Genomic DNA, 113,899 nt, shown 5'->3' with positions numbered 1-113,899 from the left:
TCGGGATTACCCTGACGCCGACTGATCCACAGCACACTATGGCAGACAGTTCATCTCCCCATCACCAACAACTAAATATCCACGACCTGAGGACTGTCGCGGCTGATATAAAGAGCACTCTAACCGCCGCCATCTCAGACTTCCGCCACGAGATACAAGCAATCACAGGGAGAGTAAACTCCATGGAGCTAACAACAACAGCATTAATTGCAGATGGCTCAAGGCAAAGTCGACACACACCTGGCAGCTCAGAGACCTCCAGCGCCATGTCGAAGATATCGACAATAGGGGACGAAGACACAATCTGAGGTTTAGAGGCCTCCCGGAGTCGATGGAGCCCGAGCAAATCCTCCCAGCGGTCACATCCCTATTTCAGCCAGCTGCTAGTCTGAACCTCCGGTACACCTATAGCTATGGAGAGGATACATAGAGCCCTTAGGCCTAAGGGCAAAGATTCTGATCCCCCACGGGAGGTCATCTGTTATGTTAACGACTATACCCTCAAAGAAGAGGTTCTTAAAAAAACTAGGAGCAATCTGAACCTGACATTTGAAGGCCATTTGATCCAGATATATCAGGATCTTTCGGCGATCACGCTGAAACATCGAAGAGACTTGCGCCCATTACTTGACGTGCTGAGGCAGAGAGACATCCGCTATCGCTGGAAGTTTCTGTTCGCTCTGCAAGCCTGATTTTCGGGTCCACATTTCACCCAACACCCGGAGCACTGAAGATCTCATGGAAACTCAACTGTCCAGATCTCGCAGACATAGGTTGCCATCCACCTTCAGACCACTTGGGGGACACCGACCCCGCCACACACCGACGAGCCCGACTTCGGTCCCGCTACCTCGCAGAGCACGCAGGGACCGCTAGACCTGTCGCCTCACGAGAGCTCTGGGACCCCCATGCGACGGTGGATTAGCCTATATGCTTCATACCCTGCCTAGTGCCGCTCTCCTTTCCTCTGCCATGCATATGGACCATTCCCTTACTCACCTGCCTTGAAAGACTACAGACACTTACACTAGCTTCAATATCCCTGACTCCGGTTACCACCATGATTTCTACCTGGAACAGTCCTGGGCCTCCAACCCGTCAGACGAGAGAGCATTCAACGCACGCACTCGACTAGACACCAGACCTGCTCGGATCCCATATAGTTGTAGCCTTTTACTCTCTAACTGAACACTACCACGGCCGAATGAGCGCCCAGAAGAACCCGAGACACCTATCGGTAAAGTATACATCGAACGGAGCACTTGGTATATTTTAGTGACTGATCCAATCTTGTGCCCTGCTGCGACATTTATATTGGCGCTTACCTCTATGCCTTATATGAACTATTCTTCATATTGCAGACCTCATATCATCATAGAGGAGCTAGTAATTCTATATACTTTACTAAACATCATACTACCCTGAAAGCAGGGGCCCGTTCACTACCTTACAATATTGCAGGCATTGGGTGGTCAATTTATCAAGTGATACCCCCCTTACTAGCCTTATCCCTGATCCAGGATATACAGGAGCCATGATTTATATGATTTTTAGGCCCACCCAAACCTACCCCCCAGTACCCACCTCTTACAAACCTATAACATCTATCAGGTGTAGGGCAGGGGTCAGGGGCGTAACTATAGGGGGTGTAGCAGTCGCGACCGCAACCGGGCCCTGTGATGCAGGGGGCCCATGCAGCCCCCTCTACATATGGCCAGCAGCAGCATAGGCAGCTAGGGGTACCAGTGCACCATGCACACGGGTGGCTGGAGGTGGAGGGTGACTAGCAGAGCTCCATGCTTGACTATCACACTGGCTGCTCTTTAGTGGTTCATTCCCCGCATGACCTGTGTCCTCAGCCGGCTCCTCAGAGTACCCCTATCCTGCTCCATGCATTGCCGCTCAGTCCGATGTCTGTTCTCCCCAGCCAGAGTCCCGCCCCCCCCCTTCCGAGTCCGGCCCACACTGCACTGCATACTTCTCCCGGGTAAACAAACTTTAAGCACACAGATGCAGTGCAGCCCTATGAGAGCCAGCTCCCCGGAGGACACTGCAGGCTTGTCTGCCAGCCCCCCTCCTCCCCCGTCATACACAGATGATGAAAGGTCTTTCTGGGCGATATGCTGATCGCCCATCCAGCACACTGGATGGAGCCCAGGCCAGCATGGATGAGTGCGCGGCCTACAGCTTGGTCATGGTGAGTGAGAGGACCCCATCCCCCACACACCATTATATACCCCCTCCCTCTCCCCCTGGGGACAGGGACCCCTTCTTACGTGGGGACAGGGACCCCCACCTCCCCTGGGGACTGGGACCCCTTCTCACCTGGTGGCAGTAACTTCATCTGCCCTGGAGAAAAAGGCCTCATCTCTTCTGGGAACGGGGACCCCATCCTGCCTAGGGACAGTCCCCCAATGGGGCACCTAAAAATTAAAAAAAATTTATAAAAACAAAACTACTGATACCAGTGGTGGAACTACAGGGCTCACAAAGGTCATACCTGTGACCACGCCCTGGAGTTCAACCGCCAGATTTGGAGGGAAGGGCCCTGGATGGGGTTCAGGGGGGCCCTTCATTGTTTCTTGCATCGGGGCCCTGAAGGTTCTAGTTACGCCAGTGGTGACAGTTAAGGTGGAGAAAAATAAGTAATACAGAAAAAGAGTCAAACAGTGGAAACGTTTATTTGCTTATGTTCTGAGATACTGGTTGAGCAAAAAAACTGTTTTATTAAGATGTAAGACTAGTTTAATTGTCTACATATATGCTTTTCAGAGAGTTGTATAATATAGGCGACAAATAGGACATTTAAATGGCATAATATTGCAGGGAGGAAGTATCGCTGTTCAACGGTAAGAGATTAAAAGCTTAGCTTGAAAATGGCAGAGAAATAGTTGCGTTAGTCTAAATTTAAAGGATATGCCGGTACCAATGAGAAAGCTTATATTAGACTAGTTGATCTTTGCATTACACAATCCTATTATTATTATTAAGATCATAGTGCAGAGAGATACTCAGTTAATGTCAGAGATACTCGGTTAATGTAAGAAAAGAAATAAAACTGTTTACATCGTTAGCGAGCGATAGTTACATTACTCTTAGTATGTGCAGCATGTCTAGTAGCAAATATATGGTTTTGTGAACATTTTACATTACCGTACAATTAGCGGTATAACTCATCGAAGTGAATAGATTTAACCGGATTTAACCGGATTTTTAGGAAATAAAGCAAAATAAGTCAGGATGGTGTGTCAGGACTGTCACATACTCAATGTGACAGTTGATGTGGAGAATTACAAATATGCAAAATAGAGCAAAAGAGTACATGATTCATTTTGATGTATGATAGTTTTATTGCATGCTTGATGTGGATGATTAAAATCGTGTAGTGAGTATAATCTATATTTAGCATAAGAATGAAAAGACATAACATGGCAATGAGACAAACTCCATTAGAGATGTGAGCTAGATGAAATGATGAAATGTCTCTGTATAGCCCAGATTGTCCTCTGTTATCACTTAGCCTACCCTCTAAATTCACTAGCCTCTCTATATACAACAGCATGTTTACACTAGCCGGTCTTCTGCATACAATAGCCTGTCTTCGATAGACACTTGCCTAGGTCTGAATACACTAGCCCGTCTTCTGGCTTCTGTATGCCCTAGCCTCTCTTCTGTATACATTAGTCTCTCTGTAAAAACTAGCATCTCTGTATACCCCAAACTGTCTTCTGTAAACACTTATCTCTCTTTATAGCCTGTCTAGCCTTTCTTCTGTACACACTAGCTTCTCTGTATACACTAACCAGGCTTCTATATACAATAGCTTTACTCTATGCACTAGCCTCTCTGTATAATCTAGCCTCTCTGTATACCCTAGATAGTGTTCTGAAAAAACTAGCCTCTCCGCAAAAGCCAGCCTTTATTCTGTATTCACTAGCCTTGCTTCTGTATGCTGTAGTCTTCTATATATACTAGCTTCTCTGTAAACCTTTGCATCTCTGTAAACACTGTGTAAACTAGCCAGTCTTATGTATACACTCGCCAACTGTATACACTAGACTCTCTGAATACACTAAATCTCTGAGTAACACAGCCTGTCTTCTGTATACACTGGACTGTAAAAACTAGCTAGAATACACCAGCCTGTCTTCTTTACCCACTAGACTATCTGTATGCACTACCCAGTCTCCTGTATACACTGTCAGCTTTGATGTATAACCAAGCCTGTCTTCTGTATACACTAGTTTCTCTATATGCACTGTCCTTTCTGTATACACTCTACCCTCTCTATACACTAACCTCTTGATATACACTAACATCTTTGTATATACTAGCCTCTCTTTAAACTAGCCTCTCTGTGTACCCAAGCCTCACTGTTTACTCTAGCATCTCTGTATACTCAAGCCTATTTACATACACAAGTCTGTATTCTGTATTCACTAGCCTTTCTTCTGTATGCTGTAGTCTTCTATATATACCAGCTTCGCTGTACACCCTTGCATCTCTGTGAACACTGTGTAAACTAGTCAGTCTTATGTATACACTCGCCAACTGTATACACTAGACTCTCTGAATACACTAAACCCTCTGTATACCACAGCCTGTCTTCTGTATACACCAGACTGTAAAAACTAGCTAGAATACACCAGCCTGTCTTCTGTACCCACTAGACTATCTGTATACACTACCCAGTCTTCTGTATACACTGTCAGCTTGGATGTATACCCAAGCCTGTCTTCTGTATACACTAGTCTCTATATGCACTGTCCTATCTGTATACACTCGACTCTCTCTATACACTAACCTCTCTATATACACTAACATCTTTGTATATACTAGCCTCTCTTTAAACTAGCCTCTCTGTGTACCCCAGCCTCACTGTTTACTCTAGCATCTCTGTATACTCAAGCTTATCTGCATACACGAGTCTGTATTCTGTATTCACTAGCCTTTCTTCTGTATGCTGTAGTCTTCTATATATACTAGCTTTTCTGTACAGCCTGTCTTCTGTATACACTAGACTGTAAAAACTAGCTAGAATACACCAGCCTGTCTTCTTTACCCACTAGACTATCTGTATGCACTACCCAGTCTTCTGTATACACTGTCAGCTTTGATGTATACCCAAGCCTGTCTTCTGTATACACTAGTTTCTCTATATGCACTGTCCTTTCTGTATACACTCTAACCTCTCTATATACACTAACATCTTTGTATATATTAGCCTCTCTTTAAACTAGCCTCTCTGTGTACCCCAGCCTCACTGTTTACTCTAGCATCTCTTCTGTATGCTGTAGTCTTCTATATATACCAGCTTCTCTGTACACCCTAGCACTGTAACAGTGCTAGGTTCCTGTATTACAGAAACAGAACACCAGCAATAAGGTGTATACTGTGTAGGAGGCACACAACACCCACTCTAACTTCTGCACTGCAGATGCGTGTATTGCAGAAATTGAACACCAGTAATAAAGGGAAGCTTCAGGTGTGTACTGTGCAGGAGGCACATAACACCCACTGTAATAGTGCTAGGTTCCCAAGCAGTAAAGACACTGTCCCTGCCTATCGTCCTCTTTCCCTGACCACCGCAACACACTATGCAAGGCCGCCGTGCTGGCGGCCTTATATAGTGTGTGGTGTGTACTAAACCCCCCTGAGATATAATTGGCCACAGGAATCCTGCCTGTGGTGAATTGTGGCTCTCCTCACAGAGGATGTCACATCTGTTCTTATTATATAGAACCTATTATGCTCCTCGTAAACTTTTTCAATTTGGCCAAACGGCCGGACGCAAGTTGCCCCCGGTGCGGGAACATGGGGGGAGACATGATGCACATGTTTTGGAGATGCCCGAAGTTGATCCGCTACTGGACGGAGGTGACAGGAACCACTGATCGGGTGTTTGGCACCTCCACCAGGATGGAGGTGAAGTATTGTCTCCTGGGATTAGTTGAAGGAGTCGGAAACCCGGGAAGCAGCCAGATGGCAGTTCTGAGATGCCTATTTCAGGCAAGGAAACTGATTGCCCAACCCTGTTAGCCTCCAATGTTGGCAATGACTTGGTTTTTTTCGCTTGTTTCCCAAGATGACCATGTTGGCGTTTGTCAAGATGGTTGAGAGTGCCCGAAGAGATCGCCTATGGCTCCATCACCTTGAAAGTGCCTGATCTTGTCTGATCTCGGAGGCTAAGCATTGTCGGGATTGATTAGTAACTGTTGGCGTTGACATGTTTTTTTTTTCCGCTTGTTTCCCAAGGTGATCATCTTGGCAGTTGTCAAGAGGGTTGAGAGTGCACAAAAAAATTGCCTATGGGCACAACACCCTGAAAGCGCCCAATCTTGTTTGATTTCAGAAGCTAAGCAGGGTTGGACCTGGTTTGTACCTGGATGGGAGACCGCCTGGGTTTTTCCAGATGCTGCAGGCTTTTTTTTATGTTGTTGGCGTTGACTTGTTTTTTTTGTTTGTTTCCCAAGGTGACCATCTTGGCGTTTGTCAAGAGGGTTGAGCGTGCCTGAAAAAATCTACTATGGCCGCAGCACCCTGAAAGAGCCCAATCTCATTTGATCTCAGAGGCTAAGCAGGGTTGGGACCTGGTTAGTACCTGGATGGGAGACCGCCTGGGATTTCTCGATGCCATAGGCTTTAGTTTTAAGTTGTTGGCATTGACTTATTTTTTTTTTTTTTATTCTTTTATTAAGTATAAGTAGAACAACATAAATATAACAGTCAGCCATACAGCATGACCCAGGGTCACAATTACATGGTAACAAAAAATAGGCAGCCAAATAACTCTGGGTTCTCAGAGGGGAGTCCTACAGTTTCATGCAGAAAAGAGAGAAACCCCACCTCCGACATGTAGTACAGTATAACTAGTGCAGCTCCGTTCGGACAAATGTAATCATGGAGAACAACTGGGACCACAGCGAGCCAGCTTATCATGACCTATGTGAACCAGAGTAAAAGATGGGCCGGTCGTGTCCAGAACCCTGGGGTTCTTCTGGGCCTCGAAGGCTAGTAAGGAGACAAGGCATAGTCAAAAGGGAGGACGGGGGGAGAAGAGAGTGCAAAGATGGAGAGAGAGAGTAGGGGGGGTGGCGGCGGGGAAAAAAAGAAAAATAAAGACAAAAAGGGAGGGGGGGGGGGAATGCCACCCAGGGCAGACATGGCCTACGTAGGTAAACGTTAGATGTTCAGTCATTTTCTGGGACAGGGGCACTGCTCACCTCCCAAATGTAGTCTCGAGTACCAGTAAAATACCTCCAGGGCCTCCATGTAACACTAAATGCCTCTTCAGTGTTGTGAAGGGTGGCGGTCAATTCTTCCATCCGGAGAATATGATTGACTTTGAAATACCACAGCACCTTGAATGGGGGCTGAGGCTGCCTCCACAGTGCGGGAATGCAGGCCCGGGTGGCGTTCAGGAGTTGCATCGTGAGGGTTATTTTGTATTTTCAAACAGGCTGTTCGGTCAAGTGTAGAAGGCACGCTGCTGGGAACCGAAAAGTTCCTCAAGGCCGGGCATGCCCAGAAAAGGTGTCCCATGGTCCCCGTATCTGAATTGCACCTCCAACAAACATCCGGGATCGATCTATTCATTTTATTCAGAAGGTATGGGACTCTATACCAGCATGAGACTATCTTGTATCCTGATTCTTGATATTGGTTTGCGATGGAAGCTTTATGTACTAAGGTCAGGATCTTCCCTATCTGTTGTGGGGTAAATGTGATGCCTAAGTCCCTCTCCCATTTGTGGATAGATGGTGGGGTCTACTGCTCCTCCTGACTACTCAATAGGTTGTACAGGAGGGAGAGGGTGTGTCGCACAGGTTCCCTTTTGTGACAGATGGATTCATAGGATGTCAGGACTCTAGGAGTGTAGGGGGCCCTTTGTATGGCCAGAAGAAAGTGACGAAGTTGATAAGCACTAAACAAGTCAAGCGGAGGGTCAGAAAGCTCGGCGACAGTTTGCGTGGTCGGGAGCCCTCCCGAGGGCCACACCTCTCCCAGACGCTGTTTCCCCACCACTGTCAACTGTCGCAGTTTCTTGTTGGTAAATCCCGGTGGGAAGTCTGGATTACCTATAACCGGAGTCATTGGTGACGGCAGGGGAGCAATATGTGTGCAGCGGAACAACCTCCGCACAACAGCCAATGTAGCTCCCACTACAGGGTGATTTCTGAGGTCTTTTGGTAGGGAGGACAGGAGCCACAGGGAGGTCAATAGGGGAATGGATCCATCCTCAATCTCCATCTCCACCCACTGCTTGTGTGGGCCATTACAATGCCAATCAACGACTCTCGCTAGCAGAGTCGCTCTGTAGTATTGTCTCAGATCTGGGAGACCCAGACCCCCCTTGTCCTTTGGTCTGGCAAGCAATTGCAAATGGGCTCTGGGCGGTAAAGGCCTCTCCATCGGCTGGTCCTCCATGAAGGCCGATTCAATCGGTGTTAAATCAGCCAGTGAGCGCAATGGTTTCAGCAGGGAGTGTACAAAGGCAGCCAGTTGATGGTAGGTCCAGTGATCCATGGGCGTTGCCCGTGAGGGAGGAATTAGTTGAGATAAAGGCACAATGCCATCCTGGTTGGCGACGTGGTGTAGCAGGGCTGTATTACCCAGATTCCAGGAATGAATTCTGGGGTCAATGTTTCCTGGTGGGAAGTAATTATGACCCGTCAGAGGCATAATGGGAGAGTGATATAACCACTTGTGCTGTTTACATATCGAGTCCCAGATCTGTAGAGTAGAATAGGTGAGAGGAGAGGAGCTAAGTGCTAACGACCTATGTTTCCTGGGAATCCACACTTGGGTGTAGAGGTCCGTGCCACTGAGCGCCAATTCAAGGGCAACCCATAGTTTAGAATGTTTGTGATATTTCCAGTCTGATATCCTGTTGAATACAACGGCTAAAAAGTAAAGTTTCACGTTAGGTAAAGCCAGGCCCCCCAGCCGTTTAGGTCTGGTTAGAAGGCCTCGGGACAGTCTCGGACGCTTTCTGTTCCAAACATATCTGCAGATCAGTGAATCTATGAGTGTTAAAAAACTAGCTGGAATACCCACTGGAATCATCTGGAATAAAAACAGAATCCGGGGTAGGATATTCATCTTAATCACACTAATTTTCCCTAACCACGAATGTGCGACTTGGGACCATCTTTGTAAGTCCATTCGAATTGCATTAAGAAGGGGTATATAGTTAACGCGAAATAGAGTCTGGGGTTTAGGTGTGAGGTAGATGCCTAAATATTTCATTTTGTGTGTTTGCCAGCTAAAAGGGAAGGAGTCTCTAAGACGAACCACAGTTTCCCCGGGGATAGAGACGTTAAGAATCTCCGATTTGGACATGTTCATTTAAAAATTAGATATGAGACCGAATTGTGAGAAGGCAGACATCAGATTGGGAAGGGAAATCAGGGGTTGTTGTATGTAGAACAGAATATCATCCGCATAAGCAGCGTATTTGTGTTCTCGATCACCAACAGTGATCCCATGGATGTTTGGATTGTGTCTAACTGTAGAGAAGAAGGGTTCCAGGGATAGAGCGAGAGGGGGCAGCCCTAACGTGTACCATTATAGAGTGTAAATGATTCACTTAGGGTACCATTAACACGAATTTGAGCTGTAGGGGAATGGTATAGTGCTAAAATGTGAGATAGAAAAGTTTGGCTGATTCCCAAGTGAGACAGGGTCGCCATGAGATACTCCCAGTCCACCCTGTCAAACGCCTTTTCCGCGTCTGTAGAAAGTAACAGGGTGGGCTGGGCGGACCACCTAGCACAAACCATCAGGGACAGGGTGCGGAGAGCATTGTCGCATACCTCCCTACCCGGGATAAACCCAGTCTGATCACTGGAAACCCAGCGTGGAAGTAGGGGTAGAAGCCTGTTTGCTATACCTTTGGCATACAGTTTAGCGTCTAGATTCAAGAGAGATATAGGTCAATAACTCCCGCATAAACTAGGGTCCTTCCCTGACTTAGGAATCACCGAGATATGTGCACGCAGCGTCTCCGGACGGGGTGTCCCCCCCTGTGAGATCGTGTTAGCATAAGAGGTGAGGCGCGGCAGCAGGGTCTCCGCAAAGGCCTTATAGTAAAAGGCCGTAAAGCCATCCGGTCCAGGGGCCTTGCCACTCGCCATAGCCTTCAGTGCTACTTTGAACTCCTGGACAGAAAACTCTCCGTCCAATGAGGCGAGGGCGTCAGAGTTCAGTTTGGGCAAGTTGGCCTGCTGTAGATATTCTTGGATCAGAGTTCTCCTAACCACCAAGTCCGGCACAGCGTGAGGGACATGGTATAGGCGTTGTTAATAAGCATGAAATTCCTTGGCTATAGTTGTGGTCTCATGCGTGAGAGCGTCAGAAGCTGTCTTAATTTTATCAATGAAAGCCCTGGTTTTTGCCTGTTGTAGGGAACGAGCCAAAAGCCTCCCCGGTTTATTACCCCATTCATGGAATTTTTGTGACACCCTACGGGCTTCCCGTTTCCATTGCTCATGGTACATGGCCTTCAACTCCTCCCTCTTCATTGTTAGGTTATGTAGTGTGGCTTGAGCGAGACTGGCCTTGTGTTTTGACTCAAGGGCGCTAATTTCTAACAATAGTTTAGATTGTTGCTGCTCAAATTCCTTTTTCCTTCTGGAGCCCAACTCCATGAATTTACCTTGCATATGGGCCTTATGGGCTTCCCACAGTACTCCTGGGGAAATGTCTGGGTGGGTATTATCTTTGAAATACTGATTTAGTTCCTCTTGCATGTGTATTTTGTCTGCCTCCTCACTAATAAGGTTCTCATTTAATTTCCAATTGGCTGGTTTTCGGGGCAACAAAGAGATATTAATGGTAAGCAAAATGGGGGCATGATCAGATATGGTTGATGAAGCAATTAATGAATTTGTCAATAGGGAAAGGTGGTGGTGATCAAGAAAAAAAAATCAATCCTGGAATAGGATTGGTGGGCGCTCGAGTAATACGTATAGTCTCTTGCTCGCGGATGCATTATCCTCCATGTGTCCATTAACTGGGTGTCACACAAGCGTTTACGAATGTATGCAAGACGCTTACGAGGAACCGAAGACCTGCCCACGGACGTATCAAACACTGGTTCCAAGGGGACATTAAAGTCTCCAGCCAGGATAACACATCCACTAGCAAAGTCCCTCAATTTCGCAAGCGTAGTGGCAATAAAAGTGGCCTGATCTCGATTAGGAGCATAGAGGGTCGACAACGTACATGGCATCCCGACCAGGCTGCCCCTGAGGAACAGAAAGCGTCCGTGAGGGTCACTCAACATCTCTAGCATGTTAAAAGGGGTACCTCCACGGAACCCAATGGCCACACCCTTTGCCTTATGCACATCAGAGAGACTATAATACCAGACTGGGTATTGCGGGGAGAATAATTTCACCGAAGTGGTGTGGGTAAGATGGGTCTCTTGCAAGAAGACAATGTCCCCCCGCAGGCGACCCAGTTCCCGGTATAGGCTATGACGTTTACCAGGGGCATGGAGGCCCCTCACGTTTAACGATAACAATTCCACCGCGGCCATGGGGATCCGTCAGAGAACTCCAAATACAGCCCGTTACCAGGAAACAGGACCAGAGGCAGGGGAAGTAAAGGGCAGGGGGATGAAAGAAAAAGTGTGAAAAGGAGAGGAAAGAGAAGGAGAGTAGTGAGAAGGTAAGTATTACAGGTTATGACCTGCAACCCCTGCAGCACACACAACCCAGACCCAATTGGGTCTACCGCGGCATGCGCACACAGCAGATTGCAGTGCAGTAAAGGAGCAATTGACCGGGCCACCCCCCCCCCCCCGGAGCCCCAGCCATCGAAACGGCCGGAGCCCGGGGACCAAGATCCGCCCAACACCCCCCGGAGGGAAAACACATGTGGCCAGGCAGCAGCAACCCGCAACCGTCTAAAACAGAAGTCGCAGGCCGCAGCTCCGGCTCCAACCCCAAATTACAAATTATATAATAACACATAAATGAAAGAAATAGCACAGAGTTCATGTACACTTAGGGAAACACAAGAACCGAGAACACCAGCCAACAACGTTCACAATAGGGGATCCAAGTGTCATGAGGTAGAGACAGTCAGAGGCATGTCCCAAGTGTCCCCGGTGCAGGACCACCCGTAGGCACTCCAACACTTCGTTCCCATTAAATTAGACACCCCGTAGGCAGCTGAGAGAGTATGACGTTAAACACCAAAACAGAAATAAAAATGAAAGGTAACATAAACAACTTGTTATACTTGCGGGACCAGGGAAGCCGCGCCATCAGTGCGGAATACTGGACAGAAGAGCGCCATCAGACGTGCCATCTATGCATGCATATTAGCTGGGCTAAAAGAGGGGACGGGAGACTCTCTGCCATGGCTCCTCAGGATTATTCAGTAGGGGTGGGATGCCTTCCTGCCAACCCGGTAAATCCGGCGGGGATATGCTCACATCCATGCAGAATTTTTCCAGATCTTCTGGGAACCGCAGAACCGCCGTCTTCCCATCTCTGTGTGCGATCAGGGCGGCAGGGAAACTCCACCGGTAGTTGATGGAGGACAAGCGCAGTTTCTCAGTTAGGGGACGCAGGGCCCTGCGTCTCTCCAGAGTCACATGTCACTCTGCCACCCATAAAACATTCTCCCGCATTGACTTGGTCTTTGCGCGGAGCCCAGTCCTCCCAAGGGTCGTAGACATACAAATATTGCCCAGGGGGATATCGGACCATGCACCTCTGTTTCTGACATTGGATCTTTCCCTGGGACCAGCGGTTATACTGTGGAGACTTTCCAGGTTCTGGATCTCAGATGCCGCTGTGGATGCTCATTTTAGGACCGAATTGAACAGCTATTGGGAGGAGAATGCAGGTTCGGCTGGGGCCACGGTAGTCTGGGATGCCTTTAAGGCTACCACGAGGGGGCACTATCAGACTATCATTGGCAAAATACGCAGGGAACGTAGAGCAGAGCTAAAAAAAGCTGAGGGAGAGGCGGTCTGCGCGGAGGATCTTTTTGTCCGCACTTAGGACCCCCAACATTATTGGCAACTGCAAATCCTGACCAGGGAGGCTGTTGATCTTCATACCTCTCTCACCCAGAAGAGAATGCTAGCTCAGTCCCAGCGGATCTTTGAGCAGGGGGAGAGGTCGGGGAGGATGCTGGCCTGGCTCTCCAGGGAACAGGCAGGGGGGTTGAGCATTTCACATATCAGGGACAAATCCGGTCAGTTGCTTCACACCCCAGACGGGATTAATAACTGTTTTGCGGAGTTTTATACATCTCTCTACACCTCTAGGTCGGATTACAGTAAGGAAGAACTAACGACCTACTTGGCCGACATAGATATACCAATCCTCACGGAAACGTACCGAAATAGGCTGGACGCCCCTATCACGGTTCTGGAGATTCTCCAGGCGCTTAAATCTATGCAGGCGGGTAAGACGCCGGGACCGGACGGAATCCCGGTGGAATTCTATAAGCACTACGCTACGGAGCTCTCTGAAAGACTCTACCATCTATTCTCTACGTTGTCGCATATTGATAAACTTCCCGACACCATGAGCGAGGCGATCATAGTGGTGATCCCCAAGCCGGGGAAAGACCCCACCTTGTGTTCGTCATACCGCCCTATATCACTGTTAAATGTGGACGCGAAAATACTGGCCAAAATCCTGGCCAACAGACTAACTTAGTCATCACGGCCCTTGTCCATAGTGACCAAACAGGTTTTATGCCAGGCAGAGGCACAGACATTAATATCAGACGCCTACTCACGCACATAGATAGCGGCCGGGGGGAGACGGGTGTAGTGGCCTCGCTCGACGCGGAGAAGGCTTTCGACTCTGTTGAGTGGGGTTACCTATGGGAGGTGCTCTCGCGATTCAGATTTGGCCCAGGATTTACGAATTGGATCCGCATGCTGTACCACAGCCCCTCTGCTAGAATCCGTACCAATGGCTGTCTCTCCGGGCAGTTTCAGCTGGCACGGGGTACGAGACAGGGGCACCCCCTCTGACCAGCCTTATTTGTCCTTGCGATGGAGCCCTTGGCTATTTTGCTGAGAGCGGATACTGGGATAAAGGGGATACAAGTAGGACCCATCGAGGAAAAGCTGTCCTTGTATGCAGATGATGCTCTGCTTTATTTAGTGGACGCGTCGTCTTCTTTGGGCACTGCACTGGAACTGATTAATCGATTCGGTCAGTACTCAGGTATCCGCATCAATTGGGACAAACCGGTTGTTTTCCCACTCCACTCCTCGACCCCTCGCATGCCTTATCCACAGCTTAAATGAGTGGAATGTTTTATATACCTGGGGATTAAGGTCAGTGGTAGAGTTCAGAACTATCTGGAGGACAATATACAGCCACTCATGACACAATTAGGGGCTAGGTGCGCGGCATGGCGATCTCTCCCTTTATCCCCAGTGGGCAGAGTCAATTTGTTAAAAATTATCTATCTCCCCAAGTACCTGTACTTCTTTCGTAATACCCCCATCCACATTCCCAGGACTTTTTTCCAGAGACTGGAGAGTCTGTTGATATCCTTTGTCTGGGCTGGGAGACCCCCCAGGGTAGCTAAGCATATACTATATCTCCCACTATTGGGGAGGGGGGGGGGGCCTGGCACTCCCAAACTTTCAGATCTACTACTGGGCGGCCGTTTTGGTCACAATTCGGTGGTGGTTCTCCCAGCCCACACAAAACCCGCCGGTCACCCTGGAGGCAGCCATCCTTGGCTCCTATGCAGCTCTGAGTAACCTACCATTTCGGGGGCTTAGGGCGAGCTCCTCCATGACGGGCTTGATGCGTACCACGGTGAGGGTCTGGCGGGAGACAAGGAGGAGCTATGGAAAGCCCAACCACATCTCCCCACATATGCCCCTATGGGGCAACCCCATGCTCCCTCACCTGAATAGTATCCCAGACCCTTCTCTGTGGGCGAAAAGAGGAATCGTCACTTTAAAGCACATAGTTTATCAGGGTAGGCTAATGACTTTCCAAGAACTGAGACGTACATATGAGCTTCCACTTTCTTTCCAGTTCAGATATTGGCAACTGAAGCACGCCTTTGGGGCTCAGTTTCCTGCCCCTCTGACTCTGGAATCGGACTCCATTGAACATCTACTGACTTCCAGGGTGATGGGGAGAACCCTGTCGACCTTATATCTTTACCTCACGGTGGAACATGACACTAGTTTGACCAAATCCCGGGAGAAGTGGAGTTCGGACAGGTTTATACAATTTAAATTCCTGCATAGGGCCTACTTCACCCCGCAGAGGCTGGCGCGTATTTACCCCCAAAGGGACCCTAATTGTCAAAGGTGTAAACAGCAGGTGGGCACTTTCTGGCACATGGTCTGGTCATGTCCCAAAATCCAGCCCTACTGGGAGGAAGTGGTTTCTACGCTAAATGCTGTGACCGGGTCGAACCTTCTGGTCGACCCTCAAACCCTACTATTGAGCCATTTGGCAGACGTTGAGGGGGACAGGTACTGCAAACTGTGCCTTACCTTCGCATTGTATTATGCCAGACGCGAGATTCTATTGAGATAGAAACTCGAAGACCCCCCTACCCCTGCCTCGTGGAGGAGATCAGTGAACCTGGTGCTCCCCCTATATAAGTTGACCTATGAAAGTAGACAATGCCCAGAGAAATTTGATAAAATTTGGTCTTCCTGGATAGACGCGTCCGCTGATCTTGGTTCCCCCTCCCCCTAACTTTGAGTTGAGCTGAGACGGTGGTGGATCCCCACCCCGCCCTGTTCTCTCTCTCCCGACCATTTCCTCCCTGCCCCCCCCCCCCCTTCCGTGGGCTCGCGCAAATGTCAGGTACGTGCCTGATGGCTGTGAAGTTCCGCTGGGGATGTCCTGTATTTATGATAGAGTAATGGTTACTCCTGTTATCTGTACTGCTGGTTAATTAATTTAAGAATGATTACTGGATGAAGGTGGTTTTTTCCTTTCTACAACTGTGTAATATCGGATTTACTATTCTTTGCAATGTAATGCTGATTTGTCTAAAAAAAAATTCTGTTAAAAAAAAATGTGCCAGGCCACCCTGTCAAAGGCCTTCTCCGCGTCCGTTGACAACATAAGCAAGGGCCTTCCCTGTACATGCGCCACATGGATTAAATTGAGGACTCGGGCCGTATTGTCTCTAGCTTCCGACTTATTTTTTTTTTTTTGCTTGTTTCCCAAGGTGACCATCTTGGCGTTTGTCAAGAGGGTTGAAAGTGCCTGAAGAGATTGCCTATGGCCACATCACTCTGAAAGCACCCAATCTCGTCTGATCTTGATGGCTAAGAAGAGTCGGGCCTGGTTAGTACCTGGATGGGAGACCACCTGGGAATACCAGTTATTGTAGGCTTCTTTTTATGTTGTTGGCGTTGATTCGTTTTTTTTTTTCGCTTGTTTCCCAAGGAGACCATCCTGGCATTTGTCAAGAGGGTTGAGAGTGCCCAAAGAGATCGCTTACAGCAGCATCACCCTGAAAGTGCCCTATCTCTTCTCTTCTCTGAGGCTAAGAAGGGTTGGGCCTAGTTAGTACCTGGATGGGAGATGGCGTTGGAATACCAGGTGCCGTATTCTTCTTTTTATGTTGTTAACATTGACCTGTTTTTTTTCGCTTGTATCTCAAGGTGACTATCTTGGCATGTGTCAAGAGGGTTGAGAATGCCCAAAGAGATTGCCTATGGGCACATAACCCTGAAAGCGCCTGATCTCCTCTGACCTCAGAAGCTAAACAAGGGTTGGGCCTTGCTAGTACCTGGATTGGAGACCACCTGGGAATACTAGGTGCTGTAGGCTTCTTTTTATGTTGTTGGCCTTGACCTGTTTTTTTTTTTTCACTTGTTTCCCAAGGTGACCATCTTGACGTTTGTCAAGAGGGTTGAGAGTGCCCGAAGAGATCACCTACAGCCCCATCACCCTGAAAGCGCCCAATCTCGTCTGATCTCGGAGGCTAAACAGTGTCGGGCCTGGTTAGTACCTGGATGGGAGACCGCCTGGGAATACCAGGTGCCATAGGCTTTTTTTTTTTTTTTTTTTTTATTTAGTAGTATGCGACATACAATGCAAAGGCAACTTCACCGAATGTGTGATACAAATAGTTACAAACGATCATATTGCATGGATATTAGAGCCAATGGTAAGAAGTCCGAGGAGAATAGCACGTGTACAGCTTTGCGGTCATATCAAGATGAGATTAAAGCTCCATCTCGTTGGGATCCTCTACCACTTAAAATATTATTGATACTAGCCCTGCTACCCTCGAAGAGTTTAGATATCCATAGATAGGGGAAGAGTATTGTGTAGTAGTCAAATGGGGTCGGAACATACCATTTTCTTTTCCCTTTTTTGAGTTAAGAAGGGAAATAGTAGAACTGAAAGGAGGGAGAAGGGAAAAGAGAAGATTGGGGAAGGAAATGGCAGAAAAGGAAAAGAAGGGGTAAGGGGGTGTCGTGGGTAGAGTGGATAGGGTGGTGTCCCCTCCCAGGGAGCAAGAGACGCCCTCGGCTCACCAGCTCATCAGCTGTCCAACGTTTGGAACAGCGATCTCCAACGATCACCATGAGCTTACTATGTCTCACGGAGGTATTCTTCCAAAAAGCAAAACTGGGTCCAGTAGAACCATCTGTTCCCATGCTCCTCCGTTTTATCCCTCATTGGGGCAGTCAGGTCTTCCTGACTGTTCAATATCATTTACCCTTGCGAACACTTGGGTCACCGTTGGAGCAGATTGCTGTTTCCACTGACTTGGGATGCAGGCCCTAGCTGCATTGAGGAGATGTTTAAGTAAGGACTTATGATAACGCTTTCTCGACATAGGAGTTAGATTGAGAAGAACTGCTGCGGGATCATTGGCTAAGGAAATGTCTGTGAACTTGTGGATAAGTCTCAGGACAGGCTGCCAGAATGTTTGTAATTTAGGGCATTCCCATAAAATGTGGAGAATGGTGCCAGCCTGCTGCTCACTGCACCAGCAGCGGTCAGATTGACTGGGGAATGTTTTGGCCAACACCACCGGTGTACGATACCAGCGTGTGATCAGCTTATATGAGATCTCCTGATATTTACTGCAGAGTGACGACTTATGGGCGAAAAAGAGTATTCTGTCCTTCTGTGGTTTGGAGAATGTAGTTTGTAAGTCCCTTTTCCATTTAGCTAGGAAGGGCGGATCCGTGGAAGATTGTGCGTCTGTCAGGATTTGGAAGGACCTAGAGAGGGAACCACGAATTGGGCCATCATCCAGGCAAAGTTCCTCGAAGGGGTGGAATTGTCTAGAGAAGAACGAATGGTTAGGTAGTGATCCGAGGAAATGGATGAGCTGTCTAGCTCTCCAGCTATCCAATGCAACAGGTACTTGCTCTAGCAGTATGGTCCCCGTGGGAATCCAGCCCGTGGGTCCAAGAAATAGGGCTGCTCTCTGAAGCCCTTTCGGGGCTTGCCTGGTAAAGGCCCGGTCAGACAGGCCCAGAGGGAATCTAGGATGTCCAATAGTTGGGGTCATAGGAGAAGGGAAGTTAGTCAGGTGGGAAAGGTGAAAAAAACTATCCATCTCGGCGAGCGAGGGGCCAATTAACGGGTGAGTAGTCACACAGGGCTCCAATGGCCTCCCCGCCCACGGCAGACCAGCCAGTGGAACCCACGCCATCTCCTGCTCTGGCTTGACCCATAGCTTCAGTTCCCCATGCCGGCACCAGTCAACCACCCGTGTCATGTGCATTGCTGTGTAATATAGAGCAGGATCCGGGAAACCAATACCTCCCCGCAATTTCGGTCGCAATAGCATTGCACTACCAATACGCGTATGTTTGCCGCGCCAGAGGAACTTGATAAAGATTGAGCGAACCGCATGAAAGAAAGTCTGGGTTATTTTGATAGGTAAGGCTTGTAGTAAATACAGAAGTCGTGGCATCGCGTTCATCTTCAACACATTACAGCGTCCGAACCATGACAGAGCTAGTGGGTCCCATCTTTTAAGGTCCGCTGTAAGCCCATAGGCTTCTTTTTATGTTGTTGGCTTTGACCTGTTTTTTTCGCTTGTTTCTCAAGGCGACCATCTTGGCGTTTGTCAAGAGGGTTGGGCGTGTCTTGAAGAGAACGCTTACGGCCACATCAACCTGAAAGCACCCGATCTCGTCTGATTTCAGAGGCTAAGCAGCGTCAGGCCTGGTTAGTACCTGGATGGGAGGCTGCCTGGGAAGACCAGGTGCCATAGAAGGGCCTGGTCTGGTTAGTGTCTTGATTGGGAGAGCAACACCCTGAAAGAGCCCAATCTCGTTTGGTCTCAGAGGCTAAGCAGGGTTGGGCCTGGTTTGTACCTGGATGGGAGACCGCCTGGGTTTTCCAGATGCCGCAGGCTTCTTTTTATGTTGTTGGTGTTGACCTGTTTTTTTCGCTTGTTTCCCAAAGTGATCATTTTGGCATTTGTCTAGAGGGTTGAGAGTGCCTAAAGAGATCGCTTACAGCCGCATCACCCTGAAAGCACCCTATCTCTTCTGATCTCAGAGGCTAAGAAGGGTTGGGCCTAGTTAGTACTTGAATGGGAGACGGCCTTGGAATACCAGGTGCCGTATTCTTCTTTTTATGTTGTTGGCGTTGACCTGTTTTTTTTCGCTTGTTTCCCAGGGTGACTATCTTGGCATTTTTCAAGAGAGATGAGAGTGCCCAAAGAGATTGCCTATGGGCACATCACCCTGAAAGCGCCCAATCTCCGCTGATCTCAGAGGCTAGAAAGGGTCGCGCCTTGTTAATACCTGGATGGGAGACCGCCTGGGAATACTAGGTGCTGTAGGCTTCTTTTTATGTTGTTGCCGTTGACTTGTTTTTTTTGTTTGTTTCCCAAGGTGACCATCTTGGCGTTTGTCAAGAGGGATAAGCGTGCTTGAAAAAATCTACTATGGCTGCATCACCCTGAAAGAGCCAAATCTCATTTGATCTCAGAGGCTAAGCAGGGTTGGGACCTGGTTAGTACCTGGATGGGAGACCGCCTGGGATTTCTCGATGCCATAGGCTTTTTTTTTAAGTTGTTGGCATTGACTTATTTTTTTATTTTTTTATTCTTTTATTAAGTATAAGTAGAACAACATAAATATAACAGTCAACCATACAGCATGACCCAGGGTCACAATTACATGGTAACAAAAAATAGGCAGCCAAATAACTCTGGGTTCTCAGAGGGGAGTCCTACAGTTTCATGCAGAAAAGAGAGAAACCCCACCTCTGACATGTAGTACAGTATAACTAGTGCAGCTCCGTTTGGACAAATGTAATCATGGAGAACAACTGGGACCACAGCGAGCCAGCTTATCATGACCTATGTGAACCAGAGTAAAATATGAGCCGGTCGTGTCCAGAACCCTGGGGTTCTTCTGGGTCCCGAAGGCTAGTAAGGAGACAAGGCATAGTCAAAAGGGAGGACGGGGGAGAAGAGAGTGCAAAGACGGAGAGAAAGGAGGGGGGGGGGTGGCGGCGGGGAAAAAAAGAAAAATAAAGACAAAAAGGGAGGGGGGGGGAATGCCACCCAGGGCAGACATTGCCTACATAGGTAAACGTTAGATGTTCAGTCGTTTTCTGGGACAGGGGCGCTGCTCACCTCCCGAATGTAGTCTCGAGTACCAGTAAAATACCTCCAGGGCCTCCACGTAACACTAATGCCGTGTACACACGATCAAACAAGCGGGTGGAAAAGTCCGGCAAACTCAAGTCCGTCGGATAATCCCCCCGTGTGTAGCCTCCGGCATACTTTTTTGACCCGAAAGTACGGCGGACTTAGAAAGTAGTTTTACACTCCAATCTTCCCGCCGGACTCGCATTTCGGTGGACAATCCGGCCGTGTGTGTGCCAGTCTGCCATACTTTTGAAATGAACAGACTTTTCCCGCCCGGAGAAAAGTCCGCTCATTTCGAGCGGGTCTCCAGGTAGGCGGGGCCCGTGAAGGATAGGTCGCTGGACCCGCCGCCTGGTATGGACTTAAAGGGGAACCCCAAGTCCACATCAGACCCTTGTCCGAGCACGCTACCCGGCCGGCCAGGAAAGGGGGGACAAGCGAGCGCCCTCCCCCTCCTGAGCCGTTCCAGGCCGCGTGCCCTCAACATGGGGGGTGCCTTGGGAAAGGGGGGGCCACGCGGCACCCCTACCCCAAAGCACCTTGTCCCCGTGTTGATGAGGACAAGGGCCTCTTCCCGACAACCCTGGCCGTTGGTTGTCGGGGTCTGCGGGCGGGGGGCTTATCAGAATCCAGGAGCCCCCTTTAATAAGGGGGCCCCCGAATACCGGCCCCCCACCCTATGTGAATGAGTATGGGGTACAATGTACCCCTACCCATTCACCTGTAAAATAAAGTACAAAAAAAACACAACACACAAGGGTTAAAATAGTTTATTGCACAGCTCCGGGGGTCTTCCGTCTTCAGGGGTCTTCTCGCCGGACTCCTCCGCTATCTTCTTGTAGCTCTTTTGCTAGCGGAGGAGCCCGGCTTTCTTCCTCGCCGCCGGCCTCTTCTTCCGACTTCGGGGGTCTTGTCCCCCTCTTCGGGTCTTCTGCCGGGCCACCGCGCCTTCTTCTAGCTCTTTTACAGGCGGTGGCCCAGTCTTCTGCCGCAGCCGCCATCCGTTCTTCTGTCCTTCTCTTCTTCTTCTTCTTCTTCTTCAGATGTTGCCTCGCTGAGTCCTCCGCTCACAATGAGCCAGGCGGCGGGTCCAGCGTCGTATCCTTTGCGGGCCCCGCCTACCTGGAGACGCGCTCGAAATGAGCGGACTTTCTTCCGCGTGTGTGGGCGAGTCCGTTCATTTCAAAAGTAGGGCGGATAGTACGGCGGACTTAGTACGCCGTATTAGTCCACTGAAAAAGTGCCGTGTGGGCAAGTAGCCCGTTCGGAAAGTCCGACGGACAGTCTGGTGGGAAGTCCGCCAGACTAAGTACGTCGGACAGATGGCTACGTGTGTACGCGGCTTAAATGCCTCTTCAGTGTTGGGTGGCGGTCAATTCTTTTTTTTTTGTTAAAACAGCACAAGTTTATTGAACAACTCAGTTATAACAAGGCATTACAGTAGGTACAAACATCAGCCACTTCATAGGTGACGGAACAGAACAGAGGTATCAGGAAATATGCTGAGTAGGCAACTCTTAGGGTCAAGTTGAAGGGGTGAACCCATGTGGTAATGTAGAAACTTGACAATCTGCCCCCAATACTCCTGGACCATTGGGCATTGCCAGAGAAGATGGTAGAAAGTACCAGTCGTACAAGAGCATCTGGGACACTTCGGGTCATAGTCAGGGTGATACTTAGCTATCCGGACAAGGGTGAGATAGGACTTGTGCATCACATAGTACTGCGTTAGTCGGTCAGGTAGGTTAAGCGAAGCCTGTTTAATGTTCTCAAGGGCATCCTCCCATTCCTCCCCATCAAAGGGACCTATATCCTCTTCCCATCTCAACCTAGCCCGTTCAGTGATTTGCGCCACCAAGCGGGCCCGGAGTAGTCTGTATAGAGTCGAGATCAATTTAGTCGGCTCGTCCCCCATAATTACATCTGTCAAAGCCAACGACTGTACATTCGGGAAGTCCTGAGCAAATTGCGCACGGAGCGCGTGTCGCAATTGCAAGTAGCGAAAGTGCATATGAGGGGCTATGTTAAATTCCACTTGTAGGGAGAGAAAATCCCTTACGCCCATAGGAGACACCACCTGGTGCAGATAAAGTATCCCCCTAGAAGCCCACAAGTCTACATCTGGTAAGCCAAACAACTCATGAAGTAGGGGGTTGCGCCATAACGGTGTATGTGAGTGGTGATAGTGAGCTCCCAGTAATCTAAGGGCTAGCTTCCAAATACTCCGGTGGTGTGGCAGGATCCGGAACCGGGCATCCCTAACCCCACCACCCCGAAAAATCATCTGAAGTGGAGTGTCAACAGGGGATTCAGCCCTCGCGCCCACTAAGGCCTGGTATCTATGACTATCCGCTCTATGGAGGTGATAAAAATGGGAAACCTGGGCTGCTATGTAGTATGTGTGGAAATCAGGGAGAGCCAATCCCCCCATAGAGGTCGGGTTTTTAAGTGTGTTCCATGTCAACTTATGTCTAGAGGGGCCCCAGATAAAGGTGTTTAAGACACCGTCTAATGTTTTAAAGAACGCCACAGGGACCATGACAGGGGAATGCCAAAGTACATAAAGGAGTTTCGGCAGGAGGATCATTTTAGTAATATTGATCCGTCCCATAACCCCAATGGGGAGACGGGACCATGCCTTAGTCTTCTCCCGCACATACAGAAGCAGTGGTTCAAGATTGAGATGAATATACTCCCTGGGCTCCCTCGTAACCTGCACTCCCAAATACTGGATGGAGGATACCCTGGAGAGCGGGAGAGAAGCCGCTCTCCGGTCCGGGGGGAACAAGTCAATGGGTAAAACCTGTGACTTGGTCCAATTAATACGCAGACTGGAATGACCACCAGACTCCTCTATGACCCCCAGGGCAGCTCCCAACGACTGACCCGAGTCCTCTAAATACAGTAAAGTATCATCTGCATACATACTCACCGACTCCACCAGAGAGCCGCGTCGGAGGCCTACTACAGCCGGGTGTGCCCGAAGTGCAGCAGCCAACGGTTCTGCCGCCAAAGCATATAGCATAGGAGAGAGCGGACAACCCTGACATGTGCCACGGCCCAACTGAAAGGGGTCCGACACCCATCCATTAACCGCTACTCTAGCCATTGGGCGATAGTATAGGAGAGTAATCCATTTAATAAAATTGGGGCCAAACCCAAATTTACCCAAGCATTCCCAAAGATAATTCCACTCAATGGAATCAACCGCCTTAGCGGCATCCAGTGACACCACCACCCTTGATCCCACTCTGTCATGCTCAGCCTGGATATTCATATATAACCGATGGATATTAATGGCCGTGTTTTTCCCGGGCATAAATCCTGTTTGATCAGGGTGAATAAGTGATAGGATGATGCCACTCAAACGGGTGGCAAGTACTTTAGCCAAAATTTTAATATCTGCTTGGAGCAGCGAGATGGGGCGGTAGGAATCCGGGGAGTGGGGATCCTTTCCTGGCTTGGGTATCACTATAATAACTGCCTGCCTTAGAGTATCAGGTAGGGACTCGGATTCAAATATGTGTGTATATAATCTCAACAATTCTGGCACTAGTATCTCAGAGTAGTGGGCATAAAAATCCAGAGGAATACCATCCAGTCCAGGGGCCTTAGCCGCTGCAAGGGATGCCACCGCTAGCCTAATCTCATCTGCCGATATCGGGGCCTCAAGAGACTCAACCTGAGCCTCGGACAGGTGGGGAAGAGAGACAGCTCGGAGGTATGCCCCCGTCTCAGTCCTCGGCCTATGTACCTGCGACTCATAGAGCGCAGCATAGTAAGCACGAAACATGGTGGCCACTGTTGGCGGATCAGTCACCTCCGCACCCCCATTGTCAGTCAACGAAACCACCACCGGGGGCTTGGAGTCCCGATGCGCCAAGTAGGCCAACAACTTTCCCGCCCTCTCTCCCTGTTCAAACACCTGTTGCTTAACAAAAAACAACTTTTGCTTAGCCTGTTCAGTGTGGAGGTGATCTACTATCCTTGTGTGGTGTCTTAATATCTGGGCCTTAGCAGGTGTGGGGTCAGTGGTGAAGTCAGTGGTCACCGAGTCCAGCTCCCTTAGGGCATTAGACAGCAAAGTCTTGGAGGTGTGCTTCAACCGGTTAATCCGGTGTGTTAAAGTGGAGCGTACGTGCAGTTTAAAAGCCTCCCAGGTACAATCAACCGGAGCCGTTCCCTGATTAGTAGTAAAGAAAAACCGCCATTCATCCCCTAAGTCTTCGCTGTCACTCAAGGCGGTTAACCAGAAGGGGTGAAGCTGCCATGGTTTCGATCCAGTAGGCCGGGTCAAGGAAAAAGTTGCCCAGCAAGGGGCGTGGTCTGACAATGATCTAGCATAATAGCCTGTGTCTACTAGCCTGGGTAACAACTGGGCGGACACAGCAATATAATCAATGCGTGACATGGTGGAGTGAGTTGCAGAGAAACAGGAGTAAACACGTTTAGCCTGATATTTAAATCGCCATAGATCTGTAAGAGAGAATTCCTGAAACATGAAACCTAGGCCAGTGTCCCCCTGTGGATGGTCCCCTCGAGTAGAGCTCATTCTATCCACCCCTGGATTCAAAACCTTATTAAAATCTCCCAGCCAAATCGCTGGGACATTAGGGTGTTGAGCCATAAAAAATAATCCTTCTGTAATTAGTCGATGATCGTAGGGCTGGGGTACGTAATATTCGAGAATAATGTACTATTCGCCGTGCAATAAGCAGTGTATAAATATATATCTGCCCTGTGGGTCTGTCTGTAAAGAAACCAAGGAAAACTGTGCCGTCTTAGATATCAATACAGACACCCCGCGAGAATAGGACGTATGGGTGCCGCCGCTGCAGACTGCTTCTTCATCGGAGACATCGTCCCAAGTTATACACGGGAAAGTAACGGGTATTACACCGGTAAAGTTGCAGGTAAAATAGTCAGTGGGCACCCAGGATCACTGCAGGAGATCGCGGTAGGAGCTCAGGTCACAAGCGCCCTACTCCATTGCTGTCCAGGCCACGCCCCCTGGCGGTCAATTCTTCCATCCGGAGAATATGATTGACTTTGGAATACCACAGCACCTTGGATGGGGGCTGAGGCTGCCTCCACAGTGTGGGAATGCAGGCCCGGGCGGCATTCAGGAGTTGCATCGTGAGGGTTTTTTTGTATTTTCGAACAGGCTGTTCGGTCAAGTGTAGAAGGCACGCTGCTGGGTTGTCTGCGATATCTACATTTGTGAGAGTTTATATCGTCCCGGTCACCTCCACCCAAAAGTTCCTCAAGGCCGGGCATGCCCAGAAAATGTGTCCCATGGTCCCCGTATCTGAATTGCACCTCCAACAAACATCCGGGATCGATCTATTCATTTTATTCAGAAGGTATGGGACTCTATACCAGCGTGAGAATATCTTGTATCCTGATTCTTGATATTGGTTTGCGATGGAAGCTTTATGTACTAAGGTCAGGATCTTCCCTATCTGTTGTGGGGTAAATGTGATGCCTAAGTCCCTCTCCCATTTGTGGATAAATGGTGGGGTCGACTCCTCCTCCTGACTACTCAATAGGTTGTACAGGAGGGAGAGGGTGTGTCACACAGGTTCCCTTTTGTGACAGATGGATTCATAGGGCGTCAGGTCTCTAGGAGTGTAGGGGGCCCTTTGTATGGCCAGAAGAAAGTGACGAAGTTGATAAGCACTAAACAAGTCAAGCGGAGGGTCAGAAAGCTCAGCGACAGTTTGCGTGGTCGGGAGCCCTCCCGAGGGCCACACCTCTCCCAGACGCTGTTTCCCCACCACTGTCAACTGTCGCAGTTTCTTGTTGGTACATCCCGGTGAGAAGTCTGGATTACCTATAACCGGAGTCATTGGTGACGGCAGGGGAGCAATGTGTGTGCAGCGGAACAACCTCCGCACAACAGCCAATGTAGCTCCCACTACGGGGTGATCTCTGAGGTCTTTTGGTAGGGAGGACAGGAGCCACGGGGAGGTCAATAGGGGAATGGATCCATCCTCAATCTCCATCTCCACCCACTGCTTGTGGGACCCATTACAATGCCAATCAACGACTCTCGCTAGCAGAGTCGCTCTGTAGTATTTGTCTCAGATCTGGGAGACCCAGACCCCCCTTGTCCTTTGGTCTGGCAAGCAATTGCAAACGGGCTCTGGGCGGTTTGCACGCCCAAATAAAGTCCCGGAGCAGCACCTGCAGTGGTCTGAAAAAAATTGGGGGTAACCGGATCGGTAATGTCTGGAACAAGTATAAGATCCGCGGGAGGGCCGTCATTTTGAATGCATTACAGCGCCTGAAGCAGGTCAGTGTTAAAGCATGCCAGTTTCCCAAATCAGATTTCAGTCTATTCAGGAGAGGGACAAAATTAAACGGGTACAATTGCGCCAAATCCGCTGCGATGTCAACGCTCAGGTAACGTATAGATTTTTCAGTTCAGTAGAATGGAAAAGCAGAGCGTAGCCTCTTGGCCTCACCATCCGGGACCGATATATTCAATACAGCCGACTTGGCGCAATTGATTTTATAGTTTGATAGGCTGCCGTATCGCCGGAGAGCCGCGAGTATATTGGGAAGCGAAATGTGTGGATTGGAGACGAAAAAAATTAGATCGTCAGCGTACGCCGCAATTTTGTGGTGTGCCGAGGGTTTGGATATGCCAGTAATATTCTGGTCATTCCGAACGTGACACATAAGTGGTTCCAGTGTCAGAATAAAAATTAGGGGAGATAGAGGGCACCCTGCCTTGTCCCATTAGTGATGGGGAAAGAGTCCGAGCACCACTCGCTCACCCGTACCGCTGCCGACGGCGTGGAGTAAAGCGACATTACCCAGCTCATCATGTTGGGGCCAAGACCTATATGTTCCAGGGTGGCCTGCATAATGTGCCAGGCCACCCTGTCAAAGGCCTTCTCCACGTCCGTTGACAACATAAGCAAGGGCCTTCCCTGTACATGCACCGCATTGATTAAATTGAGGACTCGGACCGTATTGTCTCTAGCTTCCAAATTATTTTTGATTTTTTTGCTTGTTTCCCAAGGTGACCATCTTGGCGTTTGTCAAGGGGGTTGAAAGTGCCTGAAGAGATTGCCTACGGGCACATCACCCTGAAAGCACTCGATCTCGTTTGATGTTGGAGGCTAAGAAGAGTCGGGCCTTGTTAGTAACTGGATGGGAGACCGCCTGGGAATACCAGGTGTCGTAGACTTCTTTTTATGTTGTTGGCGTTGACCTGTTTTTTTTCCGCTTTTTTCCCAAAGTGACCATCTTGGTGTTTGTCAAGAGGGTTGAGAGTGCCTGAAGAGATGGCCTATGGCCACATCACTCTGAAAGCACCCAATCTCATCTGATTTTGGAGGCTAAGAAGAGTCGGTCTGGTTAGTACCTGAATGGGAGACCACCTGGGAATACCAGTTATTGTAGGCTTCTTTTTATGTTGTTAGCATTGATTCGTTTTTTTTTTTCGCTTGTTTCCCAAGGTGACCATCTTGTCATTTGTCAAGAGGGTTGAGAGTGCCCAAAGAGATCGCTTACAGCAGCATCAACCTGAAAGAGCCCTATCTCTTCTCTTCTCTGAGGCTAAGAAGGGTTGGGCCTAGTTAGTACCTGGATGGGAGATGGCGTTGGAATACCAGGTGCCGTATTCTTCTTTTTATGTTGTTGACATTGACCTGTTTTTTTTTCGCTTGTATATCAAGGTGACTATCTTGGCATTTGTCAAGAGGGTTGAGAGTGCCCAAAGAGATTGCCTATGGGCACATAACCCTGAAAGCGCCCTATCTCGTCTGATCTCAGAGGCTAAACAGGGTTGGGCCTTGCTAGTACCTGGATTGGAGACCACCTGGGAATACTAGGTGCTGTAGGCTTCTTTTTATGTTGTTCGCCTTGACCTGTTTTTTTTTTTCACTTTTTTCCCAAGGTGACCATCTTGGCGTTTGTCAAGAGGATTGAGAGTGCCGGAAGATCACCTATGGCCCCATCACCCTGAAAGCGCCCAATCTCGTCTGATCTCGGAGGCTAAACAGTGTCGGGCCTGGTTAGTACCTGGATGGGAGACCGCCTGGAAATACCAGGTGCCATAGGCTTCTTTTTATGTTGTTGGCTTTGACCTGTTTTTTTGCTTGTTTCTCAAGGCGACCATCTTGGCGTTTGTCAAGAGGGTTGGGCGTGTCTTGAAGAGAACACTTACGGCCACATGACCCTGAAAGCACCTGATCTCGTCTGATTTCAGAGGCTAAGCAGCGTCAGGCCTGGTTAGTACCTGGATGGGAGACTGCCTGGGAAGACCAGGTGCCATAGAAGGACCTGGTCTGGTTAGTGTCTTGATTGGGAGATCGCCTGGGAATACCGGATGCCGTAGGCTTCTTTTTATGTTGTTGGCTTTGACCTGTTTTTTTTAGCTTGTTTCCCAAGGTGACCATCTTGGCCTTTGTCAAGAGGCTTCAGAGTGCCCAAAGAGAGTGGCTACGGCCAAATCACCCTGAGAGAGCCCAATCTCATCTGATCTCAGAGGCTAAGCAGCGATGGGCCTGGTTAGTACCTGAATGGGAGACAGCCTGGGAATACCAGGTGCCGTAGGCTTCTCATTATGTTGTCGGCGTTGACCTGTTTTTTTTCCCTTGTTTCCCAAGGTGACCATCTTGGCATTTGTCAAGAGGATTGAGAGTGCACAAAGAAATTGGCTATGGGCTCAACACTCTGAAAGCGCCCAATCTCGTCTGGTCTCAGAGGCTAAGCAGGGTTGGGCCTGGTTTGTACTTGGATGGGAGACCGCTTGAGTTTTCCAGACGCCGCAGGCTTCTTTTTATGTTGTTGGCTTTGACCTGTTTTTTTCGCTTGTTTCTCAAGGCGACCATCTTGGCATTTTTACATGGAGGCCCTGGAGGTATTTTACTGGTACTCGAGACTACATTCGGGAGGTGAGCAGCGCCTCTGTCCCAGAAAACGACTGAACATCTAACGTTTACCTACGTAGGCCATGTCTGCCCTGGGTGGCATTCCCCCCCCTCCCTTTTTGTCTTTATTTTTCTTTTTTTTTCCCCTCCTCTCTCTCCGTCTTTGCACTCTCTTCTCCCCCCGTCCTCGCTTTTGACTATGTCTTGTCTACTTACTAGCCTTCAGGACCCAGAAGAACCCCAGGGTTCTGGACACGACCGGCTCATTTTTTACTCTGGTTCACATAGGTCATGATAAGCTGGCTCGCTGTGGTCCCAGTTGTTCTCCATGATTACATTTGTCCGAACGGAGCTGCACTAGTTATACTGTACTACATGTCGGAGGTGGGGTTTCTCTCTTTTCTGCATGAAACTGTAGGACTCCCCTCTGAGAACCCAGAGTTATTTGGCTGCCTATTTTTTGTTACCATGTAATTGTGACCCTGGGTCCTGCTGTATGGTTGACTGTTAAATTTATGTTGTTCTACTTATACTTAATAAAATAATAAAAAAAATTAAATTGCCAACAACTTAAAACTAAAGCCTATGGCATCGAGAAATCCCAGACGGTCTCCCATCCAGGTGCTAACCAGGTCCCAACCCTGCTTAGCCTCTGAGATCAAATGAGATTGGGCTCTTTCAGGGTGATGCGGCCATAGTAGATTTTTTTCAGGCACGCTCAACCCTCTTGACAAACGCCAAGATGGTCACCTTGGGAAACAAACAAAAAAAACAAGTCAACGCCAACAACATAAAAAGAAGCCTGCGGCATCTGGAAAACCCAGGCGGTCTCCCATCCAGGTACAAACCAGGCCCAACCCTGCTTAGCCTCTGAGACCAAACGAGATTGGGCTCTTTCAGGGTGATTTGGCCGTAGGCACTCTCTTTGGGCACTCTGAAGCCTCTTGACAAAGGCCAAGATGGTCACCTTGGGAAACAAGCTAAAAAAACAGGTCAAAGCCAACAACATAAAAGGAATCCTACGGCATCCGGTATTCCCAGGCGATCTCCCAATCAAGACACTAGCCAGGCCAGATCCTTCTATGGTACCTGGTCTTCCCAGGCAGTCTCCCATCCATCTAACAAGGCCTGACGCTGCTTAGCCTCTGAAATCAGACGAGATCAAGTGCTTTTAGGGTGATGTGGCCGTGAGCGGTCTCTTCAAGACACGCCCAACCCTCTTGACAAACGCCAAGATGGTCGCCTTGAGAAACAAGCGAAATAAACAGGTCAAAGCCAACAACATAAAAAGAAGCCTATGGCACCTGGTATTCCCAGGCGGTCTCCCATCCAGGTACTAACCAGGCCCGACACTGTTTAGCCTCCGAGATCAGACGAGATTGGGCGCTTTCAGGGTGATGGGGCTGTAGGTGATCTCTTCGGACACTCTAAACCCTCTTGACAAACGCTAAGATGGTCACCTTGGGAAACAAGTGAAAAAAAAAACAGGTCAAGGCCAACAACATAAAAAGAAGCGTACGGCACCTGTTATTCCCAGACGTTCTCCCATCCTGGTACTAACCAGGCCCGACACTGCTTAGCCTCCGAGATCAGACAAGATCGGGTGCTTTCAGGGTGATGGGGCCGTAGGTGGTCTCTTTGGGCACTCTCAACCCTCTTGTTAAACACCAAGATGGTCACCTTGGGAAACAAGCGAAAATAAACAGGTCAACGCCAACAACATAAAAAGAAGCCTACGGGACCTGATATTCACAGATGGTCTCCCATACAGGTATTAACCAGGCCGTACACTGCTGCAAGATCAGATGAGATTGTGCGCTTTCAGGGTGATGTGGCCATAGGTGTTCTATTTTGACACTCTCAACCCTCTTGACAAATGCCAAGATGGTCATCTTGGGAAACAAGTGAAAAAAAACAGGTCAATGCCAACAACATAGACCCTGGCGGTCTCCCATCTGACCCAGACCCTGCTTAGCCTCTGAGATCGAGCGCTTTCAGGGTGATGTGACCTTAGGCGAACGCTTCGGGACATACTCAAAACTCTTGACAGATGCTAAAATGGTCACCTTGGGAAACAAGAGAAAGAAAAACAGGTCAAAGCCAACAATATAAAAAGATTCCTACGGCACCTGTAATTAGGTACTATCCAGGCCGGACCCTGCTTAGCCTCTGAGATCAGATGAGATTGGGCGCTTTCAGGGTGATGTGGCTGTAGGAGATTTCTTTGGGCTCTCTCAGCCCTCTTGACAAATGCCAAGATGATCACCTTGGGAAACAAGCGGAAAATAAAAACCATGTCAACGCCAACAACATAAAAAGAAGCCTACGGCACCTGGTACTCCCAGTTGGTCTCCCATCCAGTTACTAATCAGGCCCGACAATGCTTAGCTTCCGAGATCAGACAAGATCAGGCACTTTCAAGGTGATGGGGCCATAGGCGATCTCTTTGGGCACTCTCAACCATCTTGACAAACGCCAACATGGTCATCTTGGGAAACAAGCGAAAAAAACAAGTCATTGCCAACATTAGAGGCTAAGCAGGGTTGGGCAACCAGTTTTCTTGCCTGATGTAGGCATCTCAGAACTGTCATCTGGCTGCTTCCCAGGTTTCCAACTCCTTCAACTAATCCCAGGAGACAATACTTCGCCTCCATCCTGGTGGAGGTTCCAAACAACCGATCAATGGTTCCTGTCACCTCCGTCCAGTAGCGGATCAACTTCGGGCATCTCCAAAACATGTGCATAATGTCTCCTCCCATGTTCCCGCACCGGGGGCAACTTGCGTCCAGCTGTTCTGCCAAATTGAAAAAGTTTACGAGGAGCATAATAGGTTCTATATAATAAGAACAGATGTGACATCCTCTGTGAGGAGAGCCACAATTCACCACAGGCAGGATTCCTGTGGCCAATTATAGCTCGGGGGGGGGTTTAGTACACACCCCACACTATATAAGGCCGCCAGCGCGGCGGCATTGTATAGTGTGTTGCGGTGGTCAGGGAAAGAGGACGATACGCAGGGACAGTGTCTTTACTGCTTGGGAACCTAGCACTGTTACAGTGGGTGTTATGTGCCTCCTGCACACACACCTGAAGCTACCCTTTATTACTGGTGTTCAATTTCTGCAATACATGCAGAAATACGTGCAGAAGTTAGAGTGGGTGTTGTGTGCCTCCTGCACAGTATACACCTTATTGCTGGTGTTCTGTTTCTGTAGTACAGGAACCTAGCACTGTTACAGTGCTAGGGTGTACAGAGAAGCTGGTATATATAGAAGACTATAGCATACAGAAGAAAGGCTAGTGAATACAGAATACAGACTCCTGTATGTAGATAGGCTTGAGTATACAGAGATGCTAGAGTAAACAGTGAGGCTGGGGTACACAGAGAGGCTAGTTTAAAGAGAGGCTAGTACACACAAAGATGTTAGTGTATATAGAGAGGTTAGTGTATAGAGAGAGTCGAGTGTATACAGAAAGGACAGTGCCTATAGAGAAGCTAGTGTATACAGAAGACAGGCTTGGGTATACATCAAAGCTGACAGTGTATACAGAAGACTTGGTAGTGTATACAGAGAGTCTAGTGGGTACAGAAGACAGACTGGTGTATTCTAGCTAGTTTTTACAGTCTAGTATATACAGAAGACAGTCTGTGGTATACAGAGGGTTTTGTGTATTCAGAGAGTCTAGTGTATACAGTCGGCGAGTGTATACATAAGACTGGCTAGTTTACACAGTGTTTACAGAGATGCAAGGGTGTACAGAGAAGCTAGTATATATAGAAGACTACAGCATACAGAAGAAAGGCTAGTGAATACAGAATACAGACTCGTGTATGCAGATAGGCTTGAGTATACAGAGATGGTAGAGTAAACAGTGAGGCTGGGGTACACAGAGAGGCTAGTTTAAAGAGAGGCTAGTATATACAAAGATGTTAGTGTATATAGAGAGGTTAGTGTATAGAGAGAGTCGAGTGTATACAGAAAGGACAGTGCATACAGAGAAACTAGTGTATACAGAGGACAGGCTTGGATATATATCAAAGCTGACAGTGTATACAGAAGAATGGGTAGAGTATACAGAGAGTCTAGAGGGTACAGAAGACAGGGTGGTGTATTCTAGCTAGTTTTTACAGTCTAGTGTATCCAGAAGACAGGCTGTGGTATACAGAGGGTTTAGTGTATTCAGAGAGTCTAGTGTATACAGTCGGCGAGTGTATACATAAGGCTGGCTAGTTTACACAGTGTTTACAGAGATGCAAGGGTGTACAGAGAAGGTTGTATATATAGAAGACTACAGCATACAGAAGAAAGGCTAGTGAATACAGAATAAAGGCTGGCTTCTACGGAGAGACTAGTGTATGCAGAACACTATCTAGGGTATACAGAGAGGCTAGATTATACAGAGAGGCTAGTGCATAGAGTGAAGCTATTGTATATAGAAGCCTGGTTAGTGTATACATAGAAGCTAGTGTGTACAGAAGAAAGGCTAGACAGGCTATAAAGAGAGACAAGTGTTTACAGAAGACAGGCTAGGGCATACAGAAGACAGAAGACGGGCTAGTGTATTCAGAACATAGGCTAGTGTATATCGAAGAGAGGCTATTGTATGCAGAAGGCCGGCTAGTTTAAACATGCTGGTGTATATAGAGAGGCTAGTGAATTTACATTTCATCATTTCATCTAGCTCACATCTCTAATGGAGTTTGTCTCATTGCCATGTTATGCCTTTTCATTCTTATGCTAAATATAGATTATACTCACTACACGATTTTAATCATCCACATCAAGCATGCAATAAAACTATCATACATCAAAATATACCATGTACTCTTTTGCTCTATTTTGCATATTTGTAATTCTCCACATCAACTATCACATTGAGTATGTGACAGTCCTGACACACCATCCTGACTTATTTTGCTTTATTTCTTATTAGAAATAGAGATTACTACCTCAAAATCCGGTTAAATCTATTCACTTCGATGAGTTCTACCGCTAATTGTACGGTAATGCAAAATGTTCACAAAACCATCCATTTGCTACCAGACATGCTGCACATACTAAAAGTAATGTAACTATCGCTCGCTAACGATGTAAACAGTTTTATTGCTTTTCTGACATTAACCGAGTATCTCTGACATTAACTGAGTATCTCTCTGCACTATGATCTTAATAATAATAATAATAAGAAGAAGAAGATTGTGTAATGCAAAGATCAACTAGTCTAATATAAGCTTTCTCAATGCTACCGGCATATCCTTTAAATTAGGACTAACGTTGGAATTTTCAAGCTACGTCAACTTACTCTTAAATAATGTATACCTGCTGCTTAGCTCACACTTTGCTGTATGTAGCCGCGTTAACTGTATACATCTCACATCTCTAATGCAATTTGTCTCTTTGTCATGTCATAGTTTGCCAGTTATTATACTTTCTCATTCTTAATGACACGTAAGGACCCTGAAAAACGATAGAAACCTATTCGCGTCGTTGCTGATATTTCATGATTACAGCAATCAACTCATCTAATTGCTATTCCGACATTCCTCCTTGGTATTACTTTGCAACGCTCTATTGAACAATGTAAAGGTAAGCTAGATATTTTGTGTATTTCCACTTAAACTCGACTTGTATATACTGTCTCAATATTATCCGTTTTTGCTTAATTAGATTGTAGAGTTTGCTATGTCTAAATCCAGGTTACCTACTCACTTTTATTACGTATACTGCTAATATAAGGATAATACAAAACCATCGTATTGCTTCTTTACACGCTGCACATATTAAGAGTAATGCAATGCTACCGAGAACAGTTTAATTGCTCTTCTCACATTTAGCTTGTATCTCTCTGCTATAGGAAACTGAATTTGTACTACAACGATCACTCAGTGCTACCGGGATAATTTTTACTTTTAGAGTAATGAGATGATTTCTCAGTCATTTTGAAGCTACCGATTGCTTCCGATCTCTTTTCAACTGAAATACTTAATTTCTGCTATTGCAGAATATTTAGCTGCTTAGCTCACACTTATATATTGCAGAAAATTGCAGAATGCTGCTTAGCTCACACTTTGCTGTACGTAGCCGTGTTGACAGTATTGATACCTGTAAGTAACCAACGGGGATTGACATTTTATCTCAAATTCATATTCACATTTCTAATGCAGTTTGTCTTTTTGCCATGTCATCCTCTGCAAGTTATTATCCTTTCTCATCCTTATGCTATATTTGGGGTATATTCACTACATGATTAAACACACGTAATGAACGTGATTGATAAAAATCTACACACGTCGTTGCTGTTATTTCGTGTATTTCCACTTAAACCCGACCTGTATTTCAATAGTAATCTGAGTTATATTGCTATATTTATTATTAGAATAAACAGATTACTATCTCTAAATCCTGGTAAACCAACTCACACAAAACCATCTTATTTCTACCTTACACGCAGCACATATTAAAATATTAACATTTAGCCGGTATCTCTCTGCAATAGTAAACGAAATGTGTAGATTACTCATCTAATATCGTCTACTCAGTACTACCGGAACAACTTTTAAATTTAGAATAATGCAACGATTTCTCAGTTTTATGAAGCTACTGCAACTAACGCTTTGGATCTCTTTCCTGATAAATTACGCTCTGCAATATTAAGCCATGTAAATTGTCCTATTGGTCCGCTAACAATGCTATGTATAATAATACCAATCTTTCAAAAGCAATATCGTCTCACTGCAATACTTACACTCTGCATAATAAATATGAATAATACGAATAATGCTAATAACAAAGTCGTCTAAAACTCGGCTATAAGTAGAGAATAAAACTATCTTACATCAAAATAAATCATGTACTGCCAAACCAATAACGGCCAATTACTTAACGTCTATCAGTCAATGACTTAACAAAATAAACTTAGCACTCTTTTGCTCTATTTTGTATATTTGTAGTTCTCCACATTAACTGTCACATTGATATCAACACTGACAACACACCACTTTTTAACAGCACCAAAATATGACAAAAGCACTGTAACTCTTTACATGTTTCAGAAGTAGTTGCATTAGCAAAAAATAAAGTCCTGTCTTCTTTACACGCTAGCCTTTCTTTATAAATTAATCTCTCCGTGTACACCAGCCACTCTATATAGACTAGCCTCTCTGTCTTCTGTATACACGTGCCCGTAATCTATATGCACTAGCCTGCCTTCTTTTTACAATATTCTAGGGTGTCCCAGCCTCTCTGCATACACTAGCCTCACTGAATTCCCCAGACTGTCTTCTGTATACACAAGCCTATCTGTAAAAAATAGCCTGCCTTTGAGTATTAGCCTCTCTGTATAAACTAGCCGGTCCTCTGCATACTCTAGCCTCTCTGTGTAACACGCTCTCTCTCGGGATTCCCTAGCCTCCATCTCTGCATACCTAGGACCTTCCTCTGTATAATCTAGCCTATCTGTAAACACTAGCCAGTCTTTTGTACAAATTAGCCTCTCTGTAGCCGGTCTCTGTATACACGAGCCTCAGTGTCTACTCTTGGTTGTCTTTTGTATACACTAGCATCTCTTTATACATTATCTCTCTGTGTACCCAAGCCTCTCTGTATACACTAGTCCGCCTGTATACACTAGCAAGTCTGCATACACTAACCTCCATCTCTGCATACCCAGGACGTTCTTCTCGATAATCTAGCCTATCTGTATACACTATCTGTAGACATTAGCCTCCCTGTATAAACTAGCTGGTCTACTGTATACACTAGTCCGTCTGTATACACTAGCAAGTCTGCATACACTAGCCTCTCTGTGTAACCCAGCCTCTCTCTCTGTATAGCCTAGCCTCCATCTCTGCATTCCCAGGACGTTCTTCTCTATAATCGAGCCTATTTGTATACACTAGCCTGCCTTTTGTACACATTAGCCTCTCTGTATAAACTGTATACACTAGTCCATCTGTATACACTAGCCAGTCTGCAATACTCTAGCCTCTCTGTCTAACACAGTCTCTCTCTCTCTGTATACCCTAGCCTCCATCTCTGCATACCCAGGACGTTCTTCTGTATAATCTAGCCTATCTATATACACTAGCCTGTGTTTTGTACACTTTAGCCTCTCTGTATAAACTAGCCGGTCTTCTGCATACACGAGTCTCTCTGTATACCCTTGGATGTCTTTTGTATACACTAGCTGCTCTTTATACATCCAAGCCTCTCTGTATACACTAGTCCGTCTGTATACACTAGCAAGTTTGCATACACCAGCCTCTGTGTAACCCAGCCTCTCTCTCTGTATACCCTAGCCTCCATCTCTGCATACCCAGAACCTTCGTCTGTATAATCTAGCCTATCTATATACACTAGCCTGTGTTTTGTACTTTAACCTATCTGTATAAACTAGCCGGTCTTCTGCATACACGAGTCTCTCTGTATACCCTTGGATGTCTTTTGTATACACTAGCTGCTCATTATACATTAGCTCTCTGTATACTCAAGCCTCTCTGTATACACTAGTCCGTCTGTATACACTAGCAAGTCTGCATACACCAGCCTCTCTGTGTAACCCAGCCTCTCTCTCTGTATACCCAAGATGTTCTTCTCTATAATCTAGCCTATTTGTATACACTAGTGTCACGTACCTGGTGAAGGGAGCCCGGAATGCAGGGAGCGGCCTCTCGTAAGCCTCTGGCTCGAGAATCCCTGGAAGTGGGGACAGGAATTCTAGAGTTCAGAGGGCACAAGTGCCGAGCTGGTGAAGAGTAGAACCGGCCCTGGAGCTGACAGCAGACTATGGCAGGCACAGGTGGTCAGACTGGTACAAATGGCAGAAGGCGGCAGACAACAGCAGGCACAGGTTATTTGGACTGGAACAGCTGGCAGGCAGGCAGCAGACAACAGCAGGCACAGGTGGTCAGACTGGAACAGCTGGCAGAAGAAGCGAGGTCAAGGTACAAGCCGGGTCGGTAACAGGCGGGCAGCAACGGTACACAGGAGAAGGCAGAAGCGAGGTCAAACGGTCCGACACACTAGCTGCTCTTTATACATCCAAGCCTCTTTGTATACACTAGTCCGTCTGTATACACTAGCAAGTCTGCATACACCAGCCTCTGTGTAACCCAGCCTCTCTCTCTGTATACCCTAGCCTCCATCTCTGCATACCCAAGATGTTCTTCTCTATAATCTAGCCTATTTGTATACACTAGCCTGTCTTTTGCACACATTAGCCTCTCTATATAAACTAACCGGTCTTCTGTATACACTAGTCCGTCTGTATACACTAGCAAGTATGCATACTCTAGCCTCTCTCTCTGTATACCCTAGCCTCCATCTCTGCATACCCAGAACGTTCTTCTGTATAATCTAGCCTATCTGTATACACTAGTGTATACAGACGGACTAGTGTATACAGAGGACCGGCTAATGTGTACAAAAGACAGGCTAATGTATACAGATAGGCTAGATTATACAGAAGAACGTCCTGGGTATGCAGAGCGCTCAGCTTCAAGGTATGGCCAACGTGAGTAATATGAGGGACACTCCTCACTCCCGCCCCCACCTACCAGATCTGACTTTCATCCCCTTGCCCTCTCTGCCCCGGTCATCTGGTGGCAGTTTTATGCACTCCCTGGCCCCCACCCATTCATAATCCTTACCGACCTTTCCTTCCGCTGCTCACTGGAACACACTGGATGACTTGTCTAATTAACCAACCTGTCTGACACCGGTCCCCCTTGGAGGCTTTACCCATCACTGTTTGGGTGGTCCCTGCCTCCACCTGGATGCTCCACATATACCCCGACGACATTGTCGGAGGGGCACCACTTGACAGGACACGGGGCTGTCATGCCGGTGGCATCTCCCATTGGAGGAAGGGATGATGGCCCCAACCCCTTGGCAGCAGGTTCTTTCATGTACAGACCAGGGCAGCTCATCTTTCCTTCTGGAGTCTTGACCTTACAGGGGGGAGTTGCACTTTGGGGGGTCTGAGTGATACCTAGTGCGCTGTACTGGAAGGGCTTGACATTCCCGCATGTTTGTCCCCTCCCCCTGGTTGCGCCCCTCGCCCCCCCCCATTGGCCCCCACCTACGCTTTGCCGACATTGCCTTCTGCAGCTTTCGGGTACCCTGGATGACTTATTTATTGAGCCTATTAGTACGAGACACTGCTTCCCTCCAGTGTGACTCTGGACCCCCCTAGAGGATTTACCCCTTACTGTTTGGGCAGACCCAGCCTCCCTCTGGATGCTCTACACAGCCCCCGATGGCGATGCAGGAGAGACACTAATTGGCGGGCCCCAGGACTGCTGCTCGGGTGAAGTCTCCCGTTGGATGGAGGGATGGTGGATTGCCTGCCGGATTTTCCATGCACCGACCAGGGCTGCTCCTCTTTCATCTTGATGTGATGACCATGGAGGGGAGGAGTTGAAATTTATGGGGTCCGGGTGGTTGCTGGTGGGAGTGCGCTAAAGGACTTGACATTTCCGCATGTTTGTCCCCTCTCCCCTGTCTCCCCCCTCCCTTCCCCCCTTCCCTTCCCACCCTTCCCTTCCCTCCTTTCCCTCCCCCTTTCCCCCCTTCCACCCCCCCCTTTTCCCCCCTTCCCTGCCCCTTTTCGCCCCGGGGCGTGGACGGGGGAGAGGGGTTAAGGAGAGGACAATCTGCCAAAGGGAGAAATGCATTTGTTCGGGGACTGCATGTACTTTTGGAGTATGGGACGGGGGGGGTGGATCCCATTCTGTGATGCCTTTTCTGTTGTGACAGGCTCCCTCGTGCATGCCTACAATTAGGGCGAGCCAAGGAAACCCCTCATTGCTGACAGTTATGTGCTCTACCTCTGTTTTGATTATATTATTATTTTTTGGTTCTATGATGTTACTGATTGTCTTTTATTTGCATACCGGTATCAGACGTGACATTTACCACTGCCGGGACTGGGGGGACTAGGATTCGGGGGCTCCTTCTCCGACCTGTCTACCCACCAATCCAAGTAGGACAGCGCTTTAAACCCAGTGTACATCTATTAAGCGCTATAGCATAATTGTGCTGTTTTAGTATACCCTTCCTGTACTGTTGAGTGTGGACAACCCTTAATTTCCCTCTCCCCCTGGGGTTGAGGTGCCCAGCCTCTTTTTCCCCTTACCTTTCCTTCCATTTGCCCTTCCTTTCTCCCCTTTAGTATACAGATAGGACAGTGCATATAGAGAAACTAGTGTATACAGAGGACAGGCTTGGATATATATCAAAGCTGACAGTGTATACAGAAGAATTGGTAGAGTATACAGAGAGTCTAGAGGGTACAGAAGACAGGGTGGTGTATTCTAGCTAGTTTTTACAGTCTAGTGTATCCAGAAGACAGGCTGTGGTATACAGAGGGTTTAGTGTATTCAGAGAGTCTAGTGTATACAGTCGGCGAGTGTATACATAAGGCTGGCTAGTTTATACAGTGTTTACAGAGATGCAAGGGTGTACAGAGAAGGTTGTATATATAGAAGACTACAGCATACAGAAGAAAGGCTAGTGAATACAGAATAAAGGCTGGCTTCTACGGAGAGACTAGTGTATGCAGAACACTATCTAGGGTATACAGAGAGGCTAGATTATACAGAGAGGCTAGTGCATAGAGTGAAGCTATTGTATATAGAAGCCTGGTTAGTGTATACATAGAAGCTAGTGTGTACAGAAGAAAGGCTAGACAGGCTATAAAGAGAGACAAGTGTTTACAGAAGACAGGCTAGGGCATACCAGAAGACAGAAGACGGGCTAGTGTATTCAGAACATAGGCTAGTGTATATCGAAGAGAGGCTATTGTATGCAGAAGGCCGGCTAGTTTAAACATGCTGGTGTATATAGAGAGGCTAGTGGATTTAGAGGGTAGGCTAAGTGATAACATAAGACAATCTTGGCTATACAGAGACATTTCATCATTTCATCTAGCTCACATCTCTAATGGAGTTTGTCTCATTGCCATGTTATGCCTTTTCATTCTTATGCTAAATATAGATTATACTCACTACACGATTTTAATCATCCACATCAAGCATGCAATAAAACTATCATACATCAAAATATACCATGTACTCTTTTGCTCTATTTTGCATATTTGTAATTCTCCACATCAACAATCACATTGAGTATGTGACAGTCCTGACACACCATCCTGACTTATTTTGCTTTATTTCTTATTAGAAATAAAGATTACTACCTCAAAATCCGGTTAAATCTATTCACTTCGATGAGTTCTACCGCTTATTGTACGGTAATGCAAAATGTTCACAAAACCATCCATTTGCTACCAGACATGCTGCACATACTAAAAGTAATGTAACTATCGCTCGCTAACGATGTAAACAGTTTTATTGCTTTTCTGACATTAACCGAGTATCTCTGACATTAACTGAGTATCTCTCTGCACTATGATCTTAATAATAATAATAATAAGAAGAAGAAGATTGTGTAATGCAAAGATCAACTAGTCTAATATAAGCTTTCTCAATGCTACCGGCATATCCTTTAAATTAGGACTAACGTTGGAATTTTCAAGCTACGTCAACTTACTCTTAAATAATAGCTTTAGCTGCTTAGCTCACACTTTGCTGTATGTAGCCGCGTTAACTGTATTAATGGTTACATGTAAATTACCAATGGGGATTGACATTTCATGTCTATCTCACATCTCTAATGCAATTTGTCTCTTTGTCATGTCATAGTTTGCCAGTTATTATACTTTCTCATTCTTAATGACACGTAAGGACCCTGAAAAACGATAGAAACCTATTCGCGTCGTTGCTGATATTTCATGATTACAGCAATCATCTCATCTAATTGCTATTCCGACATTCCTCCTTGGTATTACTTTGCAACTCTCTATTGAACAATGTAAAGGTAAGCTAGATATTTTGTGTATTTCCACTTAAACTCGACTTGTATATACTGTCTCAATATTATCCGTTCTAATTTTGCTTAATTAGATTGTAGAGTTTGCTATGTCTAAATCCAGGTTACCTACTCACCTTTATTACGTATACTGCTAATATTAGGATAATACAAAACCATCTTATTGCTTCTTTACACGCTGCACATATTAAGAGTAATGCAATGCTACCGAGAACAGTTTAATTGCTCTTCTCACATTTAGCTTGTATCTCTCTGCTATAGGAAACTGAATTTGTACTACAACGATCACTCAGTGCTACCGGGATAATTTTTACTTTTAGAGTAATGAGATGATTTCTCAGTCATTTTGAAGCTACCGATTGCTTCCGATCTCTTTTCAACTGAAATACTTAATTTCTGCTATTGCAGAATATTTAGCTGCTTAGCTCACACTTATATATTGCAGAAAATTGCAGAATGCTGCTTAGCTCACACTTTGCTGTACGTAGCCGTGTTGACAGTATTAATACCTGTAAGTAACCAACGGGGATTGACATTTTATCTCAAATTCATATTCACATTTCTAATGCAGTTTGTCTTTTTGCCATGTCATCCTCTGCCAGTTATTATCCTTTCTCATCCTTATGCTATATTTGTGGTATATTCACTACATGATTAAACACACGTAATGAACGTGATTGATAAAAACCTACACACGTCGTTGCTGTTATTTCGTGTATTTCCATTTAAACCCGACCTGTATTTCAATAGTAATCTGAGTTATATTGCTATATTTATTATTAGAATAAACAGATTACTATCTCTAAATCCTGGTAAACCAACTCACACAAAACCATCTTATTTCTTAACATTTAGCCGGTATCTCTCTGCAATAGTAAACGAAATGTGTAGATCACTCATCTAATATCGTCTACTCAGTACTACCGGAACAACTTTTAAATTTAGAATAATGCAACGATTTCTCAGTTTTATGAAGCTACAGCAACTAACGCTTTGGATCTATTTCCTGTTAAATTACGCTCTGCAATATTAAGCCATGTAAATTGTCCTATTGGTCCGCTAACAATGCTATGTATAATAATACCAATCTTTCAAAAGCAATATCGTCTCACTGCAATACTTACACTCTGCATAATAAATATGAATAATACGAATAATGCTAATAATAAAGTCGTCTAAAACTCGGCTATAAGTAGAGAATAAAACTATCTTACATCAAAATAAATCATGTACTGCCAAACCAATAATGGCCAATTACTTAACGTCTATCAGTCAATGACTTAACAAAATAAACTTAGCACTCTTTTGCTCTATTTTGTATATTTGTAGTTCTCCACATTAACTGTCACATTGATATCAACACTGACAACACACCACTTTTTAACAGCACCAAAATATGAAAAAAGCACTGTAACTCTTTACATGTTTCAGAAGTAGTTGCATTAGCAAAAAATAAAGTCCTGTCTTCTTTACACGCTAGCCTTTCTTTATAAATTAATCTCTCTGTGTACACCAGCCACTCTATATAGACTAGCCTCTCTGTCTTCTGTATACACGTGCCCGTAATCTATATGCACTAGCCTGCCTTCTTTTTACAATATTCTAGGGTGTCCCAGCCTCTCTGCATACACTAGCCTCACTGAATTCCCCAGACTGTCTTCTGTATACACAAGCCTATCTGTAAAAAATAGCCTGCCTTTGAGTATTAGCCTCTCTGTATAAACTAGCCGGTCCTCTGCATACTCTAGCCTCTCTGTGTAACACGCTCTCTCTCGGGATTCCCTAGCCTCCATCTCTGCATACCTAGGACCTTCCTCTGTATAATCTAGCCTATCTGTAAACACTAGCCAGTCTTTTGTACAAATTAGCCTCTCTGTAGCCGGTCTCTGTATACACGAGTTGTCTACTCTTGGTTGTCTTTTGTATACACTAGCATCTCTTTATACATTATCTCTCTGTGTACCCAAGCCTCTCTGTATACACTAGTCCGCCTGTATACACTAGCAAGTCTGCATACACTAGCCTCCATCTCTGCATACCCAGGACGTTCTTCTCGATAATCTAGCCTATCTGTATACACTAGCCGGTCTTCTGTAGACATTAGCCTCCCTGTATAAACTAGCTGGTCTACTGTATACACTAGTCCGTCTGTATACACTAGCAAGTCTGCATACACTACCCTCTCTGTGTAACCCAGCCTCTCTCTCTGTATAGCCTAGCCTCAATCTCTGCATTCCCAGGACGTTCTTCTCTATAATCGAGCCTATTTGTATACACTAGCCTGTCTTTTGTACACATTAGCCTCTCTGTATAAACTAACCGGTCTTCTGTATACACTAGTCCGCCTGTATACACTAGCAAGTATGCATACACTAGCCTCTCTCTGTGTATACCCTAGCCTCCATCTCTGCATTCCCAGGACGTTCTTCTGTATAATCTAGCCTATCTGTATACACTAGCCTGTCTTTTGTACACATTAGCCTCTCTGTATAAACTAGCCAGTCTACTGTATACACTAGTCCATCTGTATACACTAGCCAGTCTGCATACTCTAGCCTCTCTGTCTAACACAGTCTCTCTCTCTCTGTATACCCTAGCCTCCATCTCTGCATACCCAGGACGTTCTTCTGTATAATCTAGCCTATCTATATACACTAGCCTGTGTTTTGTACACTTTAGCCTCTCTGTATAAACTAGCCGGTCTTCTGCATACACGAGTCTCTCTGTATACCCTTGGATGTCTTTTGTATACACTAGCTGCTCTTTATACATCCAAACCTCTCTGTATACACTAGTCCGTCTGTATACACTAGCAAGTCTGCATACACCAGCCTCTGTGTAACCCAGCCTCTCTCTCTGTATACCCTAGCCTCCATCTCTGCATACCCAGAACCTTCGTCTGTATAATCTAGCCTATCTATATACACTAGCCTGTGTTTTGTACTTTAACCTATCTGTATAAACTAGCCGGTCTTCTGCATACACGAGTCTCTCTGTATACCCTTGGATGTCTTTTGTATACACTAGCTGCTCATTATACATTAGCTCTCTGTATACTCAAGCCTCTCTGTATACACTAGTCCGTCTGTATACACTAGCAAGTCTGCATACACCAGCCTCTCTGTGTAACCCAGCCTCTCTCTCTGTATACCCAAGATGTTCTTCTCTATAATCTAGCCTATTTGTATACACTAGTGTCACGTACCTGGTGAAGGGAGCCCGGAATGCAGGGAGCGGCCTCTCGTAAGCCTCTGGCTCGAGAATCCCTGGAAGTGGGGACAGGAATTCTAGAGTTCAGAGGGCACAAGTGCCGAGCTGGTGAAGAGTAGAACCGGCCCTGGAGCTGACAGCAGACTATGGCAGGCACAGGTGGTCAGACTGGAACAGCTGGCAGAAGGCGGCAGACAACAGCAGGCACAGGTGGTTGGACTGGAACAGCTGGCAGGCAGGCAGCAGACAACAGCAGGCACAGGTGGTCAGACTGGAACAGCTGGCAGAAGAAGCGAGGTCAAGGTACAAGCCGGGTCGGTAACAGGCGGGCAGCAACGGTACACAGGAGAAGGCAGAAGCGAGGTCAAACGGTCCGACACACTAGCTGCTCTTTATACATCCAAGCCTCTTTGTATACACTAGTCCGTCTGTATACACTAGCAAGTCTGCATACACCAGCCTCTGTGTAACCCAGCCTCTCTCTCTGTATACCCTAGCCTCCATCTCTGCATACCCAAGATGTTCTTCTCTATAATCTAGCCTATTTGTATACACTAGCCTGTCTTTTGCACACATTAGCCTCTCTATATAAACTAACCGGTCTTCTGTATACACTAGTCCGTCTGTATACACTAGCAAGTATGCATACTCTAGCCTCTCTCTCTGTATACCCTAGCCTCCATCTCTGCATACCCAGAACGTTCTTCTGTATAATCTAGCCTATCTGTATACACTAGTGTATACAGACGGACTAGTGTATACAGAGGACCGGCTAATGTGTACAAAAGACAGGCTAATGTATACAGATAGGCTAGATTATACAGAAGAACGTCCTGGGTATGCAGAGCGCTCAGCTTCAAGGTATGGCCAACGTGAGTAATATGAGGGACACTCCTCACTCCCGCCCCCACCTACCAGATCTGACTTTCATCCCCTTGCCCTCTCTGCCCCGGTCATCTGGTGGCAGTTTTATGCACTCCCTGGCCCCCACCCATTCATAATCCTTACCGACCTTTCCTTCCGCTGCTCACTGGAACACACTGGATGACTTGTCTAATTAACCAACCTGTCTGACACCGGTCCCCCTTGGAGGCTTTACCCATCACTGTTTGGGTGGTCCCTGCCTCCACCTGGATGCTCCACATATACCCCGACGACATTGTCGGAGGGGCACCACTTGACAGGACACGGGGCTGTCATGCCGGTGGCATCTCCCATTGGAGGAAGGGATGATGGCCCCAACCCCTTGGCAGCAGGTTCTTTCATGTACAGACCAGGGCAGCTCATCTTTCCTTCTGGAGTCTTGACCTTACAGGGGGGAGTTGCACTTTGGGGGGTCTGAGTGATACCTAGTGCGCTGTACTGGAAGGGCTTGACATTCCCGCATGTTTGTCCCCTCCCCCTGGTTGCGCCCCTCGCCCCCCCCCCCCATTGGCCCCCACCTACGCTTTGCCGACATTGCCTTCTGCAGCTTTCGGGTACCCTGGATGACTTATTTATTGAGCCTATTGGTACGAGACACTGCTTCCCTCCAGTGTGACTCTGGACCCCCCTAGAGGATTTACCCCTTACTGTTTGGGCAGACCCAGCCTCCCTCTGGATGCTCTACACAGCCCCCGATGGCGATGCAGGAGAGACACTAATTGGCGGGCCCCAGGACTGCTGCTCGGGTGAAGTCTCCCGTTGGATGGAGGGATGGTGGATTGCCTGCCGGATTTTCCATGCACCGACCAGGGCTGCTCCTCTTTCATCTTGATGTGATGACCATGGAGGGGAGGAGTTGAAATTTATGGGGTCCGGGTGGTTGCTGGTGGGAGTGCGCTAAAGGACTTGACATTTCCGCATGTTTGTCCCCTCTCCCCTGTCTCCCCCCTCCCTTCCCCCCTTCCCTTCCCACCCTTCCCTTCCCTCCTTTCCCTCCCCCTTTCCCCCCTTCCACCCCCCCCCTTTTCCCCCCTTCCCTGCCCCTTTTCGCCCCGGGGCGTGGACGGGGGAGAGGGGTTAAGGAGAGGACAATCTGCCAAAGGGAGAAATGCATTTGTTCGGGGACTGCATGTACTTTTGGAGTATGGGACGGGGGGGGGGTGGATCCCATTCTGTGATGCCTTTTCTGTTGTGACAGGCTCCCTCGTGCATGCCTACAATTAGGGCGAGCCAAGGAAACCCCTCATTGTTGACAGTTATGTGCTCTACCTCTGTTTTGATTATATTATTATTTTTTGGTTCTATGATGTTACTGATTGTCTTTTATTTGCATACCGGTATCAGACGTGACATTTACCACTGCCGGGACTGGGGGGACTAGGATTCGGGGGCTCCTTCTCCGACCTGTCTACCCACCAATCCAAGTAGGACAGCGCTTTAAACCCAGTGTACATCTGGTAAGCGCTATAGCATAATTGTGCTGTTTTAGTATACCCTTCCTGTACTGTTGAGTGTGGACAACCCTTAATTTCCCTCTCCCCCTGGGGTTGAGGTGCCCAGCCTCTTTTTCCCCTTACCTTTCCTTCCATTTGCCCTTCCTTTCTCCCCTTTAGTTCCCGCCATCCATTACCTACCCAAAACCTACCTTGGTTCAACTTTCTTTGCTTTTCTCTGACGTCCCCCTCCCAGAGGAGCGATGGCAGACTCAGTCAAGGTCACCTCTCTAAACGTTAAGGGACTGAACTCCCCTGAAAAATGGTGGATCCTCCTGTGAGAACTGAAGACTTCCTGTACTGATGTGGCCTGTATACAAGAAACACATTTTAAAAATACTAGCCTCCCCTTTCTATGGTCGAGATCCTTCCCTAAGGTCTACCAATCTACTAACTCCTCCTCTAAGACCAAGGGAGTCTCCATTCTGATCTTTAGCAGGCTCCCCTGGGTTCTCCAGGATTCTCTGGTGGACCCTGGGGGCCGATATCTTTTTCTTAGGGGCCACATTGGAGAGTGCTTTTTTACATTTGCCACTGTGTACGCTCCCAATGATCACCAAGACACGTTCCTCAGAACTACCCTGCACAGATTATGTGACTTTCGGGAGGGCCAGTTGATATTAGGTGGGGACTTTAATGTCCCCTTTCGCCATCGGTTGACACTTCTGCCTCTTGCTCCTCACTCCTCATTTCCTCTAGAAAGCGGATTACTAAGTGTTTACTGAATGACCAATTAGTTGATGTCTGGTGCCTGCAACACTCTGGGGAAACGGACTACTCTTTTTGCTCTTCCCCTCACAAATCATACTTGAGGATAGACTTCTTCTTGATTCCACATGACCAACTGCACTTGGTGAGCTCTTCCTCCATCGGCCATATTACTTGGTCCGACCATGTTCCTGTAGCCCTTACCTACACCCTCTCTAGGAACCCCTCACCTAGGTCTCTATTCTGGCACCTTAATGAGAGCCTCCTCCAGATACCGGAAGTTTTAGCAGATGTGACCAGGGACTTGGACCTTTATTTCCAAGAAAACTAAACGCAGGACTGCGACCCGGGGATAATTTGGGAGGCTCACAAGTCAGTACTCCGCAGGGTACTTATCAGGCATGGGGCGGGCATCAAACGAACATGGAAGGAACAGCTTGCTAATCTGTTTCGTGAACTTGCCTCTGTGGAAGCCAAACATAAACATGCCCCCTCACGGACCTTAGAGATTGAATTGGGGACACTCTGCACCCAGATTGCTGACCTACTTCATTATAAAGCGAAAGCGACACTCCAGTTTTGTCGTAAATTGACGTAGGAGTCAGGGGACAAATGCAGAAAAATCTTAGCCAGGTCGGTAAAGGAGTTGAAATCTGCCTCTTACATACCCCAGTTGATAGATGAGAATGGCCAGAGGGCCTCTACCCCAACCCAAATAGCCAAAGTCTTTGAAAAATGTTACTCTGATCTCTACAACCTGCCTGATTCAGGGTCCGGACAGGACAATATAGACAGATATGTAACCGGTTCTGGTCTACCAACCCTCTCATCGGACTCACGGGAGTACTTGGAGGACCCGATCACACTGGAAGAAGTCCAGACGGCCGTGGGACCTCCGAAGGTGGGTAAGGCTCCGGGCCCTGACGGATATACCGCACAATACTATAAGACCTTCCTCCCTATTCTCGGCCCGCGCTTGGTGAATTTATTTAATACTCTGAGCTCAAATGGGGATTTTCCTGAGGATTCCCTTAGAGTCCACATCTCGTTGATACCTAAGGAGGGCAAAGACCCGGGCCTATGTGGGAGCTACAGACCCATTTCCCTTCTAAATTCGGTCCTAAAACTATTCTATAAATATCCTCGCCACGTGATTGGCACATCACTTGCAGTCCCTTATACATATTGACCAGTTAGGTTTTATTCCCACCAGGGAAGATAGGGACAACACCATTAAGGTGCTTACCCTGGTCCATAAAGCAAAGTCATCTGGGACCCCTTGTCTTCTCGTGAGTACTGATACCGAGAAGGCTTTTGATCAGGTCAAATGGACATTCATGTTCTTGGTCCTTCGCCATATAGGTCTGAGTGAACGGATGCTGGCATGGATAAGTAAGATATACTCACGCCCTTCAGCTCAAGTCAAAGCGAATGGGGTGCTCTCATCTCCCCTTGACATCGGGAATGGGACCAGACAGGGTTGCCCCCTGTCGCCCCTGTCATTGGAACCCTTTCTCTCCACAATTCAACAAAACTCAGACATAACGGGACTCCAAATGGGTACTACTGAGTGCAAGATATCTGCCTACGTGGATCACATGCTGTTCTCGCTGACGAATCCCAGAGTTTCCTTGCAAAATCTCCTTCGGGAATTCCAGATATACGGGATACTTCTTGAAATCAGAGGCCATGGGGGTTGCAGTCCCCACGCAAACGTAACTAGACTTGCAGTCCAATTTTCGATTTAAATGGACCCGTACAGCCCTTAAAACTTCCCCCCACCCCTTGTCACTAAGATACGCAGTTTGCTTCACGGGTGGCATTCTGGCCTCCATTCCTGGTTCAGGAGATGCAATCTCATTAAAATGAACATACTCCCTAAATTTACCTATCTTTTCCAAGCTCTCCTGATCCAGATTTCAGTCCCGTTTTTTAAGCAAGCTCAATCCTTGCTCACTCAATTTAACTGGGCCCACGAAAATCCCAGACTTTTGCAGTCACAGCTGACATTGTCGAAACAACAGGGAGGGTTGGTTCTCCCTGACTTGTGTCGCTACTACCTGGCCTCCCATCTGGGGTGTGTATTGGACTGGAATCGAAACAAACTTTCTAAGCTCACTCCCGAATTCCGCTAAGAAGCGCCATGTGGTGCTATAAGGGTTTACCCACAGAATTGACATCACATCCCACTATAGGGGCTTAGTTGAAAGTCAGTCACCTGATCGCTACCCAAAACACACTCACATCTTTGACTTCCCCCCTATTCCCTATACGTGGCCATCCGAACTTTGAACCGGGGACCCACTTAGAAATTCCAACCTAGACAATGCGTCTAAATTCGTCATTGATGGAAAATGGCCTTCTTTCTCAACCCTAACAGATCCGACAGGGCTTTTCCAACTGCCTTTTTGGAGAGCGGCGCAACGACATCATTTTCTCCATTCCATCCCCAATCCTCAAACGTTCGCCCCCCCTCAGACGGAGTTTGAGACTCTATGCAGGAGCGAAGGCCCTTTGGCACACATTCTCTCTCAAACAGATTACCCACACTTAACCTGTCTGTCCAACTGGGAAAAGGACCTTAATTGCTAGTTTTCCCCAGCACAGAGACAACGCATTATCACTTTGGCTCTCAAAACCTGGCTGTGCACGAAGATACAGGAGACTAATTTTAAACTTCTCACCAGGTGGTATTTGACACCATCAAAGCTGCATAAATGTTTCCCCTCTTCCTCAAACATATGCTGGAGGTGTGGAGAAGAAGAGGGCACGTTGCTCCACATTTTTTGGTCCTGCCCCAGCTTGGTGGACTTCTGGACAGAGATCCGATGCATAACACAAAAATTCACAGACTTCTCCATCCAGGAAGACGCTGCATTCTTTCTCTTGCACCATTCACAGATTCCCATTAAGAAGTACAAAAAAATCTATTTTACGGCATGTGATAAATGCGGCGAAATCCTGCATCCCTCTCTATTGGAAAAAATGTCCCCCCCCTTTCATTACTCACTGGCTTAGGAAAATAGAGGACATAAAAAAAAATGGAGGACTTGATCCTCACATCACAAGGTAAACAAGAATTTTTTAAACAAACCTGGGACATCTGGAATACCTTTATATTCTCGCTGGAAGGATGTCGCCTGCTATCGCCTTAGTGCTCTGAGCTTTCCTTGACTGGCCCCTTGGACAGTGGCTGCCATCGTGTCTCGTCCCCTCTTCTCCTTTCCTGATCTTTCACCCCTTCTCTTTTCTGCCTTCCTCCCCTATCTCTCACCCCCTCCACCCCCTCTCTCTTCTGGAAAAAGTGGAAAATTGGGAATTACGGCCCCACACATCAAAAAAAACTAATATCTGCAGTTTGCTTCACGGGTGGCATTCTGGCCTCCATTCCTGGTTCAGGAGATGCAATCTCATTAAATGAACATACTCCCTAAATTTACCTATCTTTTCCAAGCTCTCCTGATCCAGATTCCAGTCCTGTTTTTTAAGCAAGCTCAATCCTTGCTCACTCAATTTAACTGGGCCCACGAAAATCCCAGACTTAAGCGGACACAGCTGACATTGTCTAAACAACAGGGAGGGTTGGTTCTCCCTGACTTGCGACGCTACTACCTGGCCTCCCATCTGGGGCGTGTATTGGACTGGAATCGATACAAACTTTCTAAGCTCACTCCCGAATTCCACTAAGAAGCGCCATGTGGTGCTATAAGGATTTACCCACAGAATTGACGTCACATCCCACTATAGGGGCTTAGTTGAAAGTCAGTCACCTGGTCGCTACCCAAAACACACTCACATCTTTGACTTCCCCCCTATTCCCCATACGTGGCCATCCGAACTTTGAACCGGGGACCCACTTAGAAATTCCAACCTAGACAATGCGTCTAAATTCGTCATTGATGGAAAATGGCCTTCTTTCTCAACCCTAACAGATCCGACAGGGCTTTTCCAACTGCCTTTTTGGAGAGCGGCGCAACAACATCATTTTCTCCATTCCATCCCCAATTCTCAAACGTTCGCCCGCCCTCAGACGGAGTTTGAGACTCTATGCAGGAGCGAAGGCCCTTTGGCCCACATTCTCTCTCAAACAGATTACCCACACTTAACCTGTCTGTCCAACTGGGAAAAGGACCTTAATTGCTCGTTTTCCCCAGCACAGAGACAACGCATTATCACTTTGGCTCTCAAAACCTTGCTGTGCACGAAGATACAGGAGACAAATTTTAAACTTCTCACCAGGTGGTATTTGGAATACCTGGGACATCTGGAATACCTTTATATTCTCGCTGGAAGGATGTTGCCTGCTATCGCCTTAGTGCTCTGAGCTTTCCAAGACTGGCCCCTTGGACGGTGGCTGCCATTGTGTCTCGTCACCTTTTCTCCTTTCCTGATCTTTCACCCCTTCTCTTTTCTGCCTTCCTCCCCTATCTCTCACCCCCTCCACCCCCTCTCTCTTTTGGAAAAAGTGGAAAATTGGGAATGACGGCCCCACACCCCCCTCTGGATGGATTATGCCGGAGGGACCTGGGGTTTGTGTGACCCTGGATCTTGGTACAGTACTTTATTCATTGTGATTGATGGAAGGCACACTCACAGTTGCGAATATACCTGTAGCAAGTATTGTTCAGCTGCTTTTTGCTCTGTATTTCTCTGTTGCATTATGTACTCGGGGGACCGTCTTCCCCTGTTTGGAGAAAAAATTATATTTGAAAACAAAAAGAAGCCTATGACACCTGGTATTCCCAGGCGGTCTCCCATCCAGGCATTAACCAGGCCCGACCCTGCTTAGCCTCCAAGATCAGATGAGATGGAACAGATTCAGGGTGATGTGGCCATAGCCAATATCTTCAGGCACTCTCAACTCTCTTGACAAATGCCAAGATGGTCACCTTGGGAACATGCAGAAAAAAATAGGTTAACGGCAACAACATAAAAAGAAGCCTACGGCATCTGGAAATCCCAGGCGGTCTCCCATCCAGGTACTTAACTGGTCCCAACCCTGTTTAGCCTCTGAGATCAGAGGTGATCGGGCGCTTTCAGGGTTATGTGCCTATAGGCAATCTCTTTGGGCACTCTCAACCCTCTTGACAAATGCCAAGATAGTCACCTTGAGATACAAGCGAAAAAAAAACAGGTCAATGTCAACAACATAAAAAGAAGAATACGGCGGCCAAGTCGGTCAAAGCGATTAAATCAGCGTCCTACATCCCCCAGGTGCTAGATGCGCAGGGCCAACGGGCCTCCACCCCGCAGCAGATTGCCACAGCCTTCGGCAAATTTTACTCAGGTCTTTATAATCTACCTAGATCTAATTGCACACAAGTACAAATAGACAGTTATATTGCAGACTCTCGACTCCCCTCGCTATCCCCAGAGGCCCAGGCCGTATTGGAAGCGCCGATCAACCTTGAGGAACTGCAGGCTGCTGTGGCTGCAATGAAGGCGGATAAGGCCCCGGGCCCGGACGGCTTCACCGTCCAATATTATAAGACCCTATTGCCAATTCTGGGACCCCACCTGGTGTCTTTCTTTAATGCTTTAAGTACGGGCACGGGCTTCCCCAGGGACACGTTGAGAGCCCACATATCGCTGATCCCTAAAGAGGGGAAAGATCCCCACCAATGCGGCAGTTACAGACCGATCTCCCTATTAAATCTGGATTTGAAACTGTTTTCTAAAATTATTGCCTCTAGATTAGCACACCATCTACAATCCCTCGTGCACCTGGACCAGGTGGGGTTCATACCCAACAGAGAAGCAAGAGACAACACTATCAAGGTCTTGAACTTGCTCCAGGTTGCCAACTCCCGTAAAATCCCGTGCCTATTGGTCAATACTGATGCCGAGAAGGCATTTGACAGGGTTAACTGGCAATACATGTTCTCTGTTCTCAGACATATAGGCCTAGGTGAGAGAATGATGAAGTGGATCACCAGTATTTACTCGGTTCCCTCAGCTCAAGTTAAAGCCAATGGGGTCCTGTCGACTCCCTTTCCTATCAGGAATGGGACGAGACAGGGTTGCCCTCTATCCCCGCTACTTTTTGCTATCTCCCTGGAACCGTTTCTCTGTACCATTCGCAATAATCCGGACGTTTCGGGACTTCAGATCGGTAATTCCCACTATAAAATCTCTGCATATGCAGATGACCTTTTATTCTCCCTAACGAACCCCCGCGTATCTTTGCCGAATTTACTTCAGGAGTTTGGGAAGTTTGGGAAGCTTTCTCATCTAAAAATCAACTTTACCAAATCGGAAGCCATGGGGTTGGCAGTCCCCACCCGAACCTTATCAGATCTTCAGGCCAGTTTTAAGCTTAAATGGACTACCACAGCCCTCACGTATCTGGGCACGAAAATCCCTGCGGACATTTCCCGGACGTTTGATCTTAACTTCCCACCCCTATTGACCTCTACCCGTTTGCTCCTTGAATCATGGACTGGGGGTCTCCATTCCTGGTTCGGAAGGTGCAATCTTCTCAAAATGACCGTCTTACCCAAATTTATCTATCTCATCCACGCATTACCCATACATATTCCTCCCTCCTTCTTTAAACAGGTACAGGCTCTCTTTACCAAATTTGTATGGGCTGCTAAGAAACCCAGACTGCGTTATTCCCAAATGACTCTTCCCAAACAGTGGGGAGGCTTGGCACTCCCCGACATTCGTCGCTACTATCTAGCATCTCATCTCGGACGGATTCTTGACTGGCGCAGAAATAGGACCTCCAAGCTCTGGATCTGTATAGAACAATCCCAAACCCATATATCCCTGCCTGGAGCACTCTGGTGCTACAAAGACCTTCCGACTACATTGAAGACACACCCCTTGATAGGGGTGACGTTGACGCAGAGTCATCAGTACTGTTGCTCAAGCGTCCCTCTTGTCATCTGTATCCCTTTTACTTCCCGTTCTAGGTCACCCAAAGTTCGAACCGGGTCTCGACCAGACGAACTACAAGTCTCTTAGAGACTCCGGTCATGATCACGTGGCCAAATTTCTGGCCGATGGACACTGGCCCTCTATTACAGACCTTTCGGCAGCGGCAGGGACATATCGACTCCCCTTCTGGAAAGCCCTACAGCTACACCATTTCCTTTATTCGTTGCCAAGACCGCGGGACTTTGAGCAACGTTTAACCCCTTTTGAGCTCTTAGGCTCCGGTACGGAACCATTGACCCACATTCTTTCGCAGACTTACGCCTTGCTATCCACACCGCGGGAACCGCTCCGCCTAGCCTGTCTATCCAAATGGGAGCGAGACCTTCAATGCACTTTCTCGACAGCACAAGCGCAGCGCATTGTCACCTTGGCTCTTAAGTCCTCATCCTGCACCAAAATCCAGGAGACTAACTTTAAGGTCCTCAACCGTTGGTATTTAACCCCCTCTCGTCTGAGTAAATGCTTCCCTTCCTCCTCAGACCGGTGCTGGCGCTGCAATGAAGAGGAGGGTACTATACTCCATGTCTTTTGGACATGCTCTAGACTGAGGGGGTTTTGGGATGAGGTACGCCGCATCACTCAGCAATTTACGACATATGAGGTTACGAATGAGGCGGCCTACTTTTTACTACACCACTCCCCGACACCAGTCAAACAATATAAGAGATCCCTGGTCTGCCATCTTCTCAATGCGGCCAAAGCGTGCATCCCTCTGTATTGGAAGCAAAACTCTCCCCCAACTGTGGCACATTGGTTGAGGAAGGTGGAGGACGTGTGGAGGCTGGAGGACGTGATTCTCACAGCGCAACACAAACAAGAAGTCTTTAAAAAGACCTGGGACATCTGGTGCATGTTTATATTTTCGGCCGAAGGTCAGCGTCTATTGTCGTCCTGACCCTTCTCCACCATCTCGAGTGAGAGGTGGGCTGGGGCCACCGTCGTGTCCATGCTAGTTCTTACCTTTTTAATCTTTTCTACGCCTGATCTCTGCCTTTCTCTCCCCCCCCCTTTTTTTTTTCTCTCTTCCCTTTTCTGACCCCCCTATGTCTTTAGCTGTTGTTACCTTTTGGTCCCGAGCTCCCCTATTTAGTAGCTCGGGACGTCCCCACCCCCTTATTTACAGGGGGGGGACATAGGGGTTGACTTGTGCTCCGGTGCTTTCCAACTGAACGTTAATAAGGGCTATTAATAAATATTCTCCTTCTTTCTTTTGGTTGCATGTACAACGGAATACTATTTGTTATCTCCTGTCTCATGACTTGGTTTTTGTACTGCCTCTCTTGTAATCCTTGCCCTGTGTATATGTTTTATTATATGTACTGAGGAGCTTCGACCCCTCTGGAAATCAATAAAATTATATATTTGAAAAAAAAAGAAGAATACGGCACCTGGTATTCCAACGCCATCTCCCATCCAGGTACTAACTAGGCCCCACCCTTCTTAGCCTCAGAGAAGAGAAGAGATAGGGCTCTTTCAGGGTGATGCTGCTGTAAGCGATCTCTTTGGGCACTCTCAACCCTCTTGACAAATGCCAAGATGGTCACCTTGGGAAACAAGCGGAAAAAAAAACCGAATCAACGCCAACAACATAAAAAGAAGCCTACAATAACTGGTATTCCCAGGTGATCTCCCATCCAGGTACTAACCAGGCCCGACTCTTCTTAGCCTCCAAGATCAGACGAGATTGGGTGCTTTCAGAGTGATGTGGCCATAGGCAATCTCTTCAGGCACTCTCAACCCTCTTGACAAACACCAAGATGGTCACTTTGGGAAACAAGCGAAAAAAAAACAAGTCATCTCCAACAACATAAAAAGAAGTCTAGGACACCTGGTATTCCCAGGCGGTCTCCCATCCAGGTACTAACAAGGCCCGACTCTTCTTAGCCTCCAACATCAAACGAGATCGGGTGCTTTCAGGGTGATGTGCCCGTAGGCAATCTTTTCAGGCACTTTCAACCCTCTTGACAAACGCCAAGATGGTCACCTTAGAGACAATATGGTCCGAGTCCTCAATTTAATCCATGCGGCGCATGTACAGGGAAGGCCCTTGCTTATGTTGTCAACGGACGCGGAGAAGGCCTTTGACAGGGTGGCCTGGCACTTTATGCAGGCCACCCTGGAACATATAGATCTTGGCCCCAACACGATGAGCTGGGTAATGTCACTTTACTCCACGCCGTCGGCAGCGGTATGGGTGAACAAGTGGTGCTCGGACTCTTTCCCCATCACTAATGGGACGAGGCAGGGGTGCCCTCTGTCTCCCCTAATTTTTATTCTGACCCGAATATTACTGGCATATCCAAACCCTCGGCACACCACAAAATTGCGGCGTACGCTGACGATCTAATTTTTTCCGTCTCCAATCCACACATTTTGCTTCCCAATATACTCGCGTCTCTCCGGCGATACGGCAGCCTATCAAACTATAAAATCAATTGCGCCAAGTCGGCTGTATTGAATATATCGGTCCCGGATGGTGAGGCCAAGAGGCTCCGCTCCACTTTTCCATTCTACTGGGCTGAAAAATCTATATGTTACCTGGGCGTTGACATCGCAGCGGATTTGGCACAATTGTACCCGCTTAATTTTGTCCCTCTCCTGAATAGACTGAAATCTGATTTGGGAAACTGGCATGCTTTAACACTGACCTGGATCGGGCGCTGTAATGCATTCAAAATGACGGCCCTCCCCCGGATCTTATACTTGTTCCAGACATTACCGATCGGGTTACCCCCAATTTTTTTCACACAACTGCAGGTGCTGCTCCGGGACTTTATTTGGGCGTGCAAACTGCCCAGAGCCCGTTTGCAATTGCTTGCCAGACCAAAGGACAAGGGGGGTCTGGGTCTCCCAGATCTGAGACAATACTACAGAGCGACTCTGCTAGCGAGAGTCGTTGATTGGCATTGTAATGGCCCACACAAGCAGTGGGTGGAGATGGAGATTGAGGATGGATCCATTCCCCTATTGACCTCCCCGTGGCTCCTGTCCTCCCTACCAAAAGACCTCAGAGATCACCCCGTAGTGGGAGCTACGTTGGCTGTTGTGCGGAGGTTGTTCCGCTGCACACACATTACTCCCCTGCCGTCACCAATGACTCTGGTTATAGGTAATCCAGACTTCCCACCGGGATTTACCAACAAGAAACTGCGACAGTTGACAGTGGTGGGGAAACAGCGTCTGGGAGAGGTGTGGCCCTCGGGAGGGCTCCTGACCACGCAAACTGTCGCCGAGCTTTCTGACCCTCCGCTTGACTTGTTTAGTGCTTATCAACTTCATCACTTTCTTCTGGCCATACAAAGGGCCCCCTACACTTCTAGAGACCTGACGCCCTATGAATCCATCTGTCACAAAAGGGAACCTGTGCGACACACCCTCTCCCTCCTGTACAACCTATTGAGTAGTCAGGAGGAGGAGTCGACCACACCATTTATCCACAAATGGGAGAGGGACTTAGGCATCACATTTACCCCACAACAGATAGGGAAGATCCTGACCTTAGTACATAAAGCTTCCATCGCAAACCAATATCAAGAATCAGGATACAAGATAGTCTCACGCTGGTATAGAGTCCCATACCTTCTGAATAAAATGAATAGATCGATCCTGGATGTTTGTTGGAGGTGCAATTCAGATACGGGGACCATGGGACACATTTTCTGGGCATGCCCGGCCTTACGGAACTTTGGGGTGGAGGTGACCGGGACGATAAAAACTCTCACAAATCTAGATATCGCAGACAACCCAGCAGCGTGCCTTCTACACTTGACCGAGCAGCCTGTTCGAAAATACAAAAAAACCCTCACGATGCAACTCCTGAATGCCGCCCAGGCCTGCATTCCCACACTGTGGAGGCAGCCTCAGCCCCCATCCAAGGTGCTGTGGTATTCCAAAGTCAATCATATTCTCCAGGTGGAAGAATTGACCGCCACCCTTCACAACACTGAAGAGACATTAAGTGTTACATGGAGGCCCTGGAGGTATTTTACTGGTACTCGAGACTACATTCGGGAGGTGAGCAGCGCCCCTGTCCCAGAAAACGACTGAACATCTAACGTTTACCTACGTAGGCCATGTCTGCCCTGGGTGGCATTCCCCCCCCCCTCCCTTTTTGTCTTTATTTTTTTTCCATGCCGCCACCCCCCCCCCCTCCTCTCTCTCCGTCTTTGCACTCTCTTCTCCCCCTGTCCTCCCTTTTGACTATGCCTTGTCTCCTTACTAGCCTTCGGGACCCAGAAGAACCCCAGGGTTCTGGACACGACCGGCTCATATTTTACTCTGGTTCACATAGGTCATGATAAGCTGGCTCGCTGTGGTCCCAGTTGTTCTCCATGATTAGATTTGTCCGAACGGAGCTGCACTAGTTATACTGTACTACATGTCGGAGGTGGGGTTTCTCTCTTTTCTGCATGAAACTGTAGCACTCCCCTCTGAGAACCCAGAGTTATTTGGCTGCTTATTTTTTGTTACCATGTAATTATGACCCTGGGTCATGCTGTATGGTTGACTGTTATATTTATGTTGTTCTACTTATACTTAATAAAAGAATAAAAAAAAAAAAAAAAAAAAGTCAATGCCAACAACATAAAAAAAAGCCTATGGCATCGAGAAATCCCAGGCGTTCTCCCATCCAGGTACTAACCAGGTCCCAACCCTGCTTAGCCTCTGAGATCAAATGAGATTTGGCTCTTTCAGGGTGATGCAGCCATAGTAGATTTTTTCAGGCACGCTCAACCCTCTTGACAAACGCCAAGATGGTCACCTTGGGAAACAAACAAAAAAAAGAAGTCAACGCCAACAACATAAAAAGAAGCCTACAGCACCTAGTATTCCCAGGCGGTCTCCCATCCAGGTATTAACAAGGTGCGACCCTTTCTAGCCTCTGAGATCAGCGGAGATTGGGCGCTTTCAGGGTGATATGCCCATTGGTAATCTCTTTGGGCACTCTCATCCCTCTTGAAAAATGCCAAGATAGTCACCCTGGGAAACAAGCGAAAAAAAGCAGGTCAACGCCAACAACATAAAAAGAAGAATACGGCACATGGTATTCCAAGGCCGTCTCCCATTCAAGTACTAACTAGGCCCAACCCTTCTTAGCCTCTGAGATCAGAAGAGATAGGGTGCTTTCAGGGTGATGTGGCTGTAAGTGATCTCTTTAGGCACTCTCAACCCTCTTGACAAATGCCAAGATGATCACTTTGGGAAACAAGCGAAAAAAACAGGTCAACACCAACAACATAAAAAGAAGCCTGCGGCATCTGGAAAACCCAGGCGGTCTCCCATCCAGGTACAAACCAGGCCCAACCCTGCTTAGCCTCTGAGACCAGACGAGATTGGGCGCTTTCAGGGTGTTGTGCCCGTAGGCAATTTCTTTGTGCACTCTCAACCCTCTTGACACATGCCAAGATGGTCACCTTGGGAAACAAGGGAAAAAAAACACGTCAACGACGACAACATAATGGGAAGCCTACGGCACCTGGTTTTCCCAGGCTGTCTCCCATCCAGGTACTAACCAGGCCCATCGCTGCTTAGCCTCCGAGATCAGATGAGATTGGGCTCTTTCAGGGTGATTTGGCCGTAGGTACTCTCTTTGGGCACTCTGAAGCCTCTTGACAAAGGCCAAGATGATCACCTTGGGAAACAAGGTAAAAAAAACAGGTCAAAGCCAACAACATAAAAAGAAGCCTACGGCATCCAGTATTCCCAGGCGATCTCCCAATCAAGACACTAACCAGACCAGATCCTTCTATGGCACCTGGTCTTCCCAGGCAGTCTCCCATCCAGGTATTAACCAGGCCTGACACTGCTTAGCCTCTGAAATCAGAGGAGATCAGGTGCTTTCAGGTTGATGTGGCCGTAAGTGTTCTCTTCAAGACACGCCCAACCCTCTTGACAAATGCCAAGATGGTCGCCTTGAGAAACAAGCGAAAAGAACAGGTCAAAGCCAACAACATAAAAAGAAGCCTATGGGCTTACAGCGGACCTTAAAAAATGGGACCCACTAGCTCTGTCATGGTTCGGACTCTGTAATGTGTTGAAGATGAACGCGATGCCACGACTTCTGTATCTACTACAAGCCTTACCTATCAAAATACCCCAGACTTTCTTTCATGCGATTCGCTCAATCTTTATCAAGTTCCTCTGGCGTGGCAAACATACGCGTATTGGTAGGGCAATGCTATTGCGTCCGAAATTGCGGGGAGGTATTGGCTTCCCGGACCCTGCTCTTTATTACACAGCGACGCACATGACACGGGTGGTTGACTGGTGCCGGCATGGGGAACTGAAGCTATGGGTCAAGCTAGAGCAGGAGATGGCGTGGGTTCCACTGGCTGGTCTGCCTTGGGCGGGGAGGCCATTGGAGCCCTGTGTGACTACTCACCCGTTAATTGGCCCCTCGCTCGCCGAGATGGATAGTTTTTTTCACCTTTCCCACCTGACTAACTTCCCTTCTCCTATGACCCCAATTATTGGACATCCTAGATTCCCTCCGGGCCTGTCTGACCAGGCCTTTACCAGGCAAGCCCCGAAAGGGCTTCTGAGAGCAGCCCTATTTCTTGGGCCCGCGGGCTGGATTCCCACGGGGACCATACTGCTAGAGCAAGTACCTGTTGCATTGGATAGCTGGAGAGCGCCCAATCTCGTCTGATCTCGGAGGCTAAACAGTGTCGGGCCTGGTTATTACCTGGATGGGAGACCGCCTGGGAATACCAGGTGCCATAGGCTTCTTTTTATGTTGTTGGCTTTGACCTGTTTTTTTCACTTGTTTCTCAAGGGGATCATCTTGGCGTTTGTCAAGAGGGTTGGGCGTGTCTTGAAGAGAACACTTACGGCCACATCACCCTGAAAGCACCCGATCTTAGTACCTGGATGGGAGACTGTCTGGGAAGACCAGGTGCCATAGAAGGATCTGGCCTGGTTAGTGTCATGATTGGGAGATCGCCTGTGAATACCGGATGCCGTAGGCTTTTTTTTATGTTGTTGGCTTTGACCTGTTTTTTTTAGCTTGTTTCCCAAGGTGACCATCTTTGCTTTTGTCAAGAGGCTTCAGAGTGCCCAAAGAGAGTGCCTACGGCCAAATCACCCTGAAAGAGCCCAATCTCATCTGATCTCAGAGGCTAAGCAGCGATGGGCCTGGTCAGTACCTGGATGGGAGACAGCCTGGGAATACCAGGTGCCGTAGGCTTCTCATTATGTTGTCGGCGTTGACCTGTTTTTTTTCCCTTGTTTCCCAAGGTGACCATCTTGGCATTTATCAAGAGGGTTGAGAGTGCACAAAGAAATTGCCTACGGGCACAACACCCTGAAAGTTCCCAATCTCGCCTGGTCTCAGAGGCTAAGCAGGGTTGGGCCTGGTTTGTACCTGGATGGGAGACGACCTGGGTTTTCCAGATGCTGCAGGCTTCTTTTTATGTTGTTGGTGTTGACCTGTTTTTTTCGCTTGTTTCCCAAAGTGATCATCTTGGCATTTGTCAAGAGGGTTGAGAGTGCCTAAAGAGATCGCTTACAGCCGCATCACCCTGAAAGCACCCTATCTCTTCTGATCTCTGAGGCTAAGAAGGGTTGGGCCTAGTTAGTACTTGTATGGGAGACGGCCTTGGAATACCAGGTGCCGTATTCTTCTTTTCATGTTGTTGGCGTTGACCGTTTTTTTTTCGCTTGTTTCCCAGGGTGACTATCTTGGCATTTTTCCAATGAGAGTGCCCAAAGAGATTGCCTATGGGCACATCACCCTGAAAGTGCCCAATCTCCTCTGATCTCAGAGGCTAGAAAGGGTCACGCCTTGTTAATACCTGGATGGGAGACCGCCTTGGAATACTAGGTGCTGTAGGCTTCTCTTAATGTTGTTGGCGTTGACTTGTTATTTTTGTTTGTTTCCCAAGGTGACCATCTTGGCGTTTGTCAAGAGGGTTGAGCGTGCCTGAAAAAATCTACTATGGCAGCATCACCCTGAAAGAGCCCAATCTCATTTGATCTCAGAGGCTAAGCAGGGTTGGGACCTGGTTAGTACCTGGATGGGAGACCGCCTGGGATTTCTCGATGCCATAGGCTTTATTTTTAAGTTCTTATTTTTTTTTGCTTGTTTCCCAAGGTGACCATCTTGGCGTTTGTCAAGAGGGTTGAAAGTGCCTGAAGAGATTGCCTACGGGCACATCACCCTGAAAGCACCCAATCTTGTTTGATGTTGTCGGCTAAGAAGAGTCGGGCCTTGTTAGTACCTGGATGGGAGACCACCTGGGAATACCAGGTGTCGTAGGCTTCTGTTGTATGTTGTTGGCGTTGACCTGTTTTTTTTTCCACTTGTTTCCCAAGGTGACCATCTTGGTGTTAGTCAAAAGGGTTGAGAGTGCCTGAAGAGATTGCCTGAAGAGATTGCCTGAAGAGATTGCCTATGGCCACATCACTCTGAAAGTACCCAATCTCGTCTGATCTTGGAGGCTAAGAAGAGTCAGGCCTGCTTAGTACCTGGATGGGAGACCACCTGGGAATACCAGTTATTGTAGGCTTCTTTTTATGTTGTTAGCGTTGATTCTTTTTTTTTTTTCGCTTGTTTCCCAAGGTGACCATCTTGGCATTTGTCAAGAGGGTTGAGAGTGCCCAAAGAGTTCACCTACAGCAGCATCACCCTGAAAGAGCCCTATCTCTTCTCATCTCTGAGGCTAAGAAGGGTTGGGCCTAGTTAGTCCCTGGATGGGAGATGGCTTTGGAATACCAGGTGCCGTAGTCTTCTTTTTATGTTGTTGACATTGACCTGTTTTTTTTTCGCTTGTTTCCCAAGGTGACTATCTTGGCATTTGTCAAGAGGGTTGAGAGTGCCCAAAGAGCTTGCCTATGGGCACATAAGCCTGAAAGCGCCCAATCTCCTCTGATCTCATCACTCTGAAATCACCCAATATCGTCTGATCTTGGAGGCTAAGAAAAGTCAGGCCTGGTTAGTACCTGGATGGGAGACCACCTGGGAATACCAGTTATTGTAGGCTTCTTTTTATGTTGTTGGCGTTGATTCGTTTTTTTTTTTGCTTGTTTCCCAAGGTGACCATCTTGGCATTTGTCAAGAGGGTTGAGAGTGCCCAAAGAGAGCGCTTACAGCAGCATCACCCTGAAAGAGCCCTATCTCTTCTCTTCTCTGAGGCTAAGAAGGGTTGGGCCTAGTTAGTACCTGGATGGGAGATGGCGTTGGAATACCAGGTGCCGTATTCTTCTTTTTATGTTGTTGACATTGACCTGTTTTTTTTTCTCTTGTATCTCAAGGTGACTATCTTGGCATTTGTCAAGAGGGTTGAGAGTGCCCAAAGAGATTGTCTATGGGCACATAAGCCTGAAAGCGCCCGATCTCCTCTGATCTCAGAAGCTAAACAGGGTTGGGCCTTGCTAGTATCTGGATTGGAGACCACCTGGGAATACTAGGTGCTGTAGGCTTCTTTTTATGTTGTTGGCCTTGACCTGTTTTTTTTTTTCACTTGTTTCCCAAGGTGACCATATTGGTGTTTGTCAAGAGGGTTGAGAGTGCCCGAAGAGATCACCTACGGCCCCATCACCCTGAAAGCGCCCAATTTCGTCTGATCTCGGAGGCTAAACAGTGTCGGGCCTGGTTAGTACGTGGATGGGAGACCGCCTGGGAATACCAGGTGCCATAGGCTTCTTTTTTTATTTTTATTTTTATTTTTTTATTTAGTAGTATGCGACATACAATGCAAAGGCAACTTCAAAGAATGTGTGATACAAATAGTTACAAACAAACGATCATATTGCATGGATATCAGAGCCAATGGTAAGAAGTCCGAGGAGAATAGCACGTGTACAGCTTTGCGGTCATATCAAGATGAGATTAAAGCTCCATCTCGTTGGGATCCTCTACCACTTAAAATATTATTGATACTAGCCCTGCTACCCTCGAAGAGTTTCAATATCCATAGATAGGGGAAGAGTATTGTGTAGTAGTCAAATGGGGTTGGAACATACCATTTTCTTTTCCCTTTTTTGAGTTAAGAAGGGAAATAGTAGAACTGAAAGGAGGGAGAAGGGGAAAGAGAAGATTGGGGAAGGAAATGGCAGAAAAGGAAAAGAAGGGGTAAGGGGGTGTCGTGGGTAGAGTGGATAGGGTGGGGTCCCCTCCCAGGGAGCAAGAGACGCCCTCGGTTTACCAGCTCATCAGCTGTCCAACGTTTGGAACAGCGATCTTCAACGATCACCATGAGCTTACTATGTCTCGCGGAGGTATTCTTCCGAAAAGCACAACTGTTCCAGTAGAACCATCTGTTCCCCTGCTCCTCCGTTTTATCCCTCATTGTGGCAGTCAGGTCTTCCATTCGTTCAATATCATTTACCCTTGCGAACCACTGGGTCACCGTTGGAGCAGTTGCTGTTTCCACTGACTTGGGATGCAGGCCCTAGCTGCATTGAGGAGATGTTTAAGTAAGGACTTATGATAGCGCTTTCTCGACATAGGAGTTAGATTGAGAAGAACTGCTGTGGGATCATTGGCTAAGGAAATGTCTGTGAACTTGTGGATGAGTCTCAGGACAGGCTGCCAGAATGTTTGTAATTTAAGGCATTCCCAGAAAATGTGGAGAATGGTGCCAGCCTGTTGCTCACAGCGCCAGCAGCGGTCAGATTGACCGGGGAATATTTTGGCCAACACCACCAGTGTACGATACCAGCGTGTGATCAGCTTATATGAGATCTCCTGATATTTACTGCAGAGTGATGACTTATGGGCGAAAAAGAGTATTCTGTCCTTCTGTGGTTTGGAGAATGTAGTTTGTAAGTCCCTTTTCCATTTAGCTAGGAAGGGCGGATCCGTGGAGGATTGTGCGTCTGTCAGGATTTGGTAGGACCTAGAGAGGGAACCACGAATTGGGCCATCATCCAGGCAAAGTTCCTCGAAGGGGTGGAATTGTCTAGAGAAGAACGAATGGTTAGGTAGTGATCCGAGGAAATGGATGAGCTGTCTAGCTCTCCAGCTATCCAATGCAACAGGTACTTGCTCTAGCAGTATGGTCCCCGTGGGAATCCAGCCCGTGGGTCCAAGAAATAGGGCTGCTCTCAGAAGCCCTTTCAAGGCTTGCCTGGTAATGGCCTGGTCAGACAGGCCCGGAGGGAATCTAGGATGTCCAATAATTGGGGTCATAGGAGAAGGGAAGTTAGTCAGGTGGGAAAGGTGAAAAAAACGATCCATCACGGCGAGCGAGGGGCCAATTAACGGGTGAGTAGTCACACAGGACTCCAATGGCCTCCCCGCCCAAGGCAGACCAGCCAGTGGAACCCGCGCCATCTCCTGCTCTAGCGTGACCCATAGCGTCAGTTCCCCATGCCGTCACCAGTCAACCACCCGTGTCATGTACGTTGCTGTGTAATATAGAGCAGGGGGGGGGCGTGGCTTAGCGGCTGATGTAGGAAGACGTGCTTACCTTGAGCTTCGCCGGCCATCCGTGATTCCATCCTTCCAGTCTGCCCTGAAACGCCGTTTTCGGGGCCCCTACCTCCTGCCCCGCTAGGTGAAGCATCCCGGACCACCGCGGTACATCCCGGGACCCCCGCTGTGATGTCCAGACGCCATACCGGAGGGAAGGGGCTGACGGACCCCCCGGCCAAGATTGCGCCGGCGCGCGGCGTGCAGCCAAAGACCAATACAAGGAAGCAGCACAGAAGCTCCTCTATGGCGGTAAATCATACAAGGATGCCCTGGCTGGCCAGCCCTCTACTCAAGCTACCCCTGGAGGCTCTCCTGAGGCAGATGACACAGTCCCCTTGGAGGATGAGGATGGATTGTCTGCAGCATGGCAAACAGTGAGTACACCCAGGGACAGTGTTAGGCCTGACACACAGGCCATCCCCTCCCCAGTGCTGGAAAATGAGCCTACACTAAGGGACATATTCACTGCTGTCACCTCCTGTAATCACTCTATTGCAGCCCTCTCTGAGGACATTAAAGGGGTTAAAGCTGAAATAACGTTTGTCCGCCATGACATGCAAAAGCTCAGAGAGAGACCGGCTGCATTGGAAGGCAGACTGAGCACAGTAGAGGATGACCTGGCCCCCATGCAAAGGGATCTAAAATATAATTGCCATCTTACTGAACAGCACGCTATGCGACTTGATGAGATGGAAAATCGCATGAGACGCAATAATATACGCGCTTTGGGGATTCCGGAACGTGTTGAGGGTAAAAACCGGGTAGACTTTATTGAAAATTGGTTGATTGCCACCTTTGGTAAAGAATCCTTGTCACCGCTTTTTGCAGTGGAACATGCCCACCGGGTGCCGTCTCGCCCCCTACCTCCGGGCAATCGTCCCAGGCCCTTCTTGTTTAAACTCCTCAACTATAGAGACAGGGACACCATTCTCTCTAAAGCGCGGGGGTTGTCGGACAAGATGGAGATTGAGAATTCCAGGATTTCACTATTTCCGGATTTTTCAGCAGAGCTCCAGAAAATGCGTGCAACATTTCTTGAAGTTAAGAGGCGCCTTCGGGACCTTAACGTTCAATATGGAATGCTATATCCAGCCAGGCTCAGAGTTACGGCCCTGGGTTCAACGCACTTTTTTGATCGCCTCGCGGCGGCAGCACAGTGGCTTGACCAGGAGTACAACGCACTCAAAGCCGCCAAACTTCAAAGATCTCCTCCACGCTAACGGCACTTTCAAACAGGCTGACTGGACTTCCACTTTTGCAGGACCGGCAGAAGGCTGAGGTTTGTGGTTCCACTGTAACCCTACTAGAACTACAACATGCCTGCGTATGTGAAACCCCGTTTGTCATCAGGGAGAGTCCTCTCTGGGTGTTTCCATGGCCTTCCCCCAGCCCCCAAGTTTCGGATGGGGCCTATTATTCTGCTATCTTTCCCGTGTGTGAGCCCCATGGGCTTTAATACAGAAGATGCCACGGTTTTTTGCTGTTTAACTGTTTTTCTTTTCTTTTTCTTTTTGGTTCATTTTTTCTCTCTCAGGATCGCAACTGACAAGGACTATTTTCTGGCCTGTCTGCACCCCTCTGGGCGCCTCTTCCTAGCTGCGACAGCTCCTGTCGGACTTTTTTCTCTCCAGATTTGGGACATCTCAGGTGATGCGACTTCCCAGTCGCTAGTTGCTGCTAAATGTGTATTAATTGCCTTTTTCCTCCTCCCTGGTGGTTTACGACTGTTAATATGGTTACTCCTACTTGCACTTATGTTTTGTATTTCTGATGGCTAAGATTAGATTTCTTTCTTGGAATGTTAGGGGGCTGGGCAGTCCGGTGAAGAGGCTGGCGGTGCTGAGGCACCTTAAAGATATGAAAGCTGACATTGTGTGTCTGCAGGAGACACATTTTGCTCCTGCGGGTACTCTTAGCCTGGGTTCCAGACTGTATATCCACCAATACCATTCTACATACTCTGCCTATGCAAGAGGAGTGAGTATTCTAATCAGACAGCATGCACGTTTCTCTTGCTCCCAACAGGTTATTGATCCGGGGGAGGTACATTTTTTTGCTGTGTAAGCTTGCTACTATGCAATGCATTATTGCCAATGTTTATATCCCGCCGCCGTATTCGGCGGAGATTCTTAGGCGCCTAGCTGGGTTCATGGCACAGTTCCCCGGCATACCCCTGTTGGCGATGGGTGATTTTAACAACTATGTCAACGGCCTGTGGGATAAGATTCCAACTCCTCCTGTGGTCCCCTCACGCCCTAATGGCGATACTCCTTTTGCAGCTCTGTTAGCTGAACTTGGGCTGGTTGATGTCTGGCGGAGAGCCCGCCCCCACTCCCGTTTATACTCCTGTTGCTCTCCAGCGTTTGGGAGCTTGTCCAGAATAGACCTGGGACTGGGGAACTCCGCCCTCCTCCCCCTAATTAGAGATTCTGGTTATGGGGTTAGACATGTATCCGACCACTCCTCTTTGTGGATTGAGATGTCCCTGTCTACTGACCTCGCACCTAGGAGTTGGAAGCTTAACCCCTTTTGGCTTGCACTGTTCCCGCAGCCTGACCCCATTGCAAATGCCCTTAAACTTTTCCTGCAGGGCAATTTAGGCTCGGCATCTATAGATGTAGTCTGGGATGCAGCTAAGGCCTTTCTTAGGGGGCAATTTATCACTACTATAACTGATATAAAACGGAACACTAAAGCTTGGGAACTGGAGGTCGGTAGAGCACTTAGAGAGTCGGAGCAGGCCTATGTTGACAACCCCTCGGAGGACACTAAGAGGGCTTGGTTGGGGGCGCAATCTATGTCTAGACAGGTAACTTTACAACTGGCAGAAAATAAAAGGTTTTTCCTACAACAAACACACTTTGAGGAGGGGGAATCGACAGGCCATATGCTGGCTCTGCTGGCGAGGGCCCAGTGTTCCGCTCCTATGACTCACTCACTGTGCGATTCGCAGGGAGTGACCCACTCGGATACCCCTGGGATCTTGCAGGTATTTCGATCCTTTTATGCAGATCTGTACTCCTCTAAGGTGCAGCCTGGTGATGGGGAGATTGTGGACTTTTTAAATGGTTGTGATATTCCATGCCTGTCTGCGTCGGATGGGGAGCTGTTGAACGCCCCCTTAACGGAGGATGAATTGGCTTCTGCATTGGAACATTCTCATAATAACAAGGCTCCGGGGGCGGATGGTCTCCCATCCGAGGTATACAAGCGTTATGCCGGTGTTCTTTTGCCAACCCTTTTAAAAGTGTTTAACAATGCCTTAGAGACGGGGGTCCTACCTGCTTCTATGAACGAAGCAATCATAATTGTACTTCTAAAACCGGGTAAGGTAGCAACATCACCGGACGCATATAGGCCCATCTCCTTGCTCACGACAGACGTTAAACTATTGGCTCGGGTCTTGGCAACGAGATTATCTCTGGTAATACACAAACTGATCCATAGGGATCAATCAGGTTTTATTCCCTCACGTTCCACTGCCCTAAATATTCGCCGTTTATTTTTAAACCTACAGGTCCCTGTGGATAACCCCGGTAATCAGGCCGTCCTCTCGCTGGACGCGGCTAAGGCCTTTGATAGTGTTGAGTGGCCTTATCTGTGGAAAGTGATGGAGCGGATGGGGCTGGGCAGTACATTTATTAGCTGGGTCCGACTGTTATATGCCAAGCCTACGGCTAGAATCAGAGCTAATGCGGAGCTCTCCGACCCATTCGTGCTGCACAGAGGCACGAGACAGGGGTGCCCTCTGTCGTCCCTGCTCTTTGCCATGGCGCTTGAACCACTAGCAGCCAGAATGAGATCGGCTCCGGATATTGTGGGTTTCCGCAGGCCCACTGGAATAGATGTGGTATCGCTATACGCTGATGACACGCTTATATACCTGGGGGACACACAGGGTTCCCTTACGGCCACCATGAACCTGATTACCCTATTTGGTACACTGTCAGGTTTTAAGATTAACTGGGACAAATCTGTGCTGCTGCCCTTGTCCCCTCTAACGGCTCCCTTACCCCCTTGTGCAAGCATGATCCAGACGGTTACATCCTTTAAGTATCTGGGGGTGCAGATATCCCCCGAGGTGACGGAATATGCCAAACTGAATCTTATGCCATTGTTACTTAAGTTCAGGGATAAATGTAAGATCTGGTGCAAACTACCGTTATCGGTGGTGGGCAGGGTAAACCTCATTAAAATGGTGTGGGCCCCGCAGTTGCTCTATATTTGTCATAATTCCCCGACCTGGATCCCGAAACGTTGGTTCGATAAAATTGACTCTCAGTTTAGGGAATTAATATGGTGTAGAAAGACGGCCAGACTTAGTTTACATACCTTGCAACATAATAAGGACGAAGGGGGGTTGGCACTTCCACACGCTAGGATGTATTTTTTGGCTTCGCAGCTCCAGCACCTGGGTGGGTGGGGGTCAGATGATCCCCTGGACCCGATCCGAAGGATACTTGCTGACACGGTCGCCTCGGACACAGCATTGTCTAGATTAGAGGCAGGCTTCCCTCATATGGACAGGGGTTCCCCGACTATTATACTGCTGAATACCATGTGGTCTCATGTTAAAAAACTGCTACGAATACGTGGCTTCCTTGCCCTCACCCCTATTTGGCGGAATGCTAATTATGGTGAACTTTTTAAGCTCAAGGGATTTGGTAACTGGAGTAGGAGTGGTCTTCAGTATCTCTCGCAACTGTATAGTGGACGGGTACTGAAGTCCTTCATGGAAATACAAGCTGAGTTTGACATCCCACGCAGGGATTTTTTTTAATATTTACAGTTACGTCATGCGCTGCAGACACAGGCACGGAGTGTGCAGCTCTCTCTAACAGACCATCCTGTGGTGCAGGGGATATTCATGCAGATTGACCGTAAAGGCATGATCTCTAGGGGGTATGCTATGCTTCTTGACGCGGTGCAGGACCCGGCACGTCTCCCATGTCGGCAGAGATGGGAGGCGGACCTGGGGCCCGTGGACGCGGAGACCTGGAACCTTTGCTTGTCCTCCGCTCCGTTGGTGTCGGTATCGACCTCTCATAGGCTCTCCCACCTATATTTACTACATAGGACCTATAGAACTCCAGTTAAACTGCACAGTTGGGGTGTTAGAGGGTCTCCCCTTTGCCCTAAATGTATGCGGGACCATGGGGATCTTATGCACATGTTCTGGAGGTGCCCGAAACTAAAACGATATTGGGCTGGAATTCTTGACACTATATCCTCAGTGTTCTCTGTTAGTATTCCGCGGTGTCCGTTGGTCTGCCTGTTGGGGGCCCTGGATGAGGAATCATTGACGCCCTCGACCCATACAGCCATTATCAGGTTACTATATGTAGCCAGAAAATTGATAGCGAGATTGTGGATGACCCACAGGGTTCCCACCAGGCAGCAATGGATAGAACAGGTGAACCAGATGCTGATCAGGGAAAAGATAACATACCAACACAGAAACGCACCGCACAAATTTAATGCCATGTGGGGGGGTTGGCTTGAGGTCCCGGGACTAGCTCCCCACCAACTTATACAAGACAGACTTTTACAGGGTTGACTGAAGGTCCTAGGACCGGTATATGGAGGTACATAAATGGTTATGTTCCCAGGGTGGGTCTAATCCTATGTCTCTCCCTCATCCGGTAATTGTACGGGGTGTAGGGAGACACCAGTGGGACGGTATGATGGGCTGTGGGCCGCAGTATATGTTTAAGGTACCTATGAGGTTGTTTCCTGATACGGAGTGGTCTATGAGAGAATGTTACTTTTGTTTTTACTTTTGGTTCCTTCTTCTTACCTCCTTTCTTCTTTATTTTTTCGTTTTCTTGATACTTTCCATGTCTCAACAGTCTTCAAACCGAACCTATTTGTATTTTTATATTTCCTGTATACTTTTGGATGTAAAAACCAATGCTACTGTAAGACTGTACTTTACTCATATGTTTGATTTGTACCATATGTGTTTTACAATAAAAACTTATTTGATTTAAAAAAAATATAGAGCAGGGTCCGGGAAGCCAATACCTCCCCGCAATTTCGGTCGCAATAGCATTGCCCTACCAATACGCGTATGTTTGCCGCGCCAGAGGAACTTGATAAAGATTGAGCGAACCGCATGAAAGAAAGTCTGGGGTATTTTGATAGGTAAGGCTTGTAGTAGATACAGAAGTCGTGGCATCGCGTTCATCTTCAACACATTACAGCGTCCGAACCATGACAGAGCTAGTGGGTCCCATCTTTTAAGGTCCGCTGTAAGCCCATAGGCTTCTTTTTATGTTGTTGGCTTTGACCTGTTTTTTTCGTTTGTTTCTCAAGGCGACCATCTTGGCGTTTGTGAAGAGGGTTGGGCGTGTCTTGAAGAGAATGCTTACGGCCACATCACCCTGAAATCACCCGATCTTGTCTGATTTCAGAGGCTAAGCAGTGTCAGGCCTGGTTAGTACCTGGATGGGAGACTGCCTAGGAAGACCAGGTGCCATAGAAGGATCTGGTCTGGTTAGTGTCTTGATTGGGAGATCGCCTGGGAATACTGGATGCCGTAGGCTTCTTTTTATGTTGTTGGCTTTGACCTGTTTTTTTTACCTTGTTTCCCAAGGTGATCATCTTGGCCTTTGTCAAGAGGCTTCAGAGTGCCCAAAGAGAGTACCTACGGCCAAATCACCCTGAAAGAGCCCAATCTCATCTGATCTCGGAGGCTAAGCAGCGATGGGCCTGGTTAGTACCTGGATGGGAGACAGCCTGGGAATACCAGGTGCCGTAGGCTTCTCATTATGTTATCGGCGTTGACCTGTTATTTTCCCCTGGTTTCCCAAGGTGACCATCTTGGCATGTGTCAAGAGGGTTGAGAGTGCACAAAGAAATTGCCTACGGGCACAACACCCTGAAAGCGCCCAATCTCGTCTGGTCTCAGAGGCTAAGCAGGGTTTGTACCTGGATGGGAGACCGCCTGGGTTTTCCAGATGCCACAGGCTTCTTTTTATGTTGTTGGTGTTGACCTGTTTTTTTCGCTTGTTTCCCAAAGTGATCATCTTGGCATTTGTCAAGAGGGTTGAAAGTGCCTAAAGAGATCGCTTACAGCCGCATCACACTGAAAGCACCCTATCTCTTCTGATCTCAGAGGCTAAGAAGGGTTGGACCTAGTTAGTACTTGAATGGGAGACAGCCTTGGAATACCAGGTGCCGTATTCTTCTTTTTATGTTGTTGGCGTTGACCTGTTTTTTTCCGCTTGTTTCCCAGGGTGACTATCTTGGCATTTTTCAAGAGGGATGAGAGTGCCCAAAGAGATTGCCTATGGGCACATCACCCTGAAAGCGCCAAATCTCCGCTGATCTCAGAGGCTAGAAAGGGTCGTGCCTTGTTAATACCTGGATGGGAGACCGCCTGGGAATACTAGGCTAACTAACTGCTGTAGGCTTCTTTTTATGTTGTTGGCGTTGACTTGTTTTTTTTGTTTGTTTCCCAAGGTGACCATCTTGGCGTTTGTCAAGAGGGTTGAGCGTGCCTGAAAAAATCTACTATGGCAGCATCACCCTGAAAGAGTCAAATCTCATTTGATCTCAGAGGCTAAGCAGGGTTGGGACCTGGTTAGTACCTGGATGGGAGACCGCATGGGAATTCTCGATGCCATAGGCTTTTATTTTAAGTTGTTGGCATTGACTTTTTTTTATTTTTTTTTTTATTCTTTTATTAAGTATAAGTAGAACAACATAAATATAACAGTCAACCATACAGCATGACCCAGGGTCACAATTACACGGTAACAAAAAATAGGCAGCCAAATAACTCTGAGTTCTCAGAGGGGAGTCCTACAGTTTCATGCAGAAAAGAGAGAAACCCCACCTCCGACATGTAGTACAGTATAACTAGTGCAGCTCTGTTCGGACAAATGTAATCATGGAAAACAACTGGGACCACAGCGAGCCAGCTTATCATGACCTATGTGAACCAGAGTAAAATATGAGCCGGTCGTGTCCAGAACCCTGGGGTTCTTCTGGGTCCCAAAGGCTAGTAAGGAGACAAGGCATAGTCAAAAGGGAGGACGTGGGGAGAAGACAGTGCAAAGATGGAGAGAGAGGAGGGGGGGGGATGGCGGCGGGGAAAAAAAGAAAAATAAAGACAAAAAGGGAGGGGGGGAATGCCACCCAGGAAAGACATGGCCTACGTAGGTAAGCGTTAGATGTTCAGTCGTTTTCTGGGACAGGGGCACTGCTCACCTCCCGAATGTAGTCTCGAGTACCAGTAAAATACCTCCAGGGCCTCCATGTAACACTAAATGCCTCTTCAGTGTTGTGAAGGGTGGCGGTCAATTCCATCCGGAGAATATGATTGACTTTGGAATACCACAGCACCTTGGATGGGGGCTGAGGCTGCCTCCACAGTGTGGGAATGCAGGCCCGGGCGGCATTCAGGAGTTGCATCGTGAGGGTTTTTTTGTATTTTCGAACAGGCTGTTCGGTCAAGTGTAGAAGGCACGCAGCTGGGTTGTCTGCGATATCTACATTTGTGAGAGTTTTTATTGTCCCGGTCACCTCCACCCAAAGGTTCCTCAAGGCCGAGCATGCCCAGAAAATGTGTCCCATGGTCCCCGTATCTGAATTGCACCTCCAACAAACATCTGGGATCGATCTATTCATTTTATTCAGAAGGTATGGGACTCTATACCAGTGTGAGACTATCTTGTATCCTGATTCTTGATATTGGTTTGCGATGGAAGCTTTATGTACTAAGGGCAGGATCTTCCCTATCTGTTGTGGGGTAAATGTGATGCCTAAGTCCCCCTCCCATTTGTGGATAAATGGTGGGGTCGACTCCTCCTCCTGACTACTCAATAGGTTGTACAGGAGGGAGAGAGTGTGTCGCACAGGTTCCCTTTTGTGACAGATGGATTCATAGGGCGTCAGGTCTCTAGGAGTGTAGGGGGCCCTTTGTATGGCCAGAAGAAAGTGACAAAGTTGATAAGCACTAAACAAGTCAAGCGGAGGGTCAGAAAGCTCGGCGACAGTTTGTGTGGTCGGGAGCCCTCCCGAGGGCCACACCTCTCCCAGACGCTGTTTCCCCACCACTGTCAACTGTCGCAGTTTCTTGTTGGTAAATCCCGGTGGGAAGTCTGGATTACCTATAACCGGAGTCATTGGTGATGGCAGGGGAGCAATGTGTGTGCAGCAGAACAACCTCCGCACAACAGCCAACGTAGCTCCCACTACGGGGTGATCTCTGAGGTCTTTTGGTAGGGAGGACAGGAACCACGGGGAGGTCAATAGGGGAATGGATCCATCCTCAATCTCCATCTCCACCCACTGCTTGTGTGGGCCATTACAATGCCAATCAACGACTCTCGCTAGCAGAGTCACTCTGTAGTATTGTCTCAGATCTGGGAGACCCAGACCCCCCTTGTCCTTTGGTCTGGCAAGCAATTGCAAACGGGCTCTGGGCGGTTTGCGTGCCCAAATAAAGTCCCGGAGCAGCACCTGCAGTTGTCTGAAAAAAATTGGGGGTAACCGGATCGGTAATGTCTGGAACAAGTATAAGATCCGCGGGAGGGCTGTCATTTTGAATGCATTACAGCGCCCGAACCAGGTCAGTGTTAAAGCATGCCAGTTTCCCAAATCAGATTTCAGTCTATTCAGGAGAGGGACAAAATTAAGCGGGTACAATTGCGCCAAATCCGCTGCGATGTCAACGCCCAGGTAACGTATACATTTTTCAGCTCAGTAGAATGGAAAAGCGGAGCGTAGCCTCTTGGCCTCACCATCCGGGACCGATATATTCAATACAGCCGACTTGGCGCAATTGATTTTATAGTTTGATAGGCTGCCGTATCGCCGGAGAGCCGCGAGTATATTGGGAAGGGAAATGTGTGGATTGGAGACGAAAAAAATTAGATCGTCAGCGTACGCCGCAATTTTGTGGTGTGCCGAGGGTTTGGATATGCCAGTAATATTCGGGTCATTCCGAACGTGACACATAAGTGGTTCCAGTCACCCGTACCGCTGCCGACGGCGTGGAGTAAAGCGACATTACCCAGCTCATCATGTTGGGGCCAAGACCTATATGTTCCAGGGTGGCCTGCAAAAAGTGCCAGGCCACTCTGTTAAAGGCCTTCTCCGCGTCCGTTGACAACATAAGCAAGGGCCTTCCCTGTACATGCGCTGCATGGATTAAACTGAGGACTCGAGCCGTATTGTCTCTAGCTTCCGACTTATTTTTTATTTTTTTGCTTGTTTCCCAAGGTGACCATCTCTGCCTTTGTCAAGAGGGTTGAAAGTGCCTGAAGAGATTGACTATGGGCACATCAGCCTGAAAGCACCCGATCTCGTTTGATGTTGGAGGCTAAGAAGAGTCGGGCCTTGTTAGTACCTGGATGGGAGACCGCCTGGGAATACCAGGTGTCGTAGACTTCTTTATAGATTGTTGGCGTTGACCTGCTTTTTTTCTCGCTTGTTTCCCAAAGTGACCATCTTGGTGTTTGTCAAGAGGGTTGAGAGTGCCTGAAGAGATAGCCTATGGCCACATCACTCTGAAAGCACCCAATCTCGTCTGATCTTGGAGGCTAAGAAGAGTCGGGCCTGGTTAGCACCTGGATGGGAGACCACCTGGGAATACCAGTTATTGTAGGCTTCTTTTTATGTTGTTGGCATTGATTCATTTTTTTTTTTCGCTTGTTTCCCAAGGTGACCATCTTGGCATTTGTCAAGAGGGTTGAGAGTGCCCAAAGAGATCGCTTACAGCAGCATCACCCTGAAAGAGCCCTATCTCTTCTCTTCTCTGAGGCTAAGAAGGGTTGGGCCTAGTTAGTACCTGGATGGGAGATGGCGTTGGAATACCAGGTGCCGTATTCTTCTTTTTATGTTGTTGACATTGACCTGTTTTTTTTTCGCTTGTATCTCAAGGTGACTATCTTGGCATTTGTCAAGAGGGTTGAGAGTGCCCAAAGAGATTGCCTATGGGCACATAACCCTGAAAGCGCCCGATCTCCTCTGATCTCAGAGGCTAAACAGGGTTGGGCCTTGCTAGTACCTGGATTGGAGACCACCTGGGAATACTAGGTGCTGTAGGCTTCTTTTTATGTTGTTGGCCTTGACCTGTTTTTTTTTTCACTTTTTTCCCAAGGTGACCATCTTGGCGTTTGTCAAGAGGGTTGAGAGTGCCGGAAGAGATCACCTACGGCCCCATCACCCTGAAAGCGCCCAATCTCGTCTGATCTCGGAGGCTAAACAGTGTCGGGCCTAGTTTAGTACCTGGATGGGAGACCGCCTGGGAATACCAGGTGCCATAGGCTTCTTTTTATGTTGTTGGCTTTGACCTGTTTTTTTCGCTTGTTTCTCAAGGCGACCATCTTGGCGTTTGTCAAGAGGGTTGGGCGTGTCTTGAAGAAAACACTTACGGCCACATCACCCTGAAAGCACCCGATCTCCTCTGATTTCAGAGGCTAAGCAGCGTCAGGCCTGGTTAGTACCTGGATGGGAGACTGCCTGGGAAGACCAGCTGCCATAGAAGGATCTGGCCTGGTTAGTGTCATGATTGGGAGATCGCCTGGGAATACCGGATGCCGTAGGCTTCTTTTTATGTTGTTGGCTTTGACCTGTTTTTTTTAGCTTGTTTCCCAAGGTGACCATCTTTGCCTTTGTCAAGAGGCTTCAGAGTGCCCAAAGAGAGTGCCTACGGCCAAATCAACCTGAAAGAGCCCAATCTTATCTGATCTCGGAGGCTAAGCAGCGATGGGCCTGGTCAGTACCTGGATGGGAGACAGCCTGGGAATACCAGGTGCCGTAGACTTCTCATTATGTTGTCGGCGTTGACCTGTTTTTTTCCCCTTGTTTCCCAAGGTGACCATCTTGGCATTTATCAAGAGGGTTGAGAGTGCACAAAGAAATTGCCTACGGGCACAACACCCTGAAAGTTCCCAATCTTGTCTGGGCTCAGAGGCTAAGCAGGGTTGGGCCTGGTTTGTACCTGGATGGGAGACCACCTGGGTTTTCCAGATGCCGCAGGCTTCTTTTTATGTTGTTGGTGTTGACCTGTTTTTTTCGCTTGTTTCTCAAAGTGATCATCTTGGCATTTGTCAAGAGGGTTGAGAGTGCCTAAAGAGATCGCTTACAGCCGCATCACCCTGAAAGCACCCTATCTCTTCTGATCTCTGAGGCTAAGAAGGGTTGGGCCTAGTTAGTACTTGTATGGGAGATGGCCTTGGAATACCAGGTGCCGTATTCTTCTTTTTATGTTGTTGGCGTTGACCTGTTTTTTTTTGTTTGTTTCCCAGGGTGACTATCTTGGCATTTTTCAAGAGGGATGAGAGTGCCCAAAGAGATTGCCTATGGGCACATAACCCTGAAAGTGCCCGATCTCCTCTGATCTCAGAGGCTAAACAGGGTTGGGCCTTGCTATTACCTGGATTGGAGACCACCTGGGAATACTAGGTGCTGTAGGCTTCTTTTTATGTTGTTGGTGTTGACTTGTTTATTTTTTTTTGTTTACCAAAGGTGACCATCTTGGTGTTTGTCAAGAGGGTTGAGAGTGCCTGAAGAGCTCGCCTATGGCCACATAACCCTGAAAGCACCAGATCTCGTCTGATCTCAGAGACTAAACAGGGTCGGGCCTTGTTAATACCTGGATTGGAGACCACCTGGGAATACTAGGTGCTGTAGACTTCTTCTTATGTTGTTGATGTTGACTTGTTTTTTTTGTTTGTTTCCTAAGGTGACCATCTTGGCGTTAGTCAAGAGGGTTGAGAGTGCCTGAAGAAATCTGCTATGGCCACATCACCCTGAAAGAGCCCAATCTCATCTGATCTCAGAGGCTAAGCAGGGTTGGGACCAGTTTAGTACCTGGATGGGAGACCGCCTGGGATTTCCAGATGCCGTAGGCTTCTTTTTATGTTGTTGCCGTTGACCTATTTTTTTCTGCTTGTTCCCAATGTAACCATCTTGGCGTTTGTCAAGAGAGTTGAGAGTGCCTGAAAATATTGGCTGTAGCCACATTACCCTGAATCTGTTCCATCTCGTCTGATCTTGGAGGCTAAGCAGAGTCAGGGCTGGTTAATGCCAGGATGGGAGACCGCCTGGGAATACCAGGTGTCGTAGGCTTCTTTTTTTGTTGTTGGCGTTGACCTGTTTTTTTTTCGCTTGTTTCCCAGGGTGACTATCTTGGCATTTTTCAAGAGGGATGAGAGTGCCCAAAGAGATTGCCTATGGGCACATCACCCTGAAAGTGCCCGATCTCCTCTGATCTCAGAGGCTAAACAGGGTTGGGCCTTGCTAGTACCTGGATTGGAGACCACCTGGGAATACTAGGTGCTGTAGGCTTCTTTTTATGTTGTTGGCGTTGACTTGTTTTTTTTGTTTGTTTGTTTACCAAGGTGACCATCTTCGTGTTTGTCAAGAGGGTTGAGAGTGCCTGAAGAGCTCGTCTATTGCCACATAACCCTGAAAGCACCAGATTTCGTCTGATCTCAGAGACTAAACAGGGTCGGGCCTTGTTAATACCTGGATGGGAGACCACCTGGGAATACTAGGTGCTGTAGGCTTCTTTTTATGTTGTTGGTGTTGACTTGTTTATTTTTTTTTGTTTACCAAAGGTGACCATCTTGGTGTTTGTCTAGAGGGTTGAGAGTGCCTGAAGAAATCTGCTATGGCCACATCACCCTGAAAGAGCCCAATCTCATCTGATCTCAGAAGCTAAGCAGGGTTGGGATCAGTTTAGTACCTGGATGGGAGACCGCCTGGGATTTCCAGATGCCGTAGGCTTCTTTTTATGTTGTTTGCCGTTGACCTATTTTTTTCTGCTTGTTAACAAGGTGACCATCTTGGCGTTTGTCAAGAGAGTTGAGAGTGCCTGAAGGTATTGGCTGTGGCCACATCACCCTGAATCTGTTCCATCTCGTCTGATCTTGGAGGCTAAGCAGGGTCGGGCCTGGTTAATGCCAGGATGGGAGACCGCCTGGGAATACCAGGTGTCGTAGGCTTCTTTTTTTTTTCAAATATAATTTTTTCTCCAAACAGGGGAAGATGGTCCCCCGAGTACATAATGCAACAGAGAAATACAGAGCAAAAAGCAGCTGAACAATACTTGATACAGGTATATTCGCAACTGTGAGTCTGCCTTCCATCAATCACAATGATTCGAGGCACGAATAAAGTACTGTACCAAGATCCAGGGTCACACAAACCCCAGGTCCCTCCTGCATAATCCATCCAGAGGGGGGTGTGGGGCCGTAATTCCCAATTTTCCACTTTTTCCAGAAGAGAGAGGGGGTGGAGGGGGTGAGAGATAGGGGAGGAAGGCAGAAAAGAGAAGGGGTGAAAGATCAGGAAAGGAGAAGAGGGGACGAGACACGATGGCAGCCACTGTCCAAGGGGCCAGTCAAGGAAAGCTCAGAGCACTAAGGCGATAGCAGGCGACATCCTTCCAGCGAGAATATAAAGGTATTCCAGATGTCCCAGGTTTGTTAAAAAAATTCTTGTTTACCTTGTGATGTGAGGATCAAGTCCTCCATTTTTTTTTATGTCCTCTATTTTCCTAAGCCAGTGAGTAATGAAAGGGGGGGGACATTTTTTCCAATAGAGAGGGATGCAGGATTTCTCCGCATTTATCACATGCCATAAAATAGATTTTTTTGTACTTCTTAATGGGAATCTGTGAATGGTGCAAGAGAATGAATGCAGCGTCTTCCTGGATGCAGAAGTCTGTGAATTTTTGTGTTATGCATCGGATCTCTGTCCAGAAGTCCACCAAGCTGGGGCAGGACCAAAAAATGTGGAGCAACGTGCCCTCTTCTTCTCCACACCTCCAGCATATGTTCGAGGAAGAGGGGAAACATTTATGCAGCTTTGATGGTGTCAAATACCACCTGGTGAGAAGTTTAAAATTAGTCTCCTGTATCTTCGTGCACAGCCAGGTTTTGAGAGCCAAAGTGATAATGCGTTGTCTCTGTGCTGGGGAAAACTAGCAATTAAGGTCCTTTTCCCAGTTGGACAGACAGGTTAAGTGTGGGTAATCTGTTTGAGAGAGAATGTGTGCCAAAGGGCCTTCGCTCCTGCATAGAGTCTCAAACTCCGTCTGAGGGCGGGCGAACGTTTGAGGATTGGGGATGGAATGGAGAAAATGATGTCGTTGCGCCGCTCTCCAAAAAGGCAGTTGGAAAAGCCCTGTCGGATCTGTTAGGGTTGAGAAAGAAGGCCATTTTCCATCAATGACGAATTTAGACGCATTGTCTAGGTTGGAATTCCTAAGTGGGTCCCCGGTTCAAAGTTCGGATGGCCACGTATAGGGAATAGGTGGGAAGTCAAAGACGTGAGTGTGTTATGGGTAGCGATCAGGTGACTGACTTTCAACTAAGCCCCTATAGTGGGATGTGACGTCAATTCTGTGGGTAAACCCTTATAGCACCACATGGCGCTTCTTAGCGGAATTCGGGAGTGAGCTTAGAAAGTTTGTTTCGATTCCAGTCCAATACACACCCCAGATGGGAGGCCAGGTAGTAGCGACACAAGTCAGGGAGAACCAACCCTCCCTGTTGTTTCCACAATGTCAGCTGTGACCGCAAAAGTCTGGGATTTTCGTGGGCCCAGTTAAATTGAGTGAGCAAGGATTGAGCTTGCTTAAAAAACGGGACTGAAATCTGGATCAGGAGAGCTTGGAAAAGATAGGTAAATTTAGGGAGTATGTTCATTTTAATGAGATTGCATCTCCTGAACCAGGAATGGAGGCCAGAATGCCACCCGTGAAGCAAACTGCGTATCTTAGTGACAAGGGGTGGGGGGAAGTTTTAAGGGCTGTACGGGTCCATTTAAATCGAAAATTGGACTGCAAGTCTAGTTACGTTTGCGTGGGGACTGCAACCCCCATGGCTTCTGATTTCAAGAAGTATCCCGTATATCTGGAATTCCCGAAGGAGATTTTGCAAGGAAACTCTGGGATTCGTCAGCGAGAACAGCATGTGATCCACGTAGGCAGATATCTTGCACTCAGTAGTACCCATTTGGAGTCCCGTTATGTCTGAGTTTTGTTGAATTGTGGAGAGAAAGGGTTCCAATGACAAGTGCGACAGGGGGCAACCCTGTCTGGTCCCATTCCGGATGTCAAGGGGAGATGAGAGCACCCCATTCGCTTTGACTTGAGCTGAAGGGCGTGAGTATATCTTACTTATCCATGCCAGCATCCGTTCACTCAGACCTATATAGCGAAGGACCAAGAACATGAATGTCCATTTGACCCGATCAAAAGCCTTCTCGGTATCAGTACTCACGAGAAGACAAGGGGTCCCAGATGACTTTGCTTTATGGACCAGGGTAAGCACCTTAATGGTGTTGTCCCTATCTTCCCTGGTGGGAATAAAACCTAACTGGTCAATATGTATAAGGGACTGCAAGTGATGTGCCAATCACGTGGCGAGGATTTTTATAGAATAGTTTTAGGACCGAATTTAGAAGGGAAATGGGTCTGTAGCTCCCACATAGGCCTGGGTCTTTGCCCTCCTTAGGTATCAACGAGATGTGGACTCTAAGGGAATCCTCAGGAAAATCCCCATTTGAGCTCAGAGTATTAAATAAATTCACCAAGCGCGGGCCGAGAATAGGGAGGAAGGTCTTATAGTATTGTGCGGTATATCCGTCAGGGCCCGGAGCCTTACCCACCTTCGGAGGTCCCACGGCCGTCTGGACTTCTTCCAGTGTGATCGGGTCCTCCAAGTACTCCCGTGAGTCCGATGAGAGGGTTGGTAGACCAGAACCGGTTACATATCTGTCTATATTGTCCTGTCCGGACCCTGAATCAGGCAGGTTGTAGAGATCAGAGTAACATTTTTCAAAGACTTTGGCTATTTGGGTTGGGGTAGAGGCCCTCTGGCCATTCTCATCTATCAACTGGGGTATGTAAGAGGCAGATTTCAACTCCTTTACCGACCTGGCTAAGATTTTTCTGCATTTGTCCCCTGACTCCTACGTCAATTTACGACAAAACTGGAGTGTCGCTTTCGCTTTATAATGGAGTAGGTCAGCAATCTGGGTGCAGAGTGTCCCCAATTCAATCTCTAAGGTCCGTGAGGGGGCATGTTTATGTTTGGCTTCCACAGAGGCAAGTTCACGAAACAGATTAGCAAGCTGTTCCTTCCATGTTCGTTTGATGCCCGCCCCATGCCTGATAAGTACCCTGCGGAGTACTGACTTGTGAGCCTCCCAAATTATCCCCGGGTCGCAGTCCTGCGTTTAGTTTTCTTGGAAATAAAGGTCCAATTCCCTGGTCACATCTGCTAAAACTTCCGGTATCTGGAGGAGGCTCTCATTAAGGTGCCAGAATAGAGACCTAGGTGAGGGGTTCCTAGAGAGGGTGTAGGTAAGGGCTACAGGAGCGTGGTCAGACCAAGTAATATGGCCGATGGAGGAAGAGCTCACCAAGTGCAGTTGGTCATGTGGAATCAAGAAGAAGTCTATCCTCAAGTATGATTTGTGAGGGGAAGAGCAAAAAGAGTTGTCCCTTTCCCCAGAGTGTTGCAGACGCCAGACATCAACTAATTGGTCATTTAGTAAACACTTAGTAAATGAGGAGCGAGGAGCAAGAGGCAGAAGTTTCAACCGATGGCGAAAGGGGACATTAAAGTCCCCACCTAATATCAACTGGCCCTCCTGAAAGTCACATAATCTGTGCAGGGTTGTTCTGAGGAACGTATCTTGGTGATCAATGGGAGCGTACACAGTGGCAAATGTAAAAAGGCGCTCTCCAATGTGGCCCCTAAGAAAAAGATATCGGCCCCCAGGGTCCACCAGAGAATCCTGGAGAACCCAGGGGAGCCTGCTAGAGATCAGAATGAAGACTCCCTTGGTCTTAGAGGAGGGGTTAGTAGAGTGGTAGACCTTAGGATCTCGACCATAGAAAGGGGAGACTAGTATTTTTAAATTGTGTTTCTTGTATAAAGGCCACATCAGTACAAGAAGTCTTCAGTTCTCACAGGAGGATCCACCATTTTTCAGGGGAGTTCAGTCCCTTAACGTTTAGAGAGGTGACCTTGACTGAGTCTGCCATCGCTCCTCGGGGAGGGGGAGGGGGACGTCAGAGAAAAGCAAAGAAAGTTGAACCAAGGTAGGTTTTGGGTAGGTAATGGATGGCGGGAACTAAGGGGGAGAAAGGAAGGGCAAATGGAAGGAAAGGTAAGGGGAAAAAGAGGCCGGACACCTCAACCCCAGGGGGAGAGGAAAATTAAGGGTTGTCCGCACTCAACAGTACAGGAAGGGTATACTAAAACAGCACAATTATGCTATAGCACTTACCAGATTTACACTGGGTTTAAAGTGCTGTCCTACGTGGGTTGGTGGGTAGACAGGTCGGAGAGGGAGCCCCCAAATCCTACTCCCCCCAGTCCTGGCAGTGGTAAATGTCACATCTGATACCGGTATGCAAATAAAAGACAATCAGTAACATCATAGAACCAAAAAACAATAGTATAATCTAAACAAAGGTAGAGCATATAACTGTCAGCACTGAGGGGTCTCCTCAGCTCGCCCTAAACGTAGGCATGCACGAGGGAGCCCATCACAACAGAAAAGGCATCACAGAATGGAATCCACCACCCCCCGTCCCATACCCCAAAAGTACATGCAGCCCCCGAACAAATGCATTTCTCCCTTTGGCAGATTGTCCTCTCCTTACCCTCTCTCCCCCGTCCACACCCCGGGGCAAAAGGGGCAGGGAAGACGGGAAAAGGGGGGTGGAAGGGGCGAAGGGGGAGGGAAAGGGGGAGGGAAGGGGGAAAGGGGGGAGTGAAGGGGGAAAGGGGGGAGGGAAGGGAAGGAGGGAAGGGGGAAGGAGGGAGGGAAAGGGGCAGCAAGGGAGAGGGGACAAACATGCGGAAATGTCAAGTCCTTTAGCGCACTCACACCAGCAACAACCCGGACGCCATAAATTTCAACTCCTCCCCTCCATGGTCACCACATCAAGATGAAAGAGGAGCAGCCCTGGTCGGTGCATGGAGAATCCGGCAGGCAAGGGGCTGGAGCCACCATCCCTCCATCCAACGGGAGACTTCACCCGAGCAGCAGTCCTGGGGCCCGCCAATTAGTGTCTCTCCTGCATCGCCATCGGGGGCTGTGTAGAGCATCCAGAGGGAGGCTGGGACCGCCCAAACAGTAAGGGGTTAATCCTCCATGGGGGTCCAGAGTCACACTGGAGGGAAGCAGTGTCTCGTACCAATAGGCTCAATAAATAAGTCATTCAGGGTGTCCCCGAAAGCTGCAGAAGGCAATGTCGGCAAAGAGTAGGTGGGGGCCAGACCGGTGTCAGACAGGAGGATAGCGGTGTCTTGTACAAGTTGGTTAATTAGACAAGTCATCCAGTGTGTTCCTGTGAGCAGCGGAAGGAAAGGTCGGTAAGGATTATGAATGGGTGGGGGCCAGGGAGTGCATAAAACTGCCACCAGATGACCGGGGCAGAGAGGGCAAGGAGATGAAAGTCAGATCTGGTAGGTGGGGGCGGGGTTGAGGAGTGTCCCTCATATTACTCACGATGGCAATCCCTTGAAGCTGAGCGCTCTGCATACCCAGGACGTTCTTCTGTATAATCTAGCCTATCTATATACATTAACCTGTCTTTTGTACACATTAGCCTGTCTGTATCAACTAGCCAGTCCTCTGTATACACTAGTCCGTCTGTATACACTAGTGTATACAGATAGGCTAGATTATACAGAAGAATGTCCTGGGTATGCAGAGATGGAGGCTAGGGTATACAGAGAGAGAGGCTAGAGTATGCATACTTGCTAGTGTATACAGACGGACTAGTGTATACAGAAGACCAACTAGTTTATATAGAGAGGCTAATGTGGGCAAAAGACAGGCTAGTGTATACAAATAGGCTAGATTATAGAGAAGAACATCTTGGGTATGCAGAGATGGAGGCTAGGGTATACAGAGAGAGAGGCTGGGTTACATAGAGAGGCTGGTGTATACAGACGGACTAGTGTATACAGAGAGGCTTGGGTTTACAGAGAGCTAATGTATGTGAGCAGCTAGTGTATACAAAAGACATCCAAGGGTATACAGAGAGACTCGTGTATGCAGAAGACCGGCTAGTTTATACAGAGAGGCTAAAGTGTACAAAACACAGGCTAGTGTATATAGATAGGCTAGATTATACAGAAGAACGTCCTGGGTATGCAGAGATGGAGGCTGGGGTATACAGAGAGAGAGAGACTGTGTTACACAGAGAGGCTAGAGTATGCAGACGTGCTAGGGTATACAGACGGACTAGTGTATACAGAATATCAGCTGGTTTATACAGAGAGGCTAAAGGCTGAGTTACACTGAGAGGCTTGGTTACACAGACTTGCTAGTGTATACAGACGGACCAGTGTATACAGAGGACCGGCTAGTTTATACAGAGAAGCTAATGTGTACAAAAAACAGGCTAGTTTATACAGATAGGCTAGATTATACAGAAGAACGTCCTCAGAGGTGGAGGCTAAGGTATACAGAGATCGAGGCTAGAGTACGCATACTTGGTAGTGTATACAGACGGACTAGTGTATACAGAGGACCCGCTAGTTTATACAGAGAGGCTAATGTGTACAAAAGACAGGCTAGTGTATACAAATAGGCAAGATTATAGAGAAGAGCGTCCTGGGTATGCAGAGATGGAGGGTAGGGTATACAGAGAGAGAGGCTGGGTTACACAGAGAGGCTAGTGTATGCAGACTTGCTAGTGTATACAGACGGACTAGTGTATACAGTAGACCAGCAAGTTTATACAGGGAGGCTAATGTCTACAGAAGACCGGCTAGTGTATACAGATAGGCTAGATTATAGAGAAGAACGTCCTGGGTATGCAGAGATGGAGGCTAGGGTATACAGAGAGAGAGGATGGGTTACAAAGAGAGGCTAGTGTATGCAGACTTGCTAGTGTATACAGGCGGACTAGTGTATACAGAGAGGCTTTTGTATACAGAGAGATAATATATAAAGAGATGCTAGTGATACAAAAGACAACCAAGAGTAGACAGTGAGGCTCGTGTATACAGAAGACCGGCTACAGAGAGGCTAATTTGTACAAAAAACAGGCTAGTGTATACAGAAGACAGAGAGGCTAGTTTATATAGAGTGGCTGGTGTACACAGAGAGATTAATGTATACAGAAAGGCTAGCGTGTAAAGAAGACAGGACTTTATTTTTTGCTAATAAAGTAGTTACTTCTGAAACATGTAAAGAGTTACAGTGCTTTTTTCATTTTTTTGTGCTTTTAAAAAGTGGTGTGTTGTCAGTGGTGATATCAATGTGACAGTTAATGTGGAGTACATCAAATATACAAAATAGAGCAAAAGAGTGCTAAGTTTATTTTGTTAAGTCATTGACTGATAGACGTTAAGTAATTGGCCGTTATTGGTTTGGCAGTACATGGTTTATTTTGATAAATATATTCTCTACTTATAGCCGAGTTTTAGACGACTTTATTATTAGCATTATTCATTTTTATTATGCAGAGTGTAAGTATTGCAGTGAGACGATATTGCTTTTGAAAGTTTTGTATTATTATACAAAGCATTGTTAGAGACCAATAGCACATTTTACATGGCTTAAGCGTAATTTAACAGGAAAGAAAACCAAAGCGTTAGTTGTAGTAGCTTCATAAAACTGAGAAATCGTTGCATTACTCTAAATTTAAACGTTGTTGCGGTAGCGCTGAGAAGACGATAGTAGATGAGTGATCTACTCATTTCGTTTACTATTGCAGAGAGATACCGGCTAAATGTTAATATCTTAATATGTGCTGCGTGTAGAAATAAGATGGTTTTGTGTGAGTTGGTTTACCAAGATTTAGAGATAGTAATCTGTTTATTCTAATAATAAATATAGCAAAATAACTCCGATTAATATTGAGACAGTATATACAGGTTGGGTTTAAGTGGAAATACACGAAATAACAGCAACGACGTGTGTCAATCAGGTTCATTACGTGTCTTTAAACATGTAGTGAATATACTCCAAATATAGCATAAGGATGAGAAAAGATAATAACTGGCAGAGGATGACATGGCAAAAAGACAAACTGCATTAGAAATGTGAAAATGAATTAGAGATGAAATGTCAATCCCCATTGGTTACTTGCAGGTATTAATACTGTTAACACGGCTACGTACAGCAAAGTGTGAGCTAAGCAGCTAAATATTCTGCAATAGCAAAGATTAAGTATTGCAGTTGGAAAGAGATCGGAAGCGTTAGTTGCAGTAGCTTCAAAATGACTGAGAAATCATTTAATTACTCTAAATGTAAAAGTTATCCCGGTAACACTGAGTGGACTGATATTAGATGAGTGACCGTTGTAGTAAAAATTGAGAAGAGCAATTAAACTGTACACGGTAGCATTGCATTACTCTTAATATGTGCAGCGTGTAAAGAAGCAATAAGATGGTTTTGTATTATCCTAAAATTAGCAGTATACGTAATAAAGGTGAGTAGGTAACCTGGATTTAGACATAGCAAACTCTACAATCTAATTTAGCAAAATTAGAACGGATAATATTGAGACAGTATATACAAGTCGAGTTTAAGTGGTAATACACAAAATATCTAGCTTACCTTTACATTGTTCAATAGAGCGTTGCAAAGTAATACCAAGGCAGAATGTCGGAATAGCAATTAGATGAGATGATTGCTGTAAACATGAAATATCAACAACGACGTGACTAGGTTTCTATCGTTCTTCAGGATCCTTACGTGTCTTTAAGGATGAGAAAGTATAATAACTGGCAAAGTATGACATGGCAAAATAGACAAATTGCATTAGAGATGTGAGATAGACACGAAATGTCAATCCCCATTGGTTATTTACATGTAACCATTAATACAGTTAACGCGGCTACATACAGCAAAGTGTGAGCTAAGCAGCTAAAGGGTTTACATTATTTAAAAGTAAATTGACTTAGCTTGAAAATTCCAACGTGTAAATCGTTCCATTAATTTTGTTACGCACGAAGATGGCTTTCACTGACTGTTTTCCGTTTCCACTGGAAAGAGAATACTATTGCATAAAGGTAGCGATCTCTCGCTAATGGTTGCATTACTCGTGAATTTTGCTTTAACGTAAAATTAGCTGTAGACATAATTATAGTTAGGTTTACTATGATTTAGAGATAGTGGCCTCTATAATATAATAATAATAACTATAGCAAAACAAATTAGGAAAATATTGAAGCAGTATATATAGGTCGAGATAAAGTGATTACACAAAAGGGATCAAGGGATAGTTGCAAAGTAATATCCTCATTAAGGCAGAATGTCGGAATAGCAATGAGATTCGATGGTTGAAACATAAAATGAAATATGAGCATGGCTAAAATACAGAACAACAGTACATAATTTAAGAGTACAGTAGAATATAGTATAAATTACTTAAGATTAAATAGACTTAGCTTGAAAAAATCTAAGTTTAAGTAAATCGTGAGTAAATCGTAAATTTATCAGCTAAGTTAACTCTGAGATTATGATTAATTTCCCACTGGTATAGTCATAATGTAATATCAGTAATTGCTATCAATAAATGTTAAAATTGTAAGACGGTTCACGGTTCTGTGGAATTGATATGGATTTAAAAGCGGTACATTAATTTTCTGAAGCATATGGCAGAAAGACGGCTTACACTGCTTTTCTCACATTTGCTGCGGTAAAAAGAAATGTTTTGTCACTGTGTTTTAACTGTGACAGTTAAGGTGGAGAAAAATAAGTAATACAGAAAAAGAGTCAAACAGTGGAAACGTTTATTTGCTTATGTTCTGAGATACTGGTTGAGCAAAAAAATTGTTTTATTAAGATGTAAGACTAGTTTAATTGTCTACATATATGCTTTTCAGAGAGTCGCATAATATAGGCGACAAATAGGACATTTAAATGGCATAATATTGCAGGGAGGAAGTATCGCTGTTCAACGGTAAGAGATTGAAAGCTTAGCTTGAAATTGGCAGAGAAATAGTTGCGTTAGTCTAAATTTACAGGATATGCAGGTACCAATGAGAAAGCTTATATTAGACTAGTTGATCTTTGCATTACACAATCCTATTATTACTATTATTAAGATCATAGTGCAGAGAGATACTTAGTTAATGTCAGAAAAGCAATAAAAAAGTTTACATCGTTAGCGAGCGATAGTTACATTACTCTTAGTATGTGTCTAGTAGCAAATGAATGGTTTTGTGAACATTTTGCATTACCGTACAATTAGCGGTATAACTCACCGAAGTGAATAGATTTAACCGGATTTTGAGGTAGTACTCTCTATTTCTTTTAATAAATAAAGCAAAATAAGTCAGGATGGTGTGTCAGGACTGTCACATACTCAATGTGACAGTTGATGTGGAGAATTACAAATATGCATAATAGAGCAAAAGAGTACATGGTTCATTTTGATGTATGATAGTTTTATTGCATGCTTGATTTGGATGATTAAAATCGTGTAGTGAGCATAATCTATATTTAGCATAAGAATGAAAAGACATAACATGGCAATGAGACAAACTTCATTAGAGATGTGAGCTAGATGAAATAATGAAATGTCTCTGTATAACCCAGATTGTCTTCTGTTATCACTTAGCCTACCCTCTAAATTCACTAGCCTCTCTGTATACACCAGCATGTTTACACTAGCCGGTCTTCTGCATACAATAGCCTGTCGATAGACACTTGCCTAGGTCTGAATACACTAGCCCGTCTTCTGTCTTCTGTATGCCCTAGCCACTCTTCTGTATACATTAGTCTCTCTGTAAAAACTAGCATCTCTGTATACCCCAAACTGTCTTCTGTAAACACTTATCTCTCTTTATAGCCTGTCTAGCCTTTTTCTGTACACACTAGCTTCTCTGTATACACTAACCAGGCTTCTATATACAATAGCTTCACTCTATGCACTAGCCTCTCTGTATAATCTAGCCTCTCTGTATACCCTAGATAGTGTTCTGAAAAAACTAGCCTCTCCGCAAAAGCCAGCCTTTATTCTGTATTCACCAGCCTTTCTTCTGTAAGCTGTAGTCTTCTATATATATACCAGCTTCTCTGTACACCTTTGCATCTCTGTCAACACTGTGTAAACTAGCCAGTCTTATGTATACACTCGCCAACTGTATACACTAGACTCTCTGAATACACTAAATCTCTGAGTAACACAGCCTGTCTTCTGTATACACTGGACTGTAAAAACTAGCTAGAATACACCAGCCTGTCTTCTGTACCCACTAGACTCTCTGTATACACTACCCAGTCTTCTGTATACACTGTCAGCTTGGATGTATACCCAAGCCTGTCTTCTGTATACACTAGTTTCTCTATATGCACTGTCCTATCTGTATACACTCGACTCTCTCTATACACTAACCTCTCTATATACACTAACATCTTTGTATATACTAGCCTCTCTTTAAACTAGCCTCTCTTTAAACTAGCCTCTCTGTGTACCCCAGCCTCACTGTTTACTCTAGCATCTCTGTATACTCAAGCTTATCTGCATACACGAGTCTGTATTCTGTATTCACTAGCCTTTCTTCTGTATGCTGTAGTCTTCTATATATACCAGCTTCGCTGTACACGCTTGCATCTCTGTAAACACTGTGTAAACTAGTCAGTCTTATGTATACACTCGCCAATTGTATACACTAGACTCTCTGAATACACTAAACCCTCTGTATACCACAGCCTGTCTTCTGTATATACCAGACTGTAAAAACTAGCTAGAATACACCAGCCTGTCTTCGGTACCCACTAGACTCTCTCTATACACTACCCAGTCTTCTGTATACACTGTCAGCTTGGATGTATACCCAAGCCTGTCTTCTGTATACACTAGTTTCTCTATATGCACTGTCCTTTCTGTATACACTCTACCCTCTCTATACACTAACCTCTCTATATACACTAACATCTTTGTATATATTAGCCTCTCTTTAAACTAGCCTCTCTGTGTACCCCAGCCTCACTGTTTACTCAAGCATCTCTGTATACTCAAGCCTATCTACATACACAAGTCTGTATTCTGTATTCACTAGCCTTTCTTCTGTATGCTGTAGTCTTCTATATATACCAGCTTCGCTGTACACGCTTGCATCTCTGTAAACACTGTGTAAACTAGTCAGTCTTATGTATACACTCGCCAACTGTATACACTAGACTCTCTGAATACACTAAACCCTCTGTATACCACAGCCTGTCTTCTGTATACACCAGACTGTACAAACTAGCTAGAATACACCAGCCTGTCTTCTGTACCCACTAGACTCTCTGTATACACTACCCAGTCTTCTGTATACACTGTCAGCTTGGATGTTTACCCAAGCCTGTCTTCTGTATACACTAGTTTCTCTATATGCACTGTCCTTTCTGTATACACTCGACTCTCTCTATACACTAACCTCTCTATATACACTAACATCTTTGTATATACTAGCCTCTCTTTAAACTAGCCTCTCTGTGTACCCCAGCCTCACTGTTTACTCTAGCATCTCTGTATACTCAAGCCTATCTGCATACACGAGTCTGTATTCTGTATTCACTAGCCTTTCTTCTGTATGCTGTAGCCTTCTATATATACTAGCTTCTCTGTACACCCTTGCATCTCTGTAAACACTGTGTAAACTAGCCAGTCTTATGTACACACTCGCGGACTGTATACACTAGACTCTCTGAATACACTAAACCCTCTGTTTACCACAGCCTGTCTTCTGTATACACTAGACTGTAAAAACTAGCTAGAATACACCAGCCTGTCTTCTGTACCCACTAGACTCTCTGTATACACTACCCAGTCTTCTGTATACACTGTCAGCTTTGATGTATACCCAAGCCTGTCTTCTGTATACAGTAGCTTCTCTATATGCACTATCCTTTCTGTATACACTCGACTCTCTCTATACACTAACCTCTCTATATACACGAACATCTTTTTATATACTAGCCTCTCTTTAAACTAGCCTCTCTGTGTACCCCAGCCTCACTGTTTACTCTAGCATCTCTGTATACTCAAGCCTATCTGCATACACGAGTCTGTATTCTGTATTCACTAGCCTTTCTTCTGTATGCTGTAGCCTTCTATATATACTAGCTTCTCTGTACACCCTTGCATCTCTGTAAACACTGTGTAAACTAGCCAGTCTTATGTACACACTCGCGGACTGTATACACTAGACTCTCTGAATACACTAAACCCTCTGTTTACCACAGCCTGTCTTCTGTATACACTAGACTGTAAAAACTAGCTAGAATACACCAGCCTGTCTTCTGTACCCACTAGACTCTCTGTATACACTACCCAGTCTTCTGTATACACTGTCAGCTTTGATGTATACCCAAGCCTGTCTTCTGTATACAGTAGCTTCTCTATATGCACTATCCTTTCTGTATACACTCGACTCTCTCTATACACTAACCTCTCTATATACACGAACATCTTTTTATATACTAGCCTCTCTTTAAACTTGCCTCTCTGTGTACCCCAGCCTCACTGTTTACTCTAGCATCTCTGTATACTCAAGCTTATCTGCATACACGAGTCTGTATTCTGTATTCACTAGCCTTTCTTCTGTATGCTGTAGTCTTCTATATATACCAGCTTCTCTGTACACCCTAGCACTGTAACAGTGCTAGGTTCCTGTATTACAGAAACAGAACACCAGCAATAAGGTGTATACTGTGCAGGAGGCACACAACACCCACTCTAACTTCTGCAATGCAGATGCGTGTATTGCAGAAATTGAACACCAGTAATAAAGGGTAGCTTCAGGTTGTACTGTGCAGGAGGCACATAACACCCACTGTAATAGTGCTAGGTTCCCAAGCAGTAAAGACACTGTCCCTGCCTATCGTCCTCTTTCCCTGACCACCGCAACACACTATGCAAGGCCGCCGCGCTGGCGGCCTTATATAGTGTGGGGTGTGTACTAAACCCCCCTGAGCTATAATTGGCCACAGGAATCCTGCCTGTGGTGAATTGTGGCTCTCCTCACAGAGGATGTCACATCTGTTCTTATTATATAGAACCTATTATGCTCCTCGTAAACTTTTTCAATTTGGCCAAACGGCCGGACGCAAGTTGCCCCCGGTTCGGGAACATGGGGGGAGACATGATGCACATGTTTTGGAGATGCCCGAAGTTGATCCGCTACTGGACGGAGGTGACAGAAACCATTGATCGGGTGTTTGGAACCTCCACCAGGATGGAGGTGAAGTATTGTCTCCGGGGATTAGTTGAAGGAGTCGGAAACCCGGGAAGCAGCCAGATGGCAGTTCTGAGATGCCTATTTCAGGCAAGGAAACTGATTGCCCAACCCTGCTTAGCCTCCAATGTTGGCAATGACTTGGTTTTTTTCGCTTGTTTCCCAAGATGACCATGTTGGCGTTTGTCAAGATGTTTGAGAGTGCCCGAAGAGATCGCCTATGGCTCCATCACCTTGAAAGTGCCTGATCTTGTCTGATCTCGGAGGCTAAGCATTGTCGGGATTGATTAGTAACTGTTGGCGTTGACATGTTTTTTTTTTTCCACTTGTTTCCCAAGGTGATCATCTTGGCATTTGTCAAGAGGGTTGAGAGTGCACAAAGAAGTTGCCTATGGGCACAACACCCTGAAAGCGCCCAATCTTGTTTGGTCTCAGAAGCTAAGCAGGGTTGGGCCTGGTTTGTACCTAGATGGGAGACCACCTGGGTTTTCCAGATGCTGCAGGCTTTTTTTTATGTTGTTGGCGTTGACTTGTTTTTTTTGTTTGTTTCCCAAGGTGACCATCTTGGCGTTTGTCAAGAGGGTTGAGCGTGCCTGAAAAAATCTACTATGGCCGCATCACCCTGAAAGAGCCCAATCTCATTTGATCTCAGAGGCTAAGCAGGGTTGGGACCTGGTTAGTACCTGGATGGGAGACCGCCTGGGATTTCTCGATGCCATAGGCTTTAGTTTTAAGTTGTTGGCATTGACTTATTTTTTTTTATTTTTTTTTAATTCTTTTATCAAGTATAAGTAGAACAACATAAATATAACAGTCAACCATACAGCATGACCCAGGGTCACAATTACATGGTAACAAAAAATAGGCAGCCAAATAACTCTGGGTTCTCAGAGGGGAGTCCTACCGTTTCATGCAGAAAAGAGAGAAACCCCACCTCCGACATGTAGTACAGTATAACTAGTGCAGCTCCGTTCGGACAAATCTAATCATGGAGAACAACTGGGACCACAGCGAGCCAGCTTATCATGACCTATGTGAACCAGAGTAAAAGATGGGCCGGTCGTGTCCAGAACCCTGGGGTTCTTCTGGGCCCCAAAGGCTAGTAAGGAGACAAGGCATAGTCAAAAGGGAGGACGGGGGGGAGAAGAGAGTGCAAAGACGGAGAGAGAGTAGGGGGGTGGGGGCCGGGAAAAAAATAAAAATAAAGACAAAAAGGGAGGGGGGGGGAATGCCACCCAGGGCAGACATGGCCTACGTAGGTAAACGTTAGATGTTCAGTCATTTTCTGGGACAGGGGCACTGCTCACCTCCCGAATGTAGTCTCGAGTACCAGTAAAATACCTGCAGGGCCTCCATGTAACACTAAATGCCTCTTCAGTGTTGTGAAGGGTGGCGGTCAATTCTTCCATCCGGAGAATATGATTGACTTTGAAATACCACAGCACCTTGGATGGGGGCTGAGGCTGCCTCCACAGTGCGGGAATGCAGGCCCGGGTGGCGTTCAGGAGTTGCATCGTGAGGGTTATTTTGTATTTTCGAACAGGCTGTTCGGTCAAGTGTAGAAGGCACGCTGCTGGGAACCGAAAAGTTCCTCAAGGCCGGGCATGCCCAGAAAATGTGTCCCATGGTCCCCGTATCTGAATTGCACCTCCAACAAACATCCGGGATCGATCTATTCATTTTATTCAGAAGGTATGGGACTCTATACCAGCATGAGACTATCTTGTATCCTGATTCTTGATATTGGTTTGCGATGGAAGCTTTATGTACTAAGGTCAGGATTTTCCCTATCTGTTGTGGGGTAAATGTGATGCCTAAGTCCCTCTCCCATTTGTGGATAAATGGTGGGGTCGACTCCTCCTCCTGACTACTCAATAGGTTGTACAGGAGGGAGAGGGTGTGTCGCACAGGTTCCCTTTTGTGACAGATGGATTCATAGGACGTCAGGACTCTAGGAGTGTAGGGGGCCCTTTGTATGGCCAGAAGAAAGTGACGAAGTTGATAAGCACTAAACAAGTCAAGCAGAGGGTCAGAAAGCTCGGCGACAGTTTGCGTGGTCGGGAGCCCTCCCGAGGGCCACACCTCTCCCAGACGCTGTTTCCCCACCACTGTCAACTGTCGCAGTTTCTTGTTGGTAAATCCCGGTGGGAAGTCTGGATTACCTATAACCGGAGTCATTGGTGACGGCAGGGGAGCAATATGTGTGCAGCGGAACAACCTCCGCACAACAGCCAATGTAGCTCCCACTACAGGGTGATCTCTGAGGTCTTTTGGTAGGGAGGACAGGAGCCACGGGGAGGTCAATAGGGGAATAGATCCATCCTCAATCACCATCTCCACCCACTGCTTGTGTGGGCCATTACAATGCCAATCAACGACTCTCGCTAGCAGAGTCGCTCTGTAGTATTGTCTCAGATCTGGGAGACCCAGACCCCCCTTGTCCTTTGGTCTGGCAAGCAATTGCAAACGGGCTCTGGGCGGTTTGCGCGCCCAAATAAAGTCCCGGAGCAGCACCTGCAGTTGTCTGAAAAAAATTGGGGGTAACCAGATCGGTAATGTCTGGAACAAGTATAAGATCTGCAGGAGGGCCATCATTTTGAATGCATTACAGCGCCCGAACCAGGTCAGTGTTAAAGCATGCCAGTTTCCCAAATCAGATTTCAGTCTATTCAGGAGAGGGACAAAATTAAGCGGGTACAATTGCGCTAAATCCGCTGCGATGTCAACGCCCAGGTAACGTATAGATTTTTCAGCCCAGTAGAATGGAAAAGCGGAGCCTCTTGGCCTTACCATCCGGGACCGATATATTTAATACAGCCGACTTGGCGCAATTGATTTTATAGTTTGATAGGCTGCTGTATCGCCAGAGAGACGCGAGTATATTGGGAAGCAAAATGTGTGGATTGGAGACGGAAAAAATTAGATCGTCAGCGTACGCCGCAATTTTGTGGTGTGCCGAGGGTTTGGATATGCCAGTAATATTCGGGTCATTACGAATGTGACACATAAGTGGTTCCAGTGTCAGAATAAAAATTAGGGGAGACAGAGGGCACCCCTGCCTCGTCCCATTAGTGATGGGGAAAGAGTCCGAGCACCACTCGTTCACCCGTACCGCTGCCGACGGCGTGGAGTAAAGCGACATTAACCAGCTCATCATGTTGGGGCCAAGACCTATATGTTCCAGGGTGGCCTGCATAAAGTGCCAGGCCGGGAGGCGTGGCCGGGGGGGCGTGGCCAGGATGGCACTGTGAGCGGCTGCTTTTTTAGTGAGCTCCGCTTCTGATAAACTTTCCCGGATCCAGGATTGTCTTTCCTCCTCCACATTCAGCCCCCTCCGGAGCCCGGGGTTGGTGTCTGTTAGCCCCGTGGCCCAGCGGGAGAGGACTGAGGGCGCCGCGCTCTCCTGGCCGCTCCGGGCCTTGACAGTGTTTTACGCCGCAGCCGCGGCCTTTCCTGGCGGCCCCCGCCCGGGCGGCGGAGCGGGGTGTCCGCAGAGGATTGATTCGGGACCCCCGAGACCGGTGGCTGCACAGAGGGTGGACCCCTGCCTGATGGATGATTGCGGCCCAGACACGGAATCCGGACCTCCGGCAGTGAGTAGGCCGTGACCGCGGCCTTTCCTGACGGCCCCCGCCCGAGCAACTGCAGCACTCCCGGAGTGACGCCCCCCATGGCCTGTGGTGGACCCCATACGAGGTGGGGCAGAGCCTGGACATCCGGAGGTGAGTAGGCCACGACCGGGGCCTTTCCTGATGGCCTGCGGACTGCCCGGGGGCTCCAACCTGCAATCCCCCCCCTGCAATGAGGTGAGGTCCCCTGCCTAGCCTGCACATCATATAGGGAGGAGAGGGGCCCTGTCTTGGGGAGGTTGCTGACCACCCACCCCCCCCGGTATGCAGGGCCCTCTGGGACATCGATTAGTTCGGGGGTGGCACCCCTGGTGGCCCCTGCAGGGTGAAACCAGGCGGGGGACTTCTTTAACGCCCCAGCTGTCCTGGAGGACCCCAGCCAACGGACTAAGGGCGGCCCTGGGTACGGGAATGGGCCCTTCTGCCCACACACACCACAGCCCTCCCTTCACGGCCCGAAGACACCCGGACTCTACAGCTGGGGCATCAGAGATCTGCCCTGGACTTGTCCTGCGCCACTCCATCTGAATGAGGCGCCGGAACTCAGGCAAGAATTTTAGTAAAGGGGGCAAGCGTCTGTCTTTTCCATCCCAGCCAGACCCCCCCCGGGCAGACTTGGTCCCCCAGGAGGAGACCCGTACCACACGGAGTGCCCATAGAGCTTCCTAGACGGCCCCCATGGATCCAGCCGAGTCCTGGCTTCCCTGGCTGGCGGAGGTCATGGCGGCCATTGCCACTTGTCAAACCACCCTAACAGCCAAAATGGAAGCCGTGCAGTTGGATAAGGGTCTTATCAGACAGGATATAGACAAACTCAGATCCAGGGTTACTGAGACCGAGCAAAGGGTGAGCAATACTGAAGACACAGTGTCCGAACATGGAGCTGCACTTCGCACCCTTCAAACTAAAGTTAAAGCCTTGGAATACAGAGCTGAAGATGCAGAGAATAGGAACCGGCGCAATAATCTCTGCATTGTCGGCCTCCCAGAGGGGGCTCAGGGGAACAACCCCACCTGCTTTGTGGAGGGCATGCTGCGGGACCTCCTCCCTGATGCTCGTTTCTCGCCTCACTACGCAGTGGAAAGGGCACACCGTGTACCACCTAAACCGGGGCCTCCGGAGCCCCCCCGCGAACCTTCATCCTCCGCCTTCTTAATTTTAGAGACCGAGATGCAGTTCTCCACGCTTCTAGAATAGTCGGTGACCTTCAGTATCAGAATGCCAGACTGATGATCTTCCCTGACTACTCGGTGGAGACTCAGAAGCTCAGGAAATCCTTTGATTTTTTTTTTGTTTAATTTATGTTTATTGAAAAAGAAGAAAACAAAGAAACAATAACAGGAAGCTTGGCACATACAGTATACAATGCAAAGTAAGACAGGGGCTGCAGATGTTATAGTGCAAGGCATATTACACCGAGGTGTTAGCAACTCGAAAGTAAATATCCGTTTATGTTCTAAGCCCACCAGCTTAACAAAAAAAAGCAGTGACCAACCAATAATTGGGACTGCGACTGCATGACTGCAAAGTCCCTTGGTGCGGCAATCAAATAACATCGTACCAAGCTAATAGAAAGGAAGCAAGGGGAGAAAAAGAGTGGAAAGGAAAGATAGAGAGAAGAAGGTCAAGAACCAGAAAGGGTAGGGGAGGAAGGGGAAGAGAGTGGAAGGGTCTGCCTCGGCCCTATCCCTGCCAAAGAGACGGGACACCTGATAGTACAATAACTTATCCATCTTGTGAAATAATGTCCGTATACCCCTTTGTACACTTGAAGGCTAACCAGCAGGACCAAATCTTTTTCCCCAGGTCCGATTTATTCTGTAGGGAGTAGGTAAGATCCTCTAAATAATACATGCGATCTACCTCTATCAGCCACTGACGTAAAGAGGGAGCCGTGGGTTGCTTCCACCTACGTGGAATAAGTGCCTTTGCAGCATTAAGCAAATGTGGAGTCAAAGATTTTCTATAGGATCCTGCTGGGGAGCCAGTGCCATGAAAAAGTATGACCCATGGGTCATTGGGTAACCCAGAATGACTTTCATCCAATGTAGAATAGTTAGCCAGTATGGCCATATGAGTGGGCAGAACCACCAGATATGGGCATGTGTGGCACGTTCCCCACAGCCTCTCCAACAAAGAGACTTATGTAGGACAGGTGGGGTATAATGCCACCTCGTTAACAATTTATAGTTCACTTCTGCCGTGTGGGAGGCCGTAGATGTTAGATGAGCCATCGATAATATAGTAGATTTTTGTGCCTCCGAAACCTCGCTGCGCAGGTCTTTCTCCCAATTAGACAAAAAGGAGGGGAAGCCCTTAATCAACAAAAGCTGTAAAGCGTGGTAAAAAAAGGATAAAGGCCTCTCCACCGGCTGGTCCTCCGTGAAGGCCGATTCAATCGGTGTTAAATCAGCCAGTGAGCGCAATGGTTTCAGCAGGGAGTGTACAAAGGCAGCCAGTTGATGGTAGGTCCAGTGATCCATGGGCGTTGCCCGTGAGGGAGGAATTAGTTGAGATAAAGGCACAATGCCATCCTGGTTGGCGACGTGGTGTAGCAGGGCTGTATTACCCAGATTCCAGGAATGAATTCTGGGGTCAATGTTTCCTGGTGGGAAGTAATTATGACCCGTCAGAGGCATAATGGGAGAGTGATATAACCACTTGTGCTGTTTACATATCGAGTCCCAGATCTGTAGAGTAGAATAGGTGAGAGGAGAGGAGCTAGGTGCTAATGACCTATGTTTCCTGGGAATCCACACTTGGGTGTAGAGGTCCGTGCCACTGAGCGCCAATTCAAGGGCAACCCATAGTTTAGAATGTTTGTGATATTTCCAGTCTGATATCCTGTTAAAAACAACGGCTAAAAAGTAAAGTTTCACGTTAGGTAAAGCCAGGCCCCCCAGCCGTTTAGGTCTGGTTAGAAGGCCTCGGGACAGTCTCGGACGCTTTCTGTTCCAAACATATCTGCAGATCAGTGAATCTATGAGCGTTAAAAAACTAGCTGGAATACCCACTGGAATCATCTGGAATAAAAACAGAATCTGGGGTAGGATATTCATCTTAATCACACTAATTTTCCCTAACCACGAATGTGCGACTTGGGACCATCTTTGTAAGTCCATTCGAATTGCATTAAGAAGGGGTATATAGTTAACGCAAAATAGGTTTAGGTGTGAGGTAGATGCCTAAATATTTCATTTTGTGTGTTTGCCAGCTAAAAGGGAAGGAGTCTCTAAGACGAACCACAGTTTCCCCGGGGATAGAGACGTTAAGAATCTCCGATTTGGACATGTTCATTTTAAAATTAGATATGAGACCGAATTGTGAGAAGGCAGACATCAGATTGGGAAGGGAAATCAGGGGTTGTTGTATGTAGAACAGAATATCATCTGCATAAGCAGCGTATTTGTGTTCTCGATCACCAACAGTGATCCCATGGATGTTTGGATTGTGTCTAACTGTAGAGAGGAAGGGTTCCAGGGATAGAGCGAGAGGGGGCAGCCCTGATGTGTACCATTATAGAGTGTAAATGATTCACTTAGGGTACCATTAACACGAATTTGAGCTGTAGGGGAATGGTATAGTGCTGAAATGTGAGATAGAAAAGTTTGGCTGATTCCCAAGTGAGACAGGGTCGCCATGAGATACTCCCAGTCCACCCTGTCAAACGCCTTTTCCGCATCTGTAGAAAGTAACAGGGTGGGCTGGGCGGACCCCCTAGCACAAGCCATCAGGGACAGGGTGCGGAGAGCATTGTTGCATGCCTCCCTACCCGGGATAAACCCAGTCTGATCACTGGAAACCCAGCGTGGAAGTAGGGGTAGAAGCCTGTTTGCTATAACTTTGGCATACAGTTTAGCGTCTAGATTCGAGAGATATAGGTCAATAACTCCCGCATAAACTAGGGTTCTTCCCTGACTTAGGAATCACCGAGATATGTGCATGCAGCGTCTCTGGAGGGGGTGTCCCCCCCTGTGAGATCATGTTAGCATAAGAGGTGAGGCGCGGCAGCAGGGTCTCCGCTAAGGCCTTATAGTAAAAGGCCGTAAAGCCATCCGGTCCAGGGGCCTTGCCACTCGCCATAGCCTTCAGTGCTACTTTGAACTCCTGGACAGAAAACTCTCCGTCCAATGAGGCGAGGGCGTCAGAGTTCAGTTTGGGCAAGTTGGCCTGCTGTAGATATTCTTGGATCAGAGTTCTCCTAACCACCAAGTCCGGCACAGCGTGAGGGACATGGTATAGGCGTTGGTAAAAAGCATGAAATTCCTTGGCTATAGTTGTGGTCTCATGCGTGAGAGTGTCAGAAGCTGTCTTAATTTTATCAATGAAAGCCCTGGTTTTTGCCTGTTGTAGGGAACGAGCCAAAAGCCTCCCCGGTTTATTACCCCATTCATGGAATTTTTGTGACACCCTACGGGCTTCCCGTTTCCATTGCTCATGGTACATGGCCTTCAACTCCTCCCTCTTCATTGTTAGGTTATGTAGTGTGGCTTGAGCGAGACTGGCCTTGTGTTGTGACTCAAGGGCGCTAATTTCTAACAATAGTTTAGATTGTTGCTGCGCAAATTCCTTTTTCCTTCTGGAGCCCAACTCCATGAATTTACCTCGCATATGGGCCTTATGGGCTTCCCACAGTACTCCTGGGGAAATGTCTGGGTGGGTATTATCTTTGAAATACTGATTTAGTTCCTCTTGCATGTGTATTTTGTCTGCCTCCTCACTAATAAGGTTCTCATTTAATTTCCAATTGGCTGGTTTTCGGGGCAACGAAGAGATATTAATGGTAAGCAAAATGGGGGCATGATCAGATATGGTTGATGAAGCAATTACTGAATTTGTCAATAGGGAAAGGTGGTGGTGATCAAGAAAAAAAAATCAATCCTGGAATAGGATTGGTGGGCGCTCGAGTAATACGTATAGTCTCTTGCTCGCGGATGCATTATCCTCCATGCGTCCATTAACTGGGCGTCACACAAGCGTTTACGAATGTATGCAAGATGCTTACGAGGAACCGAAGACCTGCCCACGGACGTATCAAACACTGGTTCCAAGGGGACATTAAAGTCTCCAGCCAGGATAACACATCCACTAGCAAAGTCCCTCAATTTCGCAAGTGTAGTGGCAATAAAAGTGGCCTGATCTCGATTAGGAGCATAGAGGGTCGCCAACGTACATGGCATCCCGCCCAGGCTGCCCCTGAGGAACAGAAAGTGTCCGTGAGGGTCACTCAACATCTCTACCATGTTAAAAGGGGTACCTCCACGGAACCCAATGGCCACACCCTTTGCCTTATGCACATCAGAGAGACTATAATACCAGATTGGGTATTGCGGGGAGAATAATTTCACCGAAGTGGTGTGGGTAAGATGGGTCTCCTGCAAGAAGACAATGTCCCCCCGCAGGCGACCCAGTTCCCGGTATAGGCTATGACGTTTACCAGGGGCATGGAGACCCCTCACGTTTAACGATAACAATTCCACCGTGGCCATGGGGATCCGTCAGAGAACTCCAAATACAGCCCGTTACCAGGAAACAGGACCAGAGGCAGGGGAAGTAAAGGGCAGGGGGATGAAAGAAAAAGTGTGAAAAGGAGAGGAAAGAGAAGGAGAGTAGTGAGAAGGTAAGTATTACAGGTTATGACCTGCAACCCCTGCAGCACACACAACCCAGACCCAATTGGGTCTACCGCGGCATGCGCACACAGCAGATTGCAGTGCAGTAAAGGAGCAATTGACCGGGCCCCTCCCCCCCCCCCAGCCATCGAAACGGCCGGAGCCCGGGGGCCAAGACCCGCCCAACGCCCCCCGGAGGGAAAACACATGTGGCCAGGCAGCAGCAACTCGCAACCGTCTAAAACAGAAGTCGCAGGCCGCAGCTCCGACTCCAACCCCAAATTACAAAGTATATAATAACACATAAATGAAAGAAATAGCACAGAGTTCATGTACACTTAGGGAAACACAAGAACCGAGAACACCAGCCACCAACGTTCACAATAGGGGATCCAAGTGTCATGAGGTAGAGACAGTCAGAGGCATGTCCCAAGTGTCCCCGGTGCAGGACCACCCGTAGGCACTCCAACACTTCGTTCCCATTAAATTAGACACCCCGTAGGCAGCTGAGAGAGTATGACGTTAAACACCAAAACAGAAATAAAAATGAAAGGTAACATAAACAACTTGTTATACTTGCGGGACCAGGGAAGCCGTGCCATCAGTGCGGAATACTGGACAGAAGAGCGCCATCAGACGTGCCATCTATGCATGCATATTAGCTGGGCTAAAAGAGGGGACGCGTTGCTTGCGGGACACTCACTGCCATGGCTCCTCAGGATTATTCGGTAGGGGTGGGATGCCTTCCTGCCAACCCGGAAAATCCGGCGGGGATATGCTCACATCCATGCAGAATTTTTCCAGATCTTCTGGGAACCGCAGAACCGCCGTCTTCCCATCTCTGTGTGCGATCAGGGCGGCAGGGAAACTCCACCGGTAGTTGATGGAGGACAAGCGCAGTTTCTCAGTCAGGCCGCGTACACACGGGCGGACTGTTCGCCCAACTAAGTTCGTCAGACAATCCGACAAACAGTCCGTTCAAAATTTGCATGAACGGACTTGACCACATACGATGAGCAGACAGTCCGCTGAAAGCGTGCGCGATGACGTGAACGGCACGTACGATGGGACGAGAAATTCGACGTCCAATACACTGCAATGCAACCTTCGCCGTGGAAATCCTTTCTGAGCATGCAGCAAACTTAGTCTGTCGAACTAGCCTACACACGAGCGGACTGTCCGCTGAAACCAAGTTTGGACGGACTGTCTTACGGAAATTCCGTAAGACTTTGTTCGTCAGACTGTCCGCTGAAACAGTCCGCTGAAGCCCACACACGAGCGGATTGTCCGCTGAAACACTGTTCAGCGGACTAAGTTGGGCGAACAGTCCGCCCGTGTGTACGCGGCCTTAGGGGACGCAGGGCCCTGCGTCTCTCCAGAGTCTCCCTGGCTAAATCAGGGAAAAAAGAGAGTGACGCCCCATCAAAGTCCAGGACTGGGGTCCCCTTGAGTTTTTTCATGATGCGTTCCTTCTCTTCAAAATAGTGCACTCTGCAGATCACATCACGCGGAGTCTCCGCCGCCAGGTTACGAGGGCGGAAGGCCCTGTGAACTTGGTCAATTTTCAAAGGATGGTCAGCCGCATTCCCCAATAGGCCCTTAAAGATGCCTCTTACCATTGGGAGGAGCTCCTTGTCCCCGGTCGCCTCCGGGAGCCCCCGGATCCAGATGTTGTTCCGTCTGTTACGGTTCTCCTGGTCCTCGATCTTATAGAGGGAAGACCGATGAGCGATAGCGAGAGAGCGGGTAGTTGCTTGCAGAGACCTAATGGCGGTAGCATGCCTGTCCAGCCTCTGCTCGGTCTCCCCTACGCGGTCCAAAACTTGCGCGAGATCCGAACGGACAGCGGACACTTCTCTCTTGATGGATTTCTCTAGCCCCAAGAGCATCGATGCCAGTTCAGACTTAGTAGGAAGTCCGCTCACCAGCACTGCCACTTCCGATCGTCTTGTCTCACTCTCTTCCCCGTCAGAACCCGCCGACGAGGCCGGGGATTGCGATCTGCGTTCAGGCCTGGGGCGGGGGGCGGGGCCTGCGGCCGCGCTCGTGGTAAGCAGAGAGCGGCCTAGGCCATCCATGTCCCCCACCTCATCAGGCTCCGCCAGGAACCGTTTGATCGATCCCTCGGGCGCGCCCTTCTTCGGCAGGGACTTGCCGGTTCTCCTACCCATCGTTCCCGGGCGTTTGGAGTAGTTCATGCGGCAAATAAGTGCTAAAATACCGGGGTCAGCGCCGGAGCTCAGGGACAGTGCGTCCTCACCGCTGCATGCCGAGACCACGCCCCGAGGAAATCCTTTGATTACGTGAAAGCGGCTTTGAGAGCACGTAACATCCGCTATAGTGTTCTTTTTCTGGCCCGGATGGAGAGACGACCCGCTTCTTTAACACCCCCGGAGAGGCATCCGCCTGGATTGATTCGCTGGCGCCGGCCCGCTGATCGACTAACTACCTCTTCGGAATTGTTTACAACCCATTCTACTGTTGGGATGCCCACGGCCTTTGTTGCACCTGTTGTGCCCTGTTTGCACCGATGGTGGGCTCACCTCTAATGCTGGCAGCAACCTCCCCGGTAGCGGGAGTTCAAGTTGATACCCCTGACCTGAGATACGGTCGGGAGAAGGCTGTGACATGCCGCTCCTCTTTGCCCTTTCCTGCTCCCTCCTGGAGCATGGGGGCTCATACCATATGTTCCTTCTTCCCCTTTTTTGGATCATTTTCACTGATGGGACAAACTGTAATTTTTCTTTATCCTCCCAGATCCATGTCCCTGTCAGCCTCCTTCATAGAGCAGGCGGTTGCCTCACGCCTAGTGAGCCGCTCACTTGGTTACCTAAACCCCCCCAGGATGTCTGGGGGGGTGGAACTTGCCTCCTGCAGGGACCTCCAGTTGCAGCCGGCGAGCTGATACACTTTGGGATGAATACCCTCCTCAGTTTAAGGGGGTTGGGTGGGGTGGGGGGTGGGGACTGTTCCCCTAACGGGGCCAGGGACTTTTGTTTCCCTTTTTCTTTTTTCATGTATGGTTATTGGGGTTATCTGTTTGTTCTCTGTTTAGTTTTGTTGTACTTGTTTACTAAAAATATTGATATTTCAGTGTTGCATTGTCCTTGGATATGTATGTCCCGGGTCCAGCGGTCTAATCCGGGAGCAGGGTTCCACAATGATCCTGATCCTTCCACTGCCCCCAGAATCCATGTCTACACTTAACATTGTATCCTGGAACACCAGGGGATTGAACTCCCCGGTTAAGCGATCCCTGGTGTTCCAATTTCTTCAAAGTTATAACCCACACATATGTGTACTCCAGGAAACGCACCTCATCGGCAGTAGACTTCTTTCCCTCAAAAAACCCTGGGTGGGGTACCATTACCACTCCACCCACTCTAGTTTTGCCAGGGGGGTAAGTGTCCTAGTATTGAAGTCCCTCCCCTTTCGGCTCCTGGATCTGGCCTTGGACCCGGACGGCAGGTATGTCATTATTCATGCGACAATTTACTCAATGACCTGGACCATTGTGGGATTATACTTGCCCCCGCCGGCCTCATTGCTGATGCTGAACCAAATCACTAGCAAGATGGCCGAGTTTGCCTCTGATAATGCTCTTATCCTGGGTGATTTTAATCTAGTTCCTGGCCCAGACATGGACAGACTGACTCCGGGGGGACACCATGGACCTGGGCTGGCTGCCTGGGCAGACACATATGGCCTGACGGATGTCTGGAGGTGGAGACACCCCGGGTCTCGGGCATTTACATGTCACTCTGCCACCCATAAAAAATTCTCCCGCATTGACTTGGTCTTTGCGTGGAGCCCAGTCCTCCCAAGGGTCGTAGACATACAAATATTGCCCAGGGGGATATCGGACCAAGCACCTCTGTTTCTGACATTGGATCTTTCCCTGGGACCAGCGGTTAGACTATGGAGGCTTTCCAGGTTCTGGATCTCAGATGCCGCTGTGGATGCTCATTTTAGGACCGAATTGAACAGCTATTGGGAGGAGAATGCAGGTTCGGCTGGGGCCACGGTAGTCTGGGATGCCTTTAAGGCTACCACGAGGGGGCACTATCAGACTATCATTGGCAAAATACGCAGGGAACGTAGAGCAGAGCTAAAAAAAGCTGAGGGAGAGGCGGTCTGCGCGGAGGCTCTTTTTGTCCGCACTCGGGACCCCCAACATTATTGGCAACTGCAAATCCTGACCAGGGAGGCTGTTGATCTTCGTACCTCTCTCACCCAGAAGAGAATGCTGGCTCAGTCCCAGCGGATCTTTGAGCAGGGGGAAAGGTCGGGGAGGATGCTGGCCTGGCTCTCCAGGGAACAGGCAGGAGGGTTGAGTATTTCACATATCAGGGACAAATCCGGTCAGTTGCTTCACACCCCAGACGGGATTAATAACTGTTTTGCAGAGTTTTATACATCTCTCTACACCTCTAGGTCGGATTACAGTAAGGAAGAACTAACGACCTACTTGGCCGACATAGATATACCAATCCTCACGGAAACGTACCGAAATAGGCTGGACGCCCCTATCACGGTTCTGGAGATTCTCCAGGCCCTTAAATCTATGCAGGCGGGTAAGACGCCGGGACCGGACAGAATCCCGGCGGAATTCTATAAGCACTACGCTACGGAGCTCTCTGAAAGACTCCACCATCTATTCTCTGCGTCGTCGCATATTGATAAACTTCCCGACACCATGAGCGAGGCGATCATAGTGGTGATCCCCAAGCCGGGGAAAGACCCCACCTTGTGTTCGTCATACCGCCCTATATCACTGTTAAATGTGGACGCGAAAATACTGGCCAAAATCCTGGCCAACAGACTAACTTAGTCATCACGGCCCTTGTCCATAGTGACCAAACAGGTTTTATGCCAGGCAGAGGCACAGACATTAATATCAGACGCCTACTCACGCACATAGATAGAGCGGCCGGGGGGAGACGGGTGTAGTGGCCTCGCTCGACGCGGAGAAGGCTTTCGACTCTGTCGAGTGGGGTTACCTATGGGAGGTGCTCTCGCGATTCAGATTTGGCCCAGGATTTACGAATTGGATCCGCATGCTGTACCACAGCCCCTCTGCTAGAATCCGTACCAATGGCTGTCTCTCCGGGCAGTTTCAGCTGGCACGGGGTACGAGACAGGGGCGCCCCCTCTGACCAGCCTTATTTGTCCTTGCGATGGAGCCCTTGGCTATTTTGCTGAGAGCGGATACTGGGATAAAGGTGATACAAGTAGGGCCCATCGAGGAAAAGCTATCCTTGTATGCAGATGATGCTCTGCTTTATTTAGCGGACATGTCGTCTTCTTTGGGCACTGCACTGGAACTGATTAATTGATTCGGTCAGTACTCAGGTATCCGCATCAATTGGGACAAACCGGTTGTTTTCCCACTCCACTCCTCGACCCCTCGCGTGCCTCATCCACAGCTTAAATGAGTGGAAAGTTTTATATACCTGGGGATTAAGGTCAGTGGTAGAGTTCAGAACTATCTGGAGGACAATATACAGCCACTCATGACACAATTAGGGGCTAGGTGCGCGGCATGGCGATCCCTCCCTTTATCCCCAGTGGGCAGAGTCAATTTGTTAAAAATGATCTATCTCCCCAAGTATCTGTACTTCTTTCGTAATACATTCCCAGGACTTTTTTCCAGAGACTGGAGAGTCTGTTGATATCCTTTGTCTGGGCTGGGAGACCCCCCAGGGTAGCTAAGCAGATACTATATCTCCCACTATTGGGGAGGGGGGGGGCCTGGCGCTCCCAAACTTTCAGATCTACTACTGGGCGGCCGTTTTGGTCACAATTCGGTGGTGGTTCTCCCAGCCCACACAAAACCCGGCGGTCACCCTGGAGGCAGCCATCCTTGGCTCCTATGCAGCTCTGAGTAACCTACCATTTCGGGGGCTTAGGGCGAGCTCCTCCATGACGGGCTTGATGCGTACCACGGTGAGGGTCTGGCGGGAGACAAGGAGGAGCTATGGAAAGCCCAACCACATCTCCCCACATATGCCCCTATGGGGCAACCCCATGCTCCCTCACCTGAATAGTATCCCAGACCCTTCTCTGTGGGTGAAAAGAGGAATCGTCACTTTAAAGCACATAGTTTATCAGGGTAGGCTAATGACTTTCCAAGAACTGAGACGTACATATGAGCTTCCACTTTCTTTCCAGTTCAGATATTGGCAACTGAAGCACGCCTTTGGGGCTCAGTTTCCTGCCCCTCTGACTCTGGAATCGGACTCCATTGAACATCTTCTGACTTCCAGGGTGATAGGGAGAACCCTGTCGACCTTATATCTTTACCTCATGGCAGAACATGACACTAGTTTGACCAAATCCCGGGAGAAGTGGAGTTCGGACAGGTTTATACAATTTAAATTCCTGCATAGGGCCTACTTCACCCCGCAGAGGCTGGCGCGTATTTACCCCCAAAGGGACCCTAATTGTCAAAGGTGTAAACAGGAGGTGGGCACTTTCTGGCACATGGTCTGGTCATGTCCCAAAATCCAGCCCTACTGGGAGGAAGTGGTTTCTACGCTAAATGCTGTGACCGGGTCGAACCTTCAGGTTGACCCTCAAACCCTACTATTGAGCCATTTGGCAGACGTTGAGGGGGACAGGTACTGCAAACTGTGCCTTACCTTCGCATTGTATTATGCCAGACGCGAGATTCTATTGAGATGGAAACTCGAAGACCCCCCTACCCCTGCCTAGTGGAGGAGATCAGTGAACCTGGTGCTCCCCCTGTATAAGTTGACCTTTGAAAGTAGACAATGCCCAGGGAAATTTGATAAAATTTGGTCTTCCTGGATAGATGCGTCCGCTGATCTTGGTTCCCCCTCCCCCTAACTTTGAGTTGAGCTGAGACGTGGTGGATCCCCCCCCCCCGGTTGACCGCCCTGTTCTCTCTCTCCCGACCATTTCCTCCCTGCCCCCCCCCCTTCCGTGCCTGCCTGATGGCTGTGAAGTTCCGCTGGGGATGTCCTGTATTTATGATAGAGTAATGGTTACTCCTGTTATCTGTACTGCTGGATTATTAATTTAAGAATGATTACTGGATGAAGGTGGTTTTTTCCTTTCTACAACTGTGTAATATCGGATTTACTATTCTTTGCAATGTAATGCTGATTTGTCTAATAAAAATTTTCTGTTAAAAAAAAATGTGCCAGGCCACCCTGTCAAAGGCCTTCTCCGTGTCCGTTGACAACATAAGCAAGGGCCTTCCCTGTACATGCGCCGCATGGATTAAATTGAGGACTCGGGCCGTATTGTCTCTAGCTTCCGACTTATTTATTTTTTTTGCTTGTTTCCCAAGGTGACCATCTTGGCGTTTGTCAAGAGGGTTGAAAGTGCCTGAAGAGATTACCTACGGGCACATCACCCTGAAAGCAACCAATATCGTTTGATGTTGGAGGCTAAGAAGAGTCGGGCCTTGTTAGTACCTGGATGGGAGACCGCCTGGGAATACCAGGTGTCGTAGACTTCTTTTTATGTTGTTGGCGTTGACCTGTTTTTTTTCTCGCTTGTTTCCCAAAGTGACCATCTTGGTGTTTGTCAAGAGGGTTGAGAGTGCCTGAAGAGATTTCCTATGGCCACATCACTCTGAAAGCACCCAATCTCGTCTGATCTTGGAGGCTAAGAAGAGTAGGGCCTGGTTAGTACCTGGATTGGAGACCACCTGGGAATACCAGTTATTGTAGGCTTCTTTTTATGTTGTTGGCGTTGATTCGTTTTATTTTTTTCGCTTGTTTCCCAAGGAGACCATCCTGGCATTTGTCAAGAGGGTTGAGAGTGCCCAAAGAGATCGCTTACAGCAGAATCACCCTGAAAGAGCCCTATCTCTTCTCTTCTCTGAGGCTAAGAAGGGTTGGGCCTAGTTAGTACCTGGATGGGAGATGGCGTTGGAATACCAGGTGCCGTATTCTTCTTTTTATGTTGTTGGCGTTGACCTGTTTTTTTTCGCTTGTTTCCCAGGGTGACCATCTTGGCATTTTTCAAGAGAGATGAGAGTGCCCAAAGAGATTGCCTCACCCTGAAAGCGCCCAATCTCCGCTGATCTCAGAGGCTAGAAAGGGTCACGCCTTGTTAATACCTGGATGGGAGACCGCCTGGGAACACTAGGTGCTGTAGGCTTCTTTTTATGTTGTTGGCGTTGACTTGTTTTTTTTGTTTGTTTCCCAAGGTGACCATCTTGGCGTTTGTCAAGAGGGTTAAGCGTGCTTGAAAAAATCTACTATGGCTGCATCACCCTGAAAGAGCCAAATCTCATTTGATCTCAAAGGCTAAGCAGGGTTGGGACCTGGTTAGTACCTGGATGGGAGACCGCCTGGGATTTCTCGATGCCATAGGCTTTTTTTTTAAGTTGTTGGCATTGACTTATTTTTTTTTTTTTTTTAATTCTTTTATTAAGTATAAGTAGAACAACATAAATATAACAGTCAACCATACAGCATGACCCAGGGTCACAATTACATGGTAACAAAAAATAGGCAGCCAAATAACTCTGGGTTCTCAGAGGGGAGTCCTACAGTTTCATGCAGAAAAGAGAGAAACCCCACCTCTGACATGTAGTACAGTATAACTAGTGCAGCTCCGTTCGGACAAATGTAATCATGGAGAACAACTGGGACCACAGCGAGCCAGCTTATCATGACCTATGTGAACCAGAGTAAAATATGAGCCGGTCGTGTCCAGAACCCTGGGGTTCTTCTGGGTCCCGAAGGCTAGTAAGGAGACAAGGCATAGTCAAAAGGGAGGACGGGGGGAGAAGAGAGTGCAAAGACGGAGAGAAAGGAGGGGGGGGGTGGCAGCGGGGAAAAAAAGAAAAATAAAGACAAAAAGGGAGGGGGGGGGGAATGCCACCCAGGGCAGACATGGCCTACGTAGGTAAACGTTATATGTTCAGTCATTTTCTGGGACAGGGGCACTGCTCACCTCCCGAATGTAGTCTCGAGTACCAGTAAAATACCTCCAGGGCCTCCATGTAACACTAAATGCCTCTTCAGTGTTGTGAAGGGTGGCGGTCAATTCTTCCATCCGGAGAATATGATTGACTTTGAAATACCACAGCACCTTGGATGGGGGCTGAGGCTGCCTCCACAGTGCGGGAATGCAGGCCCGGGCGGCGTTCAGGAGTTGCATCGTGAGGGTTATTTTGTATTTTCGAACAGGCTGTTCGGTCAAGTGTAGAAGGCACGCTGCTGGGAACCGAAAAGTTCCTCAAGGCCGGGCATGCCCAGAAAAGGTCGTTTTCTGGAACAGGGGCGCTGCTCACCTCCCGAATGTAGTCTCGAGTACCAGTAAAATACCTCCAGGGCCTCCATGTAACACTAATGCCGTGTACACACGATCAAACAAGCGGGTGGAAAAGTCCGGCAAACTCAAGTCCGCCGGATAATCCCCCCGTGTGTA

The 113,899-nt window shown here is 47.7% G+C and overlaps 28 pseudogenes; 22 read left to right on the top strand and 6 right to left on the bottom strand.

Annotated features, from left to right (window-relative positions):
• The first annotated feature begins 16,243 nt into the window (after positions 1–16,243).
• Positions 16,244–16,362, top strand: LOC143947804 (5S ribosomal RNA; annotated as a pseudogene).
• Positions 16,363–16,682: 320 nt separating this feature from the next.
• On the top strand, positions 16,683–16,802 carry LOC143949572 (5S ribosomal RNA; annotated as a pseudogene).
• Positions 16,803–16,905: 103 nt separating this feature from the next.
• LOC143948374 (5S ribosomal RNA) lies at positions 16,906–17,024 on the top strand (annotated as a pseudogene).
• Positions 17,025–27,905: 10,881 nt separating this feature from the next.
• On the top strand, positions 27,906–28,023 carry LOC143948787 (5S ribosomal RNA; annotated as a pseudogene).
• A 321-nt stretch (positions 28,024–28,344) lies between these two features.
• LOC143950109 (5S ribosomal RNA) lies at positions 28,345–28,463 on the top strand (annotated as a pseudogene).
• Positions 28,464–28,563: 100 nt separating this feature from the next.
• LOC143947763 (5S ribosomal RNA) lies at positions 28,564–28,682 on the top strand (annotated as a pseudogene).
• Positions 28,683–28,780: 98 nt separating this feature from the next.
• LOC143949065 (5S ribosomal RNA) lies at positions 28,781–28,899 on the top strand (annotated as a pseudogene).
• A 160-nt stretch (positions 28,900–29,059) lies between these two features.
• Positions 29,060–29,178, top strand: LOC143949610 (5S ribosomal RNA; annotated as a pseudogene).
• A 1,606-nt stretch (positions 29,179–30,784) lies between these two features.
• Positions 30,785–30,903, bottom strand: LOC143948372 (5S ribosomal RNA; annotated as a pseudogene).
• A 101-nt stretch (positions 30,904–31,004) lies between these two features.
• On the bottom strand, positions 31,005–31,123 carry LOC143948519 (5S ribosomal RNA; annotated as a pseudogene).
• A 689-nt stretch (positions 31,124–31,812) lies between these two features.
• LOC143948515 (5S ribosomal RNA) lies at positions 31,813–31,931 on the bottom strand (annotated as a pseudogene).
• Positions 31,932–53,438: 21,507 nt separating this feature from the next.
• LOC143949779 (5S ribosomal RNA) lies at positions 53,439–53,557 on the bottom strand (annotated as a pseudogene).
• A 3,699-nt stretch (positions 53,558–57,256) lies between these two features.
• On the bottom strand, positions 57,257–57,375 carry LOC143947278 (5S ribosomal RNA; annotated as a pseudogene).
• A 3,748-nt stretch (positions 57,376–61,123) lies between these two features.
• Positions 61,124–61,242, bottom strand: LOC143947881 (5S ribosomal RNA; annotated as a pseudogene).
• A 1,484-nt stretch (positions 61,243–62,726) lies between these two features.
• Positions 62,727–62,845, top strand: LOC143948587 (5S ribosomal RNA; annotated as a pseudogene).
• Positions 62,846–64,047: 1,202 nt separating this feature from the next.
• Positions 64,048–64,166, top strand: LOC143948823 (5S ribosomal RNA; annotated as a pseudogene).
• A 1,015-nt stretch (positions 64,167–65,181) lies between these two features.
• LOC143948672 (5S ribosomal RNA) lies at positions 65,182–65,300 on the top strand (annotated as a pseudogene).
• An 8,419-nt stretch (positions 65,301–73,719) lies between these two features.
• Positions 73,720–73,838, top strand: LOC143947814 (5S ribosomal RNA; annotated as a pseudogene).
• A 3,736-nt stretch (positions 73,839–77,574) lies between these two features.
• On the top strand, positions 77,575–77,693 carry LOC143948077 (5S ribosomal RNA; annotated as a pseudogene).
• Positions 77,694–78,014: 321 nt separating this feature from the next.
• On the top strand, positions 78,015–78,133 carry LOC143949403 (5S ribosomal RNA; annotated as a pseudogene).
• Positions 78,134–78,234: 101 nt separating this feature from the next.
• LOC143949007 (5S ribosomal RNA) lies at positions 78,235–78,354 on the top strand (annotated as a pseudogene).
• Positions 78,355–78,732: 378 nt separating this feature from the next.
• LOC143949848 (5S ribosomal RNA) lies at positions 78,733–78,851 on the top strand (annotated as a pseudogene).
• Positions 78,852–79,604: 753 nt separating this feature from the next.
• LOC143950004 (5S ribosomal RNA) lies at positions 79,605–79,723 on the top strand (annotated as a pseudogene).
• Positions 79,724–80,258: 535 nt separating this feature from the next.
• Positions 80,259–80,377, top strand: LOC143948760 (5S ribosomal RNA; annotated as a pseudogene).
• A 102-nt stretch (positions 80,378–80,479) lies between these two features.
• On the top strand, positions 80,480–80,598 carry LOC143949775 (5S ribosomal RNA; annotated as a pseudogene).
• Positions 80,599–80,698: 100 nt separating this feature from the next.
• Positions 80,699–80,818, top strand: LOC143949351 (5S ribosomal RNA; annotated as a pseudogene).
• Positions 80,819–80,917: 99 nt separating this feature from the next.
• Positions 80,918–81,036, top strand: LOC143950085 (5S ribosomal RNA; annotated as a pseudogene).
• Positions 81,037–112,072: 31,036 nt separating this feature from the next.
• Positions 112,073–112,191, top strand: LOC143948490 (5S ribosomal RNA; annotated as a pseudogene).
• Positions 112,192–113,899: the final 1,708 nt, after the last annotated feature.

Source organism: Lithobates pipiens, unplaced genomic scaffold (assembly GCF_037356315.1).
Source record: "Lithobates pipiens isolate NorthernLeopardFrog02 unplaced genomic scaffold, aLitPip1_a1.2 Scaffold_30, whole genome shotgun sequence".
Classification (NCBI taxonomy): domain Eukaryota; kingdom Metazoa; phylum Chordata; class Amphibia; order Anura; family Ranidae; genus Lithobates; species Lithobates pipiens.
The sequence above is the reverse complement of the archived record's forward strand: the minus strand, read 5'-3'. Positions and strand labels throughout refer to the sequence as shown.